Genomic DNA, 144,179 nt, shown 5'->3' on the forward strand with positions numbered 1-144,179 from the left:
ATGGGCATTTTCATAAGGTGAAATTTAATTTAAAAGTTCAGAAGTTTACTCATTCACTAATAGATTATTTTTTTTCTAAGAAGCTAAGCATTGGACTTGGATTGTTGGATATTCATTTGGTTCATGTTCAAACCATCTCCGATTCTGTTTTTGGTGCTATTTGGATTTCTGCCATCCAGGGAAACTGAGCTGTCCACCTGCATGGTAATTGGTAAGTGCCAAGCCTTGAAAAATACATACGTTCATGCTGTCTGTGGTTTAGTGTTTGCTACTTTGTAATTGTATCTGTATCGGCATCAGTCACTTCTCCACTACACAGACACTCTTGACCTAGTTGACGTGCATTGACAGAAGGAATAAAAGATGTACAAGATCTAAGATACTGGTTAGAAGATTCCTTTCAGTATATAATGGATTGAAAAGGATGTTGCCCACAAGATAGAGGCTGTGTACCGCTCGGAGTGTACATACTGCAATGCCGGGGTAAGGTACTGGATTAAGAACTTCATATGTCTGGAGATGGAAATTATTATTGGCCAATTTATGAAAATTTAACTTAAAGTTCCTTCATCTTCTGCTTAGAAGATCATGACCTGCAACAAGACTTTGCAACTAGACTATAAAACCATCCACGTGTATATTTACAAATTGCATCTGGCTGCTGGCTGTGGCTGGTGGAAGTCTAGTGCAGACTCTCCTTTCTCTGCCTCCCGACGCGACTCTTGCTGTAAGCTGCTGACTTTTAATGGGCTTCTGATCAGAGATGCCCATCAGGAGTCACCAGCAGCTTGTGGCCCCCGTCTAGCTGCACTGGCCCTAGTTCTACCACTGGGCACAAGTAGTCACTGGGTCACATGGAACCCAACCTATAGTTTATCGAGAGCTGTGTGCAATGAGCATGTAACAATGATAGACCCTTCCTGTGTCAGATATGGGATTGTATATACAGTGCCAATATATATATTGTTCAAAGGTATAAGTAGAATAGAACAGTACAAATAATTATAGATCTAAATGTTACCACCACAAACCAAATGTAAACCGCATGTACATGCAGCAACCTACAAGGAGCTCTGATATAATGAATCCCCAAAACAAACATAAAAACACAAAGTGTAGGTGTGCAAACAATATTGGAGATAACAGTGTAAGAGGAGTGACAATCAGAACATTAAGATTGCGCAGTAATAAAAACACAATAATATAAGGGTGAGGAAAACCTTCATAGTTCGAATTAAAACCACACTGTGGTAAAGTAGGAGACGTTAAGTAGCAAACAAATATATATATATATATATTTGCACTCTTCCTTAGTAGTAGGCCTCAATGATCTAAAATACTTAAAAACAAACACAGACCTAGTGCAATATTGTCAAAATAAAATATTGTATATGAAATTAACTCACAATTACAGAGTGGTTATAGTACCACTCCAAACTATCAGACCCAGGGAGGATCAGACCCTTGTGATCGTTGTATCCAGACGTGGGTAGTCAAGCAAACTCACCATCAACCAAAATCATGAAGTTAGATATAGGTGATACTCGAAAAATTTGAATATCGTGCAAAAGTTCATTTATTTCAGTAATGCAACGTAAAAGGGGAAACTAATATGAGATAGACGCATTACATGCAAAGCAAGATAGTTCAAGCCGTGATTTGTCATAAGTGCGATGATTATGGCTTACATCTCATGAAAACCCCAAATCCACAATCTCAGTAAATTAGAATATTACATGCAATTAATAAAACAAGCATGCATATGGACTCAGTACTTGGTTTGGGCCCCTTTTGCAGCAATTACTGCCTCAATGTGGCGTGGCATGGAAGCTATCAGCCTGTGGCACTGTTGAGGTGTTATGCTTCAATAGCGGCCTTCAGCTCTTCTGCATTGTTCGGTCTCATGTCTCTCATCTTTCTCTTGGCAATGCCCCATAGATTGGGGTTCAGGTCAGGCGAGATTGCTGGCCAATCAAGCACAGTAATCCCACGGTCATTGAACCAGGCTTTGGGGCTTTTGGTAGTGTGGGCAGGTGCCAAGTCCTGCTGGAAAATGAAGTCAGCATCCCCATAAATCTCATCTGCGGAAGGAAGCATGAAGTGCTCCAAAATCTCCTGGTAGATGGCTGCGTTGACCCTGGACTTAATAAAGCACAGTGGACCAACACCAGCAGATGACATGGCTCCCCAAATCAACACAGACTGTGGAAAGTTCACACTGGACTTCAAGCATCTTGCAGTGTGTGCCTCTCCATTCTTCCTCCAGACTCTGGGTCCTTGGTTTCCAAATGAGATGCAAAAGTTGCTGTCATCAGAAAAGAGGACTTTGGACCACTGAACAACAGACCAGGTCTGTTTTTCTTTATCCCAGGTAAGACGCTTCTGAGGTTGTTTGTTGTTCAGGAGTGGCTTGACAAGAGGAATACGACATCTGAAGCCCATGTCCAGGATCCGTCTGTGTGTGGTGGCTCTTGATGCACTGACTCCAGCCTCAGTCCACTCCTTCTGAAAGTCCCCAACACATTTGAATGGCCTTTTCCTGACAATCCTCTCCAGGCTGCGGTCATCCCTGTTGCTTGTGCACCTTTTTCTTCTACACTTTTCCCTTCCACATAACTTTCTATTAACGTGCTTTGATACAGCACTTTGGGAACATCCAATTTCCTTCAAAAATTACCTTTCCCTCCTTATGAAGGGTGTCAATGGTGGTTTTCTGCACAACTGTCAGGTCAGCAGTCTTCCCCATGATTGTGATTCCTACTGAACCAGACAGAGAGACCAGTTAAAGGCTCAGAAACCCTTTGCAGGTGTTATGGCTTAGTTAGCTGATTAGAGTGGGACACTGTGAGCCTAGAATATTGCCCCTTTTTTACAATATTTTAATTTACTGAGATTGTGGATTTGGGGTTTTCATGAGATGTAAGCCATAATCATCACACTTATGACAAATCATGGCTTGAACTATCTTGCTTTGCATGTAATGCGTCTATCTCATATATTAGTTTCAACTTTTTCATGTTGCATTACTGAAATAAATGAACTTTTGCACGATATTCTAATTTTTCAAGTATCACCTGTACTTTATTATTCACACAATAAACGGTATTTAAAAGTTGAAAAAATAAATAAAATCTCACAGTACTGGAGCAGACCAAAGTCCTGGGGGTTAATGCAAATACAGTCCGAGTTCTCCTCTCTCTATAGTACCCAGCTGATCACTGTCTCTCTGTACTCCGGGTTCTGCGTGCTACGCGTCTAGCCCCGCCTTCTCAAGCATGCTACTACTATTTGTGTTTTTATATACCGGTATATTCTTCAGTCAAGAGATCATCGAGACCTACAATATCTGCCAGGACGCGAGGAGGCAGTATGAAAACACTGAGGGATATAATTACGGTAAGTAAATCGTACCTTGGGGGAAGGGGACACCTCATAGTTAGTGGAACACTGTAGCGTTAACAATCCATGTTTGTATTTCTAACGCTATAGTGTCTTCCTTTAACTTATTTTTTCCATGATTTACTGATGCATTCATATTATGTTGGTGTGCATTTCTGGCTTTCAGCAGTTTTCCAAAAACCATATCCTCCGAAATCTGAGCCCACCAATATAAAAATCTCTAAATCTCTCAGACTTGTGCAAACAGTAAAACTATATGTCCTGACACAATTTTGCTATAACAGGAAGATTGATTTGTGTGACATGTGCACTTGTCAGGGTTATTTAAAGCAAATTTCAATTTGTTGCCCAAAATAGCCAAACTAACATCATAGCTGACTTGGGGAATTTTTCAATTCTGCTATTGGGCCCTGAGACTTTAATTTCAGTTTTAATTCCTGACAATTCACTCATTGGTGAATAAGCTAGTTGTGTTTGTTCATTACACACAAACAGAAGTGAATTGAAAATCGAATTGCAAAATTCAGGCTCAAATAACAAAGCTGAATTCAGCAATCAGCAAATTTCAGTTTTCAGCTTGTGGTTGTGGAGTATTTTATATATACATATATATATATATATATATATATATATATATATATATATATATATATATATATATATAATACTCCCCAACCATATATATATATATGTAAAGACTAACACTAGCAGAACTTTATTATTTTATTATTTATAAAGTGCCAACAAATTCCATAGTGCTGTACAATGGGTGGTCTAAACAGACACATGGTTGAAACCAGACAAGCTGGACCAGTGGTGTATCCTGGTTTTGTGCTGCCATAGGCACCCCACCCCCCCCCCCCCCCCACCCAACCTTTCCCCCCGCCCCGCATTCTAAATACACACACACACACATTCACTGACAGATACGCATACACTAGCTAACAGAAACACACACTCTAACAGACACACTCACACTCAGTAACAGACAAACACACTCACTAACAGACACACACTAACAGACACACACTCACTAGCAGACACAAACTAGCAGACACACACTCACAGGCAAACACACACACTAACAGACACACACAGTCAGACACACACACTAACAGACACATACAGTCAGACACACACACTCTCACTAACAGACACACACACTCACAGGCAAACACACTAACAGAAACACACTAACAGACACACACTAACAGACACAGATACACACTAACAGACACACACTAACACACACTAAAACACACACACACACACACTAACACACACACACACACTCACGCACATTAACATGTTTTTTAAAAAATGTTGCCGCCCCCTGGAAAATGCCATCCAAGGCAAATGCCTTGTTTGCCTCGCGGCTAATACGCCCCTGAGCTGGACACACAGGAACAGAGGGATTGACGGCCCTGCTCAGTGAGCCTTCATACTAGAAGGAGTGGGATATAGTGACACGAAGGGTAAAGGTAGAAAAGTATATTGCTAGAAAAGTATTCACTGAGGGATTAGTGGGTTATTTTTAACAGTTGCAGGAGAGCAATCAGGGTGTGGGAAGGGAAGGGAGTCCCACAGGAAAGGTGCAGCCCTATAAAAGTCTTGAAGGCGAGCATCAGAGGTGGGGGTTTGGACAGAGATTAGACGTAGGTCTTCGGAAGAGCGCAGGGGCCTCGACGAGACATTCATATGTATTAGGGAGGATCGGTAAGTTGGAGCAGCATTATGTAGAGATATGTAAACAAGCAGCAGAATCTTAAAATGAAGACTATATTTTACAGGAAGCCAATATATGGACTGACAGAGGAGGGAGGCGTGGGAAGTACGGGTAGACAGGAAGATGAGCATCGCCGCCGCATTCATTATAGATTGCAACGGGGCAAGCTGAGAACATTTAAGATGAAGGGGGTTGCAGTAGTCAAGGCAAGAGAGAACAACGGCAGGGACCAACACCGTAGCCGCCTCCAACATTAAATAGGGGCGGATGTTTTTGAGTTGAAAGTGGCAGGACTTGGCAATCTACTAAACATGAAGGGTGAAGGAGAGGTCGGAGTCAAAGAGAACACATAGGCAGTGAGACTGCGAGGTAGAAGTGATGGTAGCGCCGTTGACTTGGAGGGAGGGAGACACGGGAGTAGTAACACTTGAGGGAGGGAAGACCAGAAGTTCTGTTTTTGACAGGTTGAGTTTAAGGAAGTGAGCAGCCATCCAGTTGAAAATCGCAGAGAGGCAGTCAGAAACACGAGTCAAGATGGGCGAAGAGAGCTCAGGAGAGTACAGATAGATTTTTGTGTCATCCGCTGAGAAATGATAATGGAAGACAAAGGAGCTGATAAGTTTACCAAGGGAGGCAGTATAGATTGAGAACAGTAGGGGACTAAAGACAGAACCTTGAGGAACCCCAAAAGAGAGGTTGGGGTGAAGAGGCAGAGCCAGAGCAAGAAACACTGAAAGAGCGCTGGGAAGGGTAGGAGGGGCACCAGGAGAGAGCAGTATCCCGTAGAGCGACATTATGGAGGATGAGAAGAAGCTGTTGATGATCAATAGTGTCAATAGCAGCAGAAGGGTCAAGGAGAATTAGGACAGAATAGTGATTGTGAGATTTAGCAGTGATTGCATCATTGGATACTTTGGTCACAGCCGTTTCGACAGAATGCTAAGCACGGAAACCAGACTGAAGCGGGTCAAACAGAGAGTTGGATTCGAGGAAGTCTGTCAATCTTGTGGACACAGCTCTCTCAAGGATCTTGGAGGCAAACGTCAGTATCAATATAGGGTGGTAGTTGGATGGGGAATTGTGGTCAAGGTTGGGCTTTTTCAGAATGTTTGAAGGCTTTAAGATGCAGGTATCAAAAATATTATACATTTTGGAAAGACAATTACTTTTCAATGGAGGAATAAGGTTTGCAAAATCTAATTTTTCTTGAAAATCTACTACAGAACATGCAGGAAACTGGTTAATGAATTAGGCATGTTCTTTAGAATATCTTCATGATTAATTAATCATGAATATAGGTTTTATATACAGCAGCACTTTACATGCACAGCCCAACAGCATGACCAAGGGATAAGTTCCCACAGAAATAATAATAATAATATATTTATATGATATATAAAAACTGGCCACCATACATTGCAATAACCCTTGAAGAAGGTTATAATCCAGCATTGGCTAACCTGTGTGCTGGCTGAGCATGATAGGACTGTATTAGGTGTATTAAGGGATAAACCCTCAGCACTGACAGGGAGCCAGAACACTCCATCTCTCTGTGTCCTTCACACACAGACTGAGAGGTACCACACAAAAGCAAGCCTAACAAGCCTGACAAGTACCCGCCCACCGAACTCTGGTTGGTAGTCCGCTTCCAGAGCCTTCTTCTCATTGACCGATATTCACGCCACTCGCCCGGGCAGCACCTACCACATGTGTCCTAACAGTAGGGGGGTTTCGCTCTAAATCCTCTCAGTCTTCTGAACGTCCGGGGCGGCTTCCTTTTACTCCTCCCTCCCCCGCCTCTGTTGCAGTGGTTGTTTTCCTACTGGTGTGAGGTGCATTGGGCCCGCCCATTTTCGCCCTGGCTGTAGACTGGGTGTCAGTGAGTCGGTGAGCGCTGCAAGGTGCGGGTGAGTGGTTGCCTCTCTCTCTCTCTCTCTCTCTCTCTCTCTCGATATTGCCCTCTGTCTCTGCCACAGATACTGCCCTCTGTCTCTGCCACAGATACTGCCCTCTGTCATGCCACAGATACTGCCCTCTGTCATGCCACAGATACTGCCCTCTGTCATGCCACAGATACTGCCCTCTGTCTCTGCCACAGATACTGCCCTCTGTCTCTGCCACAGATACTGCCCTCTGCCATGCCACAGATACTGCCCTCTGTCTGTGCCATGCCATAGATACTGCCCTCTGCCATGCCACAGATACTGCCCTCTGTCTGTGTCATGCCACGCCACAGATACTGCCCTCTGCCATGCCACAAATACAGCCCTCTGTCTCTGCCATGCCAGAGATACTGACCTGTGCCATGCCACATATGCTGCCCTCTGCCTGTGCCATGCCACAGATACTGCGCTCTTTCTGTGCCATGCCACAGATACTGCCATCTGCCATGCCACAGATACTGCCATCTGCCATGCCACAGATACTGCCCTCTGCCATGCCACAGATACTGCCCTGTCTATACCTGGGAGGGGAACCTTGCCTGTGCCATGCCACAGATACTGCCCTCTGTCTCTGCCACAGATACTGCCCTCTGTCTCTGCCACAGATACTGCCCTCTGTCTCTGCCACAGATACTGCCCTCTGTCTCTGCCACAGATACTGCCCTCTGCCATGCCACAGATACTGCCCTCTGCCATGCCACAGATACTGCTTTCTGCCATGCCACAGATACTGCCCTGTCTGTGTCATGCCATGCCACAGTTACTGCCCTCTGCCATGCCACAAATACAGCCCTCTGTCTCTGCCATGCCAGAGATACTGACCTTTGCCATGCCACATATGCTGCCCTCTGCCTGTGCCATGCCACATATGCTGCCCTCTGCCTGTGCCATGCCACAGATACTGCGCTCTTTCTGTGCCATGCCACAGATACTGCCATCTGCCATGCCACAGATACTGCCCTCTGCCATGCCACAGATACTGCCCTGTCTATACCTGGGAGGGGAACCTTGCCTGTGCCATGCCACAGATACTGCCCTCTGCCTTGAAGGAGAGCCTTGCCATGCCAGATGCCACAGATACTGCCCGCTGTCTCTACCTCGAAGGGGATCCCTGTCTGTGCCCCTGGATCATGGCATCATGCCCTCTCCCCCTGTGATCCTGTCCCAGCAGGGATGCTGCACTACAAACTGACATTATCAGATATTAAGTTGCCCAGCATCCCTGCATGCTGCCAGCCTGCACCCACATCTGGCTGGGCAGTGACACCCATGAAGAGCCATGGACCAACCTATGGCCAAAGGATGCAGAGCTCCTGTACCATAACACAATGGGTGCTGTGTCAGCTTAGCATCATGGTAGTTGCAGTTCTACAGCAGCTGAGCATCTACCTTTTAAGCCACCCCTGTGTGGAGAGGCAAGCCTTTGTGGTCTGCTGCTCCTTTGATGCTCTGCCATTCATTGTTGTGTTTCAGCATCATGGGAGCTGTAGTCCACAAAGGCTTCAGTGCCACAGATTAATCTTTCACCTTCCAGGCTTTGAGAGGTGCCCACTGTAATATCACTTGGGGATCAGTGTGCCCATGGGTTCCAGCTGGTGCAGCCCTCCAGCTCGGTAACTGGGGAGGGGGTTAGTTAATCCATCTCACTGTCCTCATTGATAAGCATGGTAAGAGTAAGGATTGTGGGAATTGTAATATCAATCTTAACGTAGGGGAACCATGGATCTGATGTCCGCACCTGTTTGTAGCAGATATATATATTTATTTGTTGGATTAAATGATTTTTATTGTATGATGTGAAAGGTACATTGCTTTCATTCTGTGTTGTTTTTAGTCATTCTTAGTAATACATTTCTGTTATCTAAAATTGAGGAAATATGCCATTTTTTTATGCATTACACCCCTTTGTATTATATATTTTTATTTTTGTAATGCTCCCAGCTCTGCAGATATCCAGTCCTTTAGAAGATAGCAGTGACATGGCTGTGATCCCTATAGGTAATACTGCTCGACCAGTTACCTTGCAAGGTTTACCCCTTAAGGACCAAACTTCTGGAATAAAAGGGAATCATGACATGTCACACATGTCATGTGTCCTTAAGGGGTTAAAGTGGTGGTGGTGGTGGTGGTGGTGGTGGTGGTGGGACTGACAATCCCAGCGTAACAGGGTGTAGCCTTTCTGTCCCCTTGCCTTCATTCAGAATCTAACACCATGCCCTCTAACCTATGTTGGTCCATGAAATAGCCATTGTTTTTTTTTTTTTGCCGCTAGCTTCCATTTGCCGTATGAATATCCTGCAGGGATTTTCATGAGTACAGTGCTCGTATTGCTTTCTTGTTATGTCTGATGCCCTTTGGTAATGATCACATGGTTTAAATCTCCCCACGTTTCTTTCTCCCATGCTGTTAAGTTGGCTACCACATGATCACTGCTATCCATTCTGCATTGTGACGACAGTATCATAGTATCTGAGAGAGCACGAGTCCTGATTTTATTTTTACTGGCAGTCCTTGCTACATTCATTCAATTTGTACAGTGCTCGTTTCTATGAACCTTTCGCACCTGTTTTAGAGAGGCCTTTCTAATATTACATAGCGACCGTCCGTGTGCTATTGAGACAGGTGAGCCGTCCTTGTCTATTGTACACACACGTTCTAATCTGTTTGTCATCACTTATGTGGATTTAGAAGCAATTGTGTGTTGCTATCGGTTTTGATGCTTTGTACACTATTACTGTTGTGGTTTATAGAGCTGGATGTTGATTGTATGGTATAGTAGTTACTGTAGTATTTAAAAAAATAACCTTCATTTATTTATTTCATTTTTAATTATGTAACCATCGAAATATATCCCTAGACTGTTTATCTTGAGGGCTTGATGTGCTTGTTTTTTTTTTTTTTTTTTTTAAATCCTCTGATTCTGCTGTTTTCAGAGTTCAGTAATTTGGGTCTAATGCTTTCATTTATATTTACAATTTTACACAATTCCCTCAGAGTAATTCCCTGAATGATTTAAACACCAAAGGGCGAATCGTAGTGAAGTGAAATGCAAACCTTTAGGCAGAAAGAGTTGATCTGTCAAGTCTCCCAGGGTTATATACGAAAGTGAGCATTCAAAGGGAATTTCGACTTTAAGGGTAAATTAGCTGAACTGGAATGTCACTTAGAGAGTTTTACTAGTTCTGCTAGTTTGAGCCTAAATTTGAAACTCTCTTTCGTGAATTACCCTGTTAGATTTGTCTATAGATTGGCCATTTAGGACAGAATTTGTGCGATTTTAAGTTCTCTTTTAAATTATTAAAACCCTATTAAGTAAACCCCAAATTAATAGAAATGGAAACAAATAGCACAGGTTCAGTTTTTAAGTGCTGTGATACACATGGTTGCTTGTATTTTGTCATAATTATTATTTTTTTTCTTAATTAAATGCCTGGTTCTCCTCCAACTCCCCTAAATCAGTTTGTTCATCACTGTTAAACTAGTATTTACTATATCTTTAACGGTAGCAGTGCTCCTCAACCCTCTCCTCAAGGCACACCTAAAAGTCCAGACTTAAGGAATTGCCTAGGTAATTTAGGTGTTTAGAAAAAGAAGATAATGACACCTTTTGAGTCTGTGTTTTTATTCAGTTGTTTTACACACCTTAGACACACCCAGGTAATCCCTAAATCCTGGACTGTATGTGCCTTGAGGAGCACTGCCCTTAACAGTCTATCCAGCTTTGGTATATGTCAACGTAAAACTATATAGTGTTTGAAATACATAACTGTATTCCTAACACTGTACTGCCCTCTGCCACCCACCTCTGGCAAATAAAGGGTCAAAAACTCTGTTTAACTTTTACCAGCGATGAGATCCTCCTCAAATGCCAGCCAATGGAGGGGCCTAATGCGCATGCGCGGGAAGAACTACACACATATCTAGCCTTCCCCATAGGAAAGCATTGTTTTAAACATGCTTACCTATGGAGATTTTCTAGACGCTGGACGTCCTCATTTTCGTGAGAAAAAGTGGTCTGGGTGCCTATAGTGTCCCTTTTTAAATTTTAAACAATGGATGATTTTGGCCATGTTTTAACCATTTACCTTCAAGGTTGCCACCATTAACACATCTAGTGTGTATTGAATTACCTCTATCTGCTGAGTGCTGGCGAATATTCAATTAAGATCTTTTGATGTGCTGTCCTAATATAATATTGCTTTAATTTCATCCTAACCTATCTTTTGCTTTAGCCCGTAAAAGCCCTTTCAATGTCAGGTTGTCTAGAAATGCAGTCCTAAAATAAAAAATGTAATTATTAAACACCAAACCAGATTTATGATCCGGATAGATATTGACTCTCTAGAGAAAGTGTTTCTGCAGATATTGCACATCCTATCTTTATGATACATCAAAACTAATATTTACTGTCAGTTTAGTCTCTTAGAAAGGGAAGATTCTCAGAATTTGGCGTTTCAGATTCATATCTGTTCGGTCAGACACTTAGTCGGGGCTATATGGTTTGAAGCAAAAAAAAATGTTAATTCATTTTTTTTTTTCTTTTTTTGCATATACAAAGCTGTTTGTTTATTAATTATCCAGCTAAGGCATGGTAGAAAGCTCAGAATTATTTGTGATGGAAAAAGATTTTTTGCTAGTAAATGCTGTCTGTATAAATTAAGCCATTGCAACAATTTGTGCATTTAGTTCTTCATTTATATAGACATATATTGGTGCTGTTGTATGTGTTATAATTGTAATACATTTTTCTATGGATGATTTACTTTTTGTCTATTTTCCTTAAATTCGAGAGAACTTTTCATGTTCTCTGTAGATACGTTTGAATATGGCTGTATAACAATTTTGCTTTGCAAGGTTATGTCTGGCGTTGCGTCATAATCCACTTCTGTTTTCGAGATATATATGTATATATCTCTATCTATCCTTATAAAAGCAGCTCAGTAATTACACATATAGCCAAGTCCCATTTTATCTATGCACATTGTGCTCTCCAAATGGATATCAATGTATAGACAGAGATCTTTTAATATATATTAGCAGACTTTGTCTGATAACATTCCTAATGAAGAAACTACAAAGTTGGGTATTGTGCGGCTTCCTGATATTTTACTTATTTCATACATTTTCCTGGTGAATTTGTGATTGATTAAACATATACGTTCCTGAGGGGGACCTGCCACCCCCATGTTCTCTTGTTAATATACTAGATGACTTGCGTAACGTAAATTAAAGAAATGCAATATTTATTTATTTTTTTATTTATTTATTTATTTTTTTAATTCTTTATTTTTGTAGTGCTTTCCAGACTTCACATATAAGCATAGACATTGCAAAAGGTAATAACACATCCAGTACAGAGCATCACATGTCTGATTTACAGCACTATTTTTTAAAGTAATGTGGTTTCATCAAGAGTTAAACTTCTGTGTCAGTTACAGGTTACGACATATGAGGTACGGATACAGAGAAACATACTGACATTTTTCTGCGTTATTGGGTCGCAAGCTTAGTTAAGATATGTATAAAGGCTAGTTGTGACATTAAGTAACATCGCTATAGTAGGGTGGCTTAAACAGACTGTTCCTTCAATTATGATTATCTAGCCCAGCTAGCATTTTTATGTTAACAACAAGGATAACTAAACGTTTCTATTATCAAAAGAGTAATGAGTGAGTATCGTTGGCTGCATTAGTGTGTCTTAGTGCAAAGTTATTGGTTACCGTGTAGTAGTGGTCGGCTTAGAAGTAGTGCTTAGGCAAATTGTGTGGTAGTTCCCAGAACCAGTGCCCTATGGTGTGTTTTGTGCCTATTTGGGCTGGTATATCGTGTTGTGCGGTAAGTTTGTCTCTGTGTTGTTGCATTCTATCATTATTAACATTAACAGGAAAAAACAAGTGTGCGTGTCCAAAACACAATTATAAACAGTTAGGAACTGTGATCCCCATCGGGGCCCTCACGGGCTGGCCTGCTAGGTGGACTGGAAGTCTCTGAGTGCGGGGCGCCCCGGGGCATCTGAGGGAGTTACCGTAGATCTTGTGTGGTTTCTCATGAGTCCATCTCACCGAACAGTTAAAAGTCCCGCATAATGGGCCTGAGTGGACCCCGGTTTGGCACGGTCTCCAGAGCGTCCAGCATATAAGTGAAAGTCAAAGGAGATAAAGAAAATATCACAGGGTTCGCCACTGAAGTGAAAAGCTGCAATCTCTTGCCAGAATAGATCGCTTTTTTTTTTTTTTCTTGCCACACATCTCCCTTTCAGTTCAGCTGTTTTGGCCGGATTTTCGGTGTTCAGTGTCCGGTGCAGCCGGTGGCCACCCGCCTCAAGTATACAGTCCAGTGCTTGCTTTAGCCAATACCCAGTTTCGGTGTAGCTGATGGTTTCTCCAGGGTCGTGGGGCGGTGGGGGCAGCACTCTCCCTCCTTTCGGCTCCGGGATGATTTGAAGGTTCCCCCTTCTGTGAGGTGTGGAGGGGTCCTCCGCCTGTGGTTCCCTCTTGCAACTGAGCTCATCACCTCCCGGTCAGCGTCGTGGTCGGTACCATGATTCCTCCTGTGCGGGAGCGAGTCAAGCTGGGCATAGGTTGCTGGGGCCGCTGAAGGGCGGGCAGGTTGTGTGCTCCGGCGGTTCTCGCTCTGGTGCTTGGGGGCATTAACCCTGGTGTCCAAGCATCCTTGCACTGTGTCCCGCTGTGTTGGCCTTTGGCTCCGGTTCTGTCGGGGGGTCGATCTGGCTCGAGGGGGATTTACTACCACGTGGCGTCGGATTGCCGGGCGGATCCATCCCGCTACCGCTCTCATCACCTGCACAAGGTCAGTCTCCGGGTATTTAGCTGTGTCCAGAGGCTGGTTCGGAGTCGGACATAGAACTCCCATGTACACTTAGGTGGCTCAGTAAGTGGATGCTTTGTTGTAGGCTGCAGCCGTGCCGCCATCTTGTTTGGGCCTCCACGTTTTGCTTTGGACATTGTCGCCCTGTCAGGCAGCTTTGTGGGGGTAGTCGCCCCCAGCGAGGACCGGGATATCCCCCGCCGGTCCATAGGGGGGGGGGGGGGGTAGCAGGGCTGTGTGGAGGTCTCGCTTGTGAGCGTGTCCTGTGCCGGGTGATCGTCCGATTCCCCCGGATCTCAGGCATTGCTCTGATGTGGGCCGCATGGTCGACATAGGTTTTTCTGCGTCGGATTGGAACCGGACCGGTACCATTCTGTGTCTCATGGTGTTCTGGGTCGATCCCTGGGCACCGTTTGTTGCCATCTTTAGTAGGTCGCTCTGTAGTAGCCCGATTATGCTCTTTAGTATAGGAGCTCTTAGATTGTGCGACCGGCCATCTTGGTTGTCAGGCCCCGCCCCCCTTTTTATTTATTTTTTAAAGTTGCCACCGTGGTCACCTGCTGGGAAAGAAGTCTTTATCCATATATAAATATTATGGAAAATATTTATAAGGCAGTCAGATGTCGTGATTTTGCTTCAAAATGATATGTGAATAATCAAATTTTGTATTATTGCATTATAAAATTGTAAAACATTCAGACTATAATTCAAACTATTTTATGTATGCTGTTCATTAATCTGTATTTTGTATAATTTCTTTACGGAGATAAATTTTTAAAAAATTATTATTTTATTTCTCCTTCGGGACATCACTAATGGTTGTCAGTTTTGCCTGGAAATATAAGATATGTTTTGAGTTATGTTATTTTTTTCCTTAGTTTTTCCAATGAATGTATTATCAATTTTACCAGCTGTGTCCCAGTGCTCTCTCTTGGGTAGGAAATGTTACTCCTCTTACGCCTATCTTTTTGGCACCAAATTCATTACATTGCTGCCAAAACATTTGTGCGTTGTCTGCACATGATTTAATAAAATGATCATTCCAGATTTGCAGAGCGCTATTTGATTACACATGCCTGAGCATTATACAATAGAGCCCGTTGCAGCCCCCAGCTGTTGTCTAACCCCCTTTCAGGTTTCTGCAATAATAAGAAATCTTCCATGGTCGTGAAGGGGACATCTGAAGCTGTTGTGATGCCTGGCTCCCAGAAGTAAATAGCAATGTATTAACACAGCAGCCTGGAGGTGGCCTCTATCAAACAGCAGAGTTTTATGGGATAGGTTGTTTTTCTGCAATAGTAGTTGCAGTCATCGAATAACGTATGGAACTGCTCTGTAAACGGATAGCAGCCATACGGTCTATTGAACCAGACTATATACAGCTAGTGGCAGCACTATTGTCAGACTGCTGAGTCAAGGACCGCGCATGCACACTCTTGGAATAAGAGCGCTCAAACTTGTGTTCGCAGCGTGCCAATGCAAAACTTGTAAAACTGAACACAGGCACTCTTGTTCTGTGTGCCTGACTGAAAGCTATGAGGGACTGTTTTATACCTGTGTGGTTTATACAAATGACTGCAATTCAGTGCCACTTTCAGAGTTTGCTCAACGTTGTGCAAAGTTGCTTTGGCTGTTCTTGCTGGAAGGAGATGCAATAAGCGTCATTGTCTGATCTATTTACAGCTTGACCCCAGTTCAGAATCCCTGACAATAAGCTGTGATAGAGCCTGTCCGAGATGTTGTTAATTTGTACAGGGTGCTCAAGCCGTACACCTGTTTGGATAACTTCCTCCTCTGATGTCATACACTGAATGGGCAGATTTAGAGCTGGGGATCTTAGAGTGAGAAAGACACCGGGGATCTACTTGCACTGTAACCTGTGTGATTCTTATACGGCAGAATGTATCTTTTATAACTGTAACTAAATGTAACTGCCATTATTATTATTATTATCGCCATTTATATAGCGCCAACAGATTCCGTAGCGCTTTACGATATTATTCGAAGGGGGATTTAACTATAAATATGACAATTACAAGAAAACTTACAGGAACAATAGGTTGAAGAAGGCCTGCTCAAACGAGCTTACAGTCATGAACTCAGTCATTCGGTTTCTAAAGTTGTAGTTTGTCATTGTCCTCCAGGATTAATGAATTTGACCAGATAATGCAGACGTTAAACAACGTTTTGTCCCTCACTTGGATAGTGCACCTTCTCCCGCGCCACCACTCAGTGCAACATGACATCACTCACAGCACTTCTCATAGCTACCATCAACCAGAATGGAATCCTGTTTAAGTTTAATCCACTCGCAATAAGTGTTGGGTTTAGTTTAAGAATTATACATATACTTTATTTTCTGTAAATAGAAACTTTAGAGTATGTATTGATCTGATTAAATCAATATTTTTCTCCGACATATTTTCAGATTAACTGTAACAGTGAATAGAGTACAGATTTCCTGGTAATCCAGTATTGGAATTATATTTGTATGGGTATTGTTCAGTATTGAATAATACGTAGTTAACAAAATGACACATTATTTACCAGCCAATGGTATCCACTAAATTGAGTGTAAAGGAGCCCACATCATTTACACTTTAGGTTTCCTTGTATGTACGTATAGATTTTAAGGTTAATACCTCTAACAGGTATTTAAAAGTTGTAAGATTTAACTTTTTCACTATCGTTGTCTCTAGAACCCTTTGTTTTATTGCAGCCAGAATATCTTAACCAGAACATGTTAAATGTATTGTTTCTGGACTCTGCTCTATCAAATTCAAATGCACTCACGTTAGTAATTAATCCTTATGTCCTGATCCCAGTTTCACTGTAAAGACTTATACCCTGTCCTTACCAAAACTCCTCACTGCTAATCGGTACAAAGGCGCCAATTTAACAGCTGGTTCCACTGGCAACTTTCACAGAGTTCCTTTTCATATTAGATGGATAAAAGGTTAAGGGAATGTCCATGTATCTAGCTTTTGGCTTTAGGTTTCGCACTGAACAATATATGAGTGTGAGTGTAACTCCACTTTGCTATCTTTTGCAGTACAAACTCAAATGCTTACATGGAATTCAATGGAAGCACTATTGGGAATTCCCCTGCAATCAATACCGTGATATTCTTTATGGCCTTACAAAATCTTATTTCCTTTTGGATGTAGAAGCCTAAGAAGCAGAAAGCTGCTCTAGGTTTTTCTTGCAGCATGGGCAGTTTCCACCATGCATATTAAGCCGTGTAAGTAATTGTACCATATGCTTTCATATACATTATAGCTAGCCTAGAGCAGGGGTTCCCAATAAATTATTTCCTATGGAACCCTTTGACATAGTGTATCAACTAACACAATTCCCCACCCTCCACCCACCCCTCGTTAAAAAAATAAAAATATGCAGTTTTTTTATGTGCTGATGTGTGTGTGTGTGTGTGTGTGTGTGTATATGTATGTATGTGTGTGTCAGTGTGCATGAATCTGACACGCATAGTAGCACCCAGATACACACACCTTAACACACAGTGTATGTATCTGTGTGTCAAGGTGTGTGTATCTGTTTCAAGGTGTGTGAGTATCTGTGTTTTGTATGTGCCAGTGTGTGTATCTGTGTGTCAGGGTGTGTATATATCACACACACACACACACACACACACACACACACACACACACACACACACACACACACACTTTGACTCACTCAGATACACATACACACACTCAGATGCACAGTGACATATACACACATCTTGACTCACAAATACACACACTTAGATACACAAAGTGACACACAAATACACTTGCACCCACAGATAAACACACTCAGATACACACATACTGACACACACACAGTGATACAGTGACACATTCACAAACCTTGACACACAGATGCACACACTCAGACACATATACATAATCACTGACAAGCACACATACACACACTAACTGACAAACACACATGCAAACTCCTTAACAGACACACACACAATTTTATTTTATATATTTTTTAATTTCCCCTACCTTTTGGGAGTGCTGGCATGGAGTCTCTATTTCCCTGGGGTCCAGTGGAGCTGCTGGTCTGAGCGGCTGGCGTGCAGTCCCTGGGGTCCAGTGGGGCGACTGGCGTGCGGGCGACGAGGGAGCAGTGATCTTCCTGCTCGGCTCCCTCGCACACCTCTTAGTGATGCTGGAGCCGGAGTGACGTCATATGCCGGCTCTGGCATCACTGTTGTGCGCGCAAGGGAGCAGAGCAGGGGAGAGTGCTCCCTCGCTGCCCGTGGCCATTTTATTTCACTAAATTTTGGAGGTACCCCATTTGTGTTCTCACAGAACCCCAGGGTTCCGCGGAACACCAATTGGGGAAACGCTGGCCTAGAATGACCTCTAAAAATGTATTCTTCAACAGTGACTGTAAAACATGATAGAAAATAAATGAAGGGTGTGAATAAGATTTGCTTTTGCTAATGCTGCTCCATTTCGTCCTGATTTATTGTTTTTGTCTTCGAAAAGTAACTGTTGTTTTTATTTGACCATTCTGTTTTTGTTTAATGCAGGAAACCCTACTAGTGTTTGTGGGGTGAAATTTGTAGTGTATTTTAATAAAAACTCTAGCCTCCTCCGTGTTAAAGGGAACCTATAGTCCGCAAAAATAACAATCTTTTTTTGCGGGACTATAGCTTCCCTTCTGTCTATCCCCCTTTTGGGATTAAAGAGCTTAAAGAATAATTACTTTGTTTTAAGAGTCGGGAATCTTCCACCATCTAAACTAATCCAATGCTTCTCCTACACAATGAACTAGGCATGCACGGCCAAATGCTCTTCCATCTCCAGTCCAGTGCTGATATTGGCAGCATTTGATTTCGAGTTTTAATAGGTCCCTAACTAGAGGTGTATTTAACACTTAAATGTCAAAATTGCAGTCACTACAAATCTGCAATGTTTTTTATCCTTCAGGGTTACAATGACAGGCTCACATTAAGATGAAGCGGTCTGGGTGATGGTTTAGTGGGTTAGTAGGGGGTGCCATCTTCGATCTTCTTATCATGAGGAATTGTGTGACATTAAGAGATTTGCATTGAAGGCCATGCTGTCTGTTTGCTGCATGCATCATTGCAATAAAGGGAAACTAACCCCACAACAGATTGCTAACGTTTAGTTTGTCATTAAAACATGCCTTCCATCAAAATGTGACAATTCGTCAGGGCAAGATACAGATGGGATTATTCTTTTGTAATTATTAATCTGATCTCTCCCTCTGTGCGGTTATGGGATTCCGATAAATCATTCTAAATAATGCTGCCTGCAGTTGTGGAAAGTTTTGAGAAGTGACTGAGTCATTGCTAGATGTGCCCTCTTGGGTTGTGGGAGTCTGTGTCTGCATTCATCGAACTATAAATCACACAGCCGACCCACAGTCACGGATGGCTCTGTTTTGTTGTGCAACTTCATATACCGAGGCAAATGTAAAATAAAATAGCAGATTGCCAGACCGTTACTGTTGGGAACGAGGGTAGCTGAGGGCATGGGAGAGAACAGAAGGTGCAGTTTTGTTAGTTTTTTGTTTTTGTTTTTTACTTTTCTGATGGGAAAATAATGTGAGAGATAATTATTTATAAGGCCAACTTTTCAAATGGAAGAATAAATCTATTTCTATTTTGTTTCCGAAAGCGGTCAGATAAATAGCTTTATTTCGTTTTTTAGGCTTGAGTGTTTTTAGGTATAATTGGTGTGTTTGTGTGTACACACACTACATGTATAGATGTAAATATTTGTAGGAGTAGGTAAAATGCTTTAAAATAAATCTTTGTAAAATACTGCAAAATGTTCGGTTCAAGCAGCACCGTACCCAGCAGGCATTGCTCCCAAGTCATTGCCAGCCCTGTTCAGAATGAGACTGTTTACTTCAATATAATTTCTGTGTGTTTTGGCGAGGTCTCATTGTGGGGACGGACGCACCTTTCTGATGCTATGAAATGCTTATAGCATTGACTGACCTGCCTATCATTAATTATGAGACAATATTGTTCTCTGCTTAGCAAGCTATGGCAGGCATGTGGCGTCACTGTTGGACTCTATAGCCACATAGGTTACTATTATTTTTATATATACTTGGTACTTGTTTGTTCTTGTTGGTTGATTTCCCCATTTACCGTGTGAACAGGCAATAAAGAATTAAGAAATGAGGAGCTGTGTAGAGGTTTGATTTAATTTGTGTATTGTTCACAAGTTTGGAAGAGAATTTTACGATTATGTCAGTTTATAAATCTAGTGAAAACATGCCTTGTCTATTAAATAAAAACAATTACTCTTTTCTAAGCTTTGTGTATTCATTTAAAGGGAAATTACATTTAAAAAAAACAAAAAAACTAAAGTTATTGTGAGTGTTAAATATGATGCTGGTTGTATCGGCAGAAACAAGACTTTGATTACAACCTGAAAGGATTGGATGGAGTGTTGCCTTTTTCTTTAACTAAAGCTCTGTTTTAAGAACTCTTTAGATGTATGTGTGTGTACCCAGTTATATTCTTATGACCGTTCAAAATACCAAAATACATCCTTTTTGTTTGGGTGGGATGGGGTCATAGAAAAACTGTTTAATATTATACTGAGCTATATTCTGTATGACTGAAAAATTGAATCACAAATTTAGATGTAGAAATCTACCCTTTTAGCTTCCTATGAGGGGGCCGGCCACCCAAGTAGTGTTTTTAACACCATAGTGCCAGGGTATAGGGTATTCCTGACCCTATAGTGTTGCTTTAACTTTAGAAAGTAGCTTGTTTTTCCTTCTTTCTTAGCACAGGCTACAGATGGGTGTAGATTGGAATAAAAGTGAGCGGGTGGGGACAGACCTATTTTGTACTGTACACCATTGTTTGCATGCACGTGTCTATAGCCCTTGTTATACAGCTCCATTGATGTCTGTCTCTTGTGTGTTTAGATTATTTGCCTTAGGTAAGATATATTTAACACTCATATATTACCGTACATTATGTCAATCGTACTCCCCAACCCCACCCAAAAAGCTTTTTATGATGATAAATCTTCCATATTTATTTGCACTTGTATTAAATGTAAGTCTTTTCTGGCGCACTGTTTTGCATGTGGAGAATAACTATGGAAAACGCTGTTGCTGCAGTACTTTAAGGTACAATTTTGTATTTACCCCCACTCCCCTGTACCTTGGGCCTCCAATTGTTCAATTTGAGGTTTGAGCTTACCCCATAAACAGTGCCCAGGGTGGCTTACTCCATAAACAGTGCCCAGGGTGGATGTTATGGGATATATATATATAGGGATATGATGCTCCTTAATCTTGAGCAGACCAATCTGCTCTTTGTGTGAGTGTATTTGCACTAAATTTTACAACATATTTACTATAGCAATAGTTAGCGTCTTAACTATATGTGGTTACTTTTCTTTCTTACATATAGATCCTTTGGACGGTATATGATCCCTTGAGGTTGAAAAGTTGTGAGTAATGTGTGGTCCACTTTACACATAATATTGCACTGTTGTGTATTTACACTTGTTTTGTGAAATACAATCAACTTATTACACACAGTATTAGCATTTTATATACGTTGTTATAGTGCACTGATCGCAATTGCAACATAGCATTTTTTTAAATAAGTAAGCGAGAAAGCAGTTTTTTTTTATTGTTTTAAAGACAGTGGACTTTTTTTGGTTGCAATTTAGTAAATGCACCCCTTTATGTGAGCCTCGTGGCTTTCAGTTTCTGGGTCCGTGGGATATTTCTCCCCTCTGGTCTTTGTACCGTGTGACACTTCCTGTTTGGGGTCCTGAAATAAATTGTGGTGATGCATCCTATGTTGCAAAGCACGTGTTGTCATGCAGGGTCCTTAACCAATGCATTACATACAAAGATCCTAGTTGCAATCTGTTACACAAGACATGGATAAAAGAGCAGAGTTAGAGAGAAACCCTAGGGCTCAAAGTCATGCCTCTCAACACTCATTGATAATGAGGGACAAGTTATTTTAAGGGATCAGGGCGGGGCGTGTCACTTCCTTTTAACTCTGTATATATCTGGGCACTACCTTTGGCAAACTTCAGAGACGAAATTACAAATTTGGCTGCACCTAGAGCCACCATTTGATTCACTGGTAGGTGTATGTTTTAATCCATACATATGGTGTTAATTTGTCAGGTTGACTGACACATCCCAAGTCATATTTATATTACTATATCGCTGAGGGGGAGGTGGGTGTTGCGCCTTGGATGTGCATAGTTGTGGTATATTAAATGATAGGAATGGTAGAGATTAAAATCTGATAATGTAGTATGTTATTGTCACTGGGAGAGTAAGGATCACTACACTTTGTGTAATGTAGCTTCTGATGCGCTCTTCTTCCAAAATCGGTAGATCCATGAAATACGCAGAGGAAAGGAACATGAAAGAAGACAGACCAAAAAGTGTCAATATAGTGTAAAACACTCTGAATAGGTAGATGTTACACTCACAGTTTTTAGAGCCCTAAAGTGGCTCCTGTAATGCAGTGTAGAGTGGTAAGATTGTAGGTGGTTCAGATCCGCTCCGTGTGAATATAGAACAGAAAACACCACCATATAGTGCATACCATTAGATGAATACGTATAAATAAAAGAGAAATTTCTTACAGTATATAGAACAAAAATTGGTTTGCTCAATCCTTGGGGCTTAGGTGGTATATTCCCCACCAAGGAAACAAAATCTAGAAGGCAATGAGCGACACAGGAAGGTCCAGAATTAATATATATTCTCTATTACCGTATATACTCGTGTATAAGTCGATCTCATGTATAAGTCGAGTGCAGTTTTGTGACCAACAATTGTGAAATATGCTATACCTCGTGGATAAGTCGAGGGTAAAACTTGGGGCTATGAAATTCTGTGATTTTTATAATTATATACACACACACTCATACAAACACACACTCTGCATTATATACACACACACTCATACAAACACACACACACTCTGCATTATATACACACACACACTCATACAAACACACACACACTCTGCATTATATACACACACACTCATACAAACACACACTCTGCATTATATAAACACACTCTGTCTGTTTGTGTGTTTGTATGAGTGTGTGTGTGTAGTGTGTGTGTAGTGTGTGGGGGGAGGGCATTTTTATTATTTTACATTTTTTTATTTAAATATTCTAATTTTTTATTTTAATATTATAATTATTTTTTATTTTAATATTTTTTTTATTACATTTTATTTTATTATAATTTTTTTATTATTTACATTTTTTTTTGTCCCTGGTGGTCCAGTGGTGTGTACTGTGCAGGAGGAGGGCTGGCAGGAAGCGTTTACTTATCTTTCCTGCAGCTCCTGTCAGCTCCCTTCTCCTGCGTTCCGGTCAGCTCCCCTGTAAGTCTCGCGGTCTGCGTGCCGCGCGGAGCGTTGCCACGGTAACCCGTGGCAACGCTCTGACGCCGCGGCTCTTGCGAGATTTACAGGGGAGCTGACCAGAACGCAGGAGAAGGGAGCTGCAGGAAAGTTAAGTAAACGCTTCCTGCCAGCCCCCAACAGGACCGCCGGGCTTGTAATGAGCCCGGCGGCCCTGGTCTGTATTATGGCAATGTAAGTTGCCATAATACAGACATTGACTCAAGTATAAGTCGAGTGGGGTTTTTTCAGCACAAAAAATATGCGGAAAAACTAGACTTATACTCGAGTATATATGGTAATACTATAAAACAATAATATTTTGAAATTATCCTGACGATAAACAAGAACGCTTTTCGCCAACATAATGGGCAGAATAAACATTTTGATAATGATCACTCTGTTGGTGAAACGCGTTGGTGTTTTTTTGTGAGGATAATTTTATTGTAATTCTTTAAATTCTTTATTTTTGTTGTGCAAGGCATAACAATAGGCCTACTCAGCCACGATAGCAGTCGTAAGCAGTATCATACAATGAACAAAACATGGCATAAGGAATATACGGCACAATTTTTTAAGTTTTGTTTAGATATAACGTAGACAGTAGATTGACATAACGGTTAACCTAGGGGCTTTCCTGACTGACATGTACAAATTTAAAAAAGGTAGTATAACAAGTATTGACCGATGCTAGAATTTAGTTAGGTAGGCACGAGCTAGGGAGGCTATACCTATTAAGCTTTGATATAGCACTATTCAGTAGCACGGTTGCGAGTGTAAACATGCCAAGAGTAAAATAGTAAAATAAAAATAAATTGAGACGGTGTAGCATAAACTTAGTGGTTGTGTAGATGCAAATGCCAGGGAACCCTCTGTCGGTTAGCATAGCGAGAGGATAGCTAGTTAACATTAGTATGAGAAAACATCTGTTAGTAAAAATTATTCCACTAAATAAACTAAACTGCGTGAGTTCAATCTCGTTACACTTACTAGGCTTCCTTCATACCAAGAAATAGAGTATGGGTATGAGTAGTATATGGATAGTTCAGACCTAGAGTGTGGGCCCGTGAGTAAGTGTCACTAAGACTGGTAGGATCTGGCTGTTAGTGCGCAAGCATATGGGGACAGTGTTAGGGGTTCACGATTCACAAAGGCCTACCCAGTTAAAGCCATCTGCAAATACATAGGCAATTATGGGCAAGTATAAAAAGAAATAAACATAGGTTAAATAGAACTATAAACAAAATTAAATGCTGAACAAATGCGATTAACCTATGAAAAGGAAAAGCAATGCAATGGTATTAGTGGCCAGTGGGGCCTAGCAGTCCCTCGGGAGCTCTCAGGTGGTGGCTACAGTCTGTGCAGCGCTGGCGGGTTCACCCGGAACGAAGGGCTTAGAGGTAGCCGGATTCCATCTGTGTGGCTTGTAAGATGTGAGGTGTCGCTTCATGGCGTCTGCCGGTAAGCCCAAGGCAGGGAGGTGGGTCTCTGCCTCCTGTAGGTCCGCAATGAGGTATATGGCGTCTCCGTGGCACACTTGCAGTTTGTGCGGTGGAGCAAGGCGGTAAAAGGCCTCAGAGCAGAGCGCCAGGCCATAGTCCCCTTAGAGAAGTCTGAATAAAATGATAACGACATGTCCTCGAAGCTGAACGGTGCGGTACCTCTGCTGGCGGCCATGACTGTGTCCTTGTCTTGTCTCTTCTGGAATCTTATTATCAGATCTCTGGTTGCTGCTGATGGGGCCGTCGGTGGTTTAGGGAGCCTAAACACTCCGTCAAGGCCTACTCCTTTGGCCTGTTTTGGCGGCAGTATCGTATTTAACAAGCGCCGCACAAGGTGAGGAAGCTCAGAGTCCGGGACTGAGTCAGCGATGCCCCTAACCTTAAGGTTCTGGGCGCGTCGTGTGTCCTCCATAGCAGCCATAGCTTGCTCCATTTTCGCGTGTTTCTGATGTAAAAGTTTCATCTCCTGTTGGAGTGCGGCCATTTGCCCAGTGTGCATGTTGGAGGTTTGCTCCGCGGTTTCCATGCGGTCTGTGAGGCCTTTCATGTCTCTCCGCATGCCCGCCACGTCCTCCTGGATATTCTGGCGAAGCTCCGCCAACAACTCCCTCATTTCGGCCTTTGTGACCGGGGCCGTGTCAAGTGGCCTGGCAGGCTTCGGGTTGGGCTTCTCCGATGCCCGTGTCATGGGCTGAAATAGCTCCTCTGACTCAGAGCAGTTCATCTGAGTCCTTGATGCCCTCCATGTAAGCGGCCATGTCAGTTTCGTGTGCGCCATGCGCTCGCCGCCATAGGTCTCCTATACTGGCGCCCGGCCGGGGCGGGTCGGGCTTGGGCTTCTTACTTTTCATGCCCATATCTGCCTCCTACGTGGGTAGTTGGCGTGCTTTTTTGGGGGTGATTGTTCAATATTTCAGGACTTTAAGGCTGATTTCGCCGGGAGCCCTCTGAGGATGCGACCTGTCGGTTCAGCAGCTGGCTCCGCCCCCCTATTGTAATTCTTTATACTGGTAACATAGAACACAGATATATTTTCTTAGAGGCACGATTAGCGTTGTCTTAGTAATGACACCCCTTCCATGGACATCAACAGGGAGGTGGAGCCTTGTGGCATTTTTTAACTATTAAAACAGATCAATCTAGATAGCCCTGTCCTAGAGGTGTACCCTCTGGCTTATTCCGGACCTGAGGGCATAGTAGACATGCCTCTCGACACTTCTTGATGTGCTTTTAGTTTCAGCACACATGGCTAATCTGGGATCTTGCCTTTATAAATTAAGCATTTTTTCTAAACCCCTACATACTTATTAACCCCTAAAACGGAACACAATGGGTCGGTGGCAGTATTGTAACATAGCTGTGTGATACAAAAGTGAATACAAATACACAAAAATAAGTCCTGTGCTCAAACTCCCACTATTCGCCCACCCCATGTGTTCCCTGTTAAGGGTTAATAAGTATGTAGGGGTTTAGAAAAATACCCCTCTCTTTCTCATTAGAGATTTCTTTGTCTGAAACTCAAGGAAGCCAGGTGATTTGTTAGTGTAGGACCCACCTAAGAGGTTTGCTTGATGTGGCAGGTGGGCTTGCATCTAATGGCCATTCGAGTACTAAATAACCTCCATTTAGGTAAATATGAATAGGGATTTAGGATGTGCGCAAGAAACTTTTTTTCCTTTTTTTTTTTTTTTTTTTTTTACTGTATGTATTAGGGCTGATTTGTACTATGGTCGTTGCTGCCGCCCAAGAGTAGTTGGAGTTTAAGCGCAGGACTTATTTTTTTTTTTTTTAGCTGCATAGAAAACTCTTTCCTAGTGTGTGCCGAGGTAGTCATAAGATTAAGTTCAGCGATTTGTTGTAAGGTTAGAGAGGCACTATGTTTACCTAGCTGTCTAATTTAAGTTGGTTATGTGTTTTCATTACTCGGTATTCAGAAATGGGGATATATTGGCTTAATAAATGTAATCATTCACATTTATACAACTAGTTTAGGAGCCAGCCAGGGGGTACATTTAATCATATCCGCAGTTTCAGTATTCACCATTGACATGGGAAAAGCTATGGGAGACAACTTCAACTAATCCCAGCCAGAAACTGGCTGAGCATAGTGCCCTTTATAGTCCCAAACAGCTGGAGTGCCTGAAGGGTCTGAAACCTCTGGCACATATTGTCTACTGGATACACATGGAATATTAATTCTGCTACATACTCTCTCCTTGTAGGAAGCTCTGCTCATGGTTAATACGACACATGTCCATGAGAAATACAGTGAAATAGATTGTTCTCTGTTCTATATTATTCAGAGAGGTGTGTATATGAAAAAGGAAAAAAAAGATTTCATAATGCATTAGAAATAAGAGACAACGTAACCCTCCTTATGTCGCTCAAGGGATCAAACTCCATGTATGGGTTAATTTGTAGTTGCGAGATGCTGCACTGTTAGGAAATCCAAACAAGCCATCAGTGCTATACAATACCTTAAATCTGCTCCTTGTGAATTTACTGCCTGGAATAGGCAGGTCAGAGCCTTGCTTGTTGGAATATTGATTACACATGCCAGTCAAGTCTATTTCATCTCCGAAAAGACACCAGGAAGTCTCTGATAATTAAAGGAAGATTTCTATGCTCTATTATTATAGCAGGAGTAGTTTGCGTGTGACATTTTGTCCCAGGGCAAAAGAGTGACTGCCAAAATCAGCATAGCACCTAGACTGAATAAGTTCCTTTGTCTATGAATTAAATTGTTTGCCTGATTTATCTCTTGGGAATCGTACCAGGTGTCACGAATGTATCGAAAGGTTGCTGCATCTTTCACAGACCGTAGAACTTAATTTTCAACATAAACGTTGCGCAAGCAGGAGTTTCTCAAATTATTTAACTCTTGTATTGGTTAATTTGCTGGTTTATTTTTGACGTTCATGCACAAGCAGTGCCTCAGCAATGACGTATGGTTACATGCCCTTCACATTACAAACTAGTGACAAACGGTTGGAAAGATATAAATATAATATTTTTTTTTCCCTGGGCTGGCAACTTCGGCAAACCTGGGTGAGTGTGATGGTAGTTGTGGCCTGTAGCACTGCAAGTGTCTACTTACCCTTGGGAGAATAATTATGGGAGTTAAGGAGTGTAGCACTGTAAGAGTGGGTTTCATTACAGTCAGAGCTGTGATGCCTTTTAATTTTGCTTTAACTGTCCATTCCCAGGATATTTCAAATTATGCCTATATTCCCTTATATTTAAAGGGATAATATTGTCACCAGAACAACTACAGCCTATTGTATTTGTTCTGGTGAGTATAATTATTCCCTTAAGGCTTATTTCAGAGAAAATGCAGTGTTTACAGCCAGGGGGTCTAGATTGTGGTTTTAACACGATAGGTTGTGGAATACATGACCCTAAGTGTCCATTTAACAAATGGGTTTGTGTGGACTGAAATCTAACATTTATATGTAGAAACCAACATTGACATAATTTAATTTATTTATATCTGTGCTATAAACTTGTTTCTCTATATTAGCTTTCTGTCAATAACTGATTAATAACAAGCCCTTTGACCTGATTGTCCGCATAGAGAAAGGAAAAGTGGCCAAAACAATATTTCTCCTCCGATACAATGTCTGCCTTGGCTGTGCCAGCACTGATCTGGATTGTGATGTAATTTGCCAAGTCTTTAATTCAGAATAAAACATAATGGAACCTCACATGAAAAAGGCTAACACAAGTTATTGGTGATTTTCTGTATTTTATTCAATGACTCCTGCCCTTTTGACAGAGAGTTGATTGATAATTTTTATTTACTTTTTTTCTTAATTTGAGAGAGAAACACAATTACGTTTTGTTTACATTTTGATGACATGTATAACTTGGTGATATGAAGGAATACTAGTGACAGGTCATAGTATTGTCAGAATGGTATGTAAAGTCATAAAATAGTCATACATTAACACACTGCTATAAAACAATGGTTTGTGCAATATAGTATCTACTAAGTGTCAATCCTGATGCTGAGAAAGATAAAGCAAAGATGAAAGGCTAAAATCTATAAATAATGCAAATAAGGAAGTCCGTGGAAGATTGTGGAGAGGAAATTGGTTAAGGATTAAGAGAAGAAGGTTTACAAGGCCATGATGTGATTACAGTTCATACATTTTACTTTTATATTCTGAGAAATTCCACAGGTAAGAAACAAAGTATACACCTGTGATTCTTAAAGGGTTACTCCAACTACCATGACAACTTCAGTGATTCAAGTGGTCATGGTGGTAGGTGTCAATTTGTCAGTGTTTCAGCTTGTAACACTACCCATACTGGGATATTCTTAATTGTATTCTGGGGGCTTGTTGCACCGTTCCGTTTTGCAGAAACCTAGTTTTCATTTCAAAGGTGCAGGTGCAGAATCTGTGCCTCAAAATTCTTTAAGATGAAGTGATGTCCCTATTAAATACATTAAATGGGCACTGTTGTCTCCAGAACAACTTTAGCTTAATGAAGCAGTTGTGACTGACACAGCCTGCATGAAAACCAAATGGTTTCATTTTCAATTAGATGTAACACATGTTAAATGTTTTTTTTTTTATCTCCTGCTTTGTAAATTTAACTTTAATCACATACAGGAGGCTCATGCAGGGTCTATCAAGCTATCTACCGTGCAGGAGATAGGAAATTCTAAATTAAACATAATTTGCAATAAAGGAAGTGTAAACATTAGATGACTCTTTACAGGAAGTAAAGTGGTAGAGATTTGACCTGTGAGACCAGTGTTCTCTTCACCAAAACTGCTTCATTAAGCTGAAGTTGTTTTGGTGACTATAGTGTCTTTAAATACCTTGATTTGAATGGGTGTGTGTGGCATTTATTTGGTGAAATTGCATACTAGGATTTGGCTTTATAATTGTGTGTTGCAAGCTGAAATCCAGAAACAAAATTGCGGTCCGAGGTTTTAAGACCTCTTATACTTTGTAGCGTGTGAGATCATACTCTTACCCAGGGCTTGACAGATCTGTTTGGAATCTACACCTTGTTCCAAATTATTATGCAAATTATATTTTTCTCATTTACCTAAATAATTTATGTAAATAACAGTCAGCATAATTCTCATGTTATCAACTATTAAGAGTACAATTCAAATTTTATTAAACAAACCTCCTAATGATAACAGGATTTTTTTTAAACATAAAAAACTTACAATGCACTGTTCCAAATTATTACGCACAGTAAGTTTCAAAACACTTTATAGGTTGTAAAGAATTGAAAATTGTCATTTGTTGTGTTTGCAGCATATTTACTGAAATCAAAAGCTATTTCAATCAAACTTCTAACAACATTTTAACTTTGTAAACATTTTAACAGGTCACGTTACATTTTAACACATGACCCCTTATTTGATAGCAGCTTCACAAGTCTTGCATCCATTGAACTTGTTTCTATGTTTCTATCCATTGAACTTGTGAGGTTTTTTTTTTTTTAACAGTTTCTGCTTGAATTTGTTTGCAAGATGTCAGAATAGCCTCCCATAGCTGCTGTTTGGATGTAAACTGCCTCCCACCCTCATAGATCTTTTGCTTGAGGATGCTCCAATGGTTCTCAATAGGATTGAGGTCAGGGGAGGATGGAGGCCACACCATGACTTTCTCTCCTTTTATCCCCCATAGTAGCCATTGATGCAGAGGTATTCTTTGCAGCATGAGATGGTGCATTGTCATGTATAAAGATGATTTTATTACGGAAAGCATAGTTCTTCCTTCTGTACCAGGGAAGAAAGTGGTTAGTCAGAAACTATACATACTTTGCAGAGGTCATCTTTACACCTTCGGGGACCCTTAAGGGGCCGACCAGCTCTCTTAGCATGATTCCGGCCAAAAACATGACTCCACCACCGCCTTGCTGACGTCGCAGCCTTGTTGGAACAGGATGGCCATCCACCAACCATCCACTACTCCATCCACCTGGACCATCCAGGGTCATCAGTGAACAGGACTGTTTGAAAATTAGTCTTCATGCATTTTTCTGCCCAATGCAGACGTTTCTGCTTGTGAGCATTAGTTAGTGGTGGCCGAATAGAAGGTTTATGCACAGTTACAAGACTCTGGAGGACTCTACACCTTGATGTCCGTGGGACTCCAGAGGCACCAGCAGCTTCAAATATCGGTTTGCTGCTATGTAATAGTATTTTAGCAGCTGCTCTCTTGATCCGATGCATGGATCTGGCAGAAATCTTCCTCAATGTGCCTTTATCTGCACGAACCCGTCTGTACTCTGAATCAGCCACAAATCTCTTAATAGTGCGATGATCACGCTTAAGTTTTCGTGAAATATCGAATGTTTTCATACCTCGTCCAAAACATTGAACTATTTCATTCTTTTCGGCAGCAGAGAGATCCTTTTTCTTCCCCATATTGCATGAAAATGGTGCTCTGCTTAGTAATGTGGAACACCCTCCGTTAGTTGTTTTTCCTTAAATTGGGCTCACCTTGCAATCTAATTATCACAGGTGTCCGAGATTGTTTTCAGTGATCAAAAGAGCCCCGAGACACAATGCCATCCATGAGTTAAACTGAAAAACAAAATATTTAATCTTTGTGACACTTAAATAGAATTTGCATAATAATTTGGAACATGGTGTAGGAGCAAGCTAAAAAAGTTAGGAACCAGCTTAATGTGGTGTTTCTGGTGACTCTAACCTGTCCCTGTAGCCTTTTCAATGTAAACACTGCATTTTCAGAGAAAAGGCAGTGTTTACATTGCTGTCTACGAAGACCTCTAGTGGCTGTCACTCAGACGGCCACTAGAGAGTCCTGTGTCAGTGCACTGCATGGAGGCGCTGAATTTCACCCATACAGAACATGCGCAATATCCTCCCAATGTGTTCCTATGGGAAAGCATTGACTTAGCTGAGATCATAAAGATTGATGAACTCGGCAATGGAGGCGGGACAAGCCATGGCAAAACCTGCACAGCGTGGGGAAAAAGGGTGAGTAGAAAAACCAATCATGTGATCGGAGGGGGGCAGGTACCTAAACAGGCACACACTCTCTGACAGACACACACACACACACACACACACACACACACACACACTGACAGATATACATACATACATACATACATACATACATACATACATACATACATACATACACACACACTTTCTCAAACACTCACAAACTTAAATTTTGTATTTTAATCCACCCAGCCTCCCTACATTTGGGAGAGCTGAGTGGACTTTCCCTGGGGTCCAGTGGGGCTGCACTCTCTTCCTGTGTGAGAGGGAGCAGTAATCTACCACACAGCTACTCTCTGCTCCCTGTGATGCCGGGGCTGTAATGACGTCATATTCCAGCTCCCGGCATCATTAAACAGCGCGAGGGAGCAGCCGACCGCCTTGATGATCCACTAAGCTGGCCACTTCCATAAATCCCAGGGCGGCCGGCTACAACGCTCACTAAGCCGGCCGCTTCCATAAAGCCCAGGGCGGCCGGTTCCAATGTTCACTAAGCCGTCTTCCTCCATGTATGTTTTACATAAAAAGCTGACAAATCCCAGACGCCAGGGCCAGATTTTTATTCGCCCTGGCGCCCGGAATTTGTCGAGCCCTGCTCTTATCTATGATCTCTGTAGCGGAGCTCCAATACCTAGCATAAGTATCTCCGCTATTTCTTCCTTGTTGCTGAAATAAGCAGTGTAATAATCCAAGACCCTTTCCCCCAGCAACTAGACAACACATAGTTCTGGGAGTCAAATGATTTTATTTTGTCCACACACGGCTTTTATGCACAGATCCTTACATCTTCCATACAATAATACAGGGCTTTTCCTCCCACGATCCTCTACAGAAAAATATACAATATTCTAAAAAAAAAAAAACCTAAAATACATTTTACTATATTCGGAACCCCACAAAAGTAATATCACCGAATATCTTGGATATGAGCACACACTTTGCCAAAATATCACTCAGATCCCGTCATTGGTTTCTTTCCCTTAGAGCTACTGCATGAGCACAGTGGGTGGGAAGGCAAAAAAAGAACAAGTGCCGATACGCAAGGTAGAGACATGAGAGTCCTCTCCCATTGCGTCTCTCATCCGGGGGAGGTGTCACGGCAAGGGCACACTATTCACTGTAGCACTATAGAACATTGCCATTTAATGTAATTGAGGTAGTGCATATATGAACTGGCTGGCTGGTAGAGGTGGTATTGTAAATTTCAAAAGGGTTTAATTTGATTGTATGGGAGGGCAGAAGGCTTACAACCTAAATTTCTGTATGAAGCTGGGACCCCAACAGAGCTACTTTGTAAGGTATGAGAAGTCACACATAAGCGGCCTGGATGTCTGGTTTCAGCATAAACCAACTCTCTCATTTGCAATATGCCTTGATTCCCTCCTTGATAAAGAGTCCTTTGATTTGGCCATCAGCTTCCAAGATAAACCTCTGTGTTCCAGTATAATATCCAAAAGAGACACCAACACTTACCCACAGATCAACAACAATAAATTCTCCTTCCCTATTGGGACAAGCACAATCTTCTAATCAAGCCTAAGCATGATTTGGGAACAAGGGGACCACACAAAGTTGGTTCAGTAAACGAACAACGAGGGGTACGGACAGCCGAACAAAGGGAATAAATGTGTAGTTAGGTCCTCTATTCCGCTACAGCCTCTCTCCCTGCAAGATGAGCCAGACAGCGGTTTTACTTGGAAAGCAACATTTGATGTGCTGTAGTTTTTGCATAGCTCGATATACTTAATTGTTCCTATGCAGCGAATATGCTACCATTACCTTCCCGTTGTAAAGATTGCAATCCTCCTCCGGAAAATTATGTTTATAATGGGCATTAATTAAAATATCCTCTAATCAACAAAGGCAGCGCAAAATTTGTTTTTTTTTGTTGTTGTTGTTTTAATACTCAAGAAATGTGCCGTTTTTACCAAACGTCGAGGTGTATAAATGTGCGCCTGTTGAGAGCTTGCACAAGTGTATGTGGGATGAGCATGTGTCTTAATCTAGGGAGAGTGAAAAAAGTACAGTGATTACATTTTTTCCCACTTACCGTCTCTCAGGTTTATCACTAAACACTCAATTCTATAGAACTGACAATGAATTGTAAAACTTAGGCAAAAATAAATGATTTGCAAAAATTCTCCAATTCACTATAATCCCAGATTTTGCTTTAAAATATTTTTTACAAATAAAAAAAATTTCCCTCTTGTTTTCATTTTGCGCTTCTGTTTAAAATTCGATGTTCAGTGAATAGCAATAAGTGATGTGGCTGTAGTCTCATTTTAGTATGATGTGGTGTAAGACAATAGCTTGTCACTGCTAGTTGATAGCAGGTGATGCATGTGCACCTGAGGCCCGTAAGTTGCCATGTAAGCAATGCATATACAAAGAGGAGCTGGTAGACTGAAACTCCAATCATCCTATGTTGCAGCTAAGCTATTTGGCATTAGGTTTTAACATTGACTGGGTGCAGTATTTAGACAAAAAAAACCTATGGTGTTGGGCTGTTTTTTTTTTTTAAATGTATTTATTTATTTATTTTAACTTTTTTTTTTTTTTTTCATCTATTGATTTTTTTTATCATGGTATTGTTGTTGCGCCTGTAGCCATCGAGCCTGTGGACATTTGCCCCCCATGTAGTTATGACTCAGAACTGGCACAGCCCATTGCCAACCATTGTTTGAAAGCTGATCCTGTTTATATAGTAATGATTACATTGCCGATCACGGCATAGCCGAGGGTTATCCATCTTCTCATGTAAGTAATGTGCTTTTTCTCTCTGCAGCGCTATGGAGCTGAGAAGCTGGAGTCTTGATGGTAAGGAGAGGCCATCCAACGCCCAATGAATGTAGATTTGCCATGGCTTTGAACGCTTGCATCACACCTTGAAATTACCACACTGATACATCGGAAAGCCATGGCGCTCTTTACTCCATGGAAGCTTTCCTCTCAGAAGCTCGGTTTCTTCCTGGTGACTTTTGGTTTCATTTGGGGTATGATGTTATTGCATTTTACAATACAGCAGCGGACTCAGCACGAGAGCAGCACAATGCTCCGCGAGCAGATTCTAGATCTCAGCAAGAAATACATCAAAGCTCTGGCAGAGGAAAATCAGAACGTAGTAGACGGACCATATGTCGGGACAATGACTGCGTATGGTAAGAAAAAACGCTTTATACCATGTCTGAACAAGTGTATACTACGCATTTCATTATTGGGTCTTGATGCACAATCGTTGGAAAACAGCCCCCAATTTTTTTTTTAAAACCACCGATTAACAAAACCATTACAATTTCAAAAATAAATTTTCTGGAGATTATGTAATTCACAGGTGTTTGTGGCCTTTTTTTTTTTTTTTTTTAATCATTATCTTGATCATTTTAATAGCATTTTGAACATAACAGACCATAAGATCAAGATTAAACAAAAAAAAAAGTAAAATCTGTATTCTCTCAAGTGTTATCTGTACAATTTGAGGCCATCATTGAGAACAGGTAGGTGGAAGAGAGACACATTTATAGCATGTAAGAATCAGGAGACTGTCTAGATATTCCTATTTCTTTGAAGAATTAAAACCATTTCCTATGGTGATGTACAGAGTTGCCCAGCTGAGCATAGCCCACAGAGAATATTAACAGGAGTCTGCCATTCATATCATTTTCCTGTGGGTGACCGTTTGGGAAGTGCAGCCCAGCAAGAGAGGATTGGTCAAGAAAGAATGGGTTTGTTTGGACCAATAGAAAGAGATGTGAAGGACTGGTGAAAGGGATTTTTTATGTTTTCATAACTTAATTAGTTGCTTTAGAAGGGAATGTTTTTGTTTTCTATGCGTGACCGTTCCCTTTCCAAGTACCGCTGGTACATGTCTTACGATGTTTCCAAATTTTGTATGACGTGAAGACAAGGGAAGTCAAACATTTTTACTGTGTGTCTCAAAGTAGAAGTTCTGGTCATATGTGATATACATTTCTACCTTTTGCTTTGGAACTATGGTTCCATGACCTAAAATGGACAGACATGAGAATGTGCCTTTAATAACTTGTTCCTCGGTGGACCCTTGTTTGGGACATTTAGAGAATCTATCTAATTTCCATGTCAGACTTATATCGGCCGCAAGGGGAGCCCATACCAAAATGCTGAAAAAGTTCTGCTTGTTCATTGCAGCTAGAGGGGTATTGGCTACACCTAACTTACAACTTCCCAAAGAAGGTCAAATTGATCATCTTGACCATCTTCCTTATGGATGGCTGGGGTCAGTCTGGTATGTAACCAACCTATATTCCTTCCGTAATGGCACATTTAAGCAAAAACCTGCTTGAGACCTGAGTGGGGATTAATGAGAGGGCATGTTTTGTCTCTTCTCAGTGTTATATCGTCTGTGTGATGCATGTACAAACAATAGTTTGTTCTCAGTGTGCGTCTTGTGGCTGTCATTTGGTAAATACTCCTTGTGACAGTAGTCCTTTTGTGTTCTTGTCATCCTGTGCCCATTATTTGTGCAGGGTATGTTGAATGTATTTCTTGTCTGTACCTCTTCCCCTTTTTCTGTCCTATTGTTTCCGCAACAGGGCTTTGTCACAGGGACACTGCCAGAACAGTTTAAACTAGCCTCAATCTCCTATCAGCCCTTGACCCCACCCTTCCTTGTACTATAGTGTAAATGAGGCTTTTGGGGGCTTAAAATGTGTGCTGTGTTCATTAAAGAGTTGATGTTTAACCTTCTCCAAGTGTCGTCTGGTGTTTGGAAAAGGGTGGAAAGGCCCTAAGTGATCCCAGTCAAGCCTCCGCGACTGAAGTGCTCCAGGGTCCCTGATAGCTACGAGGAAGCAGACTTGGCGGATGTACTTGGTCAGAGCACTGAAGCTCTGTTACACTCCTGTTTTGTCCCTGGAATGTACTTTCATGCTTTATGAGGAAAGGAATATATGCAAGGATTTAAAGCGACACTATAGTTCTTTAGTACCTTAATTGACTTGTTCTGGTGTCTATAGTCTGTCCCTGCATGCTTTTCAATGTAAACGCTGCCTTTTCAGAGAAAAGGGCAGTGTCTAAATTGCTGCCTAGGAGCACCTCTAGTGGCAGTCACACAGAATGCCACTAGAGGTGTTTCCTGGGTCGGCGTTGCATAATGTGCATCACAGACGTTCTGTGTCTCTACGCTCTGCATTGAGTCGCTGAGTGTTTCACATAGCGATGCATTTATTTAATGCATCTCTGTGAGGAGATGCTGATTGCCACAGTGTGGTGTGTTTTGCCATGCATGCGCATTAGCCTCCTAATGCTTTCCTTTGGTTCAAGGAGGCATAGCGTGTGTGGGGCCAATCTCAAGGAGATCTACTCCGCACTGGAAAAAGATAATGTAAATCACGGTGGCTAAGTTTGTATTCCTGACATTATAGTATTCCTTTAAGTTGCAAATAGTCTGTTCTCATAAAACCCCATTGGTGTCCATGGATGGATATTATACACATTTGTTTATCCAAATCCAGCTATATGTTTTGTGTGGGCTTTGTTTATGTTTTCCCAAAACGTGTTCTGTTTTTAAATGTATTGTTTAAATGTGAACTATTTTAGAAGTATCACTTCCTAGTTGCAGTAAAGGAATGTTTATGGACTTCCCCCAGCTGTGAAGCTGTTTCCTTAGTTATAATATATGGTATATATGCAATATCTCATTTTGAAATTTCCCTCTAAGCCTCTGTCGATTGTGTAGATTATACTAAATACTTCTAATTTTAGTACATTAAATACTTCTAATTTTAGTACACTGAATACTTCTAGTTTTAGTGATTTGCCATCTAGTCCAATTCAAGTTATGTGTCTCCCAGCCCTCTCTGTCCCTCATTGTATGCTGTTTGCAGCCCTATTCACAAAACTGTTAACTCTGCTGTGAATAAACTGATCTACTATCGGCTCACTGCGAGGTTCCACTCTGATCTGATGCTTTTAAACCTCTTAATTGGTGCAGTCTCTTCCTGTTATAGGAGCAAGGGGCATGTCTGATCTTGACACTTCCTTGTGCAAGTGAATTGGATTTTGGACCTCTAGACCCAGCACTCTGCCTATAATTACAAAGTTAAATGAACTAATGCAGAGACCCACTTCTCTATCCAAACTGAGTGGTTGGAGTTTGGCAGCTTTTTGTCAAACTGCTCAAAAGATTTGAACCAAACTTACTGGGGGTGTGGGTTAGTGCCCAAAGGTTATTTTCCCTATAACCACTTTTGCAGAAGTGTCCCGTAGATATGGGTATTATGATCTTAAAACTTCTTCTGGATCTTTAAAGCAGTATTTTATTAATGGAACAATGCAAACCTTCTTGGTAATGAAGGAACTCACATGATATAGAGCCACAAGTATAAACTGGGCTCAACTTGAACTGTATCATGTGAGTTCCTTCATATCATTATGACATCTCTTTTATTTGAGAATTTGAGTGGTTTTTATGATTTGCTGTGAATCACACTGTGTACTCTACCATTACATTGGCTTCCTGTATCCTATAGGAGTCAATTCAAAGTACTAACAAAGCACTGAACAATTCTAGCCCCTTCTAGATCCCTCTCCGCTCTGCCTATGACCACCTCCTGTCCGCCGCTCAAAACCATACGGCCAACTCACTCTTGCAGGACTTCTCGCGGGCGGCTCCCTTCCTGTGGAATTGCCTGCCTACAACCATCAGACTCTCCCCTAGTCTCCAATCTTTAGGAAGTGCCTTTAAAACCCATCTCTTCAGGAAAGCTTATGGCCTCCCAGAGTAACCTCTACCTCACATACCTCTTGCTCTCTCTTAAAGGGCAGCACTATATTCTCTCCTCCCCCTGTCCTATTGTGTTTTATAACTCACCTCCTCTAGACTGTAAGCTTGTTTGAGCAAGGTCCTCTTTTGTTCCTGCAAGTTTTTGTAATGGTCTAATTTATTGTTAAATCTCTCCCTCTTTGTGGGTTATACAGTTTGCTTTGTATTGTTAAAGGAGACACACACACATGTGTTGGAACTGCTGAATTTTATTTCACTACAAGCTACTGTATATACCTTAAAAAATAACATTAATCCAAAACAGAAACCTATCTGGACTTTGACAGCATCCCTGTTTTAATAACCAAAAGAAGCAAACCCATCTGAAACCTTAATTATATGAAATCATTTTTTTGAAACTCATCCAGCGTCTCTCTGGTGACGAAGATTGAAGCTGAATACATGTTCTTGTTGTCTGTTTTCCGTGTTTACTTTCCCAAATCTGCTGAATACATTTTATTGTTTAGTTCAGATGTTGTCAGCACATCATACGCCAGATCCTGCATTGTGTGCTTTTTTTTCTTTTGACATTTGCGTTGTGAAGACAGTGTGATTTGCTGTGCAGCCCTCCCTCTTATTTTACCGAGCTTGTGCCCTATTCCCAAGGTTCTCCATTGCATTATTATCTACTTGCTAAATTGATGGACTTAAAGGATGTATTCGAAATACTTTATGCAGTATTTAAATCGCTTCCAGAACGCAGGAAAATTTTGTATTTAAAAGTCATCTCCAAGTATTGTATATACAGGTCGTTTTTTGCATCAAAGAACCATTTATTGTAAGTGGTAGCATTATATTCAAGAGAGAGAAATGTAGTACAGTGTATGTATTTTATTATATGTTTAATGAATATTTACATGCAAAAGAAAAGAGAGACTGCAACCCTTTTAAAATATGTTTGTACCCAGTCAGGTACCTAAGGCTGCAGGAAATAGGTTTTAGTTTGTTTTCTTGTGTTTTTGTTTATTGTTCTCCAGCTATGAAGTTGTGAGGGTTGCAGCGTTAACGTTCGTAACATTATAGGCAAAGCGTTTGCAGGGATAAGCAATCAGAGATGGTACTGAAAACGGTACCTTTTATTTTAGGTTTGTAATATTTGTATTTTGTAAAGTATCATATTTATGAAATTCCACCGGGTTTTCTCAATTTTTACATCCTTTGTATGGGTTTTCTGCAATTCTGTGTTTACAACTTAAAAGTTAATATTAAAGTACAAAATAAGACTGGTCTGCTTTAAGAAATAAAATGGACTCATAAGACATGTTCTTTTAAACCTGGGTGGGAAGGGGACCTTCAGTGTAGCATTTGGAATTTAGAACATTCGCTTTGTTGAAAGGACTAACACACAGAGGAGATGCTATTTCGAACCTTAAATGATATAAAATACCTAAAACCTTAAATAATATAAAATAATACTGTAATGGTATCTACTCCCATCTAGGTTAAAGCATATAGCTGCCTCTTCTTTGGAAGCCTGCTGGAGAGGTTGTGGTTCTACAGGGTGAATGTTTCATATCTGGCGTCACTGTTCACTGATGGGCTCACTGTGAGTAAAGCTTTCAAAATAGCTTCACACTTAGAAAGCTTTGACCTCAACCTAGACCTATAGATGGGTACAAAAATGGAACTCAACGCACATCCCAACTGTCACCCAAATGGTGGCATCCTTAGTGAAAGAAGAGATTGGATAAAATGTCCCATAGACGCCATCACATATTATCTGTTATTGATATGTTATATTCGCAGTGGAAAGCCTTAGGCATGGGTAGGCAACCTTTGGCACTCCACATGGCAAGGACTGCATCTCCCATAATGCTCTCAGAGCTATAATGCTGGTAAAGATTCAAGGGAGATGTTGTACACAACATTTTGAGGCCTGAAAGTTATCTACCCCTGCCCTAGGGAAACAAGGGTATTGACAGTGTGAACGTAGGCTTTGGATCTAATAGGGCAGTCCCAGCCATACCGTTAACTGTTTTCGTCTTTTTATTGTATTTAAATGTCTGGCATTAAAGTTCTCTTTCAGACTGTAGTGCAAGCTACTAACTTCTATGTTTTTAATGTATGTTCTGCATTCACTCCTGTGTGTTATTTCTGAGACTATGGGAACTTTGATACACCGTGTACTGAATGTCTTATTGTAATTTACTTTGTGCAGACTCAATCAATTTACAAATGGGGAAAACCATTAAAACCAAAGAAAGTTACTTGCGCACTCTCCTAAATCCCCATGCACAGTTAAATAACTGGAGGTTTTTAGTAACTCCAATGGCCGTTAAAGTGTACATAGTTACATAGCTGAAAAGAGACTTGTGTCAATCAAGTTCAGCCTTCCTCACATATGTTTTTGCGGTTGATACAAAAGAAGGCAAAAAACCTAGTCTGTTGCGTTTCCAATTTTGCAACAAACTAGGAAAAAAATCCATCTTGACCCCAAAATAGCAGTTAGATGTCTCCTTGGATCAAGCAGCTATTTCCCCACTAATTAGATATTATATCCCTGTATGTTATGTTTTTGGAAGTATTTATCCAATTGCATTTTAAACATCTTTATGGACTCTGATAAAACCACCTCTTCAGGCAGAGAATTCCATATCCTTATTGCTCTTACTGTAAAAAAAAACCTTTTCTTTGCCCAAGATGAAATCTCCTTTCTTCCAGCCTGCATGTGTGACCTCGTGTCCTATGTATAGCCCTGTTTATAAATAGATTTCCAGATAATGGTTTGTACTGACCCCGAAAATATTTGTATAATGTTATCATATCCCCTCTGAGGCGTCGTTTTTCCAAACTAAAGAGATTAAAAATGTTTAACCTTTCTTCGTAACTAAAATGCTCCGTTCCTTTTATCAATGTTGTAGTTTTTATTTTCTCTCCAATGGCCATTAAAGTGTAAGCTCATCTGCCACGTCAAGGCTAAACCTCTTACGTGAGTTCTACACTAACAGGAGCCAGACAAGCATGCATTGAAAAAAACAAAACTACTTTCAGTCTAAGTACTGCATTGACCTAAAAAGAGAGAGGAGAGTGCATTCTTTTTAATGTGGCCATGATTATCACCCGGTTCCTGTTCAGCTGGCTGTAATCTGCTTCTGTTACAAGACATTACCTTCCCCAGACTTGGGAGAGCTTGATGGCCTGCGGTAGTGCAGCCCAATTATGTAGAATTAGATTTGGATTAATTTCTCTTCGTACAGACTTTCTTCACATCCTGGATAACTGTGTACATCTTCCTCTTCGATGACCTCGTCAGAAGAAAAGCCACAGGACATCCGTTATTTATTTATTTATTTATTTATTTAAATTGGGCTGATTTTCAGTAAATAATGCAATTACATAGTTTGTATTCCTTTTGCTTTATTAAAACCATTTGTATAACAATAATTGTGATTTAAAATGATTGCTACACATTACATATATACTTATGTGTCGTGTACTTGCAATAGTGGGGAAAAAAATAAAATTAATTAATTCATAGGGCGGTCTCTATTAGCTTACAGAGTAGCTTCATTCATACTTTTCTCGTGAATATGCAGCTAATGGACCCAACCAGGAGCAAAAAGAACAAGCAAAAGGGTCTGCGCTAATGAACCAAACCAAGTCGATATTAAAGAGGGGCAGCACACCTAAAATGGTAGGGCTCCCTCAAAACCCCAGGAACGAGTAGAACAATACAAGAAGAAAGAATGGTTGCACTAAAAAAGTATAAATAATATATTGGATAAAAGAGAACACCGAAAGATAAAAACCAGTTATAACAAAATGTGCAATAAAATAACTAAAAGTGACCAATATGATGTCGAAATAAAAAATGGAAAGGAACAGCTGCCAGATCCTGTCGGGAAGATTCTTCTATGGAAGTGGATCACATGACCCGTTCTATACTCGATCCCTAGTAGGTTCTAAGCCTTGTTTTTCACTCCTCTTCTCCAATAAGTTCCTACAATAAAATATTTTATTACCATATAGTTTATATTGTATTTCATAAAATAATGTTGTAAACATAGTCACATGGTAATTAATTAACTAATTTAGGTACCACATTTATTGCTGATATGTTTGTATCTCCTATACATACCTATGTCTGCCACTCAATAAAACAATGTGTTGGTGAAACGGGTTGTAGATAATTTTACAGCCGTTTTAATTGAGGTTATTTGGCTACTTGGAGATTGTGAGTGGGCCATTTTCCTTTGATATTGCTATTATTTTAAATTTTATTGCCTGGCATCCAATTTTACTGTTCCAGTGTGGACTACTCCAAAGAATCCAAGGGGATTATACCACTTATTCCACTCACGCCCACTCACAACAAATACAATTTGTCAAGCCCTGCATTAATATTACAAATAAAAAAAAATGTACTTTACTCAACCCACAATAATAGCAAAGGTTAGGCTATCAGGCTTACCTCAACCAATGTCAACGCTTTTCAATTCATCACGACGTTATGGTCGAATTAGATGGCTTTTCTCAGAAATGCATGAGGACCTACGGCATATGCGTTAAATTCCTAATTTCAGTGCTTCTCATAGAGATGCATTTAATCCATAACGTGATTTGCTATGATAGAGAATTCCTGGTCAACGTTTAGTCTGCTATAACAGAATTCATGCAAAACAAAAACGATGAAGCACTCCTTCTTTGTTTATTTAACTGATGTTAAGACAAAATTTAGCTTTTAGAAAACATCAATGTATTTTATAACACTGTATGATTTAGAAAAATCCCCTCCCTTTATCGGTGCAGAATAATGGCTTCCTGACTCGTGATAAGGCATGTTTTATCAGCCAGTGTTTTTTTTATGGGACATACCGTGGTTTAGTGTGTTGTGTCTCAGAATATTAGAGATTCAGCTCCCTTCGGCTTTTGTGCAGCTCTGATTCCTGAGCTTACTTGTTACCGCTTCCTGCTACAATGATATCTTCTGCTTCATTCTTTGCCTTGACTAACAAAGTCTAACAGCTGTCCTGGGTGGCATAACCAAATTCCAGGATTCACCCTCGCCTCCAGCTTGGAAATTATTATAGAGGGAACAGCGAGCAAAATCTATTTTACAACATGTCTTTAAAATATATATATATTTTAAGCAACAGCAAACAGTGTTCCAATTAATTACATTAATGTTGAAGTATCACTTCTGAAATCCAAATATGGACAGCATTGATTGGCCAAGATTACTGTAGAAGCACTAGTGTCACTGTTAGATTAGCTCTTGCATCCGTGACCGTGATAAGAGTCTAATTGTGTCATTACCAATTTATTTATTTTAACTACCACTCTCACAACGTTCAGCCAGCCTGCTGGGCTTCATGGGAAATGTAACCTTCACACATCTGCATTGCTGAGGTTGTCCATCATGGGCAATGTGCTGTCTTTCAGCCCTTGCCTTCACCTTTCCTGTCCTTGCTGTTCTTATCGGTATATTGGCGGTTTAGTGTAATGAGGTTGTATGTTGCCCAACTTATCTTTTTGTGTACAGCAATGATTATAACCAAATCAAACTGTTCATCTCTAGATGGCCTTAAAGTGGGGGGGAGAGGGGGGGAGTCTGTGCACGTTTAAAGCGACCCCTAAGGTGTAGAGAGAGGAATATTTTCTGCAGTGTTAAAATCATAGAGTGGGGGAGGTGTACCAGCACAGAAAGGCTTCATCTCACCTCGGGAGAATTGCTATTGATCTATCCAGCAGTGTGTATCCTAATGTATTGCTGGGCTAGGTACCCAGGTCATCATCCTGGCAAGTAAAATTAATAAGTGTTTCTTATTCAATCCCTTGTTGTCGTACCCTGTGCAGTACATACAGTTGTTTTTTTTATTTATTTATTTATTTTTTGTTCTCCCTCTGATCACTACTTAAGCAATGTTGTTACTCTTGCAGAATGTTGCTCATTTGTGCAATCTGTTAATTTGCGTGCTTTGTTCCCATCTGAGACTTCCTTGTAATCTCTTCGTTTAAAGGTTTATTTTAAGACCGAGCTACATATTTGTAAGATGAGTAAACACATCCCTTGTGGTCTGTCTTAGAGGAGCATTATCCTGCGACATTAATGCTAGGGTTGTTAATGATTTAATTACGGACATGCACAGGCGAAGCATTTAGATGTATATTTTTCTTTTTCCATAAAATCCCAACGTTTATCTTGTCCGTAACGGTGGGGAATCCCCGTGATAAACAGAGGATTCTGAAAATTAAAGCTGTCAGAAAATGTTACTAGATGTTAGAAGCAAGTAGATTTCAGAAGTTACAAAAAAAGTCACCTTTTATGGTCTCAAGCATGTTTGAAAGGTTTCCAAATAGGAGTATTTCTTAAAATTAAAGATAAATCCAGTGCATGCGTTCATGGCCTAGCAATGTAGGTATATAGATAGGACTGTTTATTCATCTATGTCGTTTGATCTAAAAGCTATGTTTAAAGCAGCAGGCTGGTGCTCTCGTACCCACACAAATGTGGGCGGGACATTGCTGTGTTTGTTTATTTGAATAATCCTGATGGCATTCTCGGAGTGTTGTGGAAATCCACAATATTATTCACTGATATTAGAGTTGTAGTGAATATCACATATTAGGCCACATTTTCAAAATGTAAAAAAAAAAGTCGGCCAAGTTTTGTTATGTCTGCTTGTTTGAGTATAACCCTGTTTTTTCTAGAAAGAACGTTTGTTTATGACTTGTAGATACCATGCAGCGGTATGTCTGAGGATTGATTATAAATACGTGTATTAAAAAAGGTTCTGTTTAAAGCACCAACACACCCACATGTTGACTGTAACTGTGGAATAGAATGCAAGTCTTATTACATATATTGAAAGTCCTTGAATACATTAATGTAACCGTGAAAGAAGATAATGGCCTTTTCTTTTCTTTTAGATCTAAAGAAAACCCTGGCGGTTCTGCTGGATAATATTTTACAACGCATTGGGAAACTAGAGTCTAAAGTGGATAGTCTGGTGATTAATGGTACAGGGTCGAATTCCACAAACGGTACCACGACTGCTATCCCCAGCATTGGAGCTGGGGATAAACTTAACGTAGCAGGTATATAGCTATTGCAATATTGTAGCTTTATGTACATTAATGCAGGGATTGTATATATCTGCTGGTAATGCAGTGGGGCGTGTTTGTTAGCTTAATGGGACAGGTTTATATATATTTTTATATCAATTCAACAGTTAAAGTGTGTATATATATATATATATATATATATATATATATATATATAAACAATTCAAGTCTAGGTTATATCTCCATCTTGTAGAATAGTACTGCGTTGGGTGTACCTCTGTTAGTACGTTAATGTGGTGTGTGTTTTAACGAGGGTCTGCCACTTCAGAGCAGCAGAGGCAGGAAGTTTAAGAAAACAAACCAAAAAAAAAAACCTTATCTCTGCTGCACTTCCACATTGCAGCATCATCGCCTCCCAATATGCCTCAGAAAATTGTATGTGTGCTCGGACATATACCTGAAAACATTTTGTGCATGCAAATGTGTGCACTGAATTTTCTCAAACCGTATTGTGTGTGTATGCCATTAAGGGGTTAAATTAATTACATACATTGCCCAGCCTGGCAAAGTATGTAAAAATAAAATGGGGAGAAAAAAACAACACATTTTAAAAGTTTAACGTTTTAAAACTAGACAATAGACATTTTAAAGTTAGACAATAGCTAACTTTTAGTTGGTTAGTTAATAATATGACAGTTCCCCTTTAATACGGCGAGTGTATATAAGCTGTGTGTATACTTTTTTATTGGACTAACATACTTAAAAGACAAACTTTCGAGAGTTTTCCTATCTCTTCCTCAGATCTGAAGCAGCCTTAGGAAGAGAGGAAAACTCTTGAAAACTTGTCTTTTAGGTATTCTGTTCGTCCAATAAAAAGGTATCATTGCATATTCTGGGATTTTGGCATCTTGTCTACTGGACTAATACGACTAATCCAGTATAAATATTCGGGCAGCTTGTTGTAGTTTTCTGGTTTTGTAAAGTGTCTGTAAATATGACTGTTTGCAGCATTTCTTTGCAGTGTCTGGTTAAACAATCACACACAGCTGTTAAAATGGGCTAAACCGTTTTTTGGGTTAAAGGAGCACTATAATGTCAGGAATACAAACATTTATTCCTAACACTATAGTGCTGGAAAACATAGACCTCCCACCCCCTCTCTGTAGAGATAAAGTACATTTTTTTCACCTTTACTCCACAGGCACACTGGTCTTGCCGCAGTGCCAATTGAATCAATGCATCTCAATGTGAAACGTCAGTGCTGCACACTGTGCATCATTGACATAGGAAGCACCTCTAGTGCCCCTTTGAGTGACTTCCACTGGAGGTGTTACTAGCCTGCAACGTAAACACTGCCTATGTAAATTTGTGCCTATCAGTTGCCATTTGTGTTGTGTGCCCATCAGAATGAGTTAATTGGTTTTCCCGATGAAGCAGCTGTAATTTGGTTACTATCAATGTCACTTTTGCTAACAAGCTTATACCACAGTTTTACATCTCTTAAAGGGAAAGTAAGGCGTTTAACAGGATATCTGTTATGAAAATGTAATATCTAGAATGTTCTCCATGATTTTATGTTTGCATACAGAATCAGGGATTTTCTATAAAGACTGGCACTTGGAGCTGCAGAATCAGTCTGAAATGTAACCCTGGGGGGTGAGCACTGATATTGGTGTATGGATTTTTGGGAACTGGAACTAATGCAAAACAAATACAAATGCTCCTCTTTAAATGAATTGTTTTTGTGTGCAAATCCACGTGGTATACAGGGAGTGCAGAATTATTAGGCAAGTTGTATTTTTGAGGATTAATTTTATTATTGAACAACAACCATGTTCTCAATGAACCCAAAAAACTCATTAATATCAATGCTGAATATTTTTGGAAGTAGTTTTTAGTTTGTTTTTAGTTATAGCTATTTTAGGGGGATATCTGTGTGTGCAGGTGACTATTACTGTGCATAATTATTAGGCAACTTAACAAAAAGCAAATATATACCCATTTCAATTATTTATTTTTACCAGTGAAACCAATATAACATCTCAACATTCACAAATATACATTTCTGACATTCAAAAACATAACAAAAACAAATCAGTGACCAATATAGCCACCTTTCTTTGCAAGGACACTCAAAAGCCTGCCATCCATGGATTCTGTCAGTGTTTTGATCTGTTCACCATCAACATTGCATGCAGCAGCAACCACAGCCTCCCAGACACTGTTCAGAGAGGTGTACTGTTTTCCCTCCTTGTAAATCTCACATTTGATGATGGCCCACAGGTTCTCAATAGGGTTCAGATCAGGTGAACAAGGAGGCCATGTCATTAGATTTTCTTCTTTTATACCCTTTCTTGCCAGCCACGCTGTGGAGTACTTGGACGCGTGTGATGGAGCATTGTCCTGCATGAAAATCATGTTTTTCTTGAAGGATGCAGACTTCTTCCTGTACCACTGCTTGAAGAAGGTGTCTTCCAGAAACTGGGAGTTGAGCTTGACTCCATCCTCAACCCGAAAAGGCCCCATAAGCTCATCTTTGATGATACCAGCCCAAACCAGTACTCCACCTCCACCTTGCTGGCGTCTGAGTCGGACTGGAGCTCTCTGCCCTTTACCAATCCATCCATCTGGCCCATCAAGACTCACTCTCATTTCATCAGTCCATAAAACCTTAGAAAAATCAGTCTTGAGATATTTCTTGGCCCAGTCTAGACGTTTCAGCTTGTGTGTCTTGTTCAGTGGTGGTCGTCTTTCAGCCTTTCTTACCTTGGCCATGTCTCTGAGTATTGCACACCTTGTGCTTTCGGGCACTCCAGTGATGTTGCAGCTCTGAAATATGGCCAAACTGGTGGCAAGTGGCATCTTGGCAGCTGCACGCTTGACTTTTCTCAGTTCATGGGCAGTTATTTTGCGCCTTGGTTTCTCCACACGCTTCTTGCGACCCTGTTGACTATTTTGAATGAAACGCTTGATTGTTCGATGATCACGCTTCAGAAGCTTTGCAATTTTAAGAGTGCTGCATCCCTCTGCAAGATATCTCACTATTTTTAACTTTTCTGAGCCTGTCAAGTCCTTCTTTTGACCCATTTTGCCAAAGGAAAGGAGGTTGCCTAATAATTATGCACACCTGATATAGGGTGTTGATGTCATTAGACCACACCCCTTCTCATTACAGAGATGCACATCACCTAATATGCTTAATTGGTAGTAGGCGTTCGAGCCTATACAGCTTGGAGTAAGACAACATGCATAAAGAGGATGATGTGGTCAAAATACTCATTTGCCTAATAATTCTGCACGCAGTGTACGTAGTAATTGGCTGGGGTTTTCTGAATGAATCCTGATCTTTTGTTTTTTAATTGCCCCATGTTTGATCCTTCATTTTTTGTATCCTAAATAGCAATCCTGTACATATTCTCCCCACCTTCTCATGACTTTACAGAGGGACTGGGGTTACTCACTTCATCACCCCAGTAAATGCAATGTCACCGCTCACTGAAGAAATGAATGCAGCGGAGATTAGTGTGTTAAAAAAAAAAAAAAAAGCCCTTCTGTGTTATGGTGATTGTACCACCCAGGTTGTCTCGCTGTTGGTATATTCTGAGAGTCCACAAAAGTTATACATTTTTAACAAGTTTTAGCTGAACCAATAGCTAACTTGTTGAGGAACAGTTGATCTTTAGGCTAGCGTTGCACACCTCTGGTTTCTGGTTTTCACGTGATCTTGTTGTTGTGTTTTACTCACTTGATTTATTATTTATATGTGGTTAGTAAAACACTGTTGAATTTGTGGCAAAGTATTCTGCTAGCTTCATTTTCTCATCTGCGGCCCTTTGTCTAGATGCACATTGTATCGTTCGATAGTAACTCAGTCGTGCTAGGTGTGTCACTGATAAATAAGTGTCTTAAATGCTATAGCTGTTTGTTTTGGACCATGTCATAACTCTCAAGTGTCCATATTTAAGAGAGACAGTCCTTATTTTGTTCCCGAATCACCCAAAATTTCTCTGGACAGCCTGCCCCTAACCACACCCCTAAAATTATTAAAGTGTCCCTGTTGATCCATTTGAATTGATGAGCGGTATTATTACTTCAAATGCATGTGTGGCTATATCTGATACTGCCCAGCTATATAACCTGATCAGCAGTTATTGTAAATCGGAAGTTTCAGCTACAGCACCTGCTACTTTTACAACGGGGCGGACATTTTGCTTTAAGGGATCACTATAGGGTCAGGAACACAAAATGTATTCCTGACCCTACAGTGTTAAAACAACCATTTAGGTAGCTTGCCCCCTTTAGAATGGGTTAAAACTCACATTATTTTCAACTCTCCACAGGGCTTCTGGCACTGGCCCCGCCCCCTTGGTGACATCATCAAATTAGCGGATTTTTAGCCAATCCAATGCTTTCTCACCTAAGGAGTGGCCACTTGGAGGTGTCCCTAGGGGCAATGTAAACACTGCCTTTTCTCTGAAATGTCAGTGTTTACATGAAAATGCCTGAAGGGAGCTATTATACTCACCAGAACAACCAAATTAATCTGTAGTTGTTCTGGTGATTATAGTGCCCCTTTGAGATTTTTCTTGGACATGTAAAGTGAAATGTTTATATGTTCTATATGTAACATTTAAAATGTTTCCTTACAGGTTTCTAAGCTTCTAGAATAACAATAGAGGTTATGTTTTGTACAGTTTTACTGAGCAGTAAAAAAAATAGAAGCTGTATAATTAGTGCACATTCATTTGCAGTCTTAGCACGTAGGTAGCCATTTTTTTTTTTTTTGTCTATAGTTTTTTATTGAATATTTTTCAAGGATAAAATGACATACAGACTGTGTAAAATGAGCGTTGAGATAAAGCATTGTGCGAAATACAGTTAGAATTAAGTGAGTTAACCATCAACAGATGCAAATGTGACGTATGATAAACAATGTGCAGAGCATAAACTGTGTTCTGGTGATAGTACTGAAGCGATCTCTGGCCATTCATGATATACCGTATTTATCGGCGTATAACACGCACCTCATTTTTAGAAGGAAATTCCAGGAAATTTCCCCCCCATCCCATAGTGCCCCCCCCCCCCTTTCCATAGTATTCTCCCCCCCCCCTTTCCATAGTATTCTCCCCCCCATAGTATTCTCCCCCCCCCCATAGTATTATTGATCTGATTGACTTATCTGAGCACTAGGGATCGACCGATTATCGGTTTTACCGATATAATCGGCCGATATTCGGTATTTTCGGCAATATCGGTATCGGCCAATAGGGATACCGATATTGCCGATAATACCTCCCAGGACCGCCAGGCTCATTACAAGCCCGGCGGTCCTGGGGGGGCGGGCAGAAAGCTATTACTCACCTCCCAGAAGCTCCTCCAGTGCCCCAGTGTAAATCTCGCGAGACCCGCGGCCAGCTCTGACGGCCGCGGGTCTCGCGAGAGTTACACTGGGGAGCTGGAGGAGCTGGAGGAGGTGAGTAAACGCTTGCTGCCTACCCCCTAAGCTAAGCCAATGCCACTGGACCACCAGGGAATAGCGTATCCCCCCTCCCTGGCAAGGCAACAAGCAGGGAGTCGGGACAACAACAAATAAAAAAATAATTAAATATATAAAAAAAATAATTTAATAAAAAATGCCCCCTCACACATACACTCTATTATTATACACATACACTACACAAACACACTGTGTATATAATTCATTGTGTTTGTATAGTGTGTGTGTATATAATGCAGTGTGTGTTTGTATAGTGTGTGTGTATATAATGCAGTGTGTGTGTGTATATAATGGAGAGTGTGTTTGTATAGTGTGTGTGTGTGTGTATAATGCACACTACACAAACACCCTGCATTATATACACACACAAACACCCTGCATTATATACACACACAAACACCCTGCATTATATACACACACAAACACACTGCATTATATATACACACACCCACTATACAAACACACACTGCATTATATATACACACACACACTATACAAACACACACTGCATTATATACAAACACACACTGCATTATATACAAACACACACTGCATTATATACACACACAAACACACTGCATTATATATACACACACCCACTATACAAACACACACTGCATTATATATACACACACCCACTATACAAACACACACTGCATTATATATACACACACACACACTATACAAACACACACTGCATTATATATACACACACCCACTATACAAACACACACTGCATTATATATACACACACCCACTATACAAACACACACTGCATTATATACACACACACTATACAAACACACACTGCATTATATACACACACAAACACACACTGCATTATATATACACACACCCACTATACAAACACACACTGCATTATATACACACACTGCATTATATACACACACACTATACAAACACACACTGCATTATATACACACACTATGCAAACACACACTGCATTATATAAACACACTATGCAAACACACTGCATTATATAAACACTACACAAACACACTGCATTATATACACAGTTTTTGTGTAGTGTGTTTATATAATTCAGTGTGTGTTTGTGTAGTGTGTTTATATAATTCAGTGTGTGTTTGTGTAGTGTGTTTATATAATGCACACTACACACACTGCATTATATACATACACTATACAAACATACACTATAGAAACACACACTATCTGCATTATATAAACACACTACATTCACTATACACACACTACACAAACACACACACTTTGCATTTAGTATATACAGCATTCACTTTACACACACACTGCATTCACTTTACGCACACTACCCACACACTACACAAACACTCTGCTTTCATTATATACACACAATATTTATTAATGGGAAAATACTGCTAAATACACACTGCATCCACTACACACACTAGACAAATACACACTGCATCCACTACACACACTAGACAAATACACACTGCATCCACTACACACACTAGACAAATACACACTGCATCCACTACACAAACACACTGCATCCACAACACTCACACTACACAAACACACACTGCATCCACTACACACACACTGCATCCACTACACACACACTACACAAACACTGCATCCACTACAGAGACATACACAGCTCCCCTGTCTAAACACACTGCATCCACTACACGTGGCATGTATATTTTGTGCATTTACCTTTAGAAATAGTTTTTATTTTCCAAAATGGTAAATGTACAGAATATCGGCAAATTATATCGGCAATCGGCCTGAAAGTTCACAGAATATCGGTATCGGTATCGGCTCTAAAAAATCAATATCGGTAGATCCCTACTGAGCACATAAAAATATACGGTAAGTCTCTGGGTGGAATTTTATAGTAAAATATTGACACACAGTTGTCCATTTTTTTTTTTTTAACCAACTATATGCAAATTGCACATATTGCAGAAAGCTCCTTAGTTTGGCAGAACGCTTGGAAAACTGAGCAGTTATCTCTCATGGCTTCTACAATGTAGAATGCCGCACATGCGCATTAGGTCTCCCCATAGGAAAGCATTGAAGACGAATTTCAATGCTTTCCTATGGGGATTTGAGCGACGCTGGAGGTCCTCACACAGCGTGAGGACATCCAGCGACGCTCTAGCACAGATAATCTGTGCTATGAAGGAGGAAGTGACCTCTAGTGGCTGTCTAGGAGACAGCCACTAGAGGTGGAGATAACCCTGCAAGGTAATTATTGCAGTTTATAAAAAAACTGCAATAATTACATTTGCAGGGTTAAGAGTAGTGGCACCCAGACCGCATCAATGGGCAGAAGTGGTCTTGGTGCCTGGAGTGTCCCTTTAACTTGCACATGCTACTCTCTGACCGTTGATGTAACCACATCCATTAAAGAGATTTTAAATTATATTTTCCTGTATTTTTATTACCAAGGGCCTTTCTTATGCATTATATCTGCAGTTTCTCCAATAATTTACACCAGAACCTTTTATTCCAGAACACTACTAATGTAATATAGATATTATATCATCATGTCAGATATATTTGTTTGTCTGTTTACTTTGCTGTACTACCTGTGTGGCATTCTCGCACAAGTTTATACATACCGTATACTGTATAGACAAAAGCCTGGTTCCTCTAAAGCACAAACTCATTTTAGTTACATATATGCAAATAATTTAATCTAAATACTTAATTTTCTTAGAACAGGCTTTCATTCTTGCATTTGTTTTGTGGTCTCCTCAAAGATTATTATTGTTATAAATTGGCCTTGGGACCTTTAATTCACTGATTAAACCTTGCTTGTCTCCCATTAGCAATTTCATCTCCCTCTCATTAATTAGCCACAAGCCTGATATTCGTCTCTTATAAAGGTTATCACCCTCAGCCAGTTAATCACTCCCTCCTGTAGCCCAATTCCAATTTTGTAATCGGCCATCCTCTCCCTACCCCCTTCTGCAGCCACTGCAAGACATATGCACATATGTGCTCTATAACAGTGTTCTGGAAATTTGTTCATTATGGACCCATAGGGCCCAAAGCATGGCACTTTGAGCAACAAAATTAAGCAAATTGTCAGTATAGTCTTAAAGGGATACTCCACGGCCCAAATAAAAACAAAATCACTGTTTAGTAGATATATCCCCCCCAAAAAACACGTACATTTAACTACAATTAAATTTTTTTTATTTTTTTTTAAGGTATATCTAAAAACAACTGCAAGGATGTTTTGTCTACAGCCTTTGCAAGCCCTCCCCTTCAAACCCAGCCCACCCTTTCTGTGGCTGCCCAATGACATACTTCCCAATGCAGCTCAATGAGAAGTATTTGCAAGGCAGGTGCATGGGGCAAGTTCTGCCTCTTGAGTTTCACTCCACTGAACCAAACAAAACCAGGAAGTAACAGAATATGTTGTCTGACAGCCAGAAGTTGTAACAAGGTTAATTTATAAAAGTGACAATTTCTATTGAAATCTGCACTTTTTGTCAAATGAGAAGATAGAACACACTCCTCGCCCGTAGAACATTTCAGCAAACTGAATTGCTTTAGGTGTTTGAAATGTCCCTTTAAGCCGCTGGTTGGCAGTTTGTTTTGTTCATACTTTAACATACCTGAAGCTACAAAGCATTCTCCTACACAATGACATTGGTTTTGGATGACGGGTGCCAATGGAGAAGCTTGCCACGCATCATGCAGATGGTTAAGACTGCTCATTGACGTGGTACGATGATCAGAAGGTGTTCTGTGTTAGTTTGATGACCAGATGTTCTGAGCAACTTGGATACATGAATGTACATCTACCGGTTTCTTTTTCTTTTTTTTTCTTTTTTTTTTTTTTTTTTACTTTTTTCTTGTTTCTGGGGATCAATGAACCCGTACAGAAGCTCTGTACACTAGTTAGATAAAAGAACCTTATTCCTACAGGAACCTAACACAAGAGACAATGTAAGGTAAGACTGCTGGACAGTCTCCAAGGGTCAGGTTTGCGGAATTAATCTCCTTTGCAGAAGTTTCTATCTCCTCGTTTCATCTTACTTGCATTCATTGGCGCTTGGCACCAGTTAAGCTCATTGATTGTATGACTGTCGTTGGTTTGCTGAGAACAAATAGCCTGTCTTGTGACTTCCAAAATACAAGGTGATTACATTTTTTGTTTTTTATCTTTTATTTTTTTTAAATCTGTCAAGTAGTTTATTTTCTGTTCACTTCAGAAAATGTAGTAATTATGTAGCGAGGTGGCATGCAGGCTCCTCAAACGCTATTCTTGTCATTCAACCGTTGTAGAAGTCGAAGCTTGTATAGCCAAGCCTTTTGTCCTATATAACTGTGTGGTGAAAGAGACACTCTGATATTTAATACATTACATTGTAATGTATGAAAAAGTAGAACACTCTCCAAAGTTTTCTGATCCATGCAGTTTGGAAAGCGGCTGACACCTGTTGGCCAGTCCTAGCCATCCTGTTACGGTGTGATTGTTGACAGTCCATACATGGTTTTATGAGTTTTAGACATTACCACATGGGTACAACTGTGCTACTGGATTATGAGGAAGAAGCTGTGATAGCCTTGGAAGAGATGTAGGGGCTTGCATAATGTTTATACAAGTACTTGTACTGCCGTGAGGGGAATCCTTATAACTTCAGTGATTCTTACAAGTTGCTGCAGCATTATGTAACCTGGAGAAGCCACAAGGGGCTGGGGAAGAATAACATTAAATAACATTAAAACATGACGCAACTTGAGGAAAAAACTAACCTCAGCGTCCCACAATCCATAGCTCATGGGTGCACATTAGGAGAAATAACATGTGTTGAAGGTAGGACAGCACTCTGCAGCCTTTACTGTTATTCTAACATTTAATTACGCTAAAAGTTTTTGCTCGTTTAGTTTTTGCTCATTTCTTTGACGTACAGTAGACCGGTAATAATAATTCTTTGGGAGAGAATGTTGATAATTTTGGTAAAGTTGAATTACCTCTTAATTCCCCTAGATCGGCGTGTCTTTGTTTAGTTTTTTTTTTCTTTCTTTCTTTCACGTGGTTGGAGGAGATCAACTTGTCATCAAATTCCCACCCATGAAAAATGGTTGTTGGATTCTATCCAATGGTTTTGTGCCAAAAAAAGCAGCATCTGAGGTTTTTTTTTTTTTTTTATGTATTTTTTTTATTTTTAAACTCGGAGGAGATGAAGGCAAACCTTATAAGATTTGACCCAGAAACAAAAATAGTTCTATTTGCTTGGAATCCCCTTAATCTTTCTCTCTGCCCTGGAAGGATTCGGCTGTAAATTACCCTTTTCCTAGTAACGTCTTATTGTAGCAGTTCAAAAATGATAGTCCAGTGCACTAAAAACTCAAGCCCAATACATTTAAAGGCAGGGAAGTCCCATATTTATTGATCACACATTTTTTAAATACCACTAATAAATGTTTTGAGCTTTCAATATACTGCACTATCTGTGTTTTGGGGTTTTTTTCTCTCTCAACTTCCCCTTTTGTTATTGTGAGTCATTTTTATCTGTAAGACGATTAAGGAACAATATTTTACATTGACTTTCCTGCATTTCTTTGTATTGGACTAGAGGTTTTTAGTGCTCTTGAAGGCTCTTCTAGTACTTTGCCATTGACCAGGACTGGGGAAATTGCCAAACATCTGCTACTTTTGTCGTTAACCAGAGCTGGTCTTACTTCCTTAATCATCGTTTACTGAAAGTGATTTTCTAAGTACTGTAATTCCATAATTTGTATAAATCTTTTCATCTACCTCCTGTTTTTATCAGGAAGCACTAAGTTTGTCTCCCCCCTATCTACTTTCTCTACGTTCTTTATTAATTAGTTTTGATTTAATACTCGGCCCAGAGCGTCGCTTGGGACTCTGTTTCCTTTCCATTTTTGGAGAACAATGCTTTGGTCGAATTCTTTCTGTTCCTTGTGCCAATCTGGAAAACATCCGTTTGGTTTCTCTACTTTTTCACTTTTCACTCTGGAAAAAGTAACTGAATAGGCCATGGTCGTCCCCAGACAAACAGTAAAATTGGCCTTTAGTTGGTGTCCGAGCTCTGCAAATCTGTGTTAAAAAACAGACAGAGATCCTTTTCTTAAATGTTTATAAGCCGAAGAGCAACTTTATATCTGATTCACTGTTGTTAAGCTTCTTCAATGACAAAATAAGTAGGAGTAATGTTTTTCTCATTGCTAGCCGATTCTAGAGTTTGCAAAGATTATTATAAAGAGCTGTGTGTCTCACAAAATTGACTGCCACCCACAAAGGTAGCCTGTGTGTGTGTGTGTATATAATATTTCTATTAGCCTTTGTTAAAATAGTATGCTGTAGAATGTGGATTGCCCTTCAGTCAGCATTCTGATCCCCCTCAATACAAAGTTCTCTTCATTCGAAAATAACAAACTAGCATAACATTTATTTGAAAAATGGGATGCATAATCGGCCGTCCAGTAGTATATTCGCATAGAAGCTTTTTTGGGGGGGCAGAATAAAATGTCACACTAAGATATATTATATTGGAATTAAAGGGGTGATACCATGAAGAGAGAGATTTATGCCAGAGAGTGGCTGACGAGATAGGCAGAATGAAAAGAAGAATTCGAAGACGTAAAAGATGAGACCGATGTCAGAATGCATGAGATATTGTAATCAGAAGGGATCAGTTAGTTTACCAAGAGAGGAGCGTCTAACCATACAGAATTTATTAGAGGTATTGAGAGGATAGGATAGCATGAATGAAGTAGCAGCTTGTCCTCATTGTACATGAATGTAGCTAAGCATATTGGGATTCTGTTTATTATAAATAAATACAATTGTGTGCTGGTTCACTGGTAAAGCAGGTTTTATTTATGTATATCACTGAATTCTCAACAGCTGAAAGCAGCGATGATGGTCAGGCCCAGATATATAGTTTGTTGATTTTACTCTCGCATCTTTCTGGGGTATAAGATTCCCTCCGGTGCTGCTCTCGGTAGCAGGTATAGAAGGCAGTTATCAAATATTGTCTATCACCTACATGTCCTGTAGTACAGCTAGCACGACGAGAGACACCATAGCTTCCTTCAGGAACAGATTTAACGTAACGGAGCCGGCCCCCTGGACCCAGGCCCTGAAATGTTTGCTTCGTACGCATTAACACATATATAAAATTGAAAGACCACATTGTACTTTTATAAACCACTGGGATTTGTTCTTCCTAAAATATTGGCAGCATCCATTTTATTCTAGTTCCTGTTATAATAGTGTTATTTAAAACAAGCATGGCAGATATGTTTATAATAGCATTGTTGTGACTGTTTGGGTTTAGGAGCTTGCAGTTAGTGTTCTGCACTGTCACCAGCCTCGGCCAAGCTGCAGTGGGGTCTACAGGCCTTATTAGCTGTACCACATGCTTGGTCGATATGCACTGGCTCTTGCAATAGAGCTGCATTCTCAAAAGGCATGGATTCTAAATGCGTAAAAGCTATTTCACGTTTTACTCAGTGTAAAAGGAATCCGTACTGGGATATGTTTGTTGAAAAGCAACCTAGATGAGTTGGCACAATTCTTTCTGTAGCTATTGTATCAATGCCATGCCACTGCGTAGAATCTTCCACCAACCTGGGAAAGCAAGCTTCAATCATTCTATTATCTCTCTGAATTGCTTGGTAACAGTTGTCAGATATTTCATTCCGTGTTGATTTTACAGTATTTCTGGGCTGCATTGCTCGCCTGGACAATTTGGCAGCTCTCTGTGTAGGGAGACAAATAAATTCTGGTCGGTCCTGTTATCAAATCATCATTGGGTCACTCGGTCACAGTGATTTGTGGGACGGAGATCCAGCAGCTGCTGCCCAGCTGTCTTTTTCAGAAGCCAGGGTTGTCAGTCACCATTCATGCTGTGTTTAAGGTTTAGCCTGGTACACAGAGAGAGCTAAAATAGCAGGTCTATGATGGACAGAGACTGCAGAACCACTGTAGAATGTTTCAAGTGCATCTCAACATTGGTATTTTAGGAGTTTATTTCCTAATCAGTGCATTTTCAATCGTCAACATGTAAAAAAAAATGTAAAACCTAGGCAGCTGCAAATATTTTATCCAACTTATTTAACCCTATATTTGCAATTCATTATCATTCCATTTCAGACATTACGCGTAGATTATTGAGTTCTTTTCGTGATCACCACCTCCATTCTGCTCGTATAGCCTGTCCTGCTAGGCAGCAGACTTCTTCCTGCTTAGCAGTTCAGGAGTTTATTTACTAAACATTGCCTTTGCAAATGAGCTTTAGCATTAGAACAACACAGACCAGGACAGGGGATCTTGCTTGTTGTGTAAGCTATGCAACCGGTTATTTACATGTACATAGAAATTTCAAATAGTGCACAAGTAACTTTTATTGTTTTGTTTTTATTGTATGTATTGAGGCTGATGAGCTATTTGCTTTTTTTTGTTCCAGATCTAATTAATGGGGCCCAGGAACAGTGTGAATTGCCTCCCATGGACGGCTACCCTCACTGTGAGGGTAAAGTAAAGGTAAAACATTTGTATTTTATGTATTTACACATGCACCCGTGATGTCATGATATGTTACGGTATGAAAACCAGGAAGTAAGATTCCCGACTCTCATACCTAGAGGGCTTGGAGGTGTGGCTTGAAGCCTTCTGATTAGTGAAGGGTTTTGGGGCAGGGCAGCAGATACCATAACCACTTCAATAAGATAAAGTTTTTAAAGTACCGACCGTGTTCTTCCTTTACGCTCGATGAGAGTACTTTAAAGTGGTTTATGTCCCATTGTGGACAACAAGTGATGGAATCCACCAACTGCAGCATCTCATCACAAATTCTCACTGTTCTGAGCTTGAAATGAGTGCCATTAAATTGAGCCATGAGCACTTGGCAATGATCGACTAGATATTTAAAAAAACAAATTCTAATTAAATATTGATATATTGTTTATTATATAAAAAAGATGAATGATTTCTACATGGTGGTTTGTAGCAATGCCCAAATGTTGTGCATTAATCTGTAAGTAAAAAGGAAATATCTTTCCCAGGAACGCAACAAATATAACCTTTTATCTTGCTAGAGATCAATTATATCAAGTTGGAGTCACACGTGAAAATGTGTTTTTTTTTTTTAGAAGTCTAAAATAGTCATTGTGCAGTCCTTATCTACTTCATAACGCAGCTGGTGCGTGCAAAAATTCAATACATGTCCGCAATACAAACCATAACATATGTTTACATGTTTTTTTAATATCTCAAATTCTGTGTTATTATGAAAGCTCTTAGAATTTTTCTAAAAGTGTAATGTATGACTTTATTACTGTACTGATGGTCTTTTCTTGGCTCCTTTCTAGTGGATGAAAGACATGTGGCGATCAGATGTATGCTACTCAAACTATGGCGTAGACGGATCCACTTGCTCCTTTTTTATTTACCTCAGTGAGGTTAGTTTTGGGTACACCATATTGTTTATGCAAGGATTTAACAAGACTCTGTTGTGTTTTTAACAAAACTAAAGTTTGTCATAATCTTCCTGGTTTTATTTATTTTCCACCAGTTTAATTGCGATCTGTAGAATACTCAGGAAACACAGCAGCTCACATGATAAAGAGAGGAATACAACACATCTCTAATATCTTATAAAACTAAAGCACTATAGCTATTACAGATCTGCAAAGTAACATATTGATATATGCTACAAGAGTCGAAAGTACATTTTTCATGATTGTTCCTCTTTTTAAACTTCATAAATGGGGGAGGAGACAGAATGTTATGGGAGCTATAGACAGATTGTCTGTACAGCTAAATCTAGGTGTTTAACGAAGAGGTAGAGATCAAAGGATAAGTGTCGTTTAATCTATAGATATTGTCAGCACATTGTATAAATTAAAGCCATCTTGTCATCCCATCCGTGCAATTTGACAGATTCACTTTAAAGTAAAAGCTTGTTATGGTGTAATCAAAGCCTCCAACTCTGTACGATCGGCAGCATTTGGCATTTATGAGTTAATGAAATATATTTTTGATGTGTTCTTAATTCTCCAACAAGCTGCCTTTGAAGTGTGTGAAACAATACAAAGTTAACCTCGCACAATGCCCTTATTTCTCCTGTTTACGCGCAGCTGAAAAAGTTGGAATCTTAAATGTTTGTGAATGCAAGCATGAAATTAAACTCTATTACAATTATATGACTGTATAATGTTTGCAGCCTGCCAAAGATTTATAGAACAGAATCATTTGTCAAAAAGAGAACTTTCTCCCCAGTCTCTAATCGACATGAAAAATGCCAAGAAAAATGCAGCATGCTGATTGGACAGGACATCTTCTCTCTCTCTCGCTAATCTGTTCTATAAGCAGCGATTATTCATTTAAGATGAGCGTATTTTATTGATTAGAAATCAGTTATATCTTCACGTTCATATAATATGTGTAAGTCTATATATAGGTGATAAACTATTTTCGGTGGTTTTCTCAGAATTCAAAAGTCAGCGGCTCATTTAACAGATAAAAAGCAATTTTCAGAGATCTCATAGAGTGCATCTATATCTGTCTGTCTATGGATTTATATTGCACATAAACAGGGCAATCCATGCTTCTATCTTTTTATGAATTTATCTAGCACGTAAACATAGCAAACCTTGTTCTAAAGAGAACAACTATTTTATTCTTTTACGGCGCTGTTTCTTATGGGCTTTTTTTCAATCATAAACACTACAGCTCATTGTAATTGTTATTGTGTAAAGAGTCTTTGGGTGCTGCCAATCCCTCCCATGTTTGTGAAGGCTATTTTTGCATACATTTTAACTGGTTTTAGTTCATAGTTTAGCCATTAGCCTTGTTTATTTCATATTTTCTGAGTGAAGTTAATTTTGTGATCTGTGTGGCATCTCTTGGCAAACACCCAACACTTTATATGAAAGGTTAGTTAGTTTTCAACGTGTCTTATGCTCAATAAAAATCGCTGTATTAGCAGTGCCAACGCCTTTTCTGGTTTAAAGAGAAATAAATATGTACTAAGAAACAAAAACGAGTGCCAATAGTTTGAAAAGTAATTTTCTCTTGCAGTATTGAAAAATAGAAATGTCAGAACAACCTATAAAGAATGTCTGTGATACCAGACCTCAAGCTGTGTTTGAGACAGATCGAAATCCAGATGCGGGCGATATGCCCCAATCGATTGTGTACCATTTAATTCGTAATATGCTCATTAATCTTTGTTTCAGTGTACGTTTGAAGTATTTATTTGTAGACAAGAACAGTCCTTTATGGTGTTTTCATTTTTTTTAACCAAATTCTTCTCCTTTGCGACTGTGAAAGGCCACATTCAGGAGACGGAACTTTCTATCTTGTATATAATCATCTGCAACAGAGAGCATTCCTTCATTGTAGTCATGACAGGCTCAAAATGGACCCTCTTCCAACTCTTTCAGTTAGTTTGTTTATTCCGTACCAGTGACTGTTGGCTGACTGACATTTCATTTAGTTTTCCAGTTTTGTGTTTGTTAGGGAGCTTTCTGAACACCCACTTTTTTTCTGCATTGTAGCATGCGCAATTGTTTCTGGAGTGGTGGAGGAACATGTGCAATAAAGTCACCAAATGACTTCTTGTTGCTAAGGAGCAAAGTTGTTGGTAAATGCAGACGGAGGACTCTTAAAACACCATAACTACCTAGATTACATTATCACATCCTTCTGTTTGGTAAAGTGACCAGCCATCTATGCTTCCCCCACACCAATGTTTTGTTCAATACAAGTACGTAACATTCTCAGGCTTTCTTTCAATTGCATTAGAAATGTAAAAGGGGATCAATTCTAGCCCAGAATTCCCCTTGAAGATTGGCTACATAACTAATGCGTTTACAGAGAAGCAAAGATCAATGGATCACTAAAATGGACCTCGGTTTTCTCAGCAGTGTCCTGCTAGAGGCGATAGAGGCTTTACTTTGTAATGAAAAATTGGAAGACTAGAATGTGCAAACGTGAATTTTGACAGCAGGAAACCAAATCGAATTATCTAACTTTATTCTTGATTTCTTAAAGTTGTTTTATGCTCAGTCTATGCTTAGCTTTCTTGAAAATCTTCTGCTGTGTCTATTGCTACTGCTTCCCCTGGAAGGTGTTTCCGTGCATCTATAACCATTTCAATAATAATTATAAAAAACGTACAATTCCTTGTTACCCCTAAATTTCCTTCTCTGTCCTAGCTTACCTCTTTCCGGTTAAATTTCTGGAGAAGTTTCCATAATATCCCAATTCGTTTTCTGTTCCAAGCTATTCACGTTGGTTGGAGCCTGTCATAACATCTTGTAATATTATTTTTATTATAATAAATAGTCAAACACTTCACTATTCTCAAACACCATCTTTAAATGTTCTTTAGTATATTTATCTTTCTGAAGATGAGGGAGGGTCTGTTTACAAAACTGGGAGTTGTGGCAAATTGAAAGAAGGGACAAAAATCCTAAAACACACTTTTTCAGCTTGATATTATGATATTAAATTTGCAGCTCACTTGGAGTTGGCTGTAACTCACAGCTTAGTGAACAAACCAAAGAATGTTCTACGCGAGTTCTTACAATTGATCTATGAGGTGTTCGTTGTGCCACCTTTTTTCCTGCTACCAAACCTCCCACAGTTGGTTTATTAAACCGTGATATTACTTTGAGTGGCCAAGAGCTCCGTACAGCCATCGATGGCATTTGCAAATGACTGAAGGAAAAGGAAATAACAGCTTGAATGTGCTTAGTTCTGGATTTGTTTACTTGCTAGTTTTGCTGTGTGTGGGAGAGGAGCCAACCTATCTGATTTTGGAGCTGATCCAGCCTCACTCGCTCCAGGGAAACTTCAGGCTCTTAAAGAAAAACTGAAAAAAATAATGATTCTGTCCCACAGTGGCTTCTATTTTGAGGCTTACTGTGTTTCTCGCAGTGCGGCTCTTGTGTTTTTCTTTTCTTTTTATTCCCCCTTTTCCCCCCCATTTTCTACAGTGTTATATTGTTCTCTCTTTTGTTTGCCTGTCTCCGCTCTTTCATTTTTTGTCATATAACAATCTCAAAGTGCCAGATCTAGCACTCCCACCGATTCATACAGCTGTCTCACTGGCATTTTTATAATTAATTTTTGAAGTAGTTGACTTTTTTCTTATTTAGAATTTTGTTTTTCCTTTTAACATTTTAACAGCAATTTCTATAGTGTGCCCAAAATGTATTGAAAAAAAATTGCACTTGAATCTTTTCTAAACATCCTGTATATACTTTGTACATGTGTCATTTTAATTAAGCAGGGTAGATATTGGTCAACTTTAAATATTTTACTTCTGAACTCTAGCTATCTCACCGTGCACTTACTGCATATAACCAGCGTATTATATATATTTATTGCATCAAACGTTACCAGTCGCCCAAGTCAGTAACGAGTGACCTACTGTGAATACCATTTCTGCCACCATACCACAGGTTAACCTATTCTGTATCAGTTCAAAGGAATGCGCAAACATTTTATCTTTAATGCTCAGTCTAAAATATTACAGCATCATAGGAGGCAAACATTTAATTAAAGGGAAGATTTAGAAAACCATTCAACTGGTTGCAGAATATTTTTTTGTTATGGATGGAGTCGAACAAGTCCATTAATTGAAACTGTTCACAATTCCTCCTCATTGTGTTTCCCCCTATTTGTATCAACTCTTCCTCACACCAACACACAGAACACACATATAATTTCTATATCTCTGTAGGTTTTTTTTTTTTTTTTAATTCTTTATTTTTGCAGTGCATATCAGGTAAACAGACGCATGTGAGGTACCCCAACGGCAATCCTCATGCGTTATTCAGACAGTATTTAACAATGGGGTATTTGAGTATACCTGCACTTTTTTTTTTTTTTAATATATATATATATATATTGGAACCAGTAATAGTGTTAGTTTGATAAGACACGTTGAGTTAGCAATACACAATTGTTCTTACAAGCTAGCTACATGCTATAACTACAGCTGGTCTTGTAAACTGCTTAGTAGCGACAATAGCTTACAGTTAATACGCATTTTGATGTCAGATGTCCTCGCTTTCTATATAGTTGTCCACCCCAGACCCGCTGTGTGTCGGCAGGATGAAAGTCCATGGCTGTGTATCTAGTTGCGTGGCAGAGCGATGGCAGGGTGGCTGAGCAATTGTTTCCCCGCAATGTACTAGTGATTCAGTCCCGTGTCTGCCTCAGGTGGGGAGATATCTCTGTCGCTGTCGGCTTCTGCACGGCCGTCGCCTGTCGGTGAGGGTCGTCTTACATAAGGTCGTCGCCTGGGCTCCGTCTCCCACCGTGATTTTATCTTCCGTGGTTGTGCTTACGTGTTACTTGTTTCTCCGCCACGGTTCCGCTGGTCCTCGGGTGTATCTTAGCAGAAACTTGCCCATCTCTCTGCCTCTCGTGTCATCCCCCAGACAGTGCGCGGCATATGTGTCCGCCTTCTTTCACGCTTGGGTGGCTCACCATGCGGTCTCCGCCATCTTAATTGCGGCCTCCGCTTTTCAGGGAAGCTCGGTCTCAGCCAGGTGTGCTGGTTTTCCTGCATGATGGCAGGCCCAGGGTAGGGGCCGGGATCACCCCCGCCGGCCCAGGGGGGGGGGGGGGGGGAACAGGGCCGGCTTAGTCCCACGCTACACTCTCACCTCTGGCCGGGCAGGATAGCTGGGTAGCGGCCGTCTACCCCGCTCACCGCCCAAGTGGTCTCCATCTTGGGTGACAGAGGGTGCCCCTCCGAGGGACTAAAACTCTTCGGCAAGCCTCTCCTCGGAGCCAGGGTGGATGCTTGCACCTGGTCGCCGTTGTCGGTCGTTGTCAGGTAAGGATAAGGTCGGGTTTTTTGGTAAAACTGGAACATTTTGCAGGAGCTGCACCATAGTGCGACCGCTCAGCGTGGCGGCCCGGCCCCGCCCCTCTGTAGGTTTTTACAGACTTGTTAAGTAGGTGTATGCTACTCACTCCGCCTGACAAAAGGTAACAAACAAGACGTACCCTATAAGACTGAATGCAGTCTGCAGTATTTGTTTTTTGTAAGGACATCCCTGTTCAATGTCAGATACGGTCTGATAACGCTGGTTATATCTCAAAGCATTAGAAGAATACTGTTTTATTTTATTGCATTCATTCTCCTAGTCGAAGAATCAAGTAAGAATGACTGACACATTTCTCTACTGATGATATTTTTTTTCACATGCCTGTTCAGTGGTTATATCATCCTCTGTTTATCTTTCACATAAGAAATGTATTGCTTTTGTACATGAATAGAATTGTAGTGAATTAAAATCTAATTGTTAACTGTAGGCCAAAATAGTTGATTTGGAAAATTTCTCCAAATTGGCTATTATAGCCTCAGCTCTAGAATTCAGCTTTCAATTCATAAAAATGTTCTGTTTAGTAATAAACCCTCAAGTGTAGTCCTTTTTTTGTTAAATGCTGCGGGTTCAAAGTGTGTACTGTCACCATCAGGGTAGTTGTAGAATTCTGTGATATTGAGCTCTTGGGGTCAGGTGGCCAGGGGAGGCAGGTAAAGGTGAGATTTACGTACCTAAACTTGTCCCACTAGGTGTGGCCATCTTCCTCCAGCATGTCCTCTTTAGAAGCCCCAGCAGCCAACGTCGCTGCTGTAATCTTGCTCATGCGTGAAAGTCCAACATTGGGTCTATAGAGGATCCCGCAAGACTGCGGGATATTCCATAGATAGAGCTAATTCACTGGGGACTGTTGTCTGAATTGACTCTGTAGCTCTGAAAGTCAGGCGGAGGAAATATGCAGAGACAGTAGTCCCTAATTTGTATCTCTTGACTGGGCTTTAAGCTCCAATCATGGCAGCTTGCAGAGCATCGTGCTAAATGTAGTTTTCAGCATTTGGAACCGAGGTTGACTCTCCCTGCTTTATATCACAATCTAATTGCAGTTCCTCTCCTTAGGGAATGCTGACCTTAGCCTGTACAACACATCCTCCAATTGCTCTTCGATTTCAGGATCCTCTGGTTCGATTTCTGCCTTCATTGATTGTGTGCACTGTGACTTGTGTATAGGTTATATCTGTTTAACCAAGCTATACATATAGCTGAATATACAGAGATATAGCATAGAATCTCTGCAATTACTTATTTGAACAATATTAAAAGCCAGGCTTTCTGGTTTTTTTTTCTTTTTGCTTAACTCATTCCTCCCTTAGGTAGCTACTGAAATGTATTTTTGCCTTTGATCACAAATTATAATAAACCTCCTGAATATGGTCTAATTACTGATCATTAATACCCACCCAATAATACTGCAGCTAATGGTCTGACTAAAAAAATAAAAGTGCGCTATCTATATTTATAGTTTGTTTGTTTCTCCTTATGGTTTGGATTTTTTGTTCTCCCTGAACAGCTCCGACAAAACTGCTCTTTCAATGTTTGTTATAAGAACTCAAGAGTGATAGGGTTAAGGTAATCGAAGCCATCCTGCTTAATCTGATGCCATTGTTAGATCTGACTTCAAAATAAGTATACAAATGTAACCCTTATCAAAGGGACAGGAGAAAGCCAGGACATTGTGCTGGTGACTTAAAAAAAAAAAAATACATTGCAGTAAACTTGGCTTGGAAATTGAACACGCTTCTCTAGTCATTTCAAAAGAGCATAATATGAAGTACTGTACAGTATGTCTGCGGCGTCTGACTGTGTGAAACCTGAAATGGGAACAAGCAGATTGCCTGCCCTGCTGTTCTGCAGAACGTATTCTTGCTCAAGGTTAAAAGAAAGGAGCGAAAGGCAGGGATTAAGGTTAGGAGATTGTGTCTGTATCTGTTTTATGTATACAGTTACAATCCACAACAACAAAATGAACAATGCGCAGAACGCCACTTACCTAGGGAAATTAACCGGCTCCTACTGAATGACGCATTCCACCAAATTTATCCAGGTGGGGCAATTTGGTGCCTACTGCTTCTACAGCTTTCCATCGCTGTTAAATTAGACTCGCATATTGACACATCTCCGGAATTTCTGTGGGATTTAGCCATATTTCAACTGCTTCTTATTCTTAAAGGGGAATGTTTCAAAGTTTTCCGTTCTGTTTTTAAACTGAAAAGATATTGCTTGCACAGCTTTAACCCTTTCAGTGCCAAGCAGTCTGTTCTTCCCACAGACCTGGGGGTAAAACAGGACGTTTTATTTTTAAGTTATACTTTTTAAATTATTTCGCCAACACGGAGTACAGGCTAAGGTTTGTAACTGACCCGAAAAGGAACTTGCCCCCCAGTTTATATAGGAATATCCCACTTTAAATGTACAAAACGTGAACACTTCAGGTACATACTTATCTAATGTATTAGATGTTCTTATAAGAATGCTGTCATCATTTGTATTTTAAATATTGAAAATGATATAGCCTCTGCGCCATATAATTTTGTAATGCGCATGGGGTAGCAAACATAAAGGGGACATTCTAGGTACCATAACTACTTAATCTCATTTAAGTGGTTGTGGTGCCTGGAATCCTTGGGGGACGGTCAGTGTTAAATCATTTTTTAACCGTTTTAGTGAGGCTTCCTTGCCACCTGACCCCTCTCTGCTTTTTGGGAAAACTGCTTGCCATTCATTTCCAGGAAGCATCTCTGTTTTTCTATGCTGAGTTTATAAAGTTAAAATATCATTGCGTCTATAATGTGTACACAAAGTAAAATAACGAATGCTAAATATGTTTGGAGCCGCATTTTATATGGAAAAGTTAGCTCTATAAAACATGTCCTATTTGGTGTTTGATGTGACAGTCTCTATAAGTCATATTATCTAATTCCCCAGTCCTCTCGTTGGAAGAGGTGAGCAAAGTACCGTTGGCATGTAATACCTACATACATTATTTTCTGATTTCACCAAAAACGTTTTACTGCACAGAAAAGAATTGGTGAGCATCTGGTTTAACCATTCATGTTCTAGAGGTTATTGTAAACACTGGCCCACAGAGTGTTATATTTGGATGAAAAGTGTCCAGTGCCTTTATTTTGTCCTTGATCTAAAATGCTTGTGATGTAGAAAGCAGGTACATGTAAATCTGGATCAGAGTACACATCAAATGTAAACCACTTTGATACAAAGATAATAAACCAAACAAAACAGCAACATAATGTAAATTGAAACTAGAAAAAACTGTGTCCCTTCATAGAAGCTGACACGTTGAGGGAATCTTGGTTTATGTCTGTTCCAGTTCAGGGTTTTTTTTTATCTCATCAATCTAAACCCACACACACTGCTTCAAGAATATGTCTTCCTCTTAATGTCTGACAGTTAACCCCATTTGCCTTTTGTCAAGTTTCGTTCTTCAGCCTTTTTGTGTGCATCTTATCTCTGTTTATTTATTTGGTAGGTCTATTTTACCATTTTTATTTTCCTTATTAGTTTTTTCTTTTTATCACACTTTTTTTGTATTTTATATGCCATCTCTTTTGTGTTGGTCTGTTTGACTCTGTGTCAGTCCTTCCGTTTTCATCTATAACTCATTGAGTCACTCCCCCCCCGACTTAGTCTTCTTAGTTTTCTTCCAACTTTTCCATCCATCCTCATCTCATCTGTGTTTCCAACACCTCATTTAATTGTTCTTTCCCTGCTTCCTTTCAATTCATCAATTATTCAATCTCCCAATCAGTTCCTCCTCCACCCTATTCCATCTGTCCTCCCCTTATCATATCTCCCTCACACCCCGCCTCTTCCTGTACCGTCTGTGATAACGCATGCCATGACCGGTCCGTCAAATCCGTCACTACTCCTTCCTGCTTGTGGCACTGACCGTGAGAAGCTTCTGTCAATAAAGGAAAAAAGGTGTTGGTGGTGGTGGTGGTTATTATTTAGAATATTTATAAAGTGTCAACGAATTCCTTAGCGCTGTACAATGAGGTTATGATGTGCCGTGTCTATCCATCGATGATGGTTTTTAGGCAGTTGCTCAAAGCAGAACCAGTATGACGACGTTCAAACCAGTCACTACGCACAGTTACAGCCAGTAGTGTAGACGGCTGTAACGCAAGCAATTTCTATAGAGCCTGAGTGTCACATGCAATGCCAACCCCAGGGCCCAGCACAATTACAATTCAAGCAAGGTCTAAAAGCAACTGGTAGGCAAAGTATAGGCTTCCAATTAAACAACAATGCTCTACTTTTGTATATGGTCTGTAGAGCTAGTTTCCTTATTTCAATTCTCTACTTCTTTTTCTTTCTTCACTTGATTTCTTTAAGAGTTCTTCATGGCGAATTTCCTGGTTGACCTAGTTAATAGGGACGCCGGAATAATCCTGGTGTCAAATTTATTTTTTATATATTTTTTTTTTTTTATTTCTATCATAGTGAGACTTTAATTTTGAATCCGTATTCACTAATTGATTTGTTTATTTTCTTGTTTTAATTGGGGGTGTTTGGTTATGTAACCGCAACGCCCACTTTGTTTTCAATATTTTGCTTATAATCCAATAAAATGTTTTGAGAAAAAGGAAAAAAAAAGATGAACTCTGGTAAAAAGCTTTCTACCAATGAATGTCTAAACCAATTGTTTCAGGTTGAAAACTGGTGTCCTCGTCTGCTGTGGAGAATTGTTAATAACAATGAGGAAGCTGATAAAAGAACTATGGTGAGCTATTTTTAAAATATATTTCTATATATCACTGTACCTTTCCCAGAATCCATTAGCTGTTGCTCATTTCTAGTGTGATTTAGTGACCTAAACAATCAGTCCACAGAAGCCACATGACGTGCAGTCACTCAAGAGAATCTTCTTCTGACCTCTTGTAGCATAGGTCGATTTATGCCCAATCTTGGCATGTCTACAGACTGCTTTACCCACGATGCATCAGCAGTGCCATGTGTATCCCTTGCTTGCATAAAGCTGTGTATCTTATGCTCCATCAAGCATAACTAATTTGTGAAACCTTTCCCTTTGGCAACTTACGAAATTACTGTCTGACTTCCAGGCTTTAGAGGAGTTTGACCTTAGATTTTAGGTGAATTAAAGATGGTATACGCTCTATTGCCATATTCAAAAGACAATATTACTTGTTTTTGTGCACCTCTCACTAAATAAATGAGGTTTTAAATGATGCACTTAATTGTCTTTTAACCCCTTAAGGACACATGACGTGTGGCATGTCATGATTCCCTTTTATTCCAGAAGTTTGGTCCTTAAGGGGTTAAAGAGAAGCAATAATGAGTTTTGTAAGAAACATAGTTTTGCCATTGAGATTTCAGTTATTTAAAACGGTAGAAATTTTAAGCGTCCTGTACTGGTCATTTTCAGGCCGAAATCCGTACCGATTTTGAGCATCTCTATAAAGTAATGTCGCGGCACGAAGAGTTTCGATGGATGACTATGCGAATAAAGAGAATGGACAATACATGGATTGAAGCAATCAAATCCCTTGCAGACAAGCAAAATCTAGAGAAGCGGAAAAGAAAAAAGGTTTGTGTTTAACCCACCTAGACTTGATTTGCAGATCATTCTTGTTTATTTGAAAAACTCTTCTCCGCATAAAAGTAAACTCTATACGTTTCATATACCCGTGAGAAACACAGTGGATTGATGGTTCAATGCGTTTAGATTGAAGGAAAATGTATGATTAACTGGGAAACTTTAATAATACTAATAATGTAGATTGTAGAGCATTAACATATTGTACGGAACTATTTGCATGTTTTTGCGCAGCGCAAGCTGAAAGTGGAAAACCTTTGTCCCCTTATAGAATCTTTTGCCAACACCTTGAAGGAATCTTGGTTTCTGCCTGTTCCAGAAATTGTGCAATAAAATAGGCGCTAAAAACACGTGCAGCTGTGAACACTGTGGAACCAATCAGGCAATAAAAAGTGTCCAGCGCAGAAGTGTACAAGTATAAAACAATGTACAAATATAAAACAGTAGTCCCAGAACTCATTCTACCCAGTGTAATGTGTGTGTATGTATATATATATATATATAATACCAAATATGAACAGAGCACACCGCTTGTTTCTGAAAGGTAAGATAAGATATACACTCTCATAGGGTAGTATAGTAATGTTCAATGTGTGGAATAGATATGCTCTTTAGGTCATCAACTCACATTTTAATGAGCCTGTTAGAAAAGTTTTTTTTAACCAATTCTGTTTGACTTTGTTTCAGTTCTTCTCCCTTTTTGTAATGGTATTTCTTCTCACTCTTTGAGTCACCACCCACTCCATCTTCTTAGTTTTCTGCCAACTTTTATTCCATCCGTCCTTACCTAAACCGCATTTCCAACCCTTCATTTAATTTCCCATTCATTGCTTCCCTTCAATTCCTCACTTATCCAATCTCGCAAAACATTTCCTCCCCCACCTTATTGCATCCATCCTCCCATTATCATATCTCACTCACACGCTGCCTCCTCCTGTACCATCCATGATAAAGGGAGCGTTCAAGGTGAATTTTAAATTTAGTTGGCATACATTTCAAGGAGAAATAGAGAAATGTAGTCACAATATATAAATATCATGCGGTGACCAAATCTTGAATAAATATGTGATGTCATACCTCCTCTTAAAGGGACACTGTAGGCACCCAGACCACTTCAGCTCATTGAAGTAGTCTGGATGCTGTGACCCTTTTGCACTTAGTGCTGCAATGTTAAACATTCAGCTCCAGAATATGCAATACCTTGCTGCTGTAGCTGTCTTGTAACAGGATGCAATGACTAGCACCAGAGGATGGTGGACTGAAATACGGTAATTTTAGACTTCTCAAATGAGTAGCGGGTTTTCCCTTTATAATTGCTGATAGGAAAGCCATATTGTCTCGTCCCCTAAGGAACTTAACAATCAAGTCCTTAGGAACATCCTTTAGGGCTTTCAGTGAGTTGAGGACTCAAAAAAGCCATCAGTTTGGATAGCTTTAGCATGCGTGTTGGACAAAACAAAGTACATTAGCCTTTTAAATAATTGAGTCTGTTCTCAGTAATCCACTGATTCCAGTATGCCACTCATCCATAAATGTTTCCACCTGCTGCTATCCTCCAAAGAATCCAAACTGGCATAATAAGAGGCTAACTCTTGCCGTATCTTAACTGAGCCGAGGTCTTCCTCCACAGACCTAACACGTCCCAGTATATTAGTCACTGTGCCAGCTCCATAGCCATGCTTTTTAAAAATGCTATCAGAAGATTGTGGGTATCTTTGCAGAGGGTCTTCATCGGACCCCCAAACGAAAGCACCCATGCTTTTTACTATGCTGGAAGTCGTCCCAAGGCCTCTGCTGAGTGGTGAAGTTTCCACCTCTGAGTGGTGAAGTTGCCATTTTGGTTTGGCTTCATCGGGGTGCCATGGGGAGAAGCAATCCAAAAATTCAGATGTCACTTGATTTCTCGGCCTTTGGCCTCTTCCCACGCTTCCCTATTTTCTCAGAAGGTAATCTAACACGATATCTTAAAAATAAATTGTTGTTTAGGCCCCAATGCAGATCTATGCGATAGCTCTTTCAAAACACTCACAATCGATCCGCAGCAAACACTGGCCCCTTTTCTTCATTTTAGCACCTCGTAATACCCGTTATTTTGATGGCTTATTCTGAAATGGAATATTTGCGTGGCATTGGGTCTTTCAGCTTTACAGCGGTGTAGATTTAGCCTGTTTACTTTTACTATCTGGCTTTATTTTAGAAGGCTTGTCAAGGGGAAATTAAGAATTGCTTGTTTTCTGTGTCCCCACCAGCTCTTTACAGCCTGTCTGACTTAAAGAATTGTTTGTTCTGTATCTCATGCTGCCACTCAGAAGCCCAGATATAAAGAATGTGTGTATCATTCTCTGTACATCACTAACTTTAATTTGTAGGCAGTCAGTAGTGCACATTAAAAATAAAATAAATACAAATTCAGAAGAGCAGGATGATGGTTACAATTTTTTTTAAAGCTGTGGCTTAATAACAATAGTTTTGATATGATCTAAATTAGAGTTTGTGCATCTGCAGTTCCTCTTAGTTGTTGGTGTCGTGCTTACAGTTTGTAATATTTTTAAATCCGATCTGTTTTTTTTGATTGGCTACTTTGTTCCGATCCAATTAGAAAACAGCTAGAATACAAATCATGGTCTAAATGTGAAAATGAGGGTAAACTAAGGCTGCCTGTCTAATGTGAAATGTAGACGTCTTAGGGAGTTATCGCTCATAATACTTTAAATGGTCTTTTAATGGCAGCTTCTGAATCTTGATTTATATGTATATTTTCATATGGTTGCTTATTTATTTATACATTGTATCCTCCTCTTTTATTTAAATTACCCATACATCAATCATCTGCAGTGAGACCGACACAATTTATTTGCCTGTCAAGACTTCAAATTGTAGCTTTTCCCTGAACCCATTTAATGTATTTCTCTTTCCCCAATGTAATTATTCTTTTTCAATAGCATGAAATTTTCTTTTTGTTTCATGAATTATTCCTCTCGGCAAGATAAGCTTCACAGATCCCTGCCCAGGCATTGCCAATCTCTGCCCTGCAGACTGTGAAATGAGGGTTTTATTGTGTTTCACCTTTCAATGTCCATTTCTGTTGCAAATTAGCAGGAAAATGGCTTGTAAATATGCCACTGCCCGACATGTTAGTGTTTGGTGTATAGAGCACATTAACCCCTTAAGGACCAAACTTCTGGAATAAAAGGGAATCATGACATGTCACACATATCATGTGTGCTTAAGGGGTTAAGGGAGTTGTAAATTGCCATTTTTTTCAGTTTTTAGAGATCTAAGTCCGTACCAAGTATGGGAGTTGTAGCTTAGATGGCAGTTTACTACTGTGGATAGTACCCTGCTGTGCAGCCTTTTAGCTTGGTATAATTAATTGCATGGGCTGTATTTGGCAAAAAGTGCTTCTCTTTTCGCACATAGAACTCGGCCGCTCAACAGCTGCTCGGCTAAGGTGAAGAGTGAACCACGGCCTTAACCCATTCAGGTTTATTTGCTTGTGATAGGCTGAAAGCCCTGAGGGATGTTTAGTATAGTACGCTAAGCCAATCATTGCTAAGCCCAAATATAAATATACTTGAATTGTAGAATTTTAGTTTTGTTTTCAGTTTAGTCTAATTAGATCCTAATATAACCATACAAAACGCATAAACCATTCTGTCACTCTCAGAGATTAGTACAGTTCATCAGTTCTAATAATAAACATATCACAATTAAGAATGTTTTCGTATTTGTTTTGTGAAAGTTCACACACCGTTTTATAGTTCTAAAAGGAGAGCATTTACCCAATAAATATTGCAATTTCCCACATTTATAAATAGTTTGTTGTGCAAGCAATGGGAATATAATGAATAATTTAAGCAGGTGGCGTGCTTATTTCTTAATGTTTAATTAGAAATGCTTGTGGGGGTAAATCTGTGTAGCATCCTGCTATTTTTAGTCTGTTTTTGTGTTTTTTTGTTTTTGCATTATATTATAATGTGTGTTTTTTGTATATTTATTTATTTTTATATTGACTGTCCAGTCGAGAAAATCAGTTGGTCGTTTCCAGTATCTACAATGTCGGTCTCGGCTGAGCCGGTTTTGTCAGATTTAATTATTGTCAGGACTTGTTTTGCATAGCTCATGGAAATTAATTCTTAAAAATACAACATGTTATTGTTGGTCTCAACTGGAAGAGAGTTTTGTAAACATTATTTTCTTCCTTTCTTTTAACCCTTCAAGTGCAAATTATATTCCACATTTGGAGAGATGCAATCGAGCTGGATTGATTGTCAAAAAGGGCAATTTCTATTTTTTTTTATTATTTTCCTATTTAATTTGTGTCCAGTTCTTTTGCACTGCTCATCCTATGTATAATGAACAAGCACAGGGACGACATTGTGCGCTGAGTCAGTGAGTGCGAAATTTTTATATCACGTGATTTTCTTTTCTTTTTAGATCCTTGTTCATCTGGGGCTATTGACAAAGGAATCAGGATTCAAGATTGCCGAAAATGCGTTCAGCGGGGGCCCGCTTGGAGAATTAGTCCAGTGGAGTGACTTAATCACATCTCTTTACTTACTGGGCCATGATGTAAGGATTTCAGCTTCAATAGCCGAGCTGAAAGAGTAAGAAGATTTTTTTTTTTTCCTCAACTTACAAAACCGACCCACACAAAAAAATAGGAGCTTGCAGACTATATGACACTACTTCTGAATGTGCTATTTGTAAGAGAGGAATTAAGAATCGCAAATCACTTAATGGTACATAAGTAGATTATTATTTTTTCTTTGCTGTGTTAGCAGTATTGGGAGCCTTTGTTGCGAGAATGATGTGATATATAGAGGCACAAACCTTTTCTATTGGCGATGTAATTGTCTGAATTGCCAAATTGGGAATGGCCTGCCGTATCTAGGACAGTTGGAAGCTACGTATCTTTAATATTAAATACTTCAGGCAATTTTGCTGACGTTTTCACAGGCGTTATTTAATTGTTACATTGGTCTAAATGGTCGTCTCTCTCTCTCTTTTTTCATTTTTTTTTTTTTTTTTAAGGATATTTAACTTTTTTTAAATGCAACACTGTTCTAAATGTAAGGGATTAAACTTGAAAATTGAGTATTCCATTTAATTCCCCCTTAACCTGGATCATAATCAATCAGTACAGCAAACACTTATTAACAAGATTTCTGTACACACATACATCATTTAGCAAAACCTGAAATTTTCTCCCCCTCCCTGTTTTCACAGAATAATGAAGAAGGTGGTCGGAAACCGCTCTGGCTGTCCAACGCAAGGAGATAAAGTTGTAGAACTTATATACATTGACATTGTAGGACTCGCTCAATTTAAAAAGACACTTGGTCCTTCTTGGGTTCATTACCAGTAAGTAACCTGTGTGTTTAATGGAGCCTAGTAACTGTGACATCTTAATGACCTTTGGATGCTCCGAGCCATCATAGAAATTGCAGACTCTAATGCCCTTAGCATGGCATGGACTGTCCTGGAATTTTGGTGCAATCAATTAAATCCCTGCCCAACCCAGAGAGCTCCACGTATTAATAAGATAATATGTATCAACTGATACCTGGAGCTCCGCTCGGTCAGTACAAGCCATATTTAGTGGCTACAAGCTGATTGATTGGATTATTATTAATCACATCCTATTAGAAACGCACGCTGCAAAAGTGTTTCTTAAAGGGAAACTCCAGTGCCAGGAAAACAATCAGTTTTCCTGGCACTGCAGGTCCCCTCTCCCTCCCACCTCCCATCCCAGGTAGCTGAAGGGGTGAAAACCCCTTCAGGTCACTTACCTGAGACCCCGCCGATGTCCCTCGGCGGTGGTTTCGGGTCGGCGTCGCTCCTCCCAGTAATTGCGTCAGCCAGTGGGCGAGACTGATTCCGCCTGCCGGCCGAGGAAACCTAATGTGCATGCGTGGCAATGCCACGCACGCGCATTAGGTCTCCCCATAGGAAAGCATTGAAAAAGATTTTCAATGCTTTCCTATGGGGAATTGAGCGACGCTGGAGGTCCTCACACAGCGTGAGGACGTCCAGTGACGCTCTAGCAAAAAAAATCTTTGCTATCATGCAGAGGTGCCCTCTAGTGGCTGTCTAGTAGACAGCCACTAGAGGTGGAGTTAACCCTGCAAGGTAATTATTGCAGTTTATACAAAACTTATATTTACAGTTGCAGGGTTGAGAGTAGTGGGAGTTGGCACCAAGACCACTCCAATGAGCAGAAGTGGTCTGGGTGCCTGGAGTGTCCCTTTAACTTGATGCTTAGATTCATCTAGTGTCTAGTAGTCTATCGCTTCCCTTGCTATTAGAAGAGAGAGCGCGTCCGTCCCTCCCCGTCCCTGCCCTGATGAACGTTTGTTAGATCAAACTAAAATGTTGATATTTTATTTTTGAGCAAATAAAAGTATTAAGTGCTATCTGTATTTAGACTACTGTGTTGTGCCGACTATAAATTATGGGATACTTGCACGGGAGTGCTGCAAGAATGTTTGTTTTGTGTGTGTGTATATATATATATAGATATATAATTAATTTGTTTTGGATTTGAAATATGCAACCCCTGCATATTAAGGCCTTGAATAAGCTTTCCAAATGATTTAATACTGTTTAAAAAGTTTCCAGGTTTTTATCTTCACAAGCTACCATTTTGTAGATAAATAATTTGGATTTTTTTCTAACCATATTGAATCATTTAGAAAGCTTATTAAATCAAGATGTATTTTTTGCAACTGTTACATTAAAGCTACACTATAGTTACCTAGACCACTTCACCTCATTGGTCTGTGTGTAGTGTCCAGTCCCACTTAGTCCTGCAATGTAAGTTATTGCAGTTATTACATTGCAGGACTAAGAATGCCTAACCAACGTATTTTATGGTTCCTTTTTCTATTCTATGCACTGAGTTTCCAGCTCCCATGACCCTTTGCAAGCATTTTCTACATCCCACACTGCCAGTAATATATAGGACTCGGCTATAGGTCCTGTATTTAAAGTCACTGACTGCTATGGTTTATACATTTTGTATCCATTCAGAAGAATAACCTCCTAATGTCCACAACAAATGCCTGATCACCGAAACATTCTATTTTGTACCACGGCATTGTTGTATATATATTTATCACCATTGTTACAGTAGTCAAGAAAATCTGTTTTAATCCCACTGAAGTTCCCTCTAATGCAGAGGTAAATGCCAGGCCAGTTGAACACTTCTTGTGACAAATGCCGACACAAAATGCCAGTGCGGAGACAGGAACTGGAGCTGTCAGCTCGATTGTCATGTTTGTCTCTGGGTAATTCTTCTGACTGCTCTTTTTTTCTTAGTCATAAACTATTTACATCGTTGGTCCTATGATGCACTGCTAAGTGCTGGAAAGTGTCCTTTATTCCTTCTATAAATCTGAGGCAGTCGATGTCTTTCCAAGAACAATCCGCAAAGCACAGGTTATAGGCACACCAGATGATGTGGGCAATCAGCCCTTTATGTTGTCGGATGAGCATGATGGGCCCTGTGGCACTTGGCATGTGCCATTCTTTGTCTAATTTCCTTTTAATGAGGTTGAAGGTAAATGTTTGGTAAAATGGCAGTACTCTTCCCTCCCTGCTGCTGTTACCATAGCTCTCCAATTACCCCGTGATCTACTGTCCTAGCTAGTGCATAATCCACCGGGTAAATGGGGAGACGAAAGAGGATGTTTTGACAGTTAATCAAAGATGGTAGAAGGTCTTGCCAGATGATTTGCTTTAAATTGATCCCTTAAGTCCAGCAGAAGTGATTGTGCTTCACTGAGGCAGGAGATAATCAATAGTTTACAGTAATTTGTACCTAAGAAAACGCTCCACATGCTGACTCGCTTAATGCTTTCCAATGTAGAGGAGAGTTGGGGGTGATTGGAGTTGTAGTGAATACGGTGAATTGTAAGCTCATATGACCAAATGGCTCACTTATCGTCAGATTAATTAGTCAATTCTCTATTTTCCCGTTGTAAAATGCTGACACTATACAAATAATGTCGATAAATAATAGATGTGGACATGATTGGAGATATTCACAAGCCGCATTACTGCCCAGCAGTGCCAATCTCTGGGGCTACTGGCAGCCTTGTGTGATGCTCCAAAAAGACAGGTTTTTCCTTCCTTATCCCCAAATCTGTATCGTCACTGTCATGTTAAAGGATGCTTCGTGTCTTTGCTTGCAAGCAAGTGGTAGCCATTATTCACCTTTCAGCCCCATTTTGCATATTTATGGAGCAGTGTATTAACTGGCCTTTCCTCAAAGTATTTTTCCTTTTCTATATATTGCTAAGACATTAATTGTTTTTTAAGTATTGTGTCTTGGAACCCTCTGTTCTCTTGGAGCGGTGAATTCCCTGCGGGCATTTTTATTTTACTTCTGTTATTCTCAGAATGTTTATACTCCTGTATGCAAACAGTGTGAGTGAGACGAATGTTTCCAATGCCAAAAAACAAACAAACAAGAAAATAACGTTTTCCAACTTGTAATTTAGCATCCTTGCAGTGATACAAACCATCGCATTTGTTCCCAATTAATGGAATCATTCAGGGTGGTGTATGATACTGGTATATAGAAAGTATCCTGTGAGGTTTTATTTCTTTTTAGATGTAGACTACTTCTTTATACATATTGTCTGCATTGCAACAGCAGTGTTTTATTTATTTTTTTAATTATTTTCCTTTGACAAAAGATCAATAAAACTAGTACTATGTATAAACCGTAAGCAATCCATCCGTGCCCATACACTTATTGTGTACCATGATTTCACTATTCTTTCATTCTGTACTTTCAGGTGCATGTTACGAGTCTTGGATTCATTTGGAACTGAACCAGAGTTTAATCACGCACATTACGCTCAATCTAAAGGCCATAAGACTCCGTGGGGGAAATGGAATTTAAACCCACAACAATTCTACACGATGTTTCGTAAGTCATCTTGTTTGTTTAAATGGCTCCATTGCAGATATTTGAGTCAGTGAAAGGTACTTTGCGATGTTAGATAGTTCATCTAATTTAGTTAAATACCTTTTCAAAGGGTATTTCTTACCATGTCTAGCAACTAAATGCCAATTGCAATGTGAATATTCCAAAATGAGAGTTCTCACTGATCACCAATGCTTACCATCCATGCATGTTTTTGTTTAGCGTGATATTAAGGGAGTTTGAAGAGATGTTGTATTCGGTAGTAAAGTTGTTCTATAGACCTACTATTGAAGTTCTGCCACCAACACTTCCTCCATTATTGTTCAACCTTGGCTAGCAATCATAAGCTGAGAACACCGAGCTAGACCATAAGTGCCTAGGGCTTTTGTTTCTTTACCACTTAAATGATTTGATAAAATGGAGAAATGGCACTAAAGACTCATTATAAAAAGCTGTAGTCATTCTTGTGATTAGAGTGTCTTTTTGAGACTGGATGGACATCATGGAACATAGGATTCACTATAATCGGGTGCCAGGATCAGCCATTACATTAATAATCCTTAACTTTAAATCCTCATCACCCCTTCTTTAAAGGTTTAATATGAAAAAATTGCGTTTTCGTTATTTTTACACTGGTCGATGTGACTTCACCACCTGATGCTTTATGTGAGTAAAATCCTTGCAGTGCCCGACGCAAACATATAAAACCGAAATGATGAATAAAATCTAAGCGTTTCAGTCCACTTGCACGTTTATTTATTATCTCTATTTCCTCTCTCTACTTTTGAGGATTGTAGAACAGTTTATAGAGGATTTACTGTTAATTATTAAGCCTTTATGGTAATCTGGATGTTGCATTCACTGTGACCGGTCAACGCAATGCAAATGATTACTGGCAGTCGAATCAAGGAAAGAGATAAATGATAATCCATATTATTTGAAGTGTAATGGATTATATCCATGACAACCTGAGGTTTTATTTACTAAATAGTACACTGGAGAAATCATGGCGAGGGTTAAAATCTCTCACTTGGTGGACTCCAGGCTTTCTATTGTGAGTAGGATGTCTGTGTTAGAACCGTTTAATGAATCCCCAGGTTAGTCCAGACATGGATTAAAAATAACAATAAAATAACTAAGGTACAGCTCAATTTATAGACTATGTTTTTCATACTTGCTTCCAATATCAAGCGTATCATGTGTATGTAGTGAAGACCTATGAAGACTGTAGATCTGAAAATATTCTAAATTTTAAACGTTTCTAATTTTTTTTTAGCACAGTAAGCAATCTCTGTTGTAGGTTGCTTGTCTGTTAAAATGTCTTTATTACACCAGAAGATAACATAAATAGCTTCTTCAATCTTTGTTGTATTTTTAAAATGATTTCTTAACCGGTGTACCTGGCACATTGTTCGCATTGATTCCTAATGCTATTGGTTAAGACAAGAGAAATTGTTTTACACATTCTTTTTGAAGATTTATTTTGTCTTGTTTTACCTACATCAAAATCTACTGGAGTGGGGTCATGGTCCCCTTAGAGAGTCTGACAAAGTAGCTGGTAATATAGATTTTGGTACAAAATCATATGTTAAAAGTCTAGGGAAGTATAGATATGTTTGAGTTTTGTGTGACGCAAATCCTTGTATTGCTACTTTATGGGAGCTCACAGTATGTGTTGTCTATCACAGAGCTCCACAAATGTAATTCCCAGTAATGTCCAGTTTATGAGTTTTACAGAGCTCCACACCAATAAAGCTATTTTTAAACACTCAAACACTGTGATGTAAAGTATCACAGAGCCCCACAGCAACACTGTGTGCAGTGTTTGTGCCTCACAGAACTTCAGGGCATTAAAATTCACATACTTTCAAACTCACTGTAACGTGTAAACAAAATCTGGTTATCAAATTCTATTAACTTAATTTCAGATCTAGAAAATGTTTTTTTAATGCTTACATCCACTGTTTACAATAAACCCAAGGTCTTGCATTTTGCCCATATGAAATATTGAGAATTATTGTGAAAGTCAGTCTGCATGAGCATGGTATCCAAAAAGCAGAGTATTAATGTGCATTGCATTCTGAAAATGAAGATGGTGGGATTATGCCTTTGACAAAGAGAGAGATCTACGGGGTGACAGGCATTCCAAACTTGAGAGATACAAAGCCGGCTAAGGTGTCAGAGTGCCAGTGATGCAGGGCAGGTTTAGGGCTGTGGCAGTGACGCCATACTGACATACACATTGTGAAAGAGGTCATACACATGAGGGTGACGACCAGCCTGCCATGCAGGGATTCCTATGAGCAGATAGACCGAATGTATTCCCTCATGTGCAGAAATGCTCTGGAAAGTGCTTGCCCTTCCCGGTGGACTTTTCCCTTGTGTCCTTGGAGGTGGACCTCCAAAGAAACACAGGACAGTTTTCCATATAGGGACGACTTTCCTCCAGGCCTGGGATAACAAAGAGGTAGACCATATTGCCCTTAAAAGAATTAAAAACATTTGTTTTAAATATTTTTTCCCGGACTGCAGAATTAATTTGTGTGTCCGATATCGAGCTCCTTGTTTCATTGAGAATAGGTATCCTCTTTCAGCTCATATGATTCGTTGTCTCGGAGTTACCTCTCTTCTTCAGACACCTGGCACCTAGTGTCAAATTTCCCTTCGACAGAGGGAGAGGTGTTTTCCCGTTAATGCTGTGGTTATGTTAACCAAGTCTGAAGAGGATCATTCTTACCTGGATTGTAAATCCATAAATGTAATTAACTTTATGGAAAATTTGTTTTTTTATACAGCTCAAAAAGTGCAAAACCCTCTTTACTTTTTTCTGAACAAAGCTGCTATATGTATAGTTGAAGAAGTTTTGAAGGGGAGGTTTCTTTCTCTTGTTTGCATATAATGTGTTTAGTTGTAATCCACAAACACAATTTAAAGAGGAAGCCAAACCTGTAGGGGTATAGCCAGGGGTTTGCATGCATTTATAAAAGCACATATTTTGCAATAAAATCAAAATGGCAGAAGATAACCAGGAGTTTAGAGATCTGGTATGGTGGCAAGGCTGGTGTTTAGAATCGGAATAGGTAGAATGGGAAGTTAACATTATAGCCATAGGATTACTGAGGGCAAGATGGTAGAGGGTATGTCGGGGATAAGTGAATGCAGGTTTGTATAGTACCGGGATATAGATAGCTAAGGGCTTACTGAGGACGGGTAGGATGGTATGGTTGTAAGGAATGAGATTAAGAAAAAAGAGATGGGGGGCTCATAAACCAGTGAATGTTTTGTAATGAAAGAAAGATTTTACAGGAATATGTGCAGGAGCATTTTAGTTTGATTTCAGATAATAAAATATCAGATTTCCATATAGATAGTCAATTTTATAAATAAACCTTTTTACACCCCCTGACTGTCAAGCAGACAAACAGGTCTTGTTACTTCCTGGTTCTTTAGGTCAGTGGAACTAAACTCAAGAGACACTGAACTTTCACCATAGAGATGCATTGATTCAATGCATCTCTATGAAGAAACTCTGTTTGGCCAGTGTGGCATTTGGCTCCGCCCCAACCCACCTCTTTGGCTGAGATCATCGGAAATTGACGGTCTCATCCAATGCTTTCCTATTGCATTGGCTTAGATCAACAGTGTTGACCATGTTGACCAATGTTAGCCATGGAGGCGGATTGGGGATGGTAAGAAGGTAAAATTTACAGCTATTCTGGAACCTAAATAGTGTTTTTAACACAAAAGGATCAGGAATACACGTTTGTGTTCCCGACCCTATAGTGTTCCTTTAAATGCATGCTTGTTTTCATTGGTAATGTATCTACAAAACAGTGAAACAGTGAGAGAGATATATGTGTGTGTGTGTATGTATGTATGTATGTATGTATGTATGTATATATATATATATATATATATATATATATATATATATAGTAGAAGGTGTTTGAGTAGAGGTGATAACGGCGTACGGAGGACATGTATTCTTCAAATAGGAAGGAGAAGTCACTGGAGCATAAAAATTTTGTGTATATCGTATAATATTTACAACAGCTCAAGAGTTTTCTTCCTTTTAAATCTGCTTCTGATAGCTCCCACTTAATGAGAGCCATTGCATGTCTCCAGTACATCATATTTCCCAATATGAACCTGGCTGGGGTTTAAAGAGCTGCTAATCAGAAGACAGAATTTCTAATGGAGCAGGGCAGGTGTGAGGCTAAAAGTCCAGCTGGTACATATTTGTAGGAAATATTCTCTGTCGTCGTGTTAGAAAAGTTGCGAGGAAAACTAAAACCGTTTATCCTTGAAATTTTGTTACGCTGCCAAGGTCGCACAAACCCTGCCCGGAGTGCTGACAGTCTAAAATTAATACTAGCTGACAATTTAAATAATTATGGGCTCTCTTATGGGCAGAGGAGTTTCACATATATATGCTTGTGTTTTTCTACATGCCATTGACCTTCCCGCAAAGTTATTATTCTCTTGGTTTTGTTCAGATAGAAATTGTAACCTATCCAGATACTAGACCTGCAGTTGATGCTTGAATCAAGAGAATCGTAGCTTTGTAGCGCGGTGACATACGGCTCACTACCACTGGGTTTATATTGATCATTGAAAATTGTACCAACTAATGTGAACTGATTTGTGGAGTGAATCAGATTTTAAAAAACTGGAACAAATAGTTTGGGTAAATCTAATCTTACTTCAGTACCAACAACTTTTAAGTTGAGTTTTTCCCATGTTTACAGAAATAAAAGTCCATTTATTAGCATCCAAAATTGCCATTGTATTTTATAAAACCTGTAATAAGTGGTCAATGGCCATTCTACAACTTCCCATCGCAATCTGAAAGGTGTTGTATGATGTATATTTAGTCTCCTAGAATTCACAACATCCCATTTTTCCCCTCGTTTGCAGCCCACACTCCTGATAACAGCTTTCTGGGGTTTGTGGTGGAGCAACATCTAAATACAAGTGACATCCGACACATGAATGACATCAAAAGGCAGAACCAATCACTTGTTTATGGAAAGGTTGACAACTTCTGGAAGGTACGTGGTGCTTGACGTGTCTCATTAGAGAGTCCCTGATGTGTTTCATGTAACAGCCACCGTGAAATGTTTTGTTGCTGCTTTTTTAACAGCGTTCCACGCAGATTTTAAGAATTGTTATATGTAATTATATCCTGTTGGTTTTCTTCGCTTCCAAAAAAAGCCGTTCTTCGTCAATACACACTCAATGTGCGCAACACTTTATCCGTACAGAGAGACAAATAAGGAAATAGTTTTTTTCTTATATACGTTTGATATTGCAGTGTCTTCAGTCAGTCCCAAAAGTATGAATAGCTTAATTTTACTGAATTGATAGATTTCCCGCAATCGCTCTACATCAGAGATATCAGAAATCACAGGTGTACCAGAGAAAGTAAACTGAGATAGTTGATAGTTTGTAGTAAGTTTAGAAACTTTTATAAGCTACATTTCAAACCCTTCTTGCTTTTATTTTAGTTTGTATATTTGTATAAATGTGCTAGCTGGTTTATAAAAAAAAAAAAAAAAAAAAAGTCAAGTGATGCATGTCCCATTTATTGATTAACAAAGTAATTTAGGTTGAAAAGAGAACCATAGGTAAACTCTCAAGTGTGGAAGACAAGATCACCCTGTGGTAGGTACCTGAATATCATTTAATTCTATAATGGATGTTGGGATAAATGCAATAAGCAGTCTGCAAAGACCAATTAAAGAACCCCAACCTTAGAGTTGTCACAGTACCCTGTAGGTCTCCCTTGTGCTAGAGAAGGCAATCACTCGACAGGAAATGACTCGTGGTGGACTACCACCTGCACGCTGATTAATATGATGTGCTTGTTCCATTGCATTTGCAATGAGGAAGGGGTGCTATCCCTGAAATATGTGGGTCACTCTTTAATGCTCTGCAGATAATTGGGATTTGACATGTGATCCCAGTTTGCCACCGCATAAATTGTGTTGTTCTTTTTTCAATCTAGATGATTTTTGTACTAATAGGAAAGAGCCCTGATACCCCAAGGTGGCTACTGATGGTCCTTTCATACTATTTTTCCTTTTTGTTCAGCCTGGTAAAGAGATTTCCACTACAGACTCCTCTATTTAACGGTCACCAACCTACAGTAATAACACAAATTGCTAAATTCACCCACCCAATCAGGATAAAACAACTCTTAGAATTAAATCTGCGCTCCGTTTGGCTTTAAACATGGATATGAGTGACTACCTATTAATTTAAGTGTTTATATAGGGCTCTTGCTGGCTTGGACAAAATCTATACAAGCCATTCCTGATACTGAAAATGCAATATGTGACAGTTCATAGGAAGTTCAGTGACGTTTCATATGTAAATTCTTCTACATAGTTCTTCCATCCTCCTTTGGTTATTTTTGATCTTTGCCTGATTGTCTAAAAGTTTATAATATTAGCAATATGGATGCTCTCCGTTCCAGGATAACGGTACATGTAGCGGTGTGGATTTCTACTTTTTTTTATTTTTTTTCAGAGAACACCTGTATGTTGAATATAAGAGATAAGGAAACTTTGTTTTGATGTTTTTTCCCTTTCTACTCTTGCTGTTAGGATTGTGATTCCGGTAAAGGTCTCCAACACAAGTCCTTGTTGTGTCACCTTTAATTTCATTTTTTTCGGCTGTTTTGTCAGTTCCCTTCAAGCTGAGCCGCAGCTCTGCGAGACTCCAAGCTTTAAGCATTTTTCTGTAGTTCACTTTTAATTCGTATTTTGAGGAAAATCTCAAAGTAGAAAATGTATTTCTGCATTACACGCAGCACCCAATGTTTGCATCAAAGCTCTCCTGAAAGGTTCTAAGGACTCTATACTGTACTGGCCTGATTACAGAGCAAGTCTATTACAGGACGCATGTTTCAGTTCTAGAGCATCTGAAATTAAAACCTCTCATTTTTCCTTCTCCTGTCCGAAATGTTTAATTACTCTTTTATTTTCTTTAAGTTCAAGGCCAAATTTTCTTTTTCCACAACAAATTCTTCCTTATTTTACCCACCATATTTTTTAGATGTCCCATTCCTGCGTACCCCTTCTTTAGCAAGTCCTCATTCCACCCTCATTGTATTGTCTCTTTTCACAGTAATTCCCCCTTTTAACTTTTATTCCCCCTGTTTGCCCTCAAGTTATATTTCCTTTCCTCCTCATCTTTACACTTTACACTCCCCTTAGCCCACTGTTTATTTTTTAGCGACCCCTTTCTGCTGTATGAATGCCCCAGTTTAATCAGCAATGTTCCTGACTGCATGATCCACACCGATACTGTGAATGTAGCTAGTGTCAGTGCTGATGATCCAGGTACAGGATCTCACGACAGACATTGCATTCTAGAGCAGGATTGTGAATTGGTTTTTACATCACTTTGTAAGTGTGTGTGTCTTGGTGTCTATATCTTGTATATGTCTTATGGTATAAACAATATTCTCTGTCTAATATAGGGTGTTTGTCAGTAAGCAGGAGATGAGATTACACAGCCCATCAGGGAATTAATTGGATTATTGTCAGACAGCCAATATAGGTACTATGGACGTGGACCTGTTTTTTCATTCACTCCTCCTGTACGCAGCAAATAGATTCACCATCTCCACGAGGTCCGTCCAGTCTGGATGACAGGTTTCACAATGCTGGCAGAGTACTATTACTCACTGATTAATTATAGCGGGTGCACAAAAACCTGTATTATCACAGAAATTGTTCTTTTCCCTCATTGTTTGTCTGAGTCATAACCTGTTATGATGTAAATCCAGGGCCAAAACGCAGCAACAGCTAAAAAAAATAAAATAGCTGCAAGGCTGGTTTACCTGGCATTGCAAACTACTTAATACCTTGAGACATGTTATGTTAACTCCTTCAAGACCCCAGCTACTCAGAATTCATGTCGTGGCATATGAATTAACACCTAGTCTGTGCCACGTGCCTTGAGATGCTCTGCCTTCATACCCACGGCTGTGCAACACATTGCAATAACATTAAGGACAGCAAGCTGTGAGATACTCTGCAGCAAGCTGTGAGATGCTCTGTATGAATATTCTGGGCTATGCACTGATCTGTAAGATGCTCTGCAGCAAGCTGTGAGATGCTCTGTATGAACTTTCTGGGCTATGCACTGATCAGTGAGTTGCTCTGCAGCAAGCTGTGAGATGCTTTGTATGAACTTTCTGGGCTATGCACTGATCTGTGAGATGCTCTGCAGCAAGCTGTGAGATGCTCTGCAGCAAGCTGTGAGATGCTCTGCAGCAAGCTGTGAGATGCTCTGCAGCAAGCTGTGAGATGCTCTGCAGCAAGCTGTGAGATGCTCTGCATGAATATTCTGGGCTATGCACTGATCTGTAAGATGCTCTGCAGCAAGCTGTGAGATGCTCTGCAGCAAGCTGTGAGATGCTCTGCAGAAAGCTGTGAGATGCTCTGCAGCAAGCTGTGAGATGCTCTGCATGAATATTCTGGTCTATGCACTGATCAGTGAGATGCTCTGCAGCAAGCTGTGAGATGCTCTGCAGCAAGCTGTGAGATGCTCTGCAGCAAGCTGTGAGATGCTCTGCAGCAAGCTGTGAGATGCTCTGCAGCAAGCTGTGAGATGCTCTGCAGCAAGCTGTGAGATGCTCTGCAGCAAGCTGTGAGATGCTCTGCAGCAAGCTGTGAGATGCTCTGCAGCAAGCTGTGAGATGCTCTGCAGCAAGCTGTGAGATGCTCTGCATGAATATTCTGGGCTATGCACTGATCTGTAAGATGCTCTGCAGCAAGCTGTGAGATGCTCTGCAGCAAGCTGTGAGATGCTCTGCAGCAAGCTGTGAGATGCTCTGCAGAAAGCTGTGAGATGCTCTGCAGCAAGCTGTGAGATGCTCTGCAGAAAGCTGTGAGATGCTCTGCAGCAAGCTGTGAGATGCTCTGCATGAATATTCTGGGCTATGCACTGATCTGTAAGATGCTCTGCAGCAAGCTGTGAGATGCTCTGCAGCAAGCTGTGAGATGCTCTGCAGCAAGCTGTGAGATGCTCTGCAGCAAGCTGTGAGATGCTCTGCAGAAAGCTGTGAGATGCTCTGCAGAAAGCTGTGAGATGCTCTGTATGAACTTTCTGGGCTATGATCTGATCTGTGAGATATTACTCTGAGATTGCAGAAAGATGCTCTGCATTGACATTCAGTGCTGTGCAGTGAGATGCTCTGCATTGACATTCAGTGCTATGCGGTGAGCTCTGATGTTTTGCATTCACATAAGGTGTGGCGTGTAGCATTGCAGTGACCTTTGAGATGCTCTGCATTGACATTCAGTGCTGGGCAGTGAGATGCTCTGCATTGACATTCAGTGCTATGCGGTGAGATGCTCTGCATTGACATTCAGTGCTATGCGGTGAGATGCTCTGCATTGACATTCAGTGCTATGCGGTGAGATGCTCTGCATTGACATTCAGTGCTGTGCAGTGAGATGCTCTGCATTGACATTCAGTGCTGTGCAGTGAGATGCTCTGCATTGACATTCAGTGCTGTGCAGTGAGATGCTCTGCATTGACATTCAGTGCTGGGCAGTGAGATGCTCTGCATTGACATTCAGTGCTATGCGGTGAGATGCTCTGCATTGACATTCAGTGCTATGCGATGAGATGCTCTGCATTGACATTCAGTGCTATGCAGTGAGATGCTCTGCATTGAAATTCAGTGCTATGCGGTGAGATGCTCTGCATTGACATTCAGTGCTATGCGGTGAGATGCTCTGCATTGACATTCAGTGCTGTGCGGTGAGATGCTCTGCATTGACATTCAGTGCTGTGCAGTGAGATGCTCTGCATTGACATTCAGTGCTGTGCAGTGAGATGCTCTGCATTGACATTCAGTGCTGGGCAGTGAGATGCTCTGCATTGACATTCAGTGCTATGCGGTGAGATGCTCTGCATTGACATTCAGTGCTATGCGATGAGATGCTCTGCATTGACATTCAGTGCTATGCAGTGAGATGCTCTGCATTGACATTCAGTGCTATGCGATGAGATGCTCTGCATTGACATTCAGTGCTATGCAGTGAGATGCTATGTAGTATATTCAGATTAGCTCTTGATTGGCATTAATTTCTTTGTTGGTATTAATGAACCTGCTCACTGTGAATGCTCTGTGTTTATGCATCAGCTATGAGATGCTCTGTATATGTATTCAGGGATGGGCTGTGAGATGCTCTGTTGGTATTCACGGATCGGTTGTGAGATGCTCTGTGTTCAGGGATCGGTTGTGAGATGCTCTGTGTTCAGGGATCGGCTGCAAGATGCTCTGTGTTTAGGGATCGGCTGCGAGATGCTCTGTGTTTAGGGATCGGCTGCGAGATGCTCTGTGTTTAGGGATCGGCTGCGAGATGCTCTGTGTTTAGGGATCGGCTGCGAGATGCTCTGTGTTTAGGGATCGGCTGCGAGATGAGATTGTTAGGTATTTCTCTAATTTTATGGTCTGTTAATTGAGCTGACCTGACTTTTTGTGCACACTCCGGGAGCATGTCAGTGCATTTGTGTGTTTTATGGTTTTTGAACAATGTGTGAACCAGGAATTAATTTCCTATTTTATTTGCTTTTCTTGGACTTGACATGGTAATTGTTAATATGCCAAATTTGCGTTCAGTATTACGACCGGGGTTACTTTAACCCTTTAAGTACCAAAATATGACACTATTCGAAACCACCTTCTGCTAAAGTAGCATTTAAACAGGCTCCATAGTCCGTACATTAACCCAGTGACCTGTTTCAGCAGGTTTAAAAACAAGAGATCAGATTATTAACCCTTAATCTGGGACCGAGTTAAGATAAGTTATTTCCAAATGGTAGGGTTTACACTTTGCCCTTCTACCCTCCTAGATAATGTGGATATAGAATGGGTTCCTTCACCAATCTCTATCCTATTCCTAAACTCCAGACCACGTCTGCTTGGTTAAACGAATCTTCATCTCTACCGGATTATCAATTTATCAAGACTAAAAGTTGGTTGTCGTTCACAATATGTTATCTTAAGACTTTCAAAGCATCATGGGACTTGTAGTTCAACAGTTGAAGGATAGATTTTGACTAGTCTAGCTTTACATCCATATTCATTTATTATGAAAGAATCACCTTATTCTATACAATTTGATCCAAGACATTAAAATCTAAAGCAAATCAAAATCAAACAAGGCTCGTCCTTGAATCCTATGTGTATTTATTTTGGGTGTATTTTAAAGTCCGATTGAACGGTTTCCCTGCTGAGTGATGTAAATACGTGTGGCACAATGGCTGTGCTATTAGATTATAGCCTCACTCAACTCAGTGAAAGACTGCATTTTCCATCCTGCAGTGAAACACCTACCACTCTCAGGCCTCACTCAACTCAGTGAAAGACTGCATTTTCCATCCTGCAGTGAAACACCTACCACTCTCAGACCTCACTCAACTCAGTGGAAGACTGCATTTTTTTCTCCCCACTTCCCAGCCACCCACCCACCCACCCACCCTCCCCTCCTCCCGCCCACCCAGGCTCCCCCTAAATATATAGCATGCTCCTCCAGCTGTTTGAGATTCTCACCCAATTACCTCTTCATTCCCCTAACATCTTGTTAACTCGTTCAGCCATCACCTCCAAACTTCCCCTGCTACCTCTTGTCTCAAATCCCCATGGTATCCTTTAGATTGTAAGCTCACGGGCCATCTAGCCAAGCACTTTGTATAAAAGAGCTCCAATGGCTAGATATCGGCTTACGGGCAGGGCTCTCTTACCTCTTTTATTTGTCTGTGTATATTGTACGTTTCACAACTAATTGTACAGCGCTGCGGAATCTGTTGGCGCTTTATAAATAGCAATAATAAATAAATAAAATTAGATTATGTATCGCAATATCTGCCAAAAAATGCTGCTCGGTCAAGATTTGACAGAAACCAGCATTCTCACTGCCTGGAGTTCAATTTCAGAAACCGCGTTTGTTCTTTTTAAGCAGAACAATAAAGAAATCTAGTGAAATAGTAGCTACCATTGCTCACTGTTATCTGATAATGCTGTTTTTGTTTGGTTTCATCGTCAAAACATCATGTACGTATAACGGCACATTGTAATCGGATCGTAAAGCTTTTGCAATTGCTCAGAGGATTATTCTGGCAAATATAAAATGAAGTGCTTCAAAGTAAAGTTTGCTTTGTAAACAAAACTCTTTATTTGATCCTCTATAGAACAAATGCAGAGATTAAACTTGCAGTCTCTTTTGCCTCCTAGCAATGAACTCACTGCAAAATTTTAATGTATATAACATTAATTTTTATTTATTTTTTTCGTTTTTTTTAATGGGTTGCGTCTCTCCCTCCTCCCCCCTTTCCCCATTCACCTAACCATGAGAATTTTGCAAGGAGCTTGTCCGTTTTATTTAAGTTTTCCTGTGAAAACTGTGCAGCCCTTAAACTGATTCTATTATCTCTTAAAGTACAATCGCCAAGAGTGGTCTAATAAACTTGATCACGGAATGTCTGAGTCGCGTTGATTCTTTTTTTAACATCTTTTATAGAACTTTTTTTTATTTTTGCTCTGCAGAGAGTCCCATTAAGAGCAAACAGCAAAAAAAAGAATATTGACATTACAAAGTAAGTGGATAATCTGTACAGTGGGAACACTAGTAAGAAAGCTCTGTGTCTGAGTGCATGGAGTGCCACTCACTTTAGCAGTCTAGCAGTCCCGGAGGGATCAAGGTCATAGTGATCGGTGAATGTGCCAGGATTGTACGGTAATAAACTCAAACTGGTGATGCCTTTAAACTTTTATTTTCTCCAACAGAGATAAAAACTAAAATAAACAAACCGGTAAAAAGCCTGTGGAGTTTAGGTGCTAAAAAGTCCTTTTTAATGCTATTAGATACAAAGTGCAGCATGTAGTCTCCCCTAGGCAATCCTCTCTCAGAAAGAAAGAACATGCTGTTACTGTGTATCTAAAAACTTTGAAACAACTCTAAAGGGAGTGCCTCATTGAAGTGATCTAGAAGATGCAGTGTCCCTATTGCACTTAATGCTGCAATGTAAAACTGCAGATCGAAGTCTGCCCACAGTGGCTGCCACTGGAGGTGCTTCCGACACGTTTGATCCGGTAACTGATGCTGGATGTTTCATTGCTTTCCTATGTGGAGGTGTATTATGCACATGGCATTTGCAGTGCATTCGCGTTAGCGCCCCCCTCCTCATGACACGGGTTTTTAACCCTTTTCTTTATCACCTGGGGGGGCTTTGAATTGCTGGCACTTATAGTATCCCTTTAACAACAAAGTTATTTTTCTGGCACAATAGCCCTCTAAAGTGCCCCCCTCCTTCACAGCTACTCCCCTCATGGTGCAGAAGGGGTTAAAAATCACTTACTTGATTCCAGTGCCGATGTTGCTCTTGCGGGGTTAAGTGACCTGGGACATTGCACCCAGACCACTTCTATGAGCTGAAGTGGTCTGGGTGCTATAGTGTCCCATTAAACTCCACAGGCCTTTACCTGCTTCTTTATTATACCGTTTTTATCTCTATTGGAGAAAATAAAAGTTTCAAAGGCATCACCAGTTTGTGTTTCTTAACGTACATGGCTGGTGGAGCCACCGATCACTAGGACCTTGTAGGGATTGCTAAAGTGAGAGTGGACTCTGACACACGGAGGTGAATACCAAAAGGTTTCCCATCTGTACAGATGCTCAGCGCTAGATGTTTTAGTGTTTATTTTTAAAGGTGCAATCCAAGCTATTTGTTATTTATCTATTATCTGGTTGTGCGCCATTTTTTTTTCTTTTTTTATTTTGTATTTTGGTAAGATATATCGACTTTGTTCTCTTGGTTGCTGCATTTAATATTTTTGGGGTTGTTAAATCTATGTTCTTTTGCACATGATTTTTTTGCCGATTGTATTTGTTGGCACAATGCGTTAACTCCTTACTGGAGTATTTGATTGCACAATGTTTTGGTTTGCTTGTTTCTCTGCAAGGTTGCACTTTAAAGTAATATACACACAATTTTTTAACTTCACACATTAAATATAGGTACATATTTTAAGGGCCTTTTTAGACACTTATTATTAATATTTGTGTGTTTTGTGATTAAAATAAGAAATTTGTGATGTTTCTAAGTGATTTTCGAACATAAAGTTGGTTTTAATTTAAATGTAACAAGCTGTTTTTATGACACACTCCACTGCCCAAACAAAGTTAAATTAGTAGATATACCCCCAATGAAAACATGCATGCATGTCCTTTATTGGGGATATATCTAAAACAGCTTTGAAAAGCTGCAGATCTCTTAAAAAAAGCTGCAAGCCCTCATCCTTTAACCCCGCCCAGACTTTCCATTACTGTCCAATCACAGACTCCCAATGCAGCTCAATGAGAAGTCTTTGCAAGGCAGGTGCTCTGAGCAATTGCTGCATCTTGAGCTAAGCTACACTGAGTTATACAACCAGGAAGTAGCAGGACCTGTCGCCTGATTAACAGCCATTGAAATCTGCACTTTTTGTAAAATGAAAAAATGAAAAAAGGAGAACACACTCTTCACACATGAAGAACATCAGCCAGCTGAACTGCTTTAGTTGTGATTCTCTAAATTGTAACATCAAACAGACAACTGATGTTACCAAATCCTATAGAGTCCACCTTAAAAACATAGCCCACATCCGCCCCTTCCTTACACAAGATGCTACCAAGGAGCTTGTCCATGCTCTAGTAATCTCTTGCATGGATTACTGTAACCCTCTTCTAAAAGGTATTCTCACAAGTTGTATTGCTACACTCTGTAATGAATGCTGCAGCCAGACTGATTTTCCTCTCTAGTCGGTCCTCTCACACCTCTCCCCTCTCTTAGTCCTTACATTGGCTTCCTGTTTCCTATAGGAGTCAATTCAAAGTGCTAACCCATACCTATAAAGCACTAACCAATTCTTGCCCCTCTTGTATCTCTTCACTGATCCATAGGTATGCCCCTTCTCGGTCTCGTCGCTCTGCCCGTGACCTTCCCCTCTCTGCTGGGGAAGGTTACGGGCACCTGTATGGCCAACTCATGCTTGCAGGACTTCTCGCGGGTTGCACCTTTGCTTTGGAACAGCCTGCCTACCGCCATCAGACTCTCCCCTAGTCTACAATCATTTAAAAAGTGCCTCAAAACCCATCTCTTTAGGAAAGCTTATGGCCTCCCAGAGTAACCTCTACCTTACACACCTGTCCCTTGCTCTCTCATAAAGGGCAACACTCTATTCTCTCCTCCAGCTCTGCTTCACTCCACCTTGTTTGATTGCTACCTCCTGTCCTGTTGTGTTTTACACCCCACTTCCTATATAGACTGTAAGCTCATTTGAGCAGGGCCCTCTTCAATCTATTGTTCCTGTAAGTTTTTGTAATGCCTCATTTATTGTCAAATCTCCTCCTTTGATAATATTGTAAAGCGCTACGGAATATGCTGGCGCTATATAAATACCAGTAATAATCTATTTTTCCCCCCAACTTTTTCTCATGAGTTATTAACATGAAAATACTGTTACACACTCGAAGATAACAGGCAGCCAATCATAGCTGTTACGTTATTTATTATTGTTATTATTATTATTTATTATTAAGGTAGCAGGCTTTTATGGGATATGTAGCTCATCTCTTGTCATCAGAAAATGTGTGTGAAACACCAATCTAATCAATAACATTCATTTCATTGATTTATCACAAGTACTCCAAACTTGATACTCATCCCTTTTCAGACCAAAATTCACAGTGGATTGTAATCTAATTGCACCTGGACACCTCATTGCATTTAAAAGATCGAATATTTTCCCCAGTGCGTCACAAATTTTATGCTCTTCACATGGATTCACAAGAAGAAAGCAAAATCCCTCTGCTTCTCCCATCACGGTTCCTATAACTGTTTAACGTTTTTTATAATTTTATAACTCCCATCTGTACTTACAGATAGAAAACGTTACATTAAAATAATTATGGTATTAAAGTAAAGAAGGAACAGCTGCTAAAATTGTAGACCTGTTTTTGAAATCTTCAAAAGATATTATGTAATAAACCAGAAACACGGACCACAAAAAATTTAATTAAGTAAACATATGTGATCTGTGCTGCAGGGGACAGGATGTTTTTGTTGTTGTGTTTTTTTTATTTTTTTTAGAAATTCAGTATCAATCTCATAAATTGAAATCAGAGTGATAATTCCTTTTATATTGTGCGTAACCAGCCCTTATAGCTTTAGACTCTATGAAAGCAGACATTTCAGTTGCAGTCGTTGGATGTTATTGGGAGGGACACAATCGTAGAACTGCACCTGTTGGGGAACTAAAACTCACATGATGTTTTTTCAGAATTAAGGTTGAATGTCCCTCTTTTTGAGCCTTGAGGGACCCTCCTCATATCTTAGTGAACACTGTATGGCCCCTGGCACCTTTCAGGTGGACAGAGTATTCTTTGGCTCACTAAGAATACCTATCAACAGGCCCAAATCCAGCAGGAGAGTCCTGAGTTTCAATAAGTTAATGTTTGGGCATCACTAGAAATTTACACATTTCAGGATTTTGAGCGTGATTACACATGCAGTATGAACATATAAAGACAAAATGTTTCCAGCTCGTGCTAGCTTTAAAATGTCTTAAAGTTTTGCTTGATTGGGGTATTTGCACGGAGGGTAGCACAGACAGATGGTGCCAACGCGCTTCATACCTTAGTGGCACTTTGTCATGCTTTGCATTGTGGGAGCATATGGATGTATTCATGCAATTGGATGCAAGTGTTTGCTAGCATGTTTTATGGTCACAGTCGGGTTTATTCACTGGGAATTGTGTCGAATTGATTATGGAAATACAGATTTAAGTCAATATAGATGAACTTCAGGGAATTTTGGTTTTAAACGTGCAGTGTTCTTACCAATTCAGTACAGGCTGATAAATAAATCAAATAATAAAATTTTAATTGTATGTTCTGTAAAATACCACGTCTTACGACACATTTATTTTATTGACGCTTTCACCGTGACATTTAAAATAAAATAAAATATGAAGTACTTTTTTTTTCCTATGAATTTTTATCATTTTAGGATTTAATAATTTTCTAAAAATGGATTAGAGTCAGAGCATCTCATTTTTGAAACTTTTCCAGTATTTCAGTAGTGCCCAGTTTCCTGAGGTTTTAAAGTCTGCTTATTGGCAAGAACTACGGGTCGGCATTTAAACCTTGTACAGATCTAGTTATCTTCTAGCGTATAATTACTTCTCATATTGTCAGAAGGTTTGTTAGGTTTTTTGATGTGTTTTTCCATTTGTGACAAAGGTGGACAAATATTTAAGCCAAGGTTTTAAGCAGCTACACATATCTTTTGCCAATTGAGCTACCAGTTTGATCCAGTCTGTATGTATTATTTTCTTTCTTTAAACAGAGCTTTAAGAGCTTGCACATATGGTCCTCGTTAAACTGCTGGCCCTTGCTTTGTGCCAAGGTGACCTAGATCTGAGTTGTGGCATATTACTCTTATTGACACTGTTATTTACTATTGATTTTAAAAGCCTGGTATTCCGTTTTACCCAATTAATAGAATATCTATTTAATAGAATCCCCTGAAGACAGACAGAAGATAGACAAAAGAATGTTTGAAAATGCTGGTGTCATTAAATGACTCTTATAAACCTTGCGTGACCTTACTGTCATTTAATATGCTTCAATTTGTCATTTGCTTGAATTGTCATGGTACGTTATTATTATGACACTTCTTCATATTGTTTTTTTTTGTATGTTTGTTTTTTAATTTTGAGATAAGATTTAAAGTAGATCTGTCACTTTTCATTGTAATGTAATTTGTAATAACAGTATTACAATCCGCTTAAATTCATTTTCTTCAGACCTTGTTATTGTCATTTTATATGTAACGTCAATCAGAAGATTGGACAGTTTTTCAGAAGGGCAGGTGGATATTTCACCATTTTGCCACCCAAAGTCTATTAGCTGAGCAGTATGTTCTACACTACTAGCCAGACCTTAAACGTTACTTGCCACGTCAAGCCTGTGTGCGCCATGGCGTACCCATCACGGGTTGATTTGTACTTGCCAGGGCTACGTTTTCACTCGTCCGTGGCTTTTTGAGTTTTGAAAACCGATAAGAAATGGACTGCTCAGTCATATGATGCCAACAGCTAAACAGGTCTAGGGATTTATTCTCCAGAGCCAACACATTTCACAAGGAATGGGGTACTGCCATGCCCTCACAGACTACAGGTCTATTTATTATTTGGAGGGGGGACAACTGCAATATATCATCTTTTTATGGTAATGATATAGTGTGCTTTATAATAGTGTCAATAACATTTTTGGTGACGGTATAATGTATTAACAGTAGAGATGTCCCGAACTGTTTGCCGGCGAACATAGCGTGTTCGCGGTCGCCGCGGCGGGCGAACATATGCGATGTTCGGTCCGCCCCCTATTCGTCATGGAGGTGGGAGGGTCTGGGAGGGAGGGTCTGCTGCTGATTGGCTGGAATGTGTCTGCTGACTGTGAGGTACAGGTTCAAAGTTTACTCAATGATGACGAATAGGGGGCGGTCCGAACATTGCATATGTTCGCCCGCCGCAGCAACTGCGAACACGCTATGTTCGCCGGCGAACAGTTCCCGGCGAACTGTTCGGGACATCTTTAACAGTTAAAGTATCAACCAGTGATATAGTGGCTATTAAGTGGTTCATTGTGACATGACTTGACTGAGCGGCATGGGCAAAGATATCCACAGCTGTTAGGCTGCGTGGTTCATCAATGTGGTGCACTGGTATCCCTTTGGAATAAGATGTCCTTTGTCGTCTTTTATGTTTTTTGGGGTTTTTTTTCTGGCTAGCCGATCTCTGAGGTTATGAATCACAACTACTGGCGTCTCCTTCATTAACCAATAAAAATATATCCTTTCTTCATTTAAAGTCTGTGCACTTACTACAGTTTAGATTTTTATAGCAAGCCATTTCATATTTATGACATCTGGAATGATTCTGGATTTGGCGTTAACTGCTTCCCAGCGCGAAACGCTTTGTACAGTCAGTGTACTATTACTGCCAGAAACTTGCTGGCTTCCACTGCCATCGTATTAAGACTTGCTGAAATCACAGTGTGATTAATGAAATCTGAATGATGAGCTCAGAACGTTGCTGTCCTGTCTGAAGGGATATGAAAAGAAAAACACTAAAATGGAGTGCAGTGCTTATACCAGGAATAGGAGGTTGGCATTGGACTGCAGCTCCCCCTATCCTCTGACAGCTATGGACAGCAAATTGGTTGTGGAAGATTATGGCGAAGTAGTCCAGTAATTCAGCAGCTGATGATCCAAATCTATTTTCAGGCGTGGGTCATTTTTTATTTTGTCTGGTACCGGTCCATTTTCCATGTGTTGTTTTTTGGGTTTTTTCCCCCTTAAATACCGGTAGTTGTTTTTACAGGAACATTTAATATAACCTCATTAAACTATAAGTTATGATCACCGAGCAGTGCTGCAGAACAGCTAAATTGGAGAAGTTCCTTCCAATTCTATTATGTACTAAATTGTGTAACTTAATAGTGAATCTGTATCATTTCTGCACAAACCCTAAGCAACCACCGGCATGGAGCAGTGGTGTATTTTGGATTTGTGCTGCAATGACTAAGGCATGACGAAACTTGCGCACCCACAATCTAAATTTGCCCCGCCCCTACCTGTTTAAGACGAACATGCAGTTTTACGGACAAACGCACACTGTCACACCCACTGACAGGCACGCACTCTCAAATACACACACACTCACTGACAGGCACATACACTCACTGACAGACACACTCACAGTGTGTGTCTGTCAGTGAATGTATGTGTAATTCTCAAACTGAGGATACCGCACTCACACTTAGGAATCCAGGTGCTTATTAGGGCCAGGGTTGGCAAAACCCAGTTTAGTAGAATAAATTAAATTAGGTCCTGGCACTCAGTATTGATGCAGGAAGGCAGGTTTATTGAAGAAAAAAAAAAAAAAAAGTGCAACGTTTCTGCCTACACAGATAAAGGCCTCTGTGTAGGCCGAAACGCTGCACTTTTTGTTCCAATAAACCTGCCATCCTGCAGCAATCCTGAGTGCCTGGACCTAATTTATTTTATCTAGTGAATGTATGTGTGTCTCGGTACCACCAAGGGACTTCGAAAGGACAATGTGTTCACGAGCGCGCTCCCCATAGCCTACAGCCCTATGGTCACCTGCACCTTTGCCTGAGCCCAGTATTGCTGCCGGATTACAGCGATCATCCAATCACCAGCTACTATCTCCAGTGGCCATCTCCTATGGACTCACTCACTAGATCAGGACTGATTTATCATAGAGAGGGGTGAGATCCAACCTTTTCAGCCATTTTTTCTATGTTATTTTTTTTGTATCATTTTTTTTTTTTTTTTATATATATAACATCATCTATATGGATTACACATATTCATTGTAACCAATGGAATTGATATTGATACTACTTGGATTTTTTGCTTTCATCATTTAGGGGGTGGACCCACCAGAGTAATTATCTTTGTTGGTATTGATTACGTATCATGGATTTACAGATTTATGTTCACTCACATGAATTTCCACACAGCTTTTTATGCCAAAAAACAGTTTTCTATAGTTGTGTTTTTTTTTTTTTTTTTTTTTAGAAGCTGCCAGTTTATTTCAGAATTGTTGCATGTAAAATTGCCGTCATTTTCACTCAATAGAATTCTTTATTCCACAGCCACCAGCTTCCTTTTCATGCATTAACGTATTTTGGCTCGATCTATAGAAATCTGTTTTGTGTGATTATTTATTCTGATTAATAATAATGGCTATATAAGAGTGTGACTTAATTTGCTGATAAATTGAACAATGCACTTGCTGCAGTCTTCAGATTAGGTTTCCGTATAAAGGGTGGTAAGGATTTTATAACCAATTCTGGGCTAAAAAAAATATATACAATTTTTGGCTTAGAGATTTTGCACCCTTTAAAAAAGAAAAACAAGAGATTCCTATCATTTGGTATATGCAGTCCAACACATCAAAGTGGAGATTTTAAGATTGCGTTTTTTTTCTCTCCTTACAATTCCACTGACGGAGTGATCCGAAAATCATAAAATATTAAAATTCCACTTTGAGTGATTTTGTTTGATCATGCATCAAATATTACCAGGAGTATTACTAATGCAGACTGTTTCTTTCATATGTTTTCCCCCAACCCATGCTGCTTCACTAAATGTGGCTCAATAAGTTCGCCTCTACTGCTGAGCAGACATATACAACCATTCATTCTCAGATGGCTTGTGATGGGAGAGAAAGCTGCACAGAAACCTTTCTCATTCTGATGCACTTCTAAATTCATAAATAAACAAAACATTTGCCTTGTTTAATGTCATGTGTGCCTAAATTGATAAAAGGGACACTCAATGCACAATAACAACATATGCTTATTGTAGTGTTTATGGTGGGAGGTCTGAATGGGTGTAGATCCTGTTTTTTGTCAAACCATATTAAAGTAGCTTGGAAAGACAACCACCTCTGCCATCATAATAAGGCATTTTATGCAGAATCACAGATGATTGAAAGGGCTAATGGCAATTTGACAGCAATTGGGCAAAAACAAATACTGTGAAATCTCAGCTGTAGAAGCCCATCATTGTACGACGTGAGCAATCAATGTATGATCACTCCAGCCAAATATTAAAGGAATACGATAGCGTTCCTTTTACTCCGTCAATGGAACAGAAGCACCTCTAGTGGCTGTCAGTATGATACCCACTAGAGGTGAACTTAACCCCGCAATGTAAAATTACAATTTAAAAAAGGACTGGAACACTACACTTTATTGATATGGAGTCTTGGTAACATTAGTGTCTCTTTAACACACATCTACCTTCTTGTTTACTTGTGTGGTCATGTTTCCATTGCACAAAGTTATTTTTTTCTTAAAATTTTTACCTAGTGGACATATAAAAATGAAAGACTGTAAACAAGTATACATGTTTCTTATAATCTGTGCAATGAACTTCCGACTACTTCTTAAATTATGTTTATCGCTGTTCCAGGACAAGAGTGGGTATTTGGATAAAATACACACCTACATGGAGGTTCACGGCACTGTGCATGAGAAGGGGACAGTCCATATGCCGAATTATGTTAAGAACCATGGCATCCTCAGCGGACGGGACCTGCAATTTCTTCTCCGAGAAACTAAAGTAAGTCCTGTTATTTGTCTAAATTCTTTATGTGCACTTTACACTTGTACTGTAGTGATCTAATGTGAGAAAGGCAGTGCGCTTGTTGTAATGTTTATTTTTTTAATGTAATCTTGCCCCACACACCCAGAAAAAAACAATATAACATGTTAAATGTAAGCAATTTAATACACACTATGCACACAATGTATCACACCAAGATCAAGCCATAATACACTGTATGCAAACAAGCAAGGTTAAACTGATGTTAAATCAGCTTCAACTACAACAATGTCAATCAAATTGTGGTCATGTCTCCCACAATACAACGGCCAATACTATTAATCCCTCCAACGTGGCACATTTCTTGACTGTGTTTACCGAGCGAGTCACGGTGCTTGTTATGGGCACGTTTTAAGGCCACATTATATAAGACGCATTTAAAGTGTAAATATTAATTTAATCTATCTATCTAAATTAATTTGATAGTAACTCAGGTGGTCTTTTCTAAAGGTGATGAATATAACCTAAAATATAAAACTGCCCTGACTATTACTTAACGAAGGTCAGAACCCAGAAATAATCTGTTTAGATCTTACCCTTCTTGACAATCTATTTTTTGTTTGTAGCTGTTTGACATCAGGAGAGAACTCTCATAGAGTGGAAGCACTAGTTTTTATTTGGGGATTTTGCCTTTTAAAATGATAAATTGTGACAGTTTGGGGACAAATTTTAAAGTGGAGAAACTGCCATTGGCGATTGCTCCACACAAATTTGCTCATTAAACTTACTACTCCTTAGTTTGGCTCAGTCCTAAAAAAAAATGTTTTCATTTATTCCACTTTGCTCTGCCTTTTACCACAGAAACACTGAAAGTTTTGTGTTCGCTTTTTGTTTATCAAATATTTGAAATCTACTAGAACGGACACTGGATTTACAAAGACTTTTATTCATGAAATGCCAAACAGATCAGTAATATGCTAGTGGGTGGATTTATCTCCTTTATTTATCATATTTATTGAAATAGGCTCCTGGTTGAGGATCATGATAAATGTAGTCCACAGCACCTATAGTAACTAATATTCTATATCGCTGCCATAGAGTTTGCCTTAAATGGTGGTTTTTTTAAACCTGTGTAATTTTGCTTTCTTCGTTAAGCGTTCCTAAAACTCATCTTTTAAATGATGCTCACTAGAAACTGATTTTTCCTGTGAGCTCCGTATCATGAAAAACAGCCGTATAAAGACTTGTAGAAAATTGCAGAGATTAATATGGCCTGAAAGGATAAAAGGTTCCTTTTGTTTAAGCCAATATTTGGAGTGTTTGCGGTCATGTGAACTCTTTATTTAAATAAAGGTATCCTTCTGTTTATTTTTATTTTGCAGCTCTTTGTAGGTCTGGGATTTCCATATGAAGGACCCGCTCCCCTGGAAGCTATTGCCAATGGCTGTGCTTTCTTGAACCCCAAATTCAACCCACCGAAGAGTAGCAGGAACACAGAATTCTTTAAAGGCAAACCAACTCTGCGAGAGGTCAGTTCTTCCAGCCACTATCCATATCCATCGGACAACAGAAACAAATATAATATATCTGTGTTGATAAGTTCAGGGGACTTAGAAGTTGTTTTCCTGATTATTTAAAGGTCAACATGCAGTATAGAAAAACTAGTATGACAAGTCTTTAGTATAATGTGTTTTTTAATGATAGTCAAAATGACTTTTTCTCAAAACGTATCAATATATATATTTTTATTTTTCAACTTTAATTTTTTTTCTAAAAAAAACAAAAACATTTTTGTCCATTTATCCCATTAATATTTTTTTTTTTTTTTTTTTTTTACTTTCCCAAAAGTACTATCTTGAAAGTTCGTAAAATGTTATGGTATTCATAATTAAAATGGTCCTTTCCCGCAGCTTACATCACAGCATCCGTACGCCGAAGTCTACATCGGTAAACCGTACGTCTGGACTGTTGATATCAACAACCACGAAGAAGTTGAGAAAGCTGTGAAAGCAATTTTAAGTCAGAAGGTTAGCCATGTTGGTTTCAGTCATTCTTTTTTAAATGTGTTGCTGTTGCATTCTGTGTGTTGCTGTGTTGGAGTGATGGGAGGGGGGTACTTTCTCGTGGGTTGGTTTTAGGCATGTGAATGAAAGTTTGGTTTTCTCTAAAGATGACTTTGTTTTCAAAAATGCATGATGGTGCACTCTCACAGGGCATAAAGATGTAAACTGCACATTGTGCTCAACTGTTTTAACTTTTAAGCATTTTATTATTTTAAATACAACAAAAAAAGTGAATGGTGTCAGGATTTCATTACCGAACACCCTAATAACGCTTTACGTGCAGAAGATGAACATCAGAATTCAGTAACAAACCGATAAATCAATGGTAAAGGGACACCATAGTCTCAATACAACTTTAGCTTAATAAAGCAGTTCTGGTGTATAGAATAGGCTTCTGCAGGGTCTAGCAAGCTAGTAACATAGCAGGAGATAAGAAATTCTAAATTAATTTCTACTAACTAATTATAGCGTTCGGAATAGAGATTTGTATCCCTCATGCTACAGTGTCTCTTTAACTGATTTCTAAAACATAGTTTAAAGAGTTGTATGGCCACTGAGCACTGTCATGAAGTTTTACTACATACTCAGCATGGCAGAGAGAGTCACTCCTGGTTTCAAAATACAGGGAGTAAATGTTAGAAGAATTCCAAGATTTTATAAAGTACAGAGGATCTTGAGACATTAGTGTCTCATTGTTGTTTCATAACTGAGCAGTTTGAAAACCTCTCCACTTAGACACTCCTTCTTACCAAGATGTAGTGATCTGTATTGATGATGGAAATAGCAACACTTAAGAAACAATGTACAACAGAGAGCATCAAATATTGAGAAATCTTTGTAGATTATGGAGCCAGCCTTGCATTGGGATTCATTCTGCCTACATTCTAATATTTTTCCCATTCATCCTGGGACACTCCCTGAGATTCTTCACATTTACTGTAATTACCTAGGAATCTGGTCATTCCACGTGTTCATTTCTATTTTCCCATGCGCGATTAGATCCTGGGAATCTGCTTATTTAAACTGGCCTTTATCCCATTTACTGTGAGACAGTGAGAATCTGCCCACTCACCCGCATAAGGAATCTGCCCACTGTCTCCTATTCTATTTAGTCAATTAGTTTTGTGGGTCTGCGGTTTCTCTCTGGGAGCACAGTATAAACGGAGTTGCAATCCTTTGGTGTAGCTGTGATGCTTATTCAGGAATAATAAATATTCACCTCCCATACCTCTAACAGCAAAAGGTTAAGTACCCTTAGTAAAATATTTATTAAGCTCACTGAGTGAGCGGTTTCTCTGCAAAATGTTTCTTGGTGTGACTAATGAAGTTACGTGTTTTTCTCTCTTTGCAGAATGAACCATACCTACCCTACGAATTCACGTGCGAGGGAATGCTGCAGAGAGTGAGTGGCTTAATCGAAAAACAGGTACGTACAGCCAAGTGTTTGAAGCAGATTGCAGAAAACGTGCCCAGCCCAAACCACTGGTTTCCAACCTTTGTTTGGACAAGAAAACTTCAATGAGAGAAATTTCCAAGGCATCGTTAGTCAAATCTTTGCTAGAGAAACATAGAATGTGACGTCCGATAAGAACCATTCGGCCCATCTAGTCTGCCCAATTCTCTAAATACTTTCATTAGTCCCTGGCCTTATCTTATAGCTAGGAAAGCCTTATGCCTATCCCACGCATGCTTAAACTCCCTCACTGTGTTAACCTCTACCACTTCAGCTGGAAGGCTATTCCATGCATCCACTACCCTCTCAGTAAAGTAATACTTCCTGATATTATTTTTAAACCTTTGTCCCTCTAATTTAAGACTATGTCCTCTTGTTGTGGTAGTTTTTCTTCTTATAAATATAGTCTCCTCCTTTACTGTGTTGATTCCCTTTATGTATTTAAATGTTTCTATCATATCCCCCCTGTCTCGTCTTTCCTCCAAGCTATACATGTTAAGATCCTTTAACCTTTCCTGGTAAAGAGAGATATGCACACTTAATATCATACTGACTATTTGTTTTAATTAGTAAATCAATGGGACACTTATCAAAAAGCACATTATAAGGACGGTGTTCAGCCTGTTACAGCCATGAGTCGGTTTGCTGTGGCACACTTTGAGGTAGTTTGAGCCACACCAGTATGCCACGGGACTCAAATCCCCTGCTGAAACACTGTATCGGTACTTTTCATTGATTCCCATGTACCATGTTGAGCAGTAGTCACATTTACCTGCACTTTGTGCAAATAAACAAACATTTTCCAAAGGTCTCGGTAGTTTGCTCAGATAGGAAATATATAAAATTTATATGTGAAGAACATTTACCAGAGATGCCCAAAAGGTAGACTCACTGATATTCTCAAAGACATCATAAAGCCTGACAAAGCAACAAACGAGTGGTAGTCCTAGGGGGTCTGCACATGGACACCTTAACTATAAATGTGCATTTATTATTCTTTAAGTTCCATGGTTGGCCTGAATCCTGTTCCACATTGCGCCCAGCATATGTAAAGTTAACCGTAAGGCAAAATATATTTTGACATACTTTCTACCAGCTTGTGAACTGCGTAACATAATATTGCATTTCCTGCTGTTTTGATCATTTGGAATATTTTAATTTTGAGACTTTGCTGTCCTCTGGTGGTATGAAGACTAAGATACCAAATAAAAGTTTTTATATTACGTAGTCCTGTGTGTAATAGTGTAATAGTCTTAGTGAGGGCTGTATTGGAAACTGTGGGGACGGTTTGGGGTTTGATTTAAAAATAAATAAATAAATAAAACTGTGAAGTAAGGGAGAGAGGGATAAAGATAGATTTCATTATACAATACATATTACCCAACTACCTCAATCTTAAAACATTACAAGTCTAATTTATTTCTACATTAAGGTCAATTGTGCCTAATTTAAATAAAAAAAATGTCCTGATAGTCAGGAAGATTGAAACTTTTAATTTTCCCTGACTCATCCAATGGTCTGTTTTTTTCTTTCTCACATCTACCTCTGCATCATGACATCTCCTGGAGGAATGTAAAAAAAATGATAGTATATGGCACTCGAAGGTATCCCAAATGTTGGTTCCTGTTCATGTTAAGGCTTGAGAAAGATACATTGTGTCCAAACATTGCCCTTGTCACGTTTGGCTCAATTAACCGCCATAAGACAATACTGCTGAGTGCTGAAGCTCCGGTGGGAGGTGATGGGATCACCTCTCTGCAGTGCACTCCATCATGACGCCATATATGGACGCAAGAGTCCAGAAAGCAATGACTGACTGGTTTGCTGTGACCAGTGAGCAGCGTTCACATTCTCCTTTCCATTTTAATAAATAAAAAACAAATCCTTTAATTTGTGAATGCACCGTTTTTCCTAGTTCTATTACTCACGCATATTATTTGTGAATGTAACGAATGATCAAATTATCAGGCGAGAAAAAGCTAATTTGACCTGGCTCCTATTCTCTAGGAAAATGTTAGTTATACGTAAGTCAGAAAATAGGAGAGCGTGTAATGGTAAATTATCGAGATATTTTATGAGCTACTCTTCTGTTTTTCATGTTTTACTTCTACAGGACTTCTGTCACGGGCAAGTAATGTGGCCGCCTTTAAGTGCATTACAAGTAAAATTTGCCGAGGCTGGAAGGTCGTGTAAACAGGTTTGCCAGGAAAACCAGCTGATATGTGAACCTTCTTATTTTCAGCACCTTAACAAGGACAAAGACCTGGCAAAGTGAGTAAAAGGTTTTACAATTGGGCGTCAGTCACACGTGTTACAATAGTCGGACTTAGAAACCTGGCGGTGTTTTGTGAATGTGCCATTTTTTACTTTTTTGAATTCGGTTTAAAGGAACACCCCCCCTTGTACTTAACTGTTTCCCACCTGTCTCTACCTTTCCTGAACTAAGCCATTAGCAGGAGCTGCCATTGGCTCTCTCGAGCTTAGCTCTGCAGTGCAAGGGCTAGCTCATTGGCTGAGAGCATTTGCTAGTAATTCATTGTCTGAAATAGTGGCGTATAGTAGTAGAGCTTCTCTTCCGGACCTAAGGTAAGAAGTCAAACCATTCTAAAATCATTTGGCTACTTACAGTGGGGAAGGTACCCAGGCACTTCACACTGTAGTGGTTATGGTGCTTGAAGTGTTACATTAAAGATTTATAAAGGTTTGTGTTACACCTGTACTGTGGTCTCTCTCATTTTTTTTTTCTTTTGTATATGCGATGCAGCATGGAAATAATATATGTTTTTTTGTATTGTATTGTTTTTATTTAGATTTGGAATCCAGTGCCAGACAACCGAAACCGTGAATGAGATTGTGGTCCCATCAGTAGACGAAAAGAAAAAACATTGCTTTCTCCAAGGAGATCTCCTCCTTTTCAGTTGTGCGGGACATCATTCCATCCATAAAAGGATTTGTCCTTGCAGAGACTATATGAAAGGACAGGTAGCACTCTGCAAAGATTGTCTATAGCATTCACCCCTTGGTTCCTTTTTATAAGCTAAATAAGCAGATAAGCAAAGAGAAACCCCCTTGTGGGATTTTGCACTTTCTGTCCATTGATGTGCAGTGCTACATGGGAAAGAAATCAGTTTGTTGCAGTCTTCTTAATTTTCCAAGGAGTGTGTCTGCAACATGCACATGAGAATGCGCGTGAACTTGGCATCTGGCTTTGAAAGCCTTGCAAGAAGACGTTCCGAGGTTCTCTTTATTGAACACTATGCGCTCCTGCAAATATGGAGAAGCAGTGCTACCTGGTTTAACTTAAGAGATTTGAAAAGCAGAGGAAAACATTAGTTTGTTGGTTTGGCTACACGTAGGCACACCTGAACCCAGGAAGTAATCGCAGATCTCCGCACCAGATGGTCATGTCATGTGATCACAACCGGCTTGTTGGTTTGTGCTACAAAGCATGACTAATCTGAATCTTCTACAAGATAATCCTCTGATAACTCGCTACGCAGCGTTCTTATATTTTGTAGGCAATTTAAAAAGGTGATATTACAGCAAGATCATACCTTCCACATTAGGCTGCCAAAAAGAGATTCCGCTGCACGGATTTTGTGAAACGGTTTACATTTAATATGAACAGTTTGTGATTCCCTTGCAGTTTGTTAAAAATATATTAGAATTGTTCCCTTTCTCTCGCCCTTCATTTAAGGGGGAGCAAAAGAGACACAGCATTGTTTCCTGAATACTTGTGACAAGCTTGAAAGCAAACTTAAAACAAATATTTCATTGTGTAATAATTGTGAATTCCACCATACGTAGTGAAGGGCTGTAGTCTAAGGGTAACGCTTAACGAAAATTACAGTGATAGATATGTATACATGGGTCTCCTTTATTTTTCTAGGCATGCCTGTAATGTATATATTTAACATACGTGGAGTATTTTTCTCTAGCAATTAAGGCTGGAAGAGTGTAAATCATTTTTACCTTTGTAATTATTTCTTTGGCTAGAAGGTCAATGCAGGTTCTAATTTTTGTGAATCTAGAGAAAAAAATCTGCATATCTAAAATAATTAAATGTAGAAAATTAAATTACATGCTTTTTATATCTTAGATCAGAAATCGTATCGGTGATTGCAGCATCTTTCAAAGAATTAATGATTAATATGTCCAATGTGATTCCTAAGTTGTATTTTTTGTTTTGTATCTTTTTTTTTTTTTTTTTTTTTTTTTTTTTTTTAGTAGCGGTTCCTACCAAAAATAAAAACCGTAAAAAAAATGAGTAATGGGTAATATTCATTAAACAGGGAGCTGTATAATGCCAAAATAGGCTATTTGAAAAATAAAATGGCTGTACTGGTGATTTTGGTTTTATTTGGATTCTGCAAGTTTCCCTACCTTTTAATATATAGCTCACTATTTAATGAATAAATGTCCTGTTGTGATTCTGATATTGACAGGTCACGAAGCATGATAGGAGACTTATTGTAGTACTTGAAAACCGGAAAGAGATGTTCTAACAAGTTATTGATTAATTTAAAGCACTAAAACTATGGCCAGGTGTTCTGAAACCCCAGATGTATAGTATTTGGTAGTATGGTATTGGGCAAAATATAAGATAGTAAATTATATTCAAATAAGTCTGTATAGAAGAAAATACTTGTAAATATTTATAAACATAAGCGTTGTATGTGGGTTTTGTATGTGCGTTTGTATATATAGGTATTTGTGTGTGTGTGTGTATGTGTATAATTTTATACACACACGTATATACAAATATGATACATGTAAACATCTGTATAGAGCTATGTGTTTGTGTTTAAAATGCCTGTGTTTTGTTCCCAGATTAATATATTAATTCTAATTTAAGTCCCTCCGCCTGAAATTCTTGTGTTGCATTTGCACTAACAATTTATCTACTAGTTGTGCCAGAATCATTGTGACCGTAAATAAACTGAAATATTTTCCCTCTTCGAACTCAATAGAAACCCCAACTTACGGCCGAGCTTGTACCATACAGAGTATACAAAAACATATATTAAAAAATAAAAAATAAACTCTGAGGATGTGATTGTATGTTAATATTAGAACCTGTGAATTTTTTTTTCCTACAAGTCACCCCTAAATCTCTGAGCGTTTGTAGCGCTCAATATAATCATATCATTTTTGGAAGCCACGATACTATCACTAAATAGGTCCCTATTTGCACTTATAGTACATGGCTTCCGTAGGTTCTGTCGTTTCTGCCATTTTAATGCTCGCTCTTTAGATTAAGCAGACTGTCTGTCCGAATGCAAGAGAAGATTGTACAATAGGTGTTAAGACACGTTCCATTTATTACATCAGATTCATATTAAATTCTGTATTTTTACTGTTGCATTTGCAGATCTAATATTTCTATCCACATTATTCTCAAAGAAGACAGACTTTTTTGATTGTCTTTCTCTATTATTTAGCTTTTGAATACAAGCCATTGACTTGATTGAGTGACGACTCTGCTATAATTCTTAAATCATGCTCACTGCATGCTTTTATCATGGGCATTAGGCAGGTGAAAGGTTTTTATTTTATTGTTGTTTTTTTTGTGCAGCATATCTTAATTATATAATTTCATCTGTTGTATCTGATGGTACAGAATTTAGTTTATTTGAGGAATGGCTGTGTTTTTTTGTTTTTTGTTTTTAAAGCGAGAAAAGTTATAACTATCATATAAATATAATAATTTTATATTTGTTATACCTAAATGACTTAAATGTTAAGACAGCACAGTAAAGATTGTATAAGAAAAATCTGAGCAGGTTTTAAACTCATTGTCATCTTGAACATCTAAGAAATTAAGGGAAACCCTGCAATAAGAATGCGCTCTTTTAATAGATAATAAAAATTTAAAAAGGCAGAACAATTAATTAATACAAATGTAAAATTAAGAAAAAGATACATATGTGCACATTTTCTTTTTGATGCCCAGTTTATCCATTTATCTCCAATAGCTTTTTCACTCATTGGCTTGTCTTTAAATTGACAAGAGCCAGATCACAGCTGCTATTAGGTTACCCATAGCCTGGTGTACAGAGCCACGGTCCATGCGTACACGGTACAAGGCTCGTCTCTCTGTCCTGTCCTGTGTGCGTGGCAGTTAGTCTCTGCATGCTAAACTTGCACAAAATTAGGACAAGTATCAACAAATAAAGAGATTTACAAAAAAAAAAATTAGGACAAGTATCCCGGAGCTCCCGTTCCAAATTGCCGATTGACAGCTCTTATGGACAGGCCAGGGGTTTAAGAAGTTTTTACAAAGTATTGCAGGTCTTAGTGACACTCTGAGCTGCGAATAATAGGTGTTCTTTACACCATTAACTTTACAGTTATGCATAGGTGTGATAACGCTTAGAGTGGCCTATTAAGGGTTACAGGGGCTTTCTTTGGCGGTACATCGACTAAAAACACATTACATACAAATTGCTACTTATAGAAAACCGTAATTTAGAATATTTTATTTCATGCTGTTGGGCAACAGCAGATATGATTGTACTGCAATCTGTTTTATTTTTATTTTATTGCAGTCCCTGTATTGTAAGGATAGTTCTCTAAAATAATGTTTGCTAATTATAAGCCCGGTTCTCCTTGATAAATCTAATTACTCTAATCTTGATAGTAAACCAATGTACCATGACCTGTTCTGCATACATACATTATATATCACTGTTCCCTCCACCTATGTTGGGTTCTTCTAAACCAGGGATAGGCAACCTTCGGCTCTGCAGATGCTTTGGACTACACCTCCCATGATGCTTTGCCAGCATTATGTGTGTAAGAGCATTATGGGGGATGTAGTCCACAACATCTGGAGAGCCGAAGGTTGCCTATCCCTGTTCTAAACTTTCAACAAATGCAAAATGTCATTAAAGGGAATTAAGCACATGCTTAGTGTGATTCTGTTTACCAGTTCTAGTCCTGTAATTACAAATATTGTATTGTTTTGCTTTTTTGTACTTTTTTTTTTTCCTGTACTATATATTTTTTTTAGTTTTACAGCAAAGAAGCACATGGATTATTTGTTTGGGCGAAAGTTACTGATTTCTGTTTGGATACAGTTTGTTCTAGGGAAGAGTCACCTGTTCTGCCATTTGTGCAACCCTGCTAATAAATGCTGCGTGTACATTCTATCCTGTATGCGAATATTAAGGAACCTCCAAGGGTTCAACAAACTTCTCGCAGCTTTCATACTGACAGCCACCAGAGGCCCTTCTGCTGCATTGACAGTAAAACGTGACGTGGCAGCTCATAGTAAAACACAGGTTCCTATAAGAAGCATTGTATGTGTGCGTGTGGTCGCCGCACATATGCCTCAGAACCATCAGCAGAGGAGGCCATGCCTCTTCAATGATGTTGCAGAAGGTGTCGAAATTAAACAAATCCTTTGTTATTTTTTATGGCAACTGTTGGGGGGGGGAGGGGGGGGGTGGGGGGGGGGGAAGGGTCAACCTGTATATGACTAGGGACGGGGTAACTCTAGCGATGGAATTACAGATTTGTATTCGTAACGCTCTAGTGTTCCTTTAACAAGGAACTTAAATCCAATGCAGTGAAACATGGTGATTTATAATTGTAAGGGCTTCTTCCCTTAGACATATATCACTTGTGCATTTCATGGGTATGAGGGAAAGTTGTAAAAGTGGAGTAGTTACTGAGGAATTAATTGGAATGTTCCAGCTATTGGTTTCAACCCTTAAATGTTGCTGCCTAATTTCTCTATGTTTACACCCCTTCGCTTGTGTCTACTATGGTGACCTTGAACGCATTGCAGAGCAGAGTGGTAGTGGAATATATGATGTAAAACATTTTATTGTTTCACTTCCTCTTTTAGTTCTGTGTTGCATCAAAAATATTAAATAGAACCCACCATCAAGTATATCACGAACATTAGCAATGCAGAGTTCTCTCTTTTGTCTCAGGAAAAAGGATCATGTACCCTGCTTTATTGCAATGCGGACAGATTTTTTTGTAAACCTTTAAAATTCAAGAATATTTAAAATAAAAATAAAAAAAATGGGCATTGCTTAAAAAAAAGAAAAATTGAAGACCCCTCACAGTTGTGACAAGCTATGGCCAAGTTGCCCATGTGTCCCTGTTTACTACAAGAGAAACCATTTAGGAATACAATAATTTTTTCCGTTAATTTGCCTACCTCTTTAGTTATATTAACCCTTAGGTGCTGTAGGGATTTCAAGTGGGTGGGATCTTAGGTTATCGAATGTAGGTGTTGATTGTTATACAGAGTAAAATCTGTTCCGTGTGTCTAAGTGTCTAGAACTGATCTGTGTCTGGATTCTGTTAGATATGAATATTTCTCATAATCGGATATCGCTTAACACCACAGACCTCATTGAGCGAATTGCTATTCCATTAGTGAGATATACCTGTCTTGTATCAGTCTCCAGCCCCAGGAAACCTCTCAATTACGCCTACCAGAAACGGTTATATGGTTTCTCCCTTTAGCACTGAAAAATTACATCAAATTGAGAACATTCCTGCTTATTTTAAAAACCCAATGAAGCTCTATCACTGCCATTAATCACTGATAACCAAACCAGAGATGCATTCCATCATTGGCTGATGACCCCAGCTTTGTTTCCTCTAATGGGCATTTTGGAACATTTCACTTTTTGTTGCACTCATCTGTATGTTTAATAGACTAATATATTGTTGTATATTATCCCACAATGGAAAACTGTAATTTGTATAAGAGGGGGGGGGAAACATTTTTTTTATTTCAAAAATGTTATCTTGTTTGTTTAACCCTGGCTAATTTATTGAATACATATGTGTTACCTTTAGAGCAATTGAAAATCTATAAAATACACTGTTAAAATGCCAATGAGGACCTCATTTCTCTCTTATATGCAAGTTTATTTGCACATGTATAAATAGAAATTGTTTTGTTTTTTGTTTTTGTAATTGTCTTTTATTGTAATTTTAAATCTGCTGTAATTTATGTCTGCTTGACAATGTCCACGGTGTCCTAATACTGATACAGTATGTGCCTTTAACTTTTTTAAGGTGTTTTTGTGACATGGGATACGTTTGAGCATATATAATGGGACATGTCTAAATGGAGATCTTCCCTCGTTTTACTAAGCATTTACATTTCAATTATCGAGAATTAAAATTGTGTTCTTTTATGATTTTTTTTGTGTTTGTTTTTTGTGGGGTTTTTTATTTTTGTTTAGGCATTTAATTTAAATTGATATAAAAACTACAATATGATTTTTTTAATTTTTTTTTATCATCTAAAATTAAATTAAAACCCAGGTTTATTACTTGTTCAGAATTATTCTGTTGCTTATTACTATATCTCTTACCCCACTGGTAACACTATACTCTAAAACCGGACAAAATAATTATAGAATATAAAAATTTAATTCTTTTACTACAGCTGTTGTGCACTATGTTTCCCAAGATAACTAGTTATTGTCAGTGATTAGCCAACACCCAACTTGATTAATCATTATAGTTACGATTTAGAGTTAAATAAGGTGAGTTATTGTTACATTTTTATGTCAGATTGATCTGACCGAGGAATACTTGCGGGATAGAATTGCTGAAGTAGTTATAGTGCAAAGGCTAGGCCTGTGCCGTGATTCATCATCACAACACTGCCAGATTGGAGCTACATCAATTTAGTACAAGTTTATCTTGCAGGGCCAACATGCAGCACATACGATTTTAGTATGCAAATCTCCCATTCATAAACCACAGCACGGCCGAGACCTTGCTTCATTAAGCAGTGAACCGAGCTCGCCTCTGTATGGCTGCTCTCCATTTGCTGCACAGCTCCATTAATTCTAAGTAATGAATGGACCTATTCCTGGAGAGAAACTTCTGACCCATAAGCCCCTGCAGTGCTGTAAGCCGACCCACTAAGCAATGCATGAAGAGGTTTTCAAGGGTTTTTCTTTTTCATTATTTTTATAATGCATTAAAAAACATGGGGCGGGGATGGGTTTTTGTTTTTTTGTTTATATTTTACCCCTAATTTCCCTTTACCCACCGTAAACCACACTTCTAAATGTATTTATAGGCAAATTGTGTTACCCTTACTGAAATTCGGACATTTAATTATTTTCTGTAAAGTGAATATTAATAAACTAAAACCACAATGTGTTCCTTTTTATCTTGTTCCAACGGCTCGCCATTCACAAAGTAGAAATTGTTAGAACTTGTATAGTGTTGCTGAAACATTGAGCTGTGTAAGAAGTACGGATCTCTGAACAGTTGTGTTTGATTTATATGTGTATCCTAGTGACACAGTTCATTGCTTTCTTTGTTTGTTTCTGTTGTTGTAGAAGAAATTCTAGGGAGAACTTTATTTTTCAATAAATCTTTTTTTTTTTCCTGGTGTGATTACTGACTCTTACTGATTTATTTTGTTTACACCCCACTGCAGCTTATATTATGTTTAGTTATAATTAACGATTGAAAACAAACACTGAATTGACAAAATCCGGGGAAAATTAAACAAATTCTTAACGCATTGACAATTGAAGATTTACGAAAGTCAAATGCGGTCAGGGTTTGGTAAGTCCAACCAATTCTGTATCCCCTCACGGGTGTTTAAGTGCAGCTACTCATGTTTATCTTGAAGCACTTTCTATTGTGTCACTAGTGCGTTACTTTGGTTATCGATTCTGTAACATTTGTTCGGATGAGTTCGGAAAATCAGTACATTTTTCATCTGAACCAATTTACTGCACTGGAATCGGAGATGAATTGCTAACTGCATGACGTGCGATGATAAACCAATGCATCTAGCAGGAATGCACGTTCACAAATTAATTATTATTCACGTGCTTCAAGTTAGTTGATAATTTGAAGTACAATTTGCCTGCTGATGGCACTAGCAGTCAGCAGGCAAAAAGCAAAATAACCCTCAGCAACACTAGGGTTATTATGTGATGGCTGCCATATTAAAAAAGTAAACTAAAAATTCCATGGGATGAAAAGGTCAGCAAGACTTCCATATTGCTATAATGGTGGTAATGCACCTTTCTTATGCCCCCACCTGCTCAGTTACTAGAATCCGCCCCATCCTACCCTCCTCATCCTAATAATAGTGAGGGTGCGGCCAAAAAAAATCTGGGACCTGTAAAAAAAAAAATATATAATTATACATATCATCAGAAACCTTCTTTCCTCAGGTTCTTCTCTTTTTCAACCTCCAATTTTTTTTATTTTTTTTAAATGCCCAATTGCTGCCCTTCCCAAAAAACACCTGCCTGAGAAAATAAAATCACACCACAAAAAGAAAAATATGACCAAGTGTTCTCTGATTGGTTGGTTGGCTGGCTAGTAATCCAACCAGTCAGGGCTCTCAGGCAACCAAGTCTCTCTTCAGTGGCTGCACAGTTGCTAGCTTTTCATTTTTAATAGAAGACGGTTCAGGCACTCAAGGTTCAAATAAGCAGATTTATTGGCAGAGTGTACAGAAGCAACATTTCAACCCTAATACTTTAATAATGGTGATTGACTTTGGCTTCGTTTGACTTCCCTGCATTCTGGTATCCCTGACTTTTGGCTTTCCCTTATCGTTGTCTCTTTCTGTATGCCTGACCTAAGGTAAGACGTTACCTTTTAGTCCTAGGTGTGATACAGTTCTACGTGCTGGATCAACTTGCAATCCTGACAGCGACTGACCGATTTGCCTCCAGGGGAACTGCCTGGGTTGTCAAGCAGATCCCCTAATATATAACTAATAATATACTTATACATACATAATATATAAATATGAATCTAAAATAACTGGAATTGTATATATTTTTATTCTAAGTGTATTTTGATATTTATAATGTGTGTGTGTGTGTGTGTATATATATATATATATATATATATATATATATATATATATATATATATATATATATATATTTCATTGTGTGTTTGTGTATATATTTGATATATTATCTATATATAATTATTGTATTAATTATATATTTGGGGGCCTGCCTGACAACACCGGCAGAATTTACAAGCCCTTTATTTATCCCTGTAACTTTCCAAAATCCTATAAAACATGTACATGGGGGTAGTATTGTACTCCTGAAACATCACTGAACACAAATATGAGTGTTTTAGAGCGGTAAAACATATTATAATGATATAATTGTGTGGACAAATGCAAAAAACGAATCTGAACACTAACTTTTGCCAAGGTTTGTGACAAAGTGGCTTCTAAAAACAACTGGACAAACACCAGTTTCATTCCATTGTCTACTTTTGCAAATGGTATGTCATCATGAGGGGTAATTCACATTCCTGGGCTGCCTCACAGTCTCAAAGGCAACCAAACCAATCTAGCAAATTTCAATATGTAAAAACTGAAATGGGTTCTATCTGACTCTGTCATTTTCCAAAAAAACATAAAACCTGTACATGGGGGACAGTATTCCATAGAAATAGGTGTGTTTTATTGCAGTAAATGCTAACAGTGTTATGACATTAACAATTAAAATGCCATGCAGAACTTGGAAAATAAACTTTCTTAATTAAAGATAAATTCTTTATGAAGAATTTCATTTTGACTGTTGGAATTTCACTGAAACTGGGACAAAGTAGAGAGCTTAGCTACTTCCGTCTAGAAGTGTAAATCTCCACAGCCATCTACAGTGACAGCTGCAGGGAACTGGTTCTCTGTGCGAGAGTATAAGCAGTGACATTGGCTCCTGATGCTGAAGACGACCCAACGAAGAACAATGGCACAAGGGACAGGTTCAGGTCAGTGGAACTTGCCTTTACCTGCCACCGGACCCCCAGTGGCGATGTCACTGACGGAGTTCTTTGCGAATTCTGCAAAGTCCCCAGATGGTGACAGTACCGCTTAAATAAGAAAGAGGTAAATTATGATTGAACAGACATATAACTCAAATTCTAGGTTTTGTTTTGGTCAGAACTTGGACAATAGCCTCCATCCTTAAGGTGTTAAAGTAATCAAATTCTTCTTAAACGATTCCAACTTAGCTGTCCCATCTATCCAATCTCTCTCCCTATTTGGTGTTTTTTCCTTAGTAATTTCAACTTGTTAAATATGAGAAAAGGTCCCCATTTCCGGTCTCTTTGTAGTTTTGATCTCATGTCCACCTAAACACCTGTTTCCTATACTGAACTGCACTTAACATATAATTAGACCCTATGCAGTCCACACTCAGTCTTAAGAAATAATATTGAGCTGTGTGTGTGTTTAAATGCCGGCACGCGGAGTATCGAGCTGTCTGTTCCCACCAGTCTGCTGTGCGCTTTGTGATCATTAATTACGTGGAAGTGTATGGCAATCCCCTGCTTTAATTCATGAAATAATGCTTATTTATGTGATTTACGGCAACGCGTTCAGAGGTGGGTCTGTCAAAAGATTCTGTGAACTAGAGCTTCCGTTCTGCCCATCTTTTCTACCTTGGTCAGATGGTACATGCTGGACAGATGTTTTTTGTTGTTGTTTTTTTTTTTTTGCATTAAATCCATCTCCTCACTCCCGTCTTTCCTTGCCATGTCTGCCCTACACAGTATACAAAGGGAAAGGATGACACGGTTTGTTGATATTGTGTTAACTAATGAAAAAGATACAAAAACTTTTAACATGTACTTAACTGGTAAAAACAAAAAGTCGTGAAGGTCATGTGAAGGTTAACAGTGAGTGTGATCACTGCATGGTTTCAAAAGGCTTCTTCGGATTGATTTAACAGATAAAGCTGCATCTTATCATATGTTACTGGCTGGTGATACTATAAGTAGCGTTACAACCTGTGGTAGTCCTTGCATTAGGTTACGTCCAACGCCATTGATTATAGATGTAGAGGTGCGCAAAAACAAGCAGATAAAGCTTCTACTTTCACCTCTGGAAGTGCCATGTTATACCCACTTCCTCTATCAGACTCCGCCCATCACTGCTTTCTGTGAACAAGGCAGCGCTGAAAATATAACTTTTTTTTTTTTCTTCATTTTAGTGTAATTTTAAAATAATACTGTAAAATGAGTTTTAGCCTGGAGTACCTCTTAAACACCATGACTATCTTCCCCCACCACCTAAATAAATCGCTTGTAGCAAGGCAATCGATGACAGCCAAGACAATGCTTCACTAAACACACCTTGTGGACATTACCTTCTCACTGGCATTTCACTTAGACTTCATAGTAGTCACCAGACCTATAGGGCATGGGTCCTCAAACTCCGGCCCCCCAGATGTTGCTGAACTACAACTCCCATGATTCTTTGAATTACATAGATAGCCAGAGAATCATGGGAGAACTGCCACATCTGGGGGGCCGGAGTTTGAGGACCCATGCTATAGGGGGTATCAATGAGCAACCCTGATGTGTTCATTGAATGGGCTCGTTTGTTTTGTGCTAGCCAGTCAGGATGAACGTGCTAACGATTAGTATTATCGGATTGGCTTCATTCACCCGCTGTCAAATAATGAGCAATTTAGTTTTTTTTTAATAGATCGTGCGTAGAAGCAGGGCCATTGTTAGGATCCATAAACACCTGGAACCTGGGCCCAAAGCAGAATTAATTACCCCCTACACTGAGAGAATGGTAGGGATATGTATTGACAAGTTATGTTTCATCCTCTCTAACCATAACAACCGTGCTGCTGATGATCACTGGCCAGTGATAGCCAGAAACAAGCACATCACACACAGCCAGCTCTGTGTGATCCTCCCATTCTGTCTAACTAATAGAGGGGTGTGCGTCAAAGTTCTGTTCCCCAGCACCCCCTCCCAACAGTCACCTGGGTGGCACCACTCCTTAGTAGATATGCAGAGCACTATACTAGTGATCTTTACATATATATTAGGAGGCTGCATTAAGAAGGAGTCACCTTTTTTTAATATTTCAAAAGAAAAAACAAAATTCCTAATAACAACTCCTATTGTTTCCTTCTGTCACTTTCCTTACAGATCCCATTGGAGCGCTACTTATGTACTAGGTAAATCCACAGATCCATGAATTGATTCTAACTGGACATGGCTACACCTCTTTATCACTCTTACAAATAGGTAATGCCATTAAATGGCTTATCGTCCATCAAAAAAAAAAAAAATTCATCATTCAATTTGGGAAATCTAACTGCAGTTTGTTTATCATGTTTTTTCTTGTATTTTCCGCAAAAAAAAAAAAGTTGAGTTCACTGTAACTTTAGAGGTGACTTTATTCATGAGGTTACCTTGTTGATCCAGACCCAGCACCGCGGCAATCAGGATATTTAACAGTAGATGTCTGATAGACCCCTGGGGTTAAGAGAACTGAATGTTTTTTTGTTTGTTTTTTCATGAGATCAGCTACTTTAATCTTGACAAACATTTAAAGAATAATTAACCTTTCTCTCAGCATAACTCAGTCCTTAGTAAATAATATCTTGTATGTATTTGGAGGAGTTGGCATTTGGACAGCTCCTGTTTAACTATTTTACCTTCTCTGTGACAAGAATATTCATTTTCGGCCACTAGGTGGCGCTCAGACACCAAAGATGTTTGTTCAACCCTCTTTTCTCATTTGATTTCCGAACAAGAAACATAGTTTGGCAAAGCTTACTTGGTAACACTAAATAGTGGTACAATGGTTAGGTACAGTCATTATTAGTGGAAGAATACTTAAAATCTATTTCTATGTGTTTTTTAAATCAATTTTAATCAGTTGTGTTCCCTTAAATCAGGCTTCCTCAAACTCCGGCCCTCCAGATGTTGCTGAACTACAACTCCCATGATTCTCAGCCTATCTATTTTATTCATAGAATCATGGGAGTTATAGTTCAGCAACATCTGGAGGGCCGGAGTTTGGAGAAGCCTGCCTTAAATGATCGAGTTGTATTTTTTTTATTTTTTTTTTTAATAAGTAATAATTACCATAAAACGTGCCTGTAATCCAGCGCTCAGTCTCAGTCTTGCCTTACAATCCTAATAGCTTTTGTCCAAACCAATGCTCATCTATGAGAAGTATTCAAGTTATCCGGTGCGTGATGACACCAGACGGACACGAAGACGTCGTAGACAGGAAGAATTGTTTCAAGTGGCCGTTCTCAGACAAATGTAAACATTATATCGCCAGAGAAAAAGGCCAGGGTTTATACACCAAAATCACTACATTAAGGATTTGTGGTTTAAGTAAACATTTTGCACATTTTGCTATAAATTCCAGAAATTAAAAAAATTTATAGACAATTGACCTCCTGTTTTTAATATCAATTTCCTTCCCTTGTCGTCCATGTGATTCTGGAATCACTTTTATGTCACTAATTGCTATAACAGTCAATGTCACACATTCCAAAAAAATATATAATATAAATAATAAAATATGACTTCTCTGCATATTTCTTATGCTTACAGACGATAAACAAACAAAATCTCACTGGGTCCCATTCGGATTGCAACATGAAAGATAAACATGCTAGTTGTAAAACTTGCACAGTATCGCAGAGTATCGCCTCTAATAATATCCTTAATTAATCAAGCTCAGGACATGAACATGGTCTGGTTTATTAACCTCTTAAAGTGAAGATACCAATAAACAAAACCAGTAATATGATGGGGTGTAATATAATTCTCTAATACCCGATTCTATAGGAATTCTAAGATCCTATAGCCATGGGAAGGCCTAACTCAAATAAAAGTCAAATTCTGCAAAATAAGTCTAGAAAAGATAAATAGAATAAATCCATTTTTGGTAAGTAATGGGGCCCTAGGTTATAGCCCCTGCCCCCCTCCCCCACCACCCCCCGGTTTGCAAACTTCCCATTGTGTATTACCGAATACAGCTGGGTTCAGTTCTGCTGTCACAGTATCAGTCGTGTTCTGCATTAAATACAGATTCTGGCATGCCACGTACCCTGACATTGTTAAACCGCTATCTTTTAAATATCGACTATCATTATGAGGGTGGATGTCTGTGCTGCCACAATTTAATTAAAGTATGCACCTCTACATGTCTCCGTTTTGTTCTCACCCAATGCACCCCAACCAAAATAATTAAAGAAAAACGGATAAACTGAGTTTAATTCCAAGCCGAACTGGGCATTTCTTAACACAGCAGCCCAGTTGAATGTGGGCAGAGAGGGCCAGGAAAAAGTACTGTAAATGTGTTTGGAGGCTGCAAATGAGATTGTTTGCGCAGAGTGAGCTAATTGTGTTGTGGTGTTTTTGTGTTTCGGTTTCAGTTGTGTTTTGTTTGTGGTCTAAAATGTCTGGTTAGGGCGTGTAGAGAGTGTGTGCATAGAAGATGAAGCGAGTGAGTGCTTAGACACTGTGATGTATGTATGTATGTATAGGTGATGTAGTGTGTGTAGGGGCATGGTGTGTGTTTGTTATAGTTTGTGAGGGTTGCAGTGTGTGTAGTGGTGTAGTGTGTGTTTGGTATAGTTTGCGAGGAATATATTGTGTAGGGGTGTAGTGTGTGTTTGGTATAGTTTGTGAGGGTTGCAGTGTGTGTAGTGGTGTAGTGTGTGTTTGGTATAGTTTGCGAGGAATATATTGTGTAGGGGTGTAGTGTGTGTTTGGTATAGTTTGTGAGGGGTATAGTGTGTGTAGGGGTGTAGTTTGTGTGGGGAGTGCTAGGGTCTATATTGTGACATGGCGAGCATATTTATATATATATATTTTTTTAATTAAAAAAAAAAAAGCTTTATGTCCCACTTTCTTATTACCTTTATGTCCAACTTTCTTTTTACCTTTGGCCAGGGAGGGGGGACCTAGCAAGCCCTGGTGGTCCGGTGGTGGGGCTCCTCTGGTTGCAAACTGACTTTACTCCTCTCACAATGTTCTTTCCGAGCATTGCCATGGTAAAGTGCAACAACACTCCAAACTGCCTGATCGCAGGAGGAACAAACAGGAAGTGCCAGGAGGCCGGTGATTGATTGGTCATTGATCTACCTGCTATCAGCCTGAGAAGGCAGATAGCAAGGCAGGCTCTGCATTGGCCATTGCAAATCACCAGGCTTTTGCCGGATTTGCCCAATGGCCTGTCCGGGCCTGATTTAATGACTTTATTAGCAGGATATTACAGCCATGAAAATGTATCTACAAGGCCATATACTGATATTTGACAACTGCATACGTATGTGTTTATATTAGTGTTAGAAATAGTGCAATAGTGATCTATTTATATACATAAATATTTACTTACATATTTTTGCAGTTATCAGATTTCAACATACACATTGTAGAGTTACAGTGAGAAACTGACACACAAATATACCCCCCAGGCCCGGACTGGCCATCAGGCAAACCAGCAACTGCCCTGTGGGCCGAGATGGCTACTGGCAAAGGTAAGGTGGGAGTAAGACCCATGCAGGGTCTATCCAAATGTGTTATGATGGGCCAGTAGGGATATCAAAGATCTCTCTCATTGGCCCACTGACTATGAATGGATGCAGGTGGGGGAGAGAGCTCTATCCTGCAGATCCGCCGGGTTTCTCTTGCAAGGTCAGAGCGTTACTGCCGTTACCATGGCAATGCTCTGGTCTCGGGAAGTGAACTCTTGCCCCAGGAACTGCTGACTAGAGTTCACTCACCACCAGACCACCAAGGCTTCACCACCAGACCACCAGGGCTTGGAAGCACTGTCCCTCCTCCTGGCAAAGGGAGGAAGGGTGCAAAGTATATTTATTTTAATTAGAAAAATATATATACATGTATTTGCCTTAATCTGTCCCCACATACACAATAACACACTTCACCACACACACACACACTGCACCCTCACACACTATTCCCATCACACACACACACACACTGCACCCTCACATATACCCAATGCATCCCTGACACACCCTGCAGCCTCACACACACACACACACACACACACAATGCACCTTCACACACACACTGCTCCTCTCACATACAAACTGCACACGTCACATACACATCGCACCCATCACACATACACTGCACTCTAACGCTGGGCAAGCAGGGCAGATGCCCCCTTTTACCCTATGCCTCCAATAAGTACTGTTAGGATTGCCGATCCTTAAATATACTATTGCAGACTATTGAACGCTGAGGGCCCTCTGATAGCATTGTAACCTCAGGGGCCCGGTCAGCGCTGTGGAGCTTTAACAGCATGACCCTGTTATGATGTCAGAGCAGGGAGGAAGTGACAGCCAGTCACTTCCTCCCAGCTAAAACCGGTACCGCGCGGGAAGGAAAAAATTAGGAGGGGAGCAGATTGAGAGTCTCTGACTGCCAACATCAGCAGCCAGCCATTGGCTGCATGTGTGTCTGTATGTGAATCTAAGTGACTGTATGAGTATCTGTGTGACTGTATGTGTATATGTGTCTGTATGTGTATCTGTTTGTCTATATGTGAATGACTGAATGGGTCTATATGTGTATTTGTTAATCTGTGTGCGTGTATGTGTATCTGTGTGTCTGTATGTGAATGTGTATGTCTGTATGTGCAGTTGTGTGTCTGTATGTGAATGTGTATGTTTGTATGTATCTGTGTGTCTGTATTTGTATCTGTGTGCTTGTATGTGTATCTGTGTGTCTGTATATGTGTCTGTATGTATATCTGCGTGTCTGTCTATATGTGTATATCTATGTTTATGTCTGCATATGTATCTGTGTATTTACATGTGTGTGTAATTGTGTGCCCCTGTGTATCTAGTATTCTCCCAGGTGTCAGTGTTTGTATATGTGTGTCATTCTATGTATCTGAATGTGTTTGTCTGTTTGTTTGTTTGCTTGTTTATATTTATTTATATTTATACAATATTGTTGTAAAGAGCATGATTGCATGCCAATGAGTGTGGGGAAGGGGGGCAGGGTCCAATTGGCCCAAGCAAAATTCTTGCCCAGGGTCAAATCAACATTGAAGATGGCCCTGACTGCACCCCACACACATTGCAACCTCATATACACCCATTATATATATACCCTTTGCACCCTCACATACGTAGAGCAGCCATACACAAATTATATTCAAGACACACACACACTTTAATATTGATTGGACCCTGGGCAAGCATTTTGCTTTGGCCTACTGGATCCTGCCACCACCCACCTCCTACTCCCTGGCATGCAATCACGCCCTTTACACCAACTCCCCTCTCTCCCCCCCCCCCCCCCCCCAAATAAAACACATTTAGATACACAGAATGACACTCATACAGATACACAAAAACTAAATCTCCTATACTCACTCTGGGTCCTCCACACCCAATAGATCCTCTGTAAGCACATACACCAACTACACACACTACATTCCTGACATACACACTGCGGATCCCCTATGCACACACTAGATCCCCTGTAAGCAAACACACACTACATTTCTAGACCAGGGATAGGCAACCTTCGGCACTCCAGATGTTGTGGACTACTTCCCCCATAATGCTCTTGGGAGGTGTAATCAAAAACATCTGGAGTGCCGAAGGTTGCCTATGCCTGCCCTAGACACACACTTTACAGCCCCTACAAATGCTACATCAACTATACACATACACTACAGCCTCTATACACACTATGCCCTCATATAAACACAAACTATCTCAGCTCATTCTCTACAGCCCCTAGCCACACATATTACACCACAGACACAACACAACTGAAACCTACCTATTTACACAAAACACCACACCACAATCAGCTCACTCTACACACACGCAATCCCACAAACAGGCGCCAAACACAAGCAAAATGCGCTTTCACAAGTCACAAACAAACACAGGGAAAGCATGTTGATAAATGTGTTAATACTCAGAACAGCAACAATGCCAACAGCACCAAACAAGATTTTGTTAAGTGGTCCATTTATTCGGACATTCGTTCATTTTTATTTTTATTTTAACCAATTAGTTTTCAAATTAAATTAACAAAAAACTATTAGTTTTTACATTTTTCAAAAACTTTGTCAAAAAACTAACGCTCACGTTTAACGCACAGTAACAGATCAAAGATCGTGGCATACTGACGATATCTCAGTCTCTCAATCAGGGTACATCACTCTCTCTTTATTAGAAAATATTGAAACAGTAACACATTGTTTTGTTTTTTTTAAATCATTTTTCTTTTTATTAAATATTTAATGGTCAAATAATTTTGTTTACCCCCTTCACCGGCAGTGGAATCGGCAACACATTGCTCTGCAAGTGCCATATGCCCCCCCACAGCGGAAGGCTTAATGCTCTTTTGAACAGGAAGACCTTATATTATACAATACATTCAGGGAACACATTTAAATATTAATAACAGTGAAAATAAAAATAATATTCAACATTTTCTTGGAGTGATATATATATATATATATATATTTTTAACAAACATTTGGCTTCTAACATTTTACAGAATATTTCTCACTATGACAGTACACAACCAGAAAACAACCTGTTATTTTCTTACTGCGATTATTAATCAAACAACCAGGTTACCGCACTGCTAATAAAGTTTAAATATTCACTGTGATATGTACAAGTGTGCTTGTCCCATATTGAAATAGATTTCCAACAGACGTTCCAATCAAACAGGTCAATCCATATGCACTTTACATACTAAATCTATTTTTACTTTGCGTTTTTTATATAAATAGTAATAACTTTGATTTTGTGCTGTTTTTTTCTTACCGTTTGTATCAGCAGGAAATGTCAAAATTACATATGTGGTGAGATAATACAATGGGCCAATGGAGCATGAACTGGATTTTAGTAAGTTATAGAACAGAGAGCTCGACATTGTGATTTGACATTTTTATGACGTCCATAAACAGCTCCCTAACTATCATGGGTTAGGTTTGGTGAGAGGTCCTGATGTAATGTAGGATAAAGGCAACACTACCCTGTGGATGCACTTCTAATTTATCTTGTCTTTCGGACATCGAGAAATTATCCATAAACGAAGCACCAAATATGAACGATAAAATCTATTGCTAACGTTCTGTATGTCTACACAGTGCACATGCTGCACTGCTCACTTTGTCAAGGCACGCCCCTGAGGAACATAATTTTTGGAATTATGTCCATGAACTAAGCTCTCTCACCCTAGCACCATGTTATGTAAGTAAAAAAAAATACAGATGAATTGGAGAGGTGGAATATTCTGGTTTATACGATGTGCTTTGGTACATTTCTAACTCTATAATAAAAAACCTTTTCTAAGGTGGGGTTAACGTTATATGGGGTGGGGAGGGGGGGGGATTGTTGTAATCAAACTTCTAATGTGACAAGTAGACTAGATGCTCTGTACTTCCTGTAACATAGATGTTTTTTGAGGTTCTACAAGGCAGTAGAAAAAAATATCTCTTGCCCCGATGCCTTCTAAGTGAAACTATGAGAGGGACCCGCAGATAAATATTTGTGTTCTATAAAGTGTCCACAATATATGACGGGTCTATTGTCTTTTTGAACATTAAGCAAAACAAACGGGAGAAATAAAGAGAAATATTAGAAACTGCCCCAAAATGTCATATTAGATAGATAGATAGATAGAGATAGACCGATCTAAAAATGTATTCAATCTGCAAAGTTCTTGAAAATGTGTGAGGATTAATTTTAAATGTTTCCATTGCTGTACTGCTCCTAATAATGTACAGTGCTATCTGCCCACGTAGCGTGTTACTTATTGTGAAGAAAGAGAATTAGCAGAATGCCCACATGGCAAGGAGAATAAACGCATTTGGCACAAAGAATCCAATAAACATGTCCTACGAACAGTGGCCATATTTAAAAAATACAGAATGAGCTTAGAATGGATCCAGATATTTAGAATTGTCCCAGGTGTCTTCTGTGGTCATATGTTGAGCTGTAAGTCTATGAAACTTAGTATTTTAACCCAAATATTTTAATTTAAAGCAGGACCTCTATGTCATGACAGGCCATGTTTGACTTCCAGTGCTAAACTAAACAGTTTTGTTCTTGTGTGAATTGATCTTGTTCCCACTGGCGGCTAAAATGTGTGCAATTGATTATTAACCCGAACGTGTCAGTAAATTATAATTAGCATTGTTAGCAAAACAGTCCTGGGCGTGAACATTTTTTAAATCTTAAACCCTGTCTTTTCTCTTCTTTTGGGTATATAAGTGAAAAAGCAAGAAGAGATTCATGTTTAATGGTACAGATATTCGTAACCCTGGATTTTCTAGTGTGTGAGTTGTAGAATCACTGACAATGTTGGGTTAGCCCTCAGTCTGAGCCAGCCGACCATTGACTAAGAGTGAGCAGAGATACAGAAATCTGCCACTAGAGGCACTGTTTATTTTTGTCAAAACATGAAGAAAGGTGTCGGGAGGAATCATAAAAAACCCAATAAAGCAAAATAGGGAATGTAATAATAAGTACAAGCTAAATAGTATTTGTCTTTTAGGATATTTATGCATTTCTCTACTTATGATGCATTTAATTCTTTATTTAATGGCGGTGAATTAAAAAATAATTATGTCATGTTTTTTATATAGTTATGTCTGCCATACAGTATATAGATATATATAAAAAATACTCTAAAAATAATTTATTGGCTATATTGTCATCTAAAGCACATGTTGTGTATTTTACAATGTGTGATCCAGAATTGTATCTAATATTCTCCAATCTCCCGTATCCAGAAGACGGTTCATTCAGCAGATACATTAGCGCGAAGCAATAGTTACAAAGAATCGCAATGTTTCATAGAAATTGTTGTCATTACCATGTGCATTTGTGCTCCATTTATGCAAAATATTGCCATTCATAGTAAGATTAAAAGTAGTTCTACCATCACATAATATACCGTAACAAAATGCTGTGTGCTATTTTATACGCAGGTCACATGTTTTTTTTTCTTTTTTTTATGTATAGTTGGACGTTTCAATAAAGCCCAGATTATCTGTGGAGAAAAAGCTCACATTCCCCATAGCTGCTACTTGATTGCAGGTGTCGGATGGACAATTTCATAGTCTGCATGATGCTCCTTATGTTCTAAAATTCTTCAGTCAAACATTTCATAGTGACGTGTCTGTCGGACCCGAGGAACCATGTCAATCAGCAATCTGAATGAGAAGGAAATAGACATATTGCTTGTTAATTGTGTAAAACTAGACTAAAGGGTTTTCTACGTGGCATGAAATTAAACAATGTAGGTCACTGAGGAAAGCACTAGGTATCATTACTATAACTGGTGGAAGTGGGATGTGACCCCCAGGCATTGGAAAAATGTCTTCAAATACAGTTGCAAGAAAAAGTATGTGAACCCTTTGGAATGATATGGATTTCTGCAACAATTTTGGTCTTAAAATGTGATCTGATCATCATCCAAGTCACAACAATAGATAATCACAGTCTGCTTAAACTAATAACACACAAAGAATGAAATGTTGCCATGTTTTTATTGAACACACCATGTAAACATTCACAGTGCAGGTGGAAAAAGTATGTGAACCCCTAGACTAATGACATCTCCAAGAGCTAATTGGAGTGAGATGTCAGCCAACTGGAGTCCAATCAATGAGATGAGGTTGGAGGTGTTGGTTACAGCTGCCCTATAAAAAACACACACCAGTTCTTGGTTTGTTTTTCACAAGAAGCATTGCCTGATGTGAATGATGCCTCGCACAAAAGAGCTCTCAGAAGACCTACGATTAAGAATTGTTGACTTGCATGAAGCTGGAAAGGATTATAAAAGTATCTCCAAAAGCCTTGCTGTTCATCAGTCCACGGTAAGACAAATTGTCTATAAATGGAGAAAGTTCAGCACTGCTGCTACTCTCCCTAGGAGTGGCCGTCCTGTAAAGATGACTGCAAGAGCACAGCGCAGACTGCTCAATAAGGTGAAGAAGAATCCTAGAGTGTCAGCTAAAGACTTACAAAAGTGTAATGCCTTAACTATGGTATCCTCTTACTTCCTGGTTCCACGGAGCCTAGCCACACCCCTGTATGACACGGTCTGCCTATTTAATCTGACTGCACCAGCTGATCAGGGCTGGATTATTGAACTACGTTCTGTACTCACGAACCGGCTGCAACTTAGTTGTGAAAACCTGCTGTTACCGGACCGGAATAGAAGACTTCAAGTTCCCTTCGCCTCTCCTCATCCACGGCTAAAGCTGAACTCTATCCATGCAGGATAATCTGCCTCTGAGGAATCTCGGGAACCAGTGTTCTATAAGCCGGAAGCTAAGTAAAACTTCTCTGATAAACGTTGCATCTAAAGCTGTTATTTCCTGTCTCCAAAGTCCTTCGTTAAAGCCAACCGTTACAGCTAACTTCAACACATACTTGTCTCAGTTAGCTGCATCTATCTTTCTTCAGTTAAAGTCTATGGAACAGCTATTGTAACTTCTTATCATCTAATTAATTAATACTACTAAAGGACTCTTGCTGCTTCAGTTCCGTTTACTCCTTAAAGCTACAGTGCATATAACTGTGGACTTCATTTATCGTTTAATACTTAATGCTACAGTACCTGTATATTGGAATTAAAGTCAATACCAATTACTCCTAATAAATATTCGAACTATAAGAAATCTGCAGTTGTGTTCCTTCATATGAAATGTTTAAACGTGACAGATTAATCCAGCCTTTGTAATGGATCCAGCAGATTTCAATTCTACTATAGCTACGCTGAATCAAAGAGTTAATGCACTAGCCCAAAGTGTGCAAGACCTGCAAGTTACTAATGAAAGACTTCTCACTTATATCAGAGATTTACAAACTCATACTCCTCATACTACTCTGCACTCGGCTAGTGATCCTGCTGTGTGTAACCCTGAAAAGTTCTATGGAGATCGTTCCAGATACAGGGAGTTCCTCAACTCTTGCAAACTTTTAATTGCTTTGAAACCTAGATCCTATCCTACAGAAAGAACTAAAGTTTGTTCGGTTATTTCCTTTCTAAGAGGTGAACCTATGTCATGGGCTCATTCCTTTCTGGAAAACGATGACCCCATTTTAGATTCACTGGATGAATTTTTTGAAGCCATGTCTCTTCTCTATGAAGATCCTAACAAACAAGCTACAGCTGATTTAACAATCAGAACACTACAGCAAAGAAATAGACCCGTTGAAGATTACATTGCTGAATTCAAAAGATGGGCTATAGAAACGCAATGGAATGACATCACATTGCGCAACCAATTTCGAATTGGTTTATCGGAAGCTGTAAAAGATGAATTATCTAGAACAGAACTCCCTACTAATTTGAACGCTCTAATTCGCCTATCAATCAGCATTGACAGAAGATTAAGAGAAAGAAATGCCGAAAAAGCCCTTTCACATTCAAAAGACCGCAAACCTTTCACTCCCTCAAAAGCTCCAGATAAGACTTCCATACCAATCGAACCTATGGAAATAGGGATAATAAGAAGTCCCCTCACTCCTGAAGAGAAAAATCGAAGACGTCAATTAAACCTATGCATGTATTGTGCCTCTCAAGTTCATTTAGTCTCTGATTGTCCTTCATTGAAATGGATAAAAGGCAGAAGGCAGTCTCATGCCTCTTCCATCCTAAGTGTACTTCCCTCTACAGCAAATACTCAAATGTCCCCTATCGTTCTTGTATTACAGTGGGACAATAAAAGAATTATAACCAAGGCTGTTATCGATTCCGGTGCAAATGGAGTATTCATCGACTCAGCCTTTGTAACAAAGAATAAAATTCCTTGTGTTCGTAAAAGAACTTCTGTACCTGTTAAAGTGATTGACGGGTCCCTCATCTCATCGGGACCAATACTTCATGAATCCATCCCTCTAAAAGTAACCATCAATCATACTCATACGGAAAGTCTTATATTTGATGTCATCTCATCACCATTTTTTCCTATTATATTAGGGATCAACTGGTTAAGGAACCACAACCCTCAAATCTCATGGTTTCCCTTCTCTCTTGCATTTGATTCTGATTATTGCAAGAAAACATGCTTGCAACGTATTCCAATTCTCCAGTCTACGAAAGAACCAGCTAAAACCTCATGTTGTTCTGACACCGAACTGGAGTCTCCTCCTCCTACAGTCATTGGAATCCTATCTTCTCTTATCGACGTCGTTAAAGGTCTCAGTGAAGACGCTCTTGAACTTCCTGAATCAAGTAAATTATCCAAGAAAAACGGTCTCTACTATTTTAAAGACCGGATTTATGTACCTCCCTCTTTCAGAATTAAAGTACTTGAAATTATTCATGATTCTCCTCTGGCAGGTCATCCAGGTATGAAAAAGACCCTTGAATTGTCTAAAAGATACTATTGGTGGCCTCGTCAAGACCAAACTATTGAATCTTATGTCAATTCCTGTTCTGTATGCCAAAGATCCAAACATGTGTCCTTGCTAAAGCCTTATCATCCTGACCCTTTCCAAAGAAATGTCACTACTTCTCCTGATCCCATATTGGTCCAGGGTGAAGAAGAATACGAAATTCAAAGTATACTGGATTCAAGGATCCATCGTGGCTCCTTACAATACCTCATCAGATGGAAAGGATATGGTGTTGATGAAGATACATGGGAAAACTCCTCTGTTGTTCATGCTAATAAATTGATTTCCAAATTTCACAAGCATAACCCTTCTAAGCCAAATCAATAGCACCCAGAGGTTGCTCATTAGAGAGGGGGTACTGTAATGCCTTAACTATGGTATCCTCTTACTTCCTGGTTCCACGGAGCCTAGCCACACCCCTGTATGACACGGTCTGCCTATTTAATCTGACTGCACCAGCTGATCAGGGCTGGATTATTGAACTACGTTCTGTACTCACGAACCGGCTGCAACTTAGTTGTGAAAACCTGCTGTTACCGGACCGGAATAGAAGACTTCAAGTTCCCTTCGCCTCTCCTCATCCACGGCTAAAGCTGAACTCTATCCATGCAGGATAATCTGCCTCTGAGGAATCTCGGGAACCAGTGTTCTATAAGCCGGAAGCTAAGTAAAACTTCTCTGATAAACGTTGCATCTAAAGCTGTTATTTCCTGTCTCCAAAGTCCTTCGTTAAAGCCAACCGTTACAGCTAACTTCAACACATACTTGTCTCAGTTAGCTGCATCTATCTTTCTTCAGTTAAAGTCTATGGAACAGCTATTGTAACTTCTTATCATCTAATTAATTAATACTACTAAAGGACTCTTGCTGCTTCAGTTCCGTTTACTCCTTAAAGCTACAGTGCATATAACTGTGGACTTCATTTATCGTTTAATACTTAATGCTACAGTACCTGTATATTGGAATTAAAGTCAATACCAATTACTCCTAATAAATATTCGAACTATAAGAAATCTGCAGTTGTGTTCCTTCATATGAAATGTTTAAACGTGACAAAAAGTCACTGGCAAATGCTAACATCCCTGTTAGCAAATCTACAATACGTAAAAGACTAAACAAGAATGGATTTCATGGGAGGATACCACAGAGGAAGCCACTGCTGTCCAAACAAAACATTGCTGCACGTTTACAGTTTGCACAAGAGCACCTGGATGTTCCACAGCAGTACTGGCAAAATATTCTGTGGACAGATGAAACCAAAGTTGAGTTGTTTGAAAGAAACACACAACACTATGTGTGGTGAAAAAGAGGCACAGCACACCAACATCAAAACCTCATCCCAACTGTGAAGTATGGTGGTGGGGGCATCATGGTTTGGGGCTGCTTTGCTGTATCCGGGCCTGGACGGATTGCTATCATCGAAGGAAAAATTAATTCCCAAGTTTATCAAGACATTTTGCAGGAGAACTTAAGGCCATCTGTCTACCAGCTGAAGCTCAACAGAAGATGGGTGTTGCAACAGGACAATGACCCAAAGCATAGAAGTAAATCAACAACAGAATGGCTTAAACAGAAGAAAATACGCCTTCTGAAGTGGCCCAATCGGGTTGAGTCCTGACCTCAACCCGATGGAGATGCTGTGGCATGACCTCAAGAAAGCGATTCACACCAGACATCCCAAGAATATTGCTGAACTGAAACAGTTCTGTAAAGAGGAATGGTCAAGAATTACTCCTGACCGTTGTGCACGTCTGATCTGCAACTACAGGAAATGTTTGGTTGAAGTTATTGCTGCCAATGTTTACATGGTGTGTTCAATAAAAACATGACAGCATTTCATTCTTTGTGTGTTATTAGTTTAACCCCTTAAGGACACATGACATGTCTGACACGTCATGATTCCCTTTTATTCCAGAAGTTTGGTCCTTAAGGGGTTAAGCAGACTGTGATTGTCTATTGTTGTGACTTAGATGATGATCAGATCACATTTTATGACCAATTTGTGCAGAAATACATATCATTCCAAAGGGTTCACATACTTTTTCTTGCAACTGTAGTTCTAAGACAGCAGAAAGAAAAATAGCTACAGGTATCTCCCCCTCCTCTTCTTGAACAAGCCATACAACACGTTTTGGTGGGACATGATGGAGTGAATAAAACTACGTATGAGACTTTTCCTGGTCTTCTTTTTGTAATCTGAGCCAAAGGATGATAGAATATACCACATAAAGCTCAACTAATTCTAAAAAGTAATATTGCATCGTCTCTTCAATTCACCATGGACAATAGTAATTAATGTTCCTTTCAAAGGTATGTGTTCATACAAAGGATGCAGCCATGAGTCTTTGAACAACAGGCCAGATTCCCTTTATCACTCTCACACGGCAAATTAAAATGCAATAGTGTCCAGACACGTGGGAATGTCCACCAGTTATAGGGTCATTCCTCTAAGGTACACATTCTGGTGAAGGCTAGATGAATTTATTGGGCAACATGTCTGGATCTCTGCAATATGAACAGGATCTCTACAATATCATGACAATTCATTGATTTATTAATCTAGCAATGCTGGGAGAGTTGTCATTTTAGAAATATAAACTTAACTACATGCTGAACTGGGAACAAGCCTTCCAAATGAATGCCTAAATGAGTAAATAAAAAAAAAAAACTTACTAAACCTTTACTTACTAAACATCTAATGGTAGTCTTTCACACCTCAACCCACTGTGCTTATTTTAGTAAGTAGAAAGACATGTGATTCACTATTTTCAGATCATGGACTATCTGTAAATAACTTGACAACCCTCAGATCATGTTATCTAACGCCACAGGAAAAGGAGGTCACTCACTTGACACCATACGCCATAATTATGAATCCAATTAGAATTCCTACGGAGCCGTCGAGATACCAGACATCACTATCATGTTTAAACACTTCTGCGCTTAGAAGAATGGAAAACCCCATAATTCCTCCAACCAGAGAGTTGAATCCTGTAATAACACACAGATACAATAAATATGATTATTGCTGCTAAGTCTCAGATAACGAATATAGTCTGATTGTTGAGCCCTTCTATATCAACAAAATTGTATTTGGTTCCATTGGTAGAACGGTCTAGTGACACAGATCTATTAACGGCTGATTCTCTTTCTCTGCTTAGCAGATCATGACATGATTTTCCATACACCACCTTAAGGTAATTACTAAATATGTGTGTACAGGTCCTGCCCTTTGATTTCTTATATCAGTTAACCTGCAGTCCTTTCAACCAGGTCAGAAATACACAGTCTAAGTCTTGGCTGCCCTGTCATAGCAGATTCTATTTTGGTTACAAATAATTCCCAGATGCCTTTTAGTGCTTTATACAACAACAAATGCAGATTGGAGGACTATTCCTCTGTGTGTTGAACTTGTACCCCATCCACTGTGAGAACATGCGCCTGTATCCATGGCTGCACTAAAATTGTATTAGTTTAGTTCAAACATCTGTCAACCCAAGCTTGCCGCAGCTTCCTTCTCTGTTCATAATGAGATCCAACCAGGGCTGACTCGTGCAGCTCCAACTTAACCCCATCAAAACATTCTCAGTGCGTTAATCTGTTTTAAAACTGTCATCATTTTTTTTTTTTATTATTATTTCTAAAGAATCTGAGGCTTTTGTTTGATGCTCAATATGTCCATAACAAAAAAGTAGGAATTAATAAAATATTTGAATACAAATGTGAAATATTCAAAAAAATATATATTTTGACAAACTGCACAAAAGTATATGTTTCTAGAAAGTAGACATCCCAAGGTATTAATCGAAGGACATTTTGATACTTTTCATGTAACCACTTTATCGCCAATCTGTGTCAAGGCATCTGGCTATATCTTGTTCTTTTGTGTTTTCTATCCACATACATACACATTCATGTAACATTACACTTTAGTAAGCTTTCTATGGTAAGCTAGCTTCATCCCACTGCTGTTAAAAACCCAAGATGTAATTAGTTCTTCAAATACTTCATGATGACCAACATATATTACAAAATTTGTTTTTTTGCATTAACCCTTATTTGGTCCAAAATTCTTAGAGGATGTATACATATAAATATAGTTTAAAAATTGCACTCGAAAGCCAAGTGATTTGAAGTTGTTATGGCCACTACAGTTTGTATGTGTAGTGTTACCCTATGAAATGCACATTTAACCTCCATCAGCATCATTGGGATGCCACCAGCCAGCCTGCAACTAAAATTTCGGACTGGCTTATATCAATTCTGGGTAACTTATGTTGCAGAGAATATCAGTCATTGGTTTAAAGTGTTCATTTTATGTCCTCTGATAATGAACTGCTGAGTGAATTGCATCACTGGACCACCAAAGAGCATCATAGCGCTGGGACCCATGTAAGGGGTCAAACCGTTGCAATTCCTTTGTCAATTCTTCTAAAAAATTATTTGTTTAGTAAATAATTTTGCCAGTATTCTGGTTATTATTCACACATTGCTTAGCAATATACCAGGATCATTCAATAACTACATGTTAGAAAAATTCTAAAGCACTGATAGTGCCCGTGGCGACTGGTTTGGAGATATCCGATTGGCATTTGATAGACAGCAAGTACACTGGAAAGTGAGAGTTTCAGAACATTTTATAAAACTGAATTTCAAGTGTTTGTTACGAGCTGCAGTTAGATGTACTGCCAGGGCCACTTAGAAGCATTCTTCCTAGATTCAGAGGTTGATACGTTCCATTTAGGACATCAAGGAATTGTTGTCTCATTATTCCTAGACTGTCAACATTTTAAAATGAATTTATTAAATAAGGCTGGATACGGCACAAGCAGAAAATGTGCCAAAAATATATTTAACTGTTGTTTCCTTGACCATTTATAAATATTTATATCGACTGTTGTTATATATTTTCCGGCTTCCACAAAATCCTCATTAATTGTCATCTCGTTTGAGCAGAACCTTACTCGCCTCTTCCCCTTTGTATAATTGTAAAGCGCTACAGAATATGTTGGCGCTCTGTAAATACTACTACTAATAATAAATTGCCGTTCGATGTACGCATAAGCACGCATAAAACACAATGTAGAATCCAAGAAATTCTGTTTTGTCACTTACCATCTGTTATGAGCGCTCGGCTTGTTAAGACCCTTCCGAGCATGATTTTTGCTGCAGCCAAGAGTGAGCAAAGAATTCCACTCAGAATGGAAACACTAAACAGAAAGTTATCCTGAAAGAGAAAGGGTTAATGTTAGAAAGCACACAGTGTGCATGCACAGTATATATATATATAAAGAACCATAATATTTTTTTAATGTCAGCCTTTGTGTTTCAATTTATTTAATTAAAGCCATACTTTCTGATCGGCAGTAGTAGAACTGGCCTGGTATATAAATTAATTCACTAAAACCAGGACGGAATACTGACTGCATTGCATGTCACACTGAAAATAAACGCAATCACAAAAATATTTTTATTACTCAAAATCCAACAAAGAAATCCAAAACAGAAATACATAATACATATATAATCTTCTCTAATCCATCTTTCTTTTCCAAATTGCTTTTTAATGATTTAGAAAAAAAAGATCATTTATTTTATTTACGATTAAAAATGTTTAGATATCCTCTAAACATCACATTTATTAAATCCTCATTTCATGTCTTCTCTCCTGGTTAGGTTATTTATTATGCTCATTACTTAATAACATTTTCTTTGCTGTTAAAGACCTGCCCACATTGTGGGGGCAGAGGCAACAGGTGAGTGTGTCCATGAAGCAATTGGCATTACAGAGAATGGCTCCGCCCAGAACGGAGGTACATCACCCTGGTGTGCGTGTGTGCCAAGATGACTGGCTGGGCAACCAATCAGGGCTGCCCATACATCAAGAGCTGCTTTAGCACCTGTATATATATATATATATATACAAATAGGTCCATTGGTAATATTAAGGCAATTTAAATATCCTGTGAATCCACAGCACACTGCTGGCCAATCATTTAGCCGGCCTACTGAGGGCAGGACATGCAGGAAGCATAGTTTTAGTGCTTTCCGCAGGGTTCTAGGATCCTGAACCTTGACCAAGCGCTTCTAATGATGCGCTTGCACTACGATTACTGGGGAGAGTTCCCTGGGGCCCCCAAAAGCAGGACAGCAGGGAACTAAGGCTGGATGGCGAGACACGACCCGAAAATCTGGACTATTGGGAGGAATGCCATTTATGAAACTAAAATATTATTTAGAATAAGAACAATGTATCTTATTTACACATTCTGATTTCTTATTGTAGTTAAAGACACATTACTGGGAGTATTATTACTGTGGAGGTCTGTTATACACACAGACACATTACTGGGAGTATTATTGCTGTGGAGCTCTGTTATACACTCAGACACATTACTGGGAGTATTATTGCTGGGGAGCTCTGTTATACACTCAGACACATTACTGGGAGTATTATTGCTGTGGAGCTCTGTTATACACTCAGACATATTACTGGGAGTATTATTACTGTGGAGCTCTGTTATACACTCAGACACATTACTGGGAGTATTATTGCTGTGGAGCTCTGTTATACACACATACACATTACTGGGAGTATTATTGCTATGGAGCTCTGTTATACACTCAGACACATTACTGGGAGTATTATTACTGTGGAGCTCTGAGATACACTCAGACACATTACTGGGAGTATTATTGCTGTGGAGCTCTGAGATACACTCAGACACATTACTGGGAGTATTATTGCTGTGGAGCTCTATTATACACTCAGACACATTACTGGGGGTATTATTGCTGTGGAGTTCTGTTATACACAGAGACACGTTACTGGGAGTATTATTGCTGTGGAGCTCTGTTATACACTCAGACACATTACTGGGAATATTATTGCTGTGGAGCTCTGTTATACACTCAGACACATTACTGGGAGTATTATTGCTGTGGAGCTCTGTTATACACTCAGACATATTACTGGGAGTATTATTACTGTGGAGCTCTGTTATACACTCAGACACATTACTGGGAGTATTATTGCTGTGGAGCTCTGTTATACACACATACACATTACTGGGAGTATTATTGCTATGGAGCTCTGTTATACACTCAGACACATTACTGGGAGTATTATTGCTGTGGAGCTCTGTTATACACACAGACACATTACTGGGAGTATTATTACTGTGGAGCTCTGAGATACACTCAGACACATTACTGGGAGTATTATTGCTGTGGAGCTCTGAGATATACTCAGACACATTACTGGGAGTATTATTGCTGTGGAGCTCTATTATACACTCAGACACATTACTGGGGGTATTATTGCTGTGGAGTTCTGTTATACACAGAGACACATTACTGGGAGTATTATTGCTGTGGAGCTCTGTTATACACTCAGACACATTACTGGGAATATTATTGCTGTGGAGCTCTGTTATACACTCAGACACATTACTGGGAGTATTATTACTGTGGAGCTCTGAGATACACTCAGACACATTACTGGGAGTATTATTGCTGTGGAGCTCTGTTATACACTCAGACACATTACTGGGGGTATTATTGCTGTGGAGCTCTGTTATACACACAGACACATTACTGGGAGTATTATTGCTGTGGAGCTCTGTTATACACACAGACACATTACTGGGAGTATTATTGCTGTGGAGCTCTGTTATACACACAGACACATTACTGGGAGTATTATTGCTGTGGAACTCTGAGATACACTCAGATACACCAACAACATGGAAAAGAGAGATATTAGGATGTAAAAGAGGGACAGCTGGATTTGTTCCTTAAATAGGGACTGTTCCTAAGTAGGGACACTTGGGAGGTATGCTATGGGCCTGTTACATATAGATAGATAGACAGACAGACAGACAGACAGACAGACAGACAGACAGACAGATTAGATAGATAGATAGACAGACAGACAGACAGATTAGATAGATAGATAGATAGAGATATATAGATATATAGATAGATAGATAGATAGATAGATAGATAGATAGATAGATAGATAGATAGATAGATAGATAGATAGATAGAGATAGATAGACAGACAGACAGATTAGATAGATAGATAGACAGACAGATTATATAGATAGATAGACAGACAGACAGACAGATAGACAGATTAGATAGATAGATAGACAGGCAGATAGAGGATATATAGATAGATAGATAGACAGACAGACAGACAGACATACAGATAGATAGATAGACAGACAGACAGACAGACAGACAGATAGATAGATAGATAGATAGACAGATAATGGATGGATAGATAGATAGATAGACAGATAGACAGACAGACAGACAGACAGACAGACAGACAGATAGATCATATGAATTGACAGTGAATAGATAGATTATATGATTGCAAGATTGCCAATTGCTAGATTCTAAAATAGATTCCTAGATATCTGCATCCATGTATCATTTATAGACAATATGATAAACAGCCACACAGATCGGCATCCTCTCATTCTATAGTACATCTCAATACATTGCACTTTCATACTTTTGTTTTACATTTAGTCTGAATATGAGAGCATTGCACACGCCTTCTGCCAGTGAAAAGGTTAACGTCTCCAGTCTCTCCCCCCCCCCCCCCCCCCAACACGGTCCTGCTTGTTGAGTTCTGATCCGACGCAGTCCCCAAAGGAAATATTGTAGTCGTGTTATCCATTACTATTCTTCTCACAGATCCCAGACTCAATTTATTCACACTACGGAGAGGCATAAAACACAAATACCAAGCGCAATATCCCAGCGCCGTAATCTCCTTGCTTCAAACCCATATTGTTAGTGACACTCCATTACCCAACTACACTAGTCTTTAACATGCATTGGGGATGCAGCACTAATTCACACCAATCAATAAAACACATTGATTGCAATTTACGTTACTCTATCTTTATTTATAGTCAGTTCTTTTATGTACAGGTCACTAATTCACTCTACCGGCGTTTGTGGCCTTTTCACAAATCGCCTGCCTGCTTGTCACATCTAAATGATAATTCATCTTTTTCTTTGGGAATTCACAGAATCTGTTTTACGTAGAAGGTTTTAAAAAAAAATCTGATTCCAGGTCTTTGCAATGGCATAAATTAATGCTATATAAATGTTAAAGGGCAAATCAGACCAACACACAAACAATGAAAATCACCTACAACCTGTACCAACCTTTTTCCTGTGATGGTCCTTTTCTTTTTAAAGATATATTAAACATTTAGCAACTGTCATCACAATCCAGTTTGGTCTTGGCATTGTCAAGGCACGCATTGTTGTGTGGGAGGAGATATAGAAATAGTGTTTCCAATTCTCCAGCTCTCTCTATGCTGATTACCAGGTGCAAAGGGCTGAACATATAACAGTAACCAAGAGCAGGGCCGGATTAACATAGGGGCTGATGGAGCTGCAGCTCCAGGCCCAGGCCCATGGAATAGGCCCATTTACATACACTACTCTTAGGTTTGCCACCTGATATTCTGGTATTTTACCAGAACAGTTGGTATTTGAGGCTGCCTGGCCTGCCAGTATTGCAGTAATTCCAGCAATACAAATGCAGATATATTTCTCAGTATAAACAAAGATTACTCTGCAATACCAGCACCCGCCAGGGGTCACTGTGTGTGGAGAGAGGCAGGGATAGGAAGTTACAGCATATCCCTCCCTGCCTATCTCTACTCACTAATCCTCAGGGGAGCAGCTACACAGCACAGAGAGTTTAGAAAGCAACTCCCAGCCTGCAGAGATAGACTACAGCTCAGGGAAGTGAGGGATGAGGGGAAAGGCAGAAGGGAAACATGGGAACACTGAGACACCAAAGGACACTGAGACACTAGTGGACACTGGGGACACAGACACTTGGGGACACTGGGAAACCTGGGGACACTGAGACACTTGGGGACACTGGGAAACAAGGGGACACTGAGACATGGGGCTGCTGAGACACATGGGGATGCTGTGAGACATAGAGACATTGGGATACACATTGGGACACAGAGACACTATGGACACAGTGTATCAATGTCTCCCAGTGTCCCTAGTGTCTCAGTGTCCCCTAGTATCCCAGTGTCTGTGTCCCCATGTCTCTCAGTGTCCCTAGTGTCTCAGTGTCCCCAGTGTCTCAGTGTCCCCATGTCTCCCAGTGTCCCCAAATGTCTGTGTCCCTATGTCTCCCAGTGTCCACATGTCTCTCAGTGTCCCTATGTCTCCCAGCCAGTGTCCCTAGTGTCTCTGTGTCTCCATGTCTGCCACTGTCTGTGTCTCCATGTCTCCCCAAATGTCTCAGTGTCCCCATGTCTCCCAGTGTTCCCAAGTCTAAGTCCACAAGTGCCCCGTGTCTCCCAGTGTCCCCAAGTGTCTCAGTGTCCCCATGCCTTCCAGCCAGTGTCCCTAGTGTCTGTGTCCCCATGTCTCCCAGTGTCCCCTAATCTCCCAGTGTCTGTGTTCCCATGTCTCTCAGTGTCCCCAGTGTCTTAGTGTCCCCAAATGTCTGTGTCCCGATGTCTCTGTGTCCCTAGTGTCTGTGTTTCCATTTCTCCCAGTGTCCCCAAATGTCTGTGTCCACATGTCTCCCAGTGTCTCCATGTCTCCCAGTGTCCCCATGTCTGTATCCACAAGTGCCCCCATGTCTCCCAGTGTCCCCAAGTGTCTCAGTGCCCCCATTTGTATCAGTGTCCCCGGATCTCTGTGTCCCCATGTCTCACTGTGTCCCCATGTCTCTCAGTGTCCACTAGTATCTAGTGACACGAGACACACTGGGACATGGGGACACTGG

The 144,179-nt window shown here is 39.5% G+C and overlaps 2 protein-coding genes across 3 annotated transcripts in view; one reads left to right on the plus strand and one right to left on the minus strand.

The window, feature by feature from the left end:
• Nucleotides 1-6,925: 6,925 nt before the first annotated feature.
• MGAT5 (alpha-1,6-mannosylglycoprotein 6-beta-N-acetylglucosaminyltransferase) lies at nucleotides 6,926-112,019 on the plus strand. 2 transcript variants are annotated; one of them, XM_063429347.1, is made up of 17 exons: nucleotides 6,926-7,026; nucleotides 34,599-34,971; nucleotides 45,483-45,650; nucleotides 59,541-59,617; nucleotides 60,445-60,534; nucleotides 70,649-70,720; nucleotides 71,384-71,545; nucleotides 75,992-76,161; nucleotides 76,784-76,918; nucleotides 80,359-80,492; nucleotides 85,407-85,540; nucleotides 102,564-102,713; nucleotides 104,078-104,224; nucleotides 104,606-104,722; nucleotides 106,110-106,184; nucleotides 108,325-108,482; nucleotides 109,022-112,019. In XM_063429347.1, the coding sequence occupies exons 2-17, from the start codon at nucleotides 34,731-34,733 to the stop codon at nucleotides 109,218-109,220; spliced, it is 2,229 nt and encodes a 742-aa protein (XP_063285417.1). In that variant the 5' UTR covers nucleotides 6,926-7,026; nucleotides 34,599-34,730; the 3' UTR covers nucleotides 109,221-112,019. The 2 variants fall into 2 exon arrangements, with proteins under 2 accessions (XP_063285417.1, XP_063285416.1); XM_063429346.1 differs by having other exon boundaries at nucleotides 6,931-7,032.
• Nucleotides 112,020-127,488: 15,469 nt separating this feature from the next.
• The window catches only part of TMEM163 (transmembrane protein 163), an 83,763-nt gene continuing 67,072 nt past the window's right edge, over nucleotides 127,489-144,179 (minus strand). The window contains exons 6-8 of the mRNA XM_063429348.1: nucleotides 138,506-138,617; nucleotides 136,240-136,381; nucleotides 127,489-130,194 (exon numbers count right to left, since the gene is read on the minus strand). Of these exons, the coding sequence (XP_063285418.1) occupies nucleotides 130,134-130,194; nucleotides 136,240-136,381; nucleotides 138,506-138,617 (315 nt within the window). The 3' untranslated portion in view covers nucleotides 127,489-130,133. The remainder of the gene's footprint in view (nucleotides 130,195-136,239; nucleotides 136,382-138,505; nucleotides 138,618-144,179) is intronic.

This window comes from Pelobates fuscus, chromosome 8 (genome assembly GCF_036172605.1).
Source record: "Pelobates fuscus isolate aPelFus1 chromosome 8, aPelFus1.pri, whole genome shotgun sequence".
NCBI lineage: Eukaryota > Metazoa > Chordata > Amphibia > Anura > Pelobatidae > Pelobates > Pelobates fuscus.

Excerpts from the sequence above, each read along its gene's own strand:
- MGAT5 (XM_063429347.1), top strand. The coding sequence starts at position 34,731 with ATGGCGCTCTTTACTCCATGGAAGCTTTCCTCTCAGAAGCTCGGTTTC. Across the intron at positions 45,651-59,540 it reads GGATAAACTTAACGTAGCAG|ATCTAATTAATGGGGCCCAG; the intron begins GTATATAGCTAT and ends TTTTTGTTCCAG. Across the intron at positions 102,714-104,077 it reads TTCTTCTCCGAGAAACTAAA|CTCTTTGTAGGTCTGGGATT; the intron begins GTAAGTCCTGTT and ends TTTATTTTGCAG.